At 38.0% G+C, this 144179-nt stretch overlaps 1 long non-coding RNA gene across 1 annotated transcript; it reads right to left on the minus strand.

Moving 5' to 3' along the window:
• Positions 1 to 47612: 47612 nt before the first annotated feature.
• LOC129527293 (uncharacterized) lies at positions 47613 to 103514 on the minus strand. The gene is made up of 6 exons (XR_008672263.2): positions 103402 to 103514; positions 88637 to 88755; positions 85486 to 85630; positions 49491 to 49546; positions 48193 to 48332; positions 47613 to 48104 (listed from the first exon to the last, which is right to left on the minus strand). It is a non-coding gene; the product is annotated as an uncharacterized lncRNA (long non-coding RNA).
• Positions 103515 to 144179: the final 40665 nt, after the last annotated feature.

Genomic DNA, 144179 nt, shown 5'->3' on the forward strand with positions numbered 1-144179 from the left:
TGGGAAGCAAGAATCTGAAAGGCATGGCATAGCATCTTACAGTGAAGAGGCCAGATAAAGAAAATAAAAACTGAACAGTGTAAGAAAAACTATGAGAAACACAGACTCCGTCTTTTCTAATCTTCACTCACATTTGATGACTCTGCATCTTCACTAAAAATGGTAGGTAATTTCATAACTGTTTTAGTTAGAAAAAAATTAACATTTTATGGGACAAGAGAATCTTGAATCAGCCCTCAGCAATATCATGATAACTTGGGCAAAGCAAATACTGACAAATTCAGAATGGCTATAACCAAGTTGTCATTAGTTCTGCTCAGTGTTTAGAATGTTCACAGAGTGCTATTTCTTTAAAAAAATAAAATAAAAAGCTGATTTTTTTTGGCAAGAAAGTAATTGTGAAGTGTTTAAGTAAATGAAATGAGCTCTCTTTGCATTGAAATGTAAAGCTCCCATTTCCTCTCTTTAAATGTTTAAAGGATTTTTTTTGTCAGTTTCAGCATGAAGAAACATTAACATTCATGTCATCCAAAACCTGTAGTGGATTTAAAAAAAAGATGTTAAATATCAGCAAATAGATCTGATAATCTGCAGAGTATTTCTGCTGTCAAGGAAGGACCATGGAATAAAAAACACGTGTTCCTGACTTGACATCCCTTGGCATCTTGTAAATAGCCTCCACGAATCCATACCTTAAAAACTGCCAACAACAGCAAAATTGTGCACAAGTTTCTAGTAAGTTAAGCAAGCAAAGCAGAGAGAGGAAATGTGGCTAGATTGCATATAAAAACCGAGGGACCCGAAAACTGACCTCAAAGTCATTTTACCAAAAGATACTCTCTGCATTTCTGCAGAATTGTCCTTTTATTTAAAATCAAACCACATTTCGTGATATGTATGCATGTCTGAGTAAATAAGAATATGGAGAATAAGCACGTTAGGTGGGGCAGGGGAAGATGATGAGGTAAGTGGGAAGAATTTTTCATGTGAAAAAATAAACTGCTGAGTAATACAAAATAGACTTTTCTTATGATTAAAGGTTTTTACCTCAAGAGGATATTGAAATAATCCTTTAGCCTGGATTTCTAACACTTCAATGCTACCTTCCTCAAAGGGGGAGGAAAATCACATTTATCAGTGTGTTTTCAGATTCAAAACTCAAAAGACGTGTTTGTCTCCTGGAGTTTGGAAGTTCCTTCTTTCTTCCTGTGCAAATTGCAAATGCAAAGGCTGCAGGAGACTAAGCAAAGGCCACATAGGGCGTCCTGTTGAGCAAAGCTTAGGCTGACTGTCACCACAAACCTATTTCCTTGTTTCCCCTCAACATTTGAGAGATTTGTTCCACAAATTTGAGAGACTGGTTCCATTAAGAATTTCCATTAAGCAGTAGTTCACTCTTTTCCTTAAATTATTAATCAAGAAAATTGGCAATTAGAGCTTCTAATTAGCATAATGTATATTGACATTACCTACCACTAGTTATTATTCCAGCCCAAAGCCAAAAATATCATTTTTTATGCTGCTTAAAATTGTACTGAGATAAATATGCATTTCCGTACATCGAAAATGATGATGGCATTTGTTGAGAATACATTGTATGATCTATGATTTATAAATATAATTTTATTTCATTCCTATGACAAGTCGGCAAGATCAGAATTAGACAACTTTGAGGTCTATAAAATAACATTGTTCAAATCTCATATTAGAGTTTGAAAGCTGAATTTTGAAATCCTATTTGCAGGATGCAGGTATCTATGGCTTTTTTCACCACTCCCTGAAGACTTTTTGACAAATAGCTCAGTCAGCTATAACTTATGGTCCACAAAGTTTCTGGACACACCAGTTTGGACATATATTGCTTCTCTAAACCTTCCTTAGAGCAAAGCACTTTGATAAAAGTCCACATAGACATATTCCACTACCACTTCCAGTAAACACAAACAAACATGCAATGTTTAAAAGTAAAACCATTTTGCAGCTTACATTTTCTATTAGTACGTATAGATCAACTTCATTTTTTTTAATGGTTGTTTATTATACTGTACCACAATTTATTAAATATTTCATTATTGATGAACATTTTGATAGGATTTTTTTGGTAGGCAACAATTCTGCAATATATACATACATTTATATTTTGTGGATTTTCACTAATGTTTCTAATCCCTGCCATTCAAAATTATGGAGGGGACAGAGACTATCTTGCCACCCTTAACACTGCCCAGCCACGTGGGGTGAAGGGGAAGGGGACTGTGATGATCCCCATTTCCATGACAACCAGTTGCCTACCCCCTACTTTGGTGGGAAGAAGGGAGAAGGCCCCTATGTCTCCCTGGAGGCTTTCCCCCTCAAGACTTCAAGTAGTGGTTAACAGAGTCAGGCCTGGTCATGGAGGGAGCGGCCACGGTGGACAAACGGGCAAATGAATATGTACATGTTAACATTAGAAAGACACTGCTTAATAGCCCATCCAAAAGTCATGGTGACGGATTGCTGAGCCAGATGGCTGACTTTCTGGCACTCATCCTCCCCGACAAAAGAAAACCAAAACAACAAATAAACAATAGTATTTTGATTGGACTGAAGTTACTGAGGCAGTACGCTACAGAGCACAAAGAAAGCAGCAAAATCCCTGTGGAACCTAGACATCCATGATAGCACAATGGAGAGGCAAGAAAGTCGTTTTTGTCTCTGCTACACTATTTCCTCTGCTTGTATTGGCTCAAAATCGGGGTAGACTTTTTCCTATGGAGGAAAGTAAGCTAGAGATCTCCTGCAGTCCTCATTATTACCTCAAATGCTAGCAATCCTTGCTACAGGAGAGTCCTCTAATTCTGACAGGCCTGGAATCAAGTTTGGAGAGTAGCCTGAAGTTCCCACTACTGCATTACCTGAGTAGAAGCCTATGGTGGACATTCATCACTCCTGTGATCTAAGCTCTAATGGCATGATGCGTTCTTGAAACTGAAATTACTGTGTCTGGAATTTATTCCTTTCTGTAGGTTCTTGGTCTCGCTGACTTCAAGAATGAAAATAGCCTCACGGTGAGTGTTACAGTTCTTAAAGATGGTGTGTCTGGAGTTTGTTCCTTCAGATGCTCAGATGTGTTCAGAGTTTCTTCCTTCTGGTGGGTTCGTGGTCTCACTGACTTCAGGAGTGAAGCAGCAGAACTTTGCAGTGAGTGTTACAGCTCATAGAGGTAGTGAGGACCTAAAGAGTGAGCAGCAGCAAGACTTACTGTGAAGAGCAAAAGAACAAAGCTTCCACACCATGGAAGGTTACCGGAGCATGTTGCTACTGCTGGCTCAAGTGGCCAGCTTTTAATCCCTTATTGGGCCCCGCCCACATCCTGCTGATTGGTCCATTTTACAGAGCTCTGATTGGTCTGTTTTACAGAGTACTGATTGGTCCGTGTTTATAGAGTGCTGATTGGTGTGTTTATAAACCTTTACCTAGACACAGAGCACTGATTGGTGCGCTTTTTACAGAGTGCTGATTGGTGCATTTATAAACCTTTAGCTAGACACAGAGTGCTGATTGGTGTGTTTACAATCCTTTAGCCAGACAGAAAAGTTCCCCAAGTCTCCACCCGACCCAGAAGCCCAGCCAGCTTCACCTCTCACTACAGCCAGAGTGTATCCTGCACTGGGGGCCATTAGCCACTGCCTCTCTTCATCCTTGGGTCTCTGCTATCATAACATAATATTAATGTGAGTACCTGCTACAATAAAACTCTTGCTGCTTGGAGCCTCTGGCAGAAGAAACAAACAAAACCACAATGTTCAAACCCATGTGGCACTCCACTTCCTCCAGGAAACAGCCAGACCTTCACAGCAGGGAAGTTGCTGAAAAGTTGGTTGGCCAACCTCACCTGTGCATACCCATGCAGCACAGCCAGCCTGATGATGAGCCTGCATGCACCCATGGCCAACCCAAGAGCTGGTCCTGTGGTGGCCTTCACCCTTTAATAGACTGTGGAAGAGTGGTCTGGCCCATCATGCTCAGTACAATAACTAGCCAAGTGCCCTATCCTACAACAAAACCATGCTATCATTATCACAAATTTCCTCAGCTTAGACTACTAGACAATCAGACACACTAGTGACAAAGACTGTGGCAGAAGAGACTGCATGAAGTCCATGCAACTGAATCTACCCAGAATCAAAATTAATGTACTGCATCCTACTGATCCGCTAGGACCCAGCAACCCACAGGGAAAATGTTTCTTCCTATGAAAGCTATTCCTTAAAATTGGAAAATGCAACTATTCCACTAGATATACAAGTATCAATAAAGGGACACAAGAAACATGAAAAACAAGGAACCATGACACTTCCAAAGGAACACAGTAAGTCTCCAGTAACAGACCCCAAAGAAAGGGACATTTACAAAATGCAGAAAAAGAAATGAAAAATAATGATCTTGAAGCTCAGTAAAATATAAGATAAAGCAGACAAATAATTTCATAAAAATCAGAAAAACAATTCATCATCTGAATGAGAAATTCAACCGAGATAGATATTATATAAAAAAGAACCCAATAGAAACCTTGGAACTAAAGAATTCAATGAATAAAACAAAAAATAAATTGAGAGTTTCAACCACGAATTAGTTCAAGCTGAAGAAATAATTTTTTTGAACTTGAAGATAGGGTTTTGGTTATAACTCAGTCAGAGGAGAAAAAAAGACCTTAAGGAAGAATAAAGAAAGTCTATGGAACCCAAGGGACACAGGCAAACAAATCTTTGCAACATGAGGTTGCAAGAGAGGGAAGAGATGAATAAAGACACTGAAAAGTTATGTAACAAAGTATTAGCTAAAAACTTTCAAAGTATTGAGAGAGATATGGACATCCAGATCCAAGAAGCTCATAGGTTCCCAATCAGATTCAGTCCAAAAAGATTCTCTCCAAGGCACACTGTAATAAAAATGTCAAAAGCAAAAAACAAAAAGAATTCTAGAAGCTGAAAAAGAAAAGCATTAAATTACATATAAGAGAATCTCCAATTTATCATCAGCAATTTTTTAGCAAAAATTATGCAAGCCAAGAAAGAATGGTTTGATATATTCAAAATGCTGGAAAAAAAAATTCTGCCAAGAATACTATATTCAGTAAATCTCTTCTTTAAAAATGGAGGATAAATAAACACCTTCGCAGTCAAGCAAACAATGATGGAATTTATCACCACTATGCTGGCTTTACAAGAAATGCTTAAAGGAGTAAGTACTACAACTCAAAATAAAAGGACAGTAATTTCTGTCATGAAAACACACGAAGTTTAAAACTCAGCAGCAGAGTTAAGTTCATTAATCAAACTCAGAATATTCCAGTGTTGTAAAGTATTATGTAAATCTTTCAATCCTATAGTATGGAGGCTTAAAGACAAAATAATCAAAACAACAATAGCTATAATTAGTAGCTAAGAAACATACAATACATAAAGAAGTAAATTGAGGCAATAAAATGTCAATTGTGTGTGTGGGGATAAAATCTAAAGTATTTTTATGCAAACAATGTTAAGTTGCTATTAGTTTAAATCAGTCAATTATAACTACAAGACTCTTCATGTTAGACCTATGCAAATCACAAATAAACAAATTACAGCAGATACAGAAAATAAAAATGAAAAAGGAAATAAAGTTTTGAAGCACAGAAAACCACCAAACAAAAGAGGTAAACAAGAGAAAAAGACATAATCAAAAGATCTACAAAGCAATAGAAAAACAACTAACAAAATGGCAAGAGTAAGTCCTTGTATATCAATAACAATCATCAATGTAATGATTTAAATTTTCCCATTAAAAGATACAGAGTGGCTGAGTGAATATAAAAACAAAATCCAAATATATACTGCCTAATAGAAACACATTTTACCATTAAAGACAAAGATAGAATGAGAGTAAAAGAGTAAAGAAAGATAATTCATGCAAGTGAAAATCAAAAGGAAGTAGGAGTAGCTATAATTTTATCAGATAAAGAAGACTTTAAGTCAAAAATTAAAAAAAAAAGGAAGGTCAATACATAACAATAAAGGGATCAGTTTAGTGAGAGGACACAACAATTCTAAATATATATGTGCCCAACAATGGAGCACCCAAATAGATAAGGTAAATATTATTAGATCTAAAGGAAGATATAGACAGCAATACAATAATAGTAGGTGACTTCAACACCCCACTTTCAACAATGAATATATCATCCGGACAAAAAACAACAGAGAAACTGAACAACTTAACTGAAACTTCATAGACCAAATAATCCTAACAGACATTTACAGAACGTTTTATGCAACAGCTAGGGAATACACATTCTTCTTAGCTACACATAAAAGATTCTCCAGGATAGATCATATGCTATGCCCCTAACAAGTCATACCAAGTTTATTAAGAAGGAGATTATAACAAGTATATATTTTTCTTATGCACAGTAGTATAAAATTAGAAATTAAGAAAAGCTTCAGAAGTTTTACAAATACATATAAATTAAACAACATGCTTCTCAACAACCAATAGGTCAATGAAGAAATTAAAAGGTAAATTTAAAAAATAAATTTGAGACAAAAATAAAAACACATTATACCAAAACACAGCAAAAGCAGTTCTAGGAGGGAATCTTATGGCAATAAACACCTACATTAAAGAAGAAGTAAAATTTTGAATAAAGAACCTATTAATACACCTCAAGTAACTACAAAAACAAGAACAAACCAAATCCAAAATTGATAGAAGGAAGGAAATAACAAAAGTCAGAAGAGAAATAAACAAAATAGAGACCCATCAAAAAAAAATCAAAAAAATTAATGGAGCAAATAATTGATTTTTTTTCTTCCCAACTTTTATTTTAGGTTCGGGTGTACATGTACAGGTTTGTTACATGGGTAAATTGTGCACCATGGGGGTTTGGTGTGCATACTATTTTATCATCTAGCTAATAAGCATAGTACCTGATAGGTAGTTTTTTTATAGTTACCCTACTCTCACTCCCCACCCTCTAGTAGGACACACTGTTTATTTTTCCCTTCTTTTGGCCATGTGTACTCAACGTTTAGCTTCCATTTATAAGTTAGAACATGCAGTATTTGTTTTTCTGTTCCTGTATTAATTCACTGAGGATAATGGCCTCCGGCTCCACCATGTTGCTGTAAAGGACATAATTTTATACTTTTTATGGCTGCATAGTATTCCATGGTGTATATGTACAACATTTTCTCTATCCAGTCCACCCTTAATGGGCATCTATGTGTTGATTCCATGTCTTTGCTATTGTGTATAATGCTACAATGGGCATACGTGTTCATGAGTCTTTATGGTATGACAATTTATATTCCTTTAGTATATAATGGGATTACTGGGTTGAATGGTATTTCTGGTTTTTTTTTCTGTCGTTTTGTTTTGTTTTTTCTCTTTTGTAGCAATTGGCAGACTTTAATATTCAAGAAAAATTAATTTCATCATACACATTCAAAACATGGGAAATTTCATGCACACATGAAGCTTCCAATTCAGCTTTTTTGGCAACTTTTAGAATGAGAGTTACATATAAATACAGTACATTTTACAGTTAAACTTTATAATTTTATACTATTTATACAGCTTCTCCTTATATTGTACATATTCCACCTTGCTCACTTGATTAGTGTACCCTATATCTGCACTGCTTCAGAATTGGAAATTAAAGAAGAAAAACCACAAGCACAATGGACTGTCTCCTCTCGTTTCACGAAGTATATGAAAATGTTTGTGTATATAGCTAATTTAAGAAAAACATTTTAAACTTTAAAGCTTACATACTTTAGTAGCTAGGACTAAAATTAATACAAAATTAAATAAATCCTCCAGCGATACGTCTGTTACTGATTGATACCACATTTTCAAATTTAGAATATATTAACTGCAAAAGCTGTAAGAAAAAAAGTGATGCAAATTTGTATAGAACATTTAAAAAACAACATTCATGATATGAGGGATAAATTAACAAATGAAGTAACTGATTTCAGAATTAACTAAAACATATGCTATAATTTAGAAATGTAACATTATTAAAGAAAACCTAATAGAAAAAAATTAATTAATAAAGCCAACCCACCAGTGTCAACCTGTTTTTGCCTGTGAGAAAAACAAGTATTTCTGTTTTAAGTTCTTTGTGAAATCTCCAAACTGCTTTCCATAGTGCCTGAACTAATTTATATTCCTACCAGCAATGTATAGGCATTTCCTTTTCTCTGCAGCCTCCTGGGCATCTGTTTTTTATTTTTTAATGTCCATTCTGACTAATGTGAGGTGGTATCTCATTGCGGTTTTGATTTGTATTTCTCTGATGATTAGTGATGTTGATCATTTTTTCACATGCTTGTTGGCCACGTGTATGTCTTCTTTGAGAAGTGTCTGTTCATGTCTCTTCCCTATTATTAATAGTGTTGTTTGTTTTATGTGTGTTAATTTGTTTAAATTCCTTATAGATTCTGAATATTAGACCTTTGTCAGATGCATAGTTTGAAAATATTTTCCCCCATTCTGTAGGTTGACGGTTTTCTCCACTGATAGTTTCTTTTGCTGTGCAACAGCTCTTTATTTGAATTAGGTCCCACTTGTCATTTTTGTTGTTGTTGTTGCAATTGCTTTCGAAAACTTCTTCATGAAATCCTTGTCAGGGTCTATGTCCAGAATAGTATTACCAGGGTTTTCTCCTGGGGCTTTTACAGTTTTAGTTTTTACACTTAAGATCTGTATTCCATGTTGAGTTTATTTTTGCATATGGTGGGAGAAAGTTTCCAGTTTCAATCTGCATATAGCTAGCTAGCTATCCCAGTAACATTTATTCAATAGGGAGTTTTTCCCCATTGCTTGTTTTTGCCAACTTTGTCAAAGATAAGATGGTTGTAGATTGTGTGGCTTTATTTCTAGGTTTTCTAACCTATTCTATTGGTTTATGTGTCTGTTTTTGTACCATTATTGTGCTGGTTTTGGTTACTATAGCCTTATAGTGTAGTGTGAAGTCAAGTAGTTTGATGCTTCCAGCTTTGTTCTGTTTGTTCAGGATTGTCTTGGCTACTCAGGCTTCTTTTTGATTGCATATGAATTTTAGAATAGTTTTTAAATAATTCGGTGAAAAATATCATTGGTAGTTTCATACGGATAGTATTGAATCCACAAGTTGCTTTGGACAGTATGGACATTTAAACAATAATAATTCTTCCTATCCATGAGCATAGAATGTTTTCCCATTTACTTGTGTCATCTCCGATTTCTTTCAGCAGTGTTTTGCAGTTCTCATTGTAGAGATCATTCACTTCCTTGGTTAGCTGTATTTCTAGATATTTTATTCTTTTAGTGGCTATTGTGAATGTGATTGCAGTCTTGATTTTGCTGTCAGCTTGGATGCTATTGGTGTACAGAAATGCTGCTGCTTTTTGTACATTGATTTTGTAACCTGAAAATTTGTTGAAGTTGTTTATCAGATCTAGAAATCTTTGGGCAGAGATTATTGTTTTTTTAATTTATAAAATTATATCATCTGTGAGGAGAGATAATTTTACTTTCTGTCTTCCTATTTGAATGCCTTTTATTTCCTTCTCTTGCCTGATTGCTTTGGTTAGGACTTCCAATACTATGTTGAATAGGCATGGTAAGAGTGGGCATCCTTGTGTGGCCTGGTTTTTCAAGGGAAGTGCTTCCAGCTTTTGCACATTCAGTATGATATTGGTTGTGGTTTGGTCATAGATGGTTCTTATTATTCTGAAGTCTGCCTCTCTGATGCCTAGTTTACTGCAGGTTTTTAATATGAAATGATGTTGAATTTTATCAAGAGCCTTTTCTGCATCTATTGAAATAAGTATGATTTTTTTGTTTTTAGTTCATTTTATGTGTTGAATCACATTTATTGATTTGTGTATTTTGAACCAACCTTGCATCCCATGAATAACACCTACTTGACTGTGTTGGGTTAGCACTTCGATGGTCTCCTGGATTCAGTTGGCTAGTATTTGTTGAGAATTTTTGCATGTATGTTCATCGAGTATATTGTCCTGATATTTTCTTTTTGTTGTGTCTCTGCCAGGTTTTGGTATCAGAATTATAGTGGCCTCATAGAGTGACTTAGGGAGGAGTCCCTACTCCTCAATTTTTTGGAATAGTTTATGTAGAATTGGTACCAGCTCTTCTTTATATGTCTCGTAGAATTCAGCTGTGAATTCTTCTGGTCCAGAGCTTTTTCTAGTTGGTAGGGTTTTTTTGTTTGTTTGTTTGTTTGTGTTTTGAGACAGATTTTTACTCTTGTTGTCCAAGCTGGAGTGCAATGGCGCCATCTTGGCTCACTGCAATCTCTGCCTCCTGGGTTCAAGCAGTTCTCCTGCCTCAGCTTCCTGAGTAGCTGGGATTACAGGCACCCGCCACCACGTTAGCCCAGCTAATTTTTGTATTTTTAGCAAAGATGGGGTTTCACCCTGTTGGCCAGGCTGGTCTCAAACTCCTGACTTCAGGTGATCCACCCGCCTTGGCCTCCCAAAGTGCTGGGATTACAGACTTGAGCCACCGCACCCGGCCTCTAGTTGGTAGGGTTTTTTTGTTTTGTTTTTCTTTTTGTTTTCCACTGATTCACTTTTGGAACTCACTATTCATCTTTTCAGGGTTTCAATTCCTTTTTGGTTTAATTTTGGGATGTTGTATATTTTCAGGAATGTATTCATTTCTTCTAGGTTTTCTAGTTCATATGCATAGAGGTGTTCATAATAGTCTCTGAAGATTTTTTTGTATTTCTGTGGGGTAGGTGGTAATACATTCTTTGTCATTTCTAATTGTGTGTATTTTTATTTTCTCTCTGTTTATCTTTATTAGTCTACCTAGAGGTCTATCAATTTTATTTATTTTTTCAAAAAACCAACTTTTGGGTTCATTTATCTTTTTTTTTGTTTGTTTGTTTTGAGACTGAGTCTCGCTCTGTCACCCAGGCTGGAGTGCAGTGGCGTGATCTTGGCTTACTACAAGCTCCGCCTCCCGGGTTCACGCCATTCTCCTGCCTCAGCCTCCCGAGTAGCTGGGACTACAGGTGCCCTCCACCATGCCCGGGTAATTTTTTGTATTTTTAGTAGAGACGGGGTTGCACCAGGTTAGCCAGGATGGTCTTGATCTGCCCACCTCGGCCTCCCAAAGTGCTGGGATTACAGGTGTGAGCCATCGCGCCTGGCCGCTCCTGGCTACTTTTTTGTATGTTTAGTAGAGACGGGTTTCACCGTGTTAGTCAGGATGGTCTCGCTTTCCTGACGTCATGATCTGCCCACCTCGGCCTCCCAAAGTGTTGGGATTACAGACGTGAGCCACTGCGCCTGGCCCATTTATCTTCTGAATGGTCTTGTGCATCTCAGTTTCATTCAGTTCAGCTTTGGGGTTGATTTGGTTTGCTTTTGTTTTCCTAGCTCCTCTAGGTGTCATGCTGGGTTGTTAATTCGACACTTTTCCACTTTTTTTTATATGAGCATTTAGCTCTATAAATTTTCCTCTTAACACTGCTTTAGCTGTGTCCCAGAGATTCTGGTATGTTTTATCTTTGTTTTCTTTACTTTCTAAGAATTTTTTGATTTATGTCTTAATCTTACTGTTTACCCAAAAGTCATTCAGAAGCAGGTTGTTTAATTTTCATGTAATCATATGGCTTAGAGAGGTCTTCTTAGTATTGATTTCTATTTTTATCTTGCTGTGATCTGTGAGTGTAGTATATATATATATATATGTTTAGAATTGCTTTATGTTTGAGCGTGTGGTGAATTTTAGATTATGTGTCATGTGCAGATGATAAGCATGTGTATTCTGTTTTGGTTGGGTGGAATGTTCTGTAGACATCTGTTAGGTCCATTTGGTCAAGTGTCCAGCTTAGGTCCCAAATATCTTTGATAGTTTCTGCCTTGATAATGTGTCTTATACTGTCAGTGGGATACTGACATTTTCCACTATTGTTATGTGGTTATCTAGCCTACCATGAAGATCTTTAAGAACTTGTTTTGTGAATCTGGGTGCTCCAGTGTTAGGTGTATATATATATTTAGGATAGTTAAGTTTTCTTGTTGAATTGAACCCTTTATCACTATGTTGTGCCCTTCTTGTCCTTTTTTGATCATCATTAGTTTAAAGTATATTTTGTTTGGAATTAGAATAGCAAACACTGCTGTATTTTGTTTTCCATTTGCTTGATAGATCTTTCTCCATACCTTTGCTTTGAGCCTATGGATATCATGGCATGTGAAATGGGTTTCTTTAAAAGAGCATATAGATGGGTCTGTCTTCTTTTTGGTTTTTTTTTTGTAAATTTTCTGAATTTATTCTGATGCAATAATCAGTGCACAAAGATGGACGTACAAGAATGTTTGTTATAGCGGTATTTACAATTGGATACAAACTAAATGTTTAACATCTGTGACTATTTAAATTGTGGTAGAGTCATAAAATGGAATTTTTTAATAGCCATTAGGAACAATGATATACTTGTACATATCTTGACAAGGAAAGATGTTCATGCCATATTATAAAATTAGAAAATAGATTATAGAATATGTGTACTATTATTCCACTTTTGCCAGAATGTTTATTCACATGCATGCATTTGTATAGATAGAAAATGTCTGAAAGTACAAATATCAAAGTGCTGATGGTGGTATCTGCCGGGTTGTGGAATTATGGTAACTTTTTTCTTTTCTTGTTTTATTATTGTTATTTCAATAATTTCGGGGGAACACGTAGTGTTTGGTTACATGGATAAGTTCTGTAGTGGTGATTTCTGAGATTTTGGTGCTCCCATAACCCAAGCACTGTCCTGTACCCAGTGTGTAGTCTTTTATCCCTCACCCCTCGTCTCAGCCTTCCCCCTAGTCCCCAGACACCATTATATCATTATTATGTTTTTGTGTCCTCATAGCTTATCTCCCACTTATAAGTGAGAACATACAATGCTTGCTTTTCCATTCCTGAGTTACTTCACTTAGAATAATGGTCACCAACTCCATCCAGGTTGCTGTGAATGACATTATTTTGTGGGCTTTTTTTGGTTCCATATGAATTTTAGGATTGTTTTTTCTAGTTCCATGAAGAATGATGATGGTATTTCGATGGGAATTGCATTGAATTTGTAGATTGTTTTTGGCAGTATGGTCATTTTCACAATATTGATTCTATCATCCATGAGCATGAGATATGTTTCCATTTGTTTGTGTCATCTATGACTTCTTTCAGCAGTGTTTTATAGTTTGACCTGTACAGATCTTTCGCCTCTTTGGTTAGGTGTATTCCTAAGTATTTTAAATTTTTTGCAGTTGTTGTAAGAGGAATTGAGTTCTTGATTTGATTTTCAGCTTGGTTGCTCTTGGTGTTTTACAGAGCTACTGATTTGTGTGGATTGATTTTATATTCTGAAACTTTACCAAATTCACTTTTCAGATCTAGGAGCTTTTTGGATGAGTCTTCAGGGTTTTCTAGGTATACGATCATATCATCACCAAACAGCAATAGTTTGACTCCTTACTATCAGTTTGGATGCCCTTTATTTCTTTCTATTGTCTAATTGCTCTGGCTAGGACTTCCAGTATTATGTTGAATAGAAGTGGTGAGAGTGGACATCCTTGTCTTATTCCTATTCTCAGGGGGAATGCTTTCAACTTTTCCCCATTCAGTATAATGTTGGCTGTGGGTTTGTCATAGATGGCTTTTATTACATTAAGGTATATCCCTTCCATGCCACTTTTACTGAGGATTTTAATCATGAAGGGATGCTAGGTTATTTGTTTGTCTGAAAAGTCTCTCTTTCCCTCATTTATGAAGCTTAGTTTCTCTTGAAACAAAAGTTGTGGCTAATGATTATTTTGTTTAAGGAGTCTAAATATATTACCCCCCAATCCCTTCTGGCTTGCAGGGTTTCTGCTGAGAAATCTGCTATTAATCTGATAGATTTTCCTTTATAGGTTACCTGATACTTTTGCCTCACAGCTCTTAAGATTCTTTCATTCGCTGGGCGTGATGGCTCATGCCTGTAATCCTAGCACTTTGGGAGGCTGAGGTGGGCAGATCATGAGGTCAGGAGATCGAGACCATCATGGCTAACACGGTGAAACCCCGTATCTACTAAAAATACAAAAAATTAACTGGACATGGTGGCGGAGGCCTGTAGTCCCAGCTACTCGGGAGGCTGAGGCAGGAGAATGGCCTGAACCCGGGAGGCAGAGCTTGAAGTGAGCTGAGATCGCACCACTGCACTCCAGCCTGGGTGACAGAGCGAGACTCTGTGTCAAAAAAAAAAGATTATTTCATTCATCTTGACTTTAGATGACCTGATGACTACGAGCCTAGGAAATGATCTTTTTGCTATGAATTTCCTAGGTGTTCATTGAGCTTCTTGTATTTGTATGTCTCGATCTCTAGCAAGACCAGAGAGGTTTTTCTTGATTATTTCCTCAAATGAGTTTTCTCTTTTAGATTTCTCTTTTTCCTGAGGAACACCAATATTCTTATGCCTGGATGTTTAACATAATCCCAGATTTCTTGGAGGCTTTGTTCATTTTTTAAATCTCTTTTGTCTTTGTTTTTGTCAGATCAGCTTAATTCAAAAGCCTTGCCTTCGAGCTCTGAAGTTCCTTCTACTTATTTGATTCTGTTGTTGAAACTTTCCAGTGTGTTTTGCATTTCTCTAAGTGTGTCTTTCAATTCCAGAAGTTGTGATTGTCTTTTCTTTATGATATCTATTTCTTTGGAGACTTTTTCACTTGTATCCTGTATTTTTTCTTAATTTCTTTAAACTGACTTTCACCTTTCTCTGGTGCCTTATTGAGTAGCTTAATAATCATCCTTCTCAATTATTTTTCTGGTAATTCAGAGGTTTCTTCTTGGTTTAGATCCATTGTTGGAGATCGAGTGTGATCTTTTAGGGGTGTTATAAAACCTTACTTTGTCATATTACAAGAATTACTTTTCTTCTTCCTCATTTGGGAAGACTGTTTCAGTGGAATGATTTCAAACTCAAGGGCTGCTGTTCAGCTTCTTTTTTCCCACAAGATGATCCACTGATGTAGTGCTCTCCCCCTTCCTCTAGGATAGGGCTTCCTGAGAGCCAGACTGCAGTGATTGTTATTGCCCTTCTGGGTTTAGCCACCCAGCAGGGCTACCAAGCTCCAGGCTTGTGCTGGGGAATGTCTGCAAAGAGTCCTGTGATATGATCTGTCTTCAGGTCTTCCAGTCATGGATACTATCAGCTGCTCCATTGGAGGTGGCAGGGTAGTGAAGTGGACTCTGTGAGAGTCCTTGGTTATAGTTTTGTTTAGTGCATTGGTTTTCTCTAATGCTGGTTATGCCAGCAGTGAAGTTGTCACATGGACAGGCTCAGGACCTCTGTTTAGCCAGGGTGTTGAAGGTGTTAGCCATTGTTTTCTCCTTCTTTGGAGCAAGGATGTTCTGTCCTGAGTTGCTGTAGAGGCTTGAGTTGGTTTTCCTCTAGCCAGGAGGTGGCACTTTCAAGAGAGTGCCAGGTGCAGTAGTAGAAGGGGGATATAATCTTGCCCTGTGTTGGCCAGGATGAGTACTCAGGTTCCTCAGGTGAAGGGGGGGGGGGGGCGGGGGGCGGGTCATAGAACTCCCAAGAGATTACATCTTTTGTTTTCAGCTACCAGGGTGAGTAGAGAAAAACCATCAGGTGGGGGCAGGATTAGACAGTTCTGAGCTCAGACTCTCTGGGTGGGGCTGCTACCACTGTGGGGGGTGGGGGTGGTTCTCAGGTCAGTGGGGTTATGTTGTCTGGGAGATTATGGCTGCCTTTGCTGCTTCATACAGGTTGCCAGGGAAATGGGAGAAAGCCAGAAGTGACAGGCCTCACCTGGCTCCTATGCAGCCAGCAAGACCAGTCTCTCTCGCACCATAACTCCCCAGCTGCACGGAGTTCATGTCCAGGTGATCAGAGCTGAGATCTTGCCCCAAGGCACAAGCCTCCCTGCTGAGAAAGTGGGCAGGGCTCTCAGGCCTTGCCTCCCCACCTGCCCTCACCATTGGATGTGGCTTCTGTGCTTGTATCTGCACTTCCCATTCACCCCCCTCAGACTCTGCTCAGGAAAGTTTGTGCTCAGTCAAAATTACTACAAAGTTCAGCTAGGACCTTTATTTGCCCTGTGGCCCCTCCCCACTTCTGCTGGCCACCTTCCCTTCCAGAAGGACCTCTGTGAGATAAGGCCAGAATGACTTTCCTGGGGCTCAAGCTGAGAACCGGGAGGGTCCTGATGCTTCTTCTACTTTTATATTTTGCTTGGCTGCCTAAATCCATTTCAGCTCTAGGTAAGGTTAATCCTTCTCCTGTGATCTGGATTTTCAGGTTCTTTAGTGGGGATGTGTGTTCAAAGGCTGAATTTTTTCCCCCTCACATTTTGGGAACTCACAGTTTTTTGGCTGTCTCATGGGGTTTGCAGTGGCAAGCCTCTTCTTTCAAAGGGTTTGTGAATTCTTCCAGTTTTTCTGGTATGTTCCTGCAGTAGTTCATGGAGCGAAAGTTCACATGTAAGTCTCCAGACACTGTCCTGTCATCTAAGCCGGAGCTGTATGTTAGTCCTATCTCCTGTCTGCCATTTTGTGGGAGATCTTTTTTCTTTATCCAAATTGCCACTCTCTGCCTTTTAAGTAGGGGCACTTATCCTGTTTACATTTAAGGTTAATATTGATATGTGCTGATTTGATCCTGTCATTGGGTTGTTAGCTGGTTGTTATGCAGACTTGATTGTGTAGTTGCTTTATAGTGTCAATGGTCTATGTATTTAAGTATGTTTTTGTTGTGGCTGCTAATAGTCTTTAGTTTCCATGTTTAGCCCTCCCTTAAAGACCTCTTGTGAGACAAGCCTGGTGGTAACAAATTCCCTTCATGTTTGATTGTCCGAAAAGGATTTTATTTCTCCTTCACTTATGACGTTTAGTTTGGCTAGATATGAAATTCTTGGTTGGAATATTTGTTCTTTAAGAATGCTGAGGCTGGGCACGGTGGCTCACACCTGTAATCCCAGCACTTTGGGAGCCTAAGGCGGGCAGATTACCAGGTCAGGAGATCGAGACCATCCTGGCCAATGTGGTGAAACCCCATCTCTACAAAAAATACAAAAATTAGCAGGCCGTGGTGGAGGGCACCTGTAGTCCCAGCTACTGGGGAGGCTGAGGCAGGAGAATCATTTGAACTCAGGAGGTGGAGGTTGCCGTAAGCCGAGATCGCACCATTGCACTCCAGCCTGGGTGACAGGGCAAGACTCTGTCAAAAAAAAAAAAAAAAAAGAAAGAATGGTGAATATAGGCCCGCAATCTCTTCTGGCTTGTAGAGTTTTTGCTGAAAACTCTACTTTTAGCCTAATGGGGTTTCCTTTGTAGGTAACCTGCCCCTTCTCTCTAGCTCCCTTTAATATTTTTTCTTTTGCATTTACCTTGGATAATCTGACTGTGTGTCTTGGGGATGGTTATCCCATACAGTGTCTCATTGGAGTTCTCTGAATTTTCTCAATTTGAATGTCAACCTCTCTAGTGAGATTGGGGGATTTTTCATGGACAATATTCTCAAATGTATTTTACAAGTTGTTTGCTCTCTCTACTTATCTTTCAGGGATGACAAAGAGTCATATGTTTGGTCTCTGTGTAATCCCATATTTCTTGGAGGTTTTGTTCATTGTTTCAAAATTCTTTTTATTTATTTTTATCTGACAAACTTACTCAAAAAAACAGTCTTTAAGCTCTTTTCTCAACTTGTTCTATTCTGCTGTTAATATTTCCAATTATATTATAATATTTTTGTAGTGAGTTTTTAGCTTTATCAGATCAGTTTTGTTCTTCCTTAAAATGCCTCCTTTGTCTTTTATGTCTTGTATTGTTTTACTAGATTCCTTCATGTTCTTTGCCATCCAGATTCTGAATTCTACGTCTGACATTTCAGCCATTTCAATCTAATTAAGAACTATTGCTGGGGAGCTACTGTGATCATCTGGAGGCAAGAAAACACTCTGGTATTTGAGTCACCAGAGTTTTTGTGCTGGTTCTTTCTCATCAGTGTGGCCTGATGTTCTTTTAATCTTCGTCGTTTTTGTCTTTTAGATGGTGCTTTTTGCTTTTTTATTCTTTGATGCTCATGAGGTTTTGACTGTGGCATAAGTTGGGTTTAGTTGACTGGCTTCATTTCTGGATGATATCAGGGGGCCCAGGCTAAGCTCAGCACTTCTGGTCTGCGTGCTCTAACCCTGGGTGTTGGTAGGAGGCCCACAGCTGTGTTCTCTGTCCTTATCTCTGTGTTATCCCCTTGAGGATAAACACTTGCTTCACTAAAGGGGCCAAGTTTCTCAGTCTGCTGGCAACAACAATGGGAGATTCTTACAAAAGCACTTCACTGGGGGAGTGATAGTGGGGTTGCGCCCATGTGCACATGCTTGTGGCTGGGCAGCAGTGCATTGGAGTGCATGTTTGCATGTGTGCCAGCAGCAATAGGGCAGTGGTGTGGTGATATCTGCACATGTGCTTGCCAGCAACAGTGTAGTGGTAATGTGGTGGTGTCTGAGTGCATGCATGCTGTCGGGGTGGGTCTCTGGGGTGGCGAGGCCCATGCACGCATGTGAACCAGTGGCACCAAAATGGTGAATTCCATGTGTGCACCTATGTAGCAGTGGGGGAAAGCCACAGGCAAGTGCACACTGGCAAAGCAGTGGGAGGAGGTGTTTGGCACCTCTGTGTCTACCGAGGCCTGTCTGCTGAAGCTGTCCAGGGGTTAGATGGGATCTGCTATGATGTCTGCTGCAGGAGAAATCCTGGTTTTGGAATCCAAGCCTGCACTGCAAGTGGATGTGGTCAGGAGGGACCCAGCAAGAAGCCAGCAAATGAAGGGTGCTCAGATCAAACTGGCCTTGTCCCCGTGGGCAAGACAGCCCGTTTGTGTCCAGGTTAGAGAGCCAACAAAGCCCAAAGCCACTTAGAGGAGCATGGCATGCCTTGGAGGATGGGTGTCCCTGGTCATGCTCCATTGCAGCCGTTCTCACACCAAACTCTCTGGGCTCCACACAGGCTAGAGTACTGTCCCTGCCACTTCTTCAAGCATCTCTTCCTGCCAGCTCAGATGTCTGTGGGCATCACGAGGGTCTCCTGAAGCTAAGATTCTGGAGGTCCATGAAAAGCATGGACCAGTCTTCACCTATTTAAGTCTCCCCTTCTCCGGGAACCACTGGGGGCTGGAATGAGTCATGGTGCTTGGTAGCACTCTGCAGGGTTTTCACCTTCCTCAGCTCAGGGACTCTGTCCTCCCTCCTTTCACCCTTAATGCCTTTCTTGCAACGATCTACTTGGAGTGTGCCGGTATTCTTGATGGTCTGATGTCTCAGTGGGAGATGCTCTTCCTGGCTGAGTCTAGTCAGCAATCTTGGCTCCCCACTATCAAGAATTAATTTTTTGAAAAGAAAAAAAAATACACAAAACTTTAGCTAGACTAATTGAGAAAATAATAAAACTCAAATAAATAAAATCAGAGATGAATAGAGAGTCATTACAACAGATATCACAAAAATACAAAAAATCATAAGAAATTATTGTGAACAATTACATGCCAATAAATTTTATATCAGAAGAAATGAATAAATCCACATACATGTGCAATTCACCAATACTAAATGAAAATCTACAAATATGTTTGAAGAAATACAAAAATCTGAACAGAATAAAAATGAATGAGAAGATTAAGTTAATAATAAAAAGCATTTCATCAAATGAAAATGCAGGATTTGATGGCTTCACTGTTGAACTCTACCAAAGATATAAAGAAGAAGGAATACTAACTCTCCTCTAAGTATTCCATAAAACTGGGGAAGAGAAAAAACTTCTAAATTTATCTTATGGGGTCAGCATTATCCTGACTCCAAAACTGGACAAAGACACACCAAAAAAATGACATACCAACATTGATGATAACCAATTCTCAACAAGATACTAACAAACTGAGTCTAAAACAATATGAGAAAGATGATTCACTATGATCAAGTGGAATTCCTCACAGGTATTCAAAGATGGCTTAATATACAAATGAATAAATGTGATTTACCACTTTAACAACAACAACAACAAAAGACCAAAACCATGTGATCTGCTTTTGGTTCGATGCAGAAAAAAAATTTGAGAAAATTTAATATCCCTTCACGGTAAAAAGTCTCAACAAATTAGGTATAGAAGGCTTGTCCCTCAACACAATAAAGGCCATATATAATGTTCTCACAGCTAACATCATACTAAACAGGGAAAAGCTGAAGGATTTGTCTCTAAGATCAGAAACAAGACAAGGATGCCCACTATCGCCACTTCTATTCAGCATAGAACTATAAGTTCAAGCCGGAGCAACTAGGCAGGACAAAAATAAAAAGGAACCAAATAATGGAAGAGGACACCAAATTGTCCCTGTTTGCAGATGACATGATCTTATGTAGAGAAAACCCTAAACATTTCACCAAAAAACTGTTAGAACTAATAAATTCAGTGAAATTGGAGGATACAAAATCAATATACAAAAATCAGTGGTGTTTCTATGTACTAATAGCAAACTGTCTGTTTAAAAAAAATCAAGAAAACAATTTCACTTTATATAGCTACAAAACAAAGATAACTAGGAATAAACTTAACCAATAAGGTGAAAAGGCTCTACACTGAAAACTATAAAACTATATAACAAAAAAATTGAAGAGGACGTACATAAACTGAAAGAATCCCATATTCATGGATTGGAAGAATTGATATTGTTAAAGTGGCCATACTCCCCAAAGCAATCTACAGATTTAATGCAATTCTTGTCAAAATACCAATGACTCACAGAAATAAAAAATCTTCACAGAAATAGAAAATCCACCCCAAAATTGGGAATCCCAAAATATCCTAAATATAAAAATCAATTTTGAGCAAAAAGAAGAAAGCTAGAGGTATTACACTACCTGGTTTTAAAATACATTACACGAACAACATGGTACTGGCATTAAAAAACAATGGAATAGAATAGAGAATACAAAAATAAATTCACACGCCTACAGACAACTGATTTTCAACAAAGGTGCCAAGAACACACAATGCAGAAAAGAATCTCTTCAATAAATGATGCTGGAAAAATTGTATACACACACACCAAAGAATAAGACTAGTCTCCTACTTTTGCCATATAGGAAAATAAACTCAAAATGGATTAAAGATTTAAATGTCATGCCCTAAACTGTAAAACTATTAGAAGAAAATATAAAGAAAGCACTTCATGACATTAAACTGGGCAAGGACTTTTTAAATAAGACCTTGAAAGCTTAGGCAGCAAAAACAAAAAAAGACAAATGGGATTACATCAAACTAAAAACCTTTTGCACAGCAAAAGAAACTGGTAACAGAATGAAAGACAATTGACAGAATGGGAGAAAATATTTGCAAACTATACATCTGACAAGGGGTTATATCCAGAACATAAAAACAGCAAACCCCACAAATAACCTGATTTAAAAAATGGGAAAAAGTGGCCAGGCATGGTGGCTCACGCCTGTAATCCCAGCACTTTGGGAGGCCGAGGCGGGTGGATCGCGAGGTCGGGAGATCGCAACCATCCTGGGTAACACGGTGAAACCCCGTCTCTACTAAATATACAAAAAATTAGCCAGGCATGATGGCGGGCGCCTGTAGTCCCAGCTACTCGGGAGGGTGAAGCAGGAGAATGGCGTGAACCCAGGAGGCAGAGCTTGCAGTGAGCAGAGATCATGCCACTGCACTCCAGCCTGGGTGACAGAGCAAGATTCTGTCTAAAAAAAAAAAAAAAAAAAAAAAAAGAGAGAAAAAGTACTTAATAAACATTTCTCAAAAGAATACACAGAAGGCCATCAGTTCAATGTCACAAATTATTTGGAAAACGCAAATGCAAATTAAAACCGTAATAGAGATAACACCTCACTATATAATGGATGACGTGGAGGAAAGGAATCACTTACAGGCTCTTGGCAGGATTGTAAAGTAGTATATTCATTATGGAAAACAGTATCGGGGGTCCTCAAAAACTTAAAAATAGAACTATCATATGATCTAGCAATCCCTCTACTAGGTATACATGCCAAAGGGAATCAAATCTGTATGTTAAAGAGACATCCACACATTCATGTTTATTGCAGCACTATTTACAATAGCAAGGGTATGGAATCAACCTAAATGTCTAACAGTGAAGGAATGAATAAAGAGAATAATGTATAAATACACGATAGAATACTATTGAGCCATAAAAAGGAATGAAATCATGTTATTTGCAACACCATTGATGAACCCTGAGAATATCATGTTAAGTGAAATAAGCCAGACATATAAAAACAAATACCACATAATCTCATTCATATGGAGGAATCTAAGAAAAAAAAAAAGTAATCATAGAAGCAAAGAGTAGAACAGTAACTACCAGAAACTGTGGAAGAGAGTGAGGAGGGGAGGATAGGGAGAGATTCATCAATGGGTAGAAAGTTAGATAGGAGGAGTAAGTTCTGGTGTTCTGTTGCACAATAGGTTGATGATGGTTAATAGTAAAATATTGTGTGTTACCAAATAGCTAGAAGCTTTTGAATGTTCTCACCACAAAGAAATGATAAATGCTTGAGGTGATGGGATCCACTAACTAACCTGATTGAATCATTGTATGACAAAAAGTATGTATGGAAACACCTTATTGTACTACACAAATACGTATAATGTGTCAATTTAACAAATAACAATAACATTCTTTTTACAGTCACAATGACTTACATTTGCCCCAGCACTGTTGGGGATAGCCTGTTGTCCCACTCCGCTGGCCAACTTGGATAATATCAAACTTTTAAAATTTTACCAATTTCTTAGGGAAAAAATGTGAATATGTTTTCATTGCATTTTTCTTATTTTTAAAAGAATGTTTAGAGTCATTTCATGGATTTGGGGTTTATTTATATATATTTTTTGAGAATTATCTGTTCATATTCTTTAATCTTTTTTTATTGATTTGTAGAAACCATGTATATGGTATGAATACCAGTGCTTTTTTACTGTCTTTATTTGTCTTTAAATCCTATTTAACTGCCTCTTGCTACATTAGTAGACCAAAAAAAAATGTGTAGTCAAATCTCTTTTAAGCAATATTTCTATGAGTTTTGTTCTGTTATTTTCCCTGATGTATGGAGGAGAACCCTGAAACACACAGCTAGTAAACTGCTAACCAGGATTGGAACTTGGGTCTAACACCAGGGCTACTAGAACATAGGAATTTTTCTGTTGATTTTTCTCCCCTTAATGGCTTCTGAAATTCCAAAGATAGGTTAGCAGAATTACTAAGTTCTAAGCTTCCCAGAATAAGAAAGAAAGTTTTAGAATACTTCTCACTTCCCACAAAAGGTTAGGAAAAAGTGTTGAAGAGTGTGTTGCCTTTGACTATAGCTCTGTGTATTAGTCCATTTTCAGGCTGCTGATAAAGACACACCCAAGACTGGGTAATTTGTAAAGAAAAAGAGGTTTAATGGACTTACAGTTCCACTTGGCTGGGGAGGCCTCACAATCACGGCAGAAAGCAAAAGGCATGTCTTACATGGTGGCAGACAAGAGAGAGCTTTTGCAGGGAAACTCCCCCTTAAAAAACCATCAGATCTCATGAGACTCATTCACCATCATGAGAACAGTACAGGGAAGACCTACCCCCATGATTCAGTTACCTCTCACCAGGTCCCTCCCACCACATGTGGGAATTATGGGAGCTACAATTCAAGATGAGATTTGGGTGGGGACACAGCCAAACCATATCACTCTGTTTTGGACTTCCTATAACAGTGGCCAAATAACAAAGAAAGGCATAAAGAAAAACATCAAAGTATGTTTTGAGAGCAAAAACTTGTTAAGGGAACAATTAGCAATATATTTTACAAATACATATACACAAGTATGCCCTTCTACACACTTGCACACACATGCTCTTGTAAAAAGTTGGTGAGGATGGGCACAGCCATGTGGAAACACAAAGCAAACAGAAACTTCAGGAGCAGAAACCTCAGGCTACTGTAGAAGACCTGATGAGACTGCTCTAAGTTAAAATGAGGATTGGAGGTCCTGCAGCAGCCTGTGGAGTTGATAGGTGTGTGAAAGCAGCTTTGCCTGCCCTGGAGCACATGCTCAAGGGCAATGGAATAAACTCCTTGACTGAGTCCCTGGACTTGTGCCTGAACTGCCTGACCCTACCCACCCCTGTGCCTTCCCCATTCTCTGAGGGCCAATTATCTTCTGCCCATGCAGCAGCCTCTTGCATTCCCCATTCTTTTTCCTCGAATTTGAGGTTCATTCTGTCTCTGCCTTTCACTCTCCCAGCACCTCTCAGCTGGGTTCTTTCCCTCCATTCTGACAGTGTCCCAAGCTTAGCTGAGTTTGTCTTTCCAGCCTGAGTCCCCAAACTGTGCTTGGGCCATTTTCATATTTCATTTTTGACAGGACTGTGATTCCTTCCTCTCTTCTGAGTTTCTCTTTGGAGATGTTTCTCAGAATCGCAGGCCTGTGTCCTTGTCATGTTCCCTGATAGCACAGAAGTCTCGATTCAACAACAAACAGTGGCACCTGGTGCCCCCAACATTTCCTGATTTTGTATGATTTCATTAAAATATACCTACCTACTGTATCTAATCAAGTAATCTGCACAAATATGGTAATTGGAGACAGTGGGTTAATGTTGTTCTGTCCCCCCAAGGAACAGATAGGGACTCAACAGGACCCTTCACCAGAGGATGCTTTAACCCCAAATAATGATTCATATGGTGAGAACTGCACCTTCCACCCCAGGTGGGCATTTCAATGTTCATTAAGTTACACTGGATAGGCGAGCCACCCACTGTCTCTGCCTGAGGCTAGGTCTAAACCTAATATTTATGTAGGTCAGAAATTTTTTTTTGTTCTCTCTCTCATTTCACAGATGAGAACTGCTCTTCTCTTCTGTGTTGCATGTGTCGACGCCAGAAAAATGTCCATAATTCTCTGTTCTGCATCGCTTGTTACACAACTACTCAACGCAAAATTTGATATGTGAAAATTGGTTTTTTAAATTTTTATTTGTATTTTTTTTGGCAGGCTTTGGGAAAGGCCTGTTTCCTGGCACTAAAAGTAGCCAGTCTTGGCGTGAACAGCCCCTGACAATTCCCAGCATATGGTAAGAGAAGATGCTTCTGCCCACCCATCAGGTAGGTGTCATCTTTCTGACTGGAGCAATGATAGATGTCGTGCTTGGAGAGCAATGACTGCCGGGAAAGGTGCCAAGCAGCCAACTGGCCAACACTAGTGAGCAGGTCAGAATATACCAGGCCTCTGGCCGAGGCAGGCCTGCTTGTACCCAGCCACACAGAGGCCGTACGCTAGAAAAATGAACACACAGACAGGTCTTGACTGTGGTTGCAGAGTTGAATATTATTATTTGTTTTTGCTAAATTAGCTGTAGAATTTTCAACAAGAATGATAGCTTCACCAACTAAAAATACATGCAAAGCACATCAGCTTCTGCTTTTAGGCCAGAGCCTGTGAGTCAGCCTTCTTATGTATAAAATGGACTCAGCCATCTCAAAGAGGAGGGATCTAACAATCAAAGTTTCTGCTACTCAGTTTATCAAAGCATTTTGTCTTCAGCACTGACTGTCAATGTCAGTCATTTGATCATTTTCATTCTTTTGGAAACCACTTTGCTGTTTTATAAAAAAAAAAAAAGTATGCTCTATGTAGAAAAGTCTAATGATCCAAAAAGTACAAAAAACATGAAAATTATCCAAATACCGTTGCCTAGATATAGTCATTGGTAATACTTTTAAAAATAGTCTTAAAGATGGCTGTTTACTGTGGCTCATGCCTGTAATCCAAGCATTTTGGGAGGCCAAGCCTGGAGAATCACTTGAGGCCAGGAGTTTAAGACCAGCCTGGGCAACAAAACGAGACCTCATCTCTACAAAAAATGTAAAAAAGTAGCCATGCATTGTGGCGCATGCTTGTATCCCAGTTACTCTATCTAGGTGCTGAGGCAGGAGGATTGCTTGAGCCCAGGATTTTGAAGTTTCAGTGAATCGTGATTAGGCCATTGCACTCCAGCCATGGTGACAGAGCAAGACCCTGTCTTTGAAACAAACAAACAAACAAACAGACATAGCCTTAAAGAAGTACCTATATTCCTAAATACAATATGTTACAAATGCAATTACACCATGAATGCCTGCCTATAACCTGCAATTTTTTATTCAATAATACATTATCAATATTATTTTTTAATGCAGTATCAGACCACTGAATGTGCGCACTAATGTTTACTTAAGTGATCCTCTAGGGAGAATATTTAGAATGTTTCCAATTTTTTAATACTGTAGCAATGCTGCTGATTACATCTTTTTGTACTTGTGCAGTTATTACTTTAGGAAAATTTCCTAGAAACTGGACTGTTGAGACAATGGTAGGAACATTCTTCTCTTTGATATATACTGATAAACTTTCCGAAAAATACTTTATTGATTTACATATTCTTAACATTGCATTTTATAAAGCTTTATATATTTATGAATTAATTTTTATTTGCAGTCTAGGAAAAGATAGCAGCTGGTAGTTTTCACATAACTGGAAAAAAAGTGCTTGCTAAGGAGAGGGAGTAGGAGGCCACTTGGAAGATATGGGTGGGGCCATTGGCAAGAAGCTGACCAAAATCTCTGCTACAATTTTTTGGAAATAAAAATATGAAGACTTCATGATCAGCAACCTCAACCACAATGAATGCAACTCATAATCAAGCTATTTTGTCTCTCAGCATGCTCTCACTCTCCCTAAGACACAGCTCATATTTTTATCTCTTCTCAGAACTCCCATCCATGCTTTTTCCTCCTCCTTGACTTCAGTAAATGACTTCTCTTAAAACTCTCCCAAGACGAGATAGAAGCCATCAGAAAGGAATGTCTTCTTTGCAAATGAGTTCACAGCTACAAATAGTAGTATGTTTGATATATATTATATGTCTTGTTTTATTTTATTGCATTGATTAGGCCATGTAAAACAATGGTGAATTATAAAAGTCAGGTGCATAGATGTTAATGGGAATGGTTTAATAGTCAACCTAAGTATAATGCTTGCTCTAACTTTCCGGTGGGTACCCTAGCCCAGTGGCTCTCACCAGAGGCACTGTGGTCACCCCCACCCTGGAGACATTTGGCAATGTCTGCAGAGGGTTGCTACTGGCATCTAGTGGGTAGAGGGCAGTGACACTGTTAAACATCCTATAATGCACAGGAAAGAACCCCACAACAATTATCTGGCCCATAACATCAATAGTGTCACTGTTGGGAAAGCCTGCCTTAGCTCAGGGTCCAGCCCAGTGTTTACAGAAGTGGCCTCTGGAGACAGACTGCCTGGATTGCAATCCTGACTCTACTACTTACAAACTGGAGTTCGACCAAATGAGGTTAAAATTTCAATAAAGCCTGAATTATGTACACATGGACTATCATTGCTTTGGGAAATCCTTCTGCATGCTGATGACATTATAATTAGAAAATAGCAGGTGTGAAACAAGTGAAAATTAAAAGTGAAGCTATTTGTTGTCTGTCTTGATACTTAATGGGAAAATCTTTTGGAAAGAGTTTGGAATGGGTTTGTTTCTCTGACAAAAAAAATCACAAGGAAACAAATTGGGTCGTGTATAAATTAGTTAAATTGAACTTGAGTGGAGACCTTCTAGAGCCATACCTCCTGCACATTTTTCCTCCTCCTGACTTTATTGAAAGCCAGTGTAGATAATTAATTTTGTGGCTCTACATCCATGTTGTGCTTCTGTCATCCATTGGCAGCACCCTGCCTGGATAGTGCCCTGAAATAACAGAAATAAGAAAGTTATTCTCTTGGTGACTAATGTGAGGTGGCTTGGGATAGGAGCATGCAACAGCTTGATGGCTATCTTTCTCCCCCTACACTTACATAATCCAGGAGGGTTAGACTGACCCTTCCCAGAAAGGGAGGTAAGAAGAATGTCATCCACATCTTGCATGTTGCTTCATTTTCTCGATTTTTCTCACGTTCTTTGATCTGTGTTCTGGAAGAGTTCTTTTGGTTTTCAGCACACTGACAATTGTTCTTCAGCTATGTCCAGACTGTCCATCCCATCCATTGAACTTCTCAATGATTAGGTTCTAGTGCTTTATTTTGATCATTGTATTTGTCTTTTTCAAGATCTTTAATTATATAAAGCTGTATACATAACCTGTTCTTATTTAAAGTATGTGATACAGTCTCTCATCTCTCTAAAGATATTAAATTATCTTTTAACCTGTATCCACATAATAGGGGTGTGTGTGTGTGTGTGTGTGTGTGTGTACATCCTACACTCTTAGCTCTGATCATCTTCTTCATTGGTTATTTCAATACCCTCCTATTCTGAACCTCTACTTTCTTTCTTGCCAACCTCCAATTGTCAAAGAATGGCCCAAGATGGTTTTTTAAATGTTAACCAGATGATGTCGTCAAACTAATTTAAATATTTCAGTGGGTTCTTGCTGAACATGGGACAAAACCGTTGCTCTTCGCTTGATGATGGCCACAACACAGCATTTGCCCCACATCAGAGAGTGAATTTGCCTCAGATTTTCAGTTGCAACAAGCTCTTTTGCCCCTCAAAGACGTGATTCTCTTTGCTTCCTCCTTCATTCTTGGCCCCACTACCTCCTATTTCTGCTTCATGTCTAAGGCTTAAATGGTCCTTCTTCTGAGGAAACTTCCTTAAATCATTCCCTTATTATGATTTCAGCAGCACCTTCTGGTTTTCCTTCTTACAATTTATGAAACATGGAAAGAAAATTGACATGTATTTGACAACTATGTTTAATATCTATCTTGTTCTTGCAGGTAGCTCTGTTAGGGAACGACCATGCCAGCCAGGTGCACTACTTTATCTTGAGCGCATAGCTCAGGCTGGCCTCACCAATACCATGAGGAATTCTGTGATAAATGTATGAATTAAAAAATGGTCATATTGGCTGTTCCACTCCAAAGTCTAGTTGCAGAGTTCATTCAGTCTCCTGGAAACACATTCTTGACTCCTTTACCCTCCAGGTGTCCCAACATGACATTGTTATGTTGTGTGGAGTATGTTTGCCTGCATTTTGCTATCAAATCAGGCAAAATTAGAAAGGAAGAGTTCACTGTTGCTCTTTGTCATCTTTAGGTGAGGGATTGTTTCAGGAAACCCCATTGTGACCGCAGGAGACACTCCAGCTTTTGTGTGCAGGAGACAGGACATATGGGCAACTGGAAAACAACATGTCCTCAAGTCTAGCACTTACTGCTGCCCTGGGGGACTCTAGTTCACAAGAAAAAGAAGTCTGTTTTCTAAGGCCCCTTCCGAGCTCAGCCTTTCTGCAGATCTCATCAGCAGAGGCAGCAATTAGGGCTCATTAGAAAGGTGTTTCGGGTTTTTAATTTATTTTGTTTTCCTGATGTGGATACCAGGCCTGGAAAGAGTGAACTGAAAACTAATGTGTTTTAGGAAAAGGACACATTGCGGGGAGACAGCAGCTTTCCAGACACTGCAGAGATAGGTTACCATGGGCCTTAATGAGGACTGTACCACACAGAACTTCTCCACAAGGGAAGGGGAGGAGAGTGGTGGGGAGCCTTTTTACCCGGGGGTCCTGGTGCACTCTGGCTATGTAGCTCATCCTGCCACAGATCATTGACACTTTATAGGGATTCCGAGTTCCACCACAGCCCGCGGTAGGAAACAGTTGACGATGCATTATGAAGCTGGAATGGTTACAAGTTGCTAAACTACTTATCCTTTTTGGGCACTGGAGGATAAGGTGGTCTGAGTGGTTTTCTGAATGTGATCCCATCTGCCTTATGGATCAAGAGGGAAAGTAGGTGAGGAGCACTGTGCTGGAACAGTGCGGAATTGTACTTTCTGTAATGCATATCTGCTCCCTACTTCTTCCATCTACAATCTTTTACAGAATAAGTCCTACTTTTTCTTGTATCGTTTGTGTTTTGTATGAAATAGCACTATATGGATAAAGATTAAAAACCAGAGGCCTCCGAAGAGCAGGGGTGTTAAGTCAGAAGATGCTGGTTCCTGTCTAAGCTATCCAGTTCCCAGCTGGGTGATATCGGGCTGATAAAGAACCACCCTAAGCCTCAATTTCCTTAACAGTGGAGCAGAGGTAGTAAGACCTGCCCTACTTATACCACATGTCTATTGTGCATACCAGCAGGGTACTTTATATGAAATACCTGGTACTGTAAATCTAAAGGATTCTATGGGCACAAAGATTTCTACAAGGGTTTTCAGTTACTCCACCACTGGCAACTTTCTTTACAAAAATAGCTGAATGAAGCCAGCATTACTCTGATACCAAAACAGTGTAAAAAAGAAAAATGAAGACTAATACCTATCATGAACTTAGATACAAAAATTCTTAACAAAATGTTAGCAAATATATATACCCCTACTACTGAGTTACACTGACCCATTAATAACCAGTAACTCATTATGACTGCCAGTGGCAGATAAGGGAGCTCAATGTACACAGAAGAGAGGCCTGGAGGTGTAGCTGAGGTGGAGGTGGAGAAGAGAGAGCTAGATACTAGGCATGGGAAATTGCCCCAGAAAAGAAAATCTAGTTATGGAACATGAACCACCCATGTGCAATTTTGCCTCTGATTAGACCCTAATATTAATCATTTAATCACTCAATTTGGAATTATTATCTACATCTAAATTATGGTATTCCTCTATTCGTTTATACTCATGCACCAGCAAGTTTTATTTGTTTTTGAGATAGGGTCTCACTCTGTCACCCAGGCTGGAATGCAATGGTGTCATCTCAACTCACTGCAACCTCTGCCTCTCAGGCTTAAGCAATCCTCCCACCACAGCCCCCATGAATAGGTGGGACTACAGGTGTGCACCACCACACCGGCTAATTTTTGTATTTTTTGTAGAGATGGAGTTTCAGCCTGTTGCCCAGGCTGGTCTCCAATTCCTGGGCTCAAGCAATCCGCCCCTCTCAGCCTTCCAAAGTGCTAGAATTACAGGCATGAGCCATTGCACTCAGCCACCAGCAAGTTTTACTAAATATAGTTGATACTTGCAGTATTGGGACCTAGTAAATACTGTAGTATGTAAACCAACCTTCTGCTTTCAAGGAGTTTATCTACTAGGGAAGAAAGAGACATTAGAAAAGTATGTGTAATACAGAGTAGTGAGAGAGAGTGAGAGAAAACTACTTACATTGCAAATTTCAGAGAAAGAGCTTCCAAGCTCTGGCTTGGAGACTGGGTCTGATTTGGGTAAACGGAGATGGATGGGCAAGGATGCTCCAGGTGCAGAAAATAGCATGTCTTGAGTTTGATCTAGCCCACGCATGGTGGCTCATGCCTGTAAGCCTAGCACTTTGGGAGGCCGAGGCGGGCGGATCACAAGGTCAAGAGATCGAGAGCATCCTGGCCAACATGGTGAAAGCCTGTCTCTACTAAAAATACAAAAATTAGCTGGACGTGGTGGCTCACACCTGTAGTCCCAGGTACTTGGGAGGCTGATGCAGGAGAATCCCTTGAACCTGGGAGGCAGAGGTTGCAGTGAGCTGAGATCACACCACTGTACTCCAGCCTGGCAAGAGAGCGAGACTCCATCTCAAAAAAAAAAAAAAAAGAGTTTGATCTAGCTTACAGATGGGGCCTTCAATAGGGCACTTAACTTTCTGCTCAACAAATCTCAGCTCATCTGAAAAATCCTTTCTTTCTGCTTCTTCCTCATCTTCTTCTCCGGGAGAAGCCCAGACTCAATCCAAAGTGCAGCTGGTTTGGCCTAGGCGCCAAAGAGCAAGATTGTCACCCCCTTCCCTCTTTTCACTAGTGAGGGGTAACTTAAATCCAGGTGTTTTCACTTCAGAGACTCCAATGGCTACATTACACTCAGCACTTGGAAGGTAACAAATTTGCTATGTCACAATTGATAATCAACTCTAGTAAAAGAATGTCCAAATCAATTGAGCTTTAGCAAGGGCAAACCAGCTGGACGCAGGCAGGTTTCCAGCTAGAGCTGGCCAGGCTTGATAAATTTGCCCTTATTATGGCTATTGATGTTTAAATTTCTTCAGGGATGTTGTTACATGGGTGCCTGGTGGTGACAGAGGTACGGTGACCTCCTTCGATCCTTAATCTACACCTGTTAGTTGGCTCCTTGGTTGCCTCTGAGTATACCCAGGCTTAAAGGTTAACAAAAGAAAAACAGGCCAAGTTTACGCGACGGCAGCAGTGGATCAATGCAAGTAAATAACCTTCTCTGTCTTATTTCCCCAAGCATTATTGATCCAAGTTCTTTGTTCTTTGTCATGTTTCTGTCTTCTTTTCCCAGGGGACACTCAGCAATCAGCTTCTATTGAACATGTTAACTGGCACATTATGACAGCTACCATTTTGTCACTCAACGTGGTAATATATACACACACACACTCACACACACACACACAATTTTAGTAGGCTGTCTTCTAAGCTGTATGCTAGGAAGTGAATCTCAGATATAAACTTGCTTTGCTCCGATTTATATTTTTTCTTCTGTAGCAAGCAGGAGGATTCCATGACCTGTTATCCCATTAACAAGTTTATTTATTTGCTTTAAATATCTATCAAAAGGGACAATGATCTCACGGTTTAAAGAAATCACTTAGTGGCTGCAGCTTGGGGCATATTTCTGGTGAGTTGTGCATGCTGATATCTAGTCTGACCCCCGACTTATTTTTCTTTGGAAATTGGATCCTTTTCTTTCATTTTCCTGGAACTTTTAAAGGCTATTGTCATCTTCCCTTAGTTTTCTCTGTGAAACACTAAGGGATGTTACAGTGATTGCTCTGGCCATCTTGAACTCCATCTTTTTCCTAGACAGGTTCTGCTGGTGCCTTAGCAAGATCTGTGCTCCAAGTGAAGACTGCTAATTTGAACATGTCTAGCTATTGTACCAAATTCATTGGATTCCATCCATATGTATATGTTGTATGTATATCAATTGCAAAATAGAATTTTCTACATAAGTCTAAAATTTAAAAATGTTCTACAGGGGCAGGAAAGCTCTTTTTGCTGAAACTCATTATACTTTAAGGCACATATGTCTAGTTGAAAAGAAAAAAATAACTTCCTCTTTGAGTTACAAAATAAAGCTGAGTGAATGATAAAATTATGACAGTGAGTGTTGTACCCCTTTCTGTGGATCTCATCAATTGGGACAGATCGTTTATTTCTGAAAAAATACTTGAGAGAATTTAGGGATAATGTAAAATGTTTTCATGCTCGTTGTCCTGGGAGGCAAGACTGCTACTTTTAAAGTAAAAACTAATTTGAATGAAAAAAAAAAAAAAGAACCCAGAGTCTGCAATTGTTGTCCTTGAACTGAACATGTACTATGTCAAACAAAATAAAGCCAATACTAATTACTTTGCAAAAGAATAGTCTATTAACAACTAGACAGTGCCAGTATTTTCCTTGTAGACATTTGAAAAAGTTAAGCCAATATTGATGGTCTAATGTGAAACAGTGATTATCCATTGTCTTTGGGGTCAAATAGCAAAGAATCCTGTTCCTTAAATTATTTGACCAAACAAACTTCACTTGCTCAGAGATGTATGTAAATTGTGTGCTTCTCTCTTTCATTTGTCAATCATTAAAATGCCCATGTATATAATTAATACCGTTGCAAACTCCCTTGTCTCCCAGTTTTCAATTTTCTATTCTGTTTAATCCACTGAAGAGTCACCTTTTAAGTGATGTGTTGATGAAGTATGAAAGCTTATTTCTATCATTTCTCTACATGCAGAAATCACTGCAGGCATTGCTGAGGAATGTGAAATTGGTTATCATTAGTGTTTAGAGCTTTTCATCTTTGATGTGCTTTGCAAACACTAATTAATGAATCCTCATGTAACACCCACACCAAATGAAGTTGCTAACAGTTCTATTCAACAAATAAGAACCCTAGGCCTTTGGCAACTTATTTGAGCTACCTAACTCTTTTTGTGAGTACACAGAGCAGGTAATAGCTCCAGGATTATATGCTTCTGGTTGTTATGTGTGATATGCTAGGGTGTTCTCTGAAAAGGCAAATTTTTTCTCAGATACTTGTACCTTAGAGCACACCCTCTTGTCTTTCTTGTTTTTAAGTTATGTCATGTCTCTGTTTCATCCAATCATGGCATTGAAATGCTGTTAGAAACATTTTATTTGCATATGTTATTCAGGAGATTATACCATATGTTGTAAGCTTAATTTTGGAATTAGCCTTTATTTTTATTTTGGAATTTTTCCAACCACTGGCCCTCTCATGAAGGTCAGTGCAGTTTTAAGCAAACATGGTCAAACTTTGGACAGAAATAAAAATGAAGTCAACTGAAAGCATTTCAACCTTTGGATTCCTGCCAAATAACCTCTTCTTTTCTATCCCCCAAGCTGTCGTTGGAAGTTAAAGAAGACTAAAAAACTATTTTCAAAGCTTTAAAAGTATTTGGTTTTATAGGAAGAGTCTGTTTGGGAATTGTTTATCCCCCAAATGAGAATTTTGTCAGTTTATACCATACTTTTAAAGAGCCAGGAATTTTCCAGAAATGGTATTCAAAGACACCTTTAGGGTAGTGAATGAAAATACAATTATGACCACTTTTACGATTGCTATAACTTTTCTATTTATTTGTTTTCTATCCTTTTCCAGATATACCTTTCTTATAGAAATTTTCAATGTTAAAAATAAAGTCTGTAAAGTGTTTAGGTATTCCCTGAGCTTACCCCAGTCACGAAACAGACCCACAGTAGCTTTGCTTAGGGACCATGCCAGTGTTAAAAATTAGAGAAACTGATTCAAGGCAGCCTCATGTATCCAGGGAAATTGGAATAATTTTAATACACAAAAATTAATTTCCCCAAGATATGTCAGTAGATTTTAAATGTATTTACATATACTGCCATAGAATATGCATGCTAAATACAACTTTCCAACATATCCATCACAGGTAGACGCCTCTGCTTTCTCTTGATCAGTTTTCCCATGTGAGGGCAGACTGAAGAATCCCACAGAAACAAGATGTTCTGCTGCAGGCAAGTAGAGCACATACAACAGTTACAACTGTGCTCCCCTGGAAAGATAATCCACAAATACCGGACACTGTTTATTAGAGCCACATACACATGGAACCATAATGTATCTGCATATGATACATATTAGATGATCATTATCAATGAACATTCTCACTGAGCATGACCTTATTATCAATGTATATCTTTTAGTGCCATTTATTCTGTGTAAAAGCCCACTGTGAGCCTGCTTATTTGTTAATGTCAAGCAATACATCCAAAATGATTGTGAACTTCTTGAGAACGAGGCTGTGTCTTGATCAGTTTTGTATTTCCAGTACCTTGCCTCTTGTCTGCACAGGGATGGTATTTAGTAAAAGTGTGTTGAAGACTAATACTCAAGCCACCAGTATTTAATTGTTATAATGCTTTACCACTTGTTGACAGTTATTGCAAATGGTATCTGGAACATTAGAAACATGAGACCAGATTCGAAAGGATCTTGAATCATGTTCATGAGAGCTTGGGGTAGCTCCAAGCTCCAAGCATGGGCCATAATTTTCAAGGCCACAGACAAAATTTGCCTTACTCCCTGGGAGAGATTTCATACTGGGCATGCCCAGGACAGAAACCTAAACTTTCATTTCCATTTCATGTTGAAGTAAACCTCCTAGACGGTTTGAGTGTGGACCCCACTTTTGAGGTCTGTGGCACACAAACACATTTCCCCAGAAGTTTAAAGGAAATAGCCGTAGAAGAGGAAACAATTGTTCCTTGAGATGTGCACCCAAGTTGGTTCTGAACCAATATCAAGGAATGATTGGCCCACATGAGGTTGTGGAAAGGCCGTGTGGTATAGCGTAGTGGTTTTTAAACCTCACTGTATGCACAAATCACCCACTTGTTAAAATATAGATTCTAAGTCAGTAAATATAGGTCTGGGCTTGAGACGATGCCAGCCAAACAGCCACACACCTGGAGCCTTCTACCACATTAAGACTTCGATGAAAGGCAAGGTCAGGATTCTGGCATCCTGTAAGTCACAGAAGGGAAGAGATGATGCCAATCAGAAATGTGTTTGGGGGTTAAACCCCTCATGGGGTAAACTTTGACCAATGACAAAAATAGAATTTTCTTCTTGCTACCTTCCAAAAAAGAGTCTGAGGTTTTACTTTGCACAATTTCCAGGGGAGTCCCTGATGTTTTCGTAGACAAGCCTGCTGAGAAAGCTGCTGTATCTCACGGTGGTACTTCACACGGCAGCAGCTGGAGTCATATGCATCACTTTGAATTGTTTCACATCTTCCCTTGCCTCAAGTTTCCTTTTCTTCCTCTTGACTGACCTGAGCATGCATTGGGTCAACAAATCTGCGTTAGGTCCTACTTTTACATGGTATTATTATAGAAGTCTCGCCAACTTTAATATTTCTCATTCAACTTGGGGGCAAACTAGGTCATGTTTTTTTGGGAGGCGATTTGTAGTGGACCTCAGTATTGCCAAACTAATGTTTTTGGTCAATTTCTTTCTTTCTTTTTTTTTTTTTTTTTTTTTTTTTGACAGTCTCGCTCTGTTGCCAGGCTGGAGTGCAGTGGGGCCATCTCAGCTCACTGCAACCTCCTGAGTAGCTGGGACTACAGGCGTGAGCCACCACACCCAGCTAAGTTTTGCATTTTTAGTAGAGACGGGGTTTTACCATGTTGGCCAGGATGGTCTCAATCTCCTGACCTCGTGATCTGCCCGCCTCAGCCTCCCAAAGTGCTGGGATTGCAGGCATGAGCCACCACGCCCAGCCGGTCAATTTCATGTTTGTTCTCTTGGACAATAAATTTATTAAATTATGTCAATAACCAATTTCATCATCATTAAAATCAAAATAGTATGTTGGCCCTATTGACTACCTTGTTGTGGGGGAATGCCACATACATTGTAGGGTGTTTAACAGCATCCCTGGAATCTATTGACTAGATTCCAGTAGCACCCCCAGTTGTGACAAATAAAAATGCCTCTAGAGCTTGTCAAATATTCTCTGATGGGCAAAAACAAGTCCTGGTTGTGAACCACTGCCATTAACATTTTGGTAGCTTGAACTTTACAAGGTTAAGCCATGATTTCAAGATATTGAAATGATCGTCCATATTTACATTTCCCATGAGATACTGTCTACATGAATGTGGGTGTTTCAACAAGTTTGATAACATACTTTTCCCCAATAAATTAAATGCAATTAATATGAAAAAGCATGGAAGGGTGCCATTATTAATTAGTGAAGATATGAACTTTAAGATTTAGATAGATGAGGCAGAAAGGTGGATGGATGAACAGATAGACAGACAGACAAATAGATAGAAAACACATTACATTAAGAGTATTTCCAAATACACGTCATGCTAAATATACTTTCTCTTTAAGAGCAGGTTATATCTGTTCATTGCATAGTCACTATATTTGTGTACACACAAATAACACTAAATTTTTGAAAATTGTGTGTTCTATTCATTCTTTACATTGTACTCTGATATCATGTTGGGCTTATTTATCTTTTTTTTTTTTTTCCTATTGGGAACTTTTCTTTCAAGGTAATGAAGAACAGTGTACCTTGTTCAAATTGTCATGAAATTCAAATGAAGAAGTTTAAATTAATGAGGGTTTTACTATGCTTGAACATATGCTGAAGACTGATATCAGATAATCTCCAGATTCTGAACCAATAGCAATTATGCTTGTATCTTCAGTGGTGTCAACCTGAATTAAAAATTGGCCAGCTTTATGAAGAATACCTCTAACAGACTTCTTAATTAATTTAGAGATACTATCAAATAATGTAGTCGAGTGCAATTCCTAAAATGATAACATAAAAACACTTTTCCCTCTTCCTATTACTTTATTATAAATTCAAGGTTTCTTAAAGAACATTGTAATTGCTCAACATAAGCTAGATCCAGTGGGAAAAACTGATGTTACAGTTCCTTGGTTTAAATTATTGGTAATTCCTTTATCCCATAATAATTGTTTCTTTACTGTCAAACATTTAATTACACTAGTCAATTGCATAATCTATGGGTTCTTCTACCTAGTTTTCTTCAATAGTGAGACTGATGGTAGTTGGCTTTATTAAATTGATTCACTTGCTTGAATCATTCTTTGCATGTACTTGGTACCTACTTAGAAACAGCTTCAAAATAAAACATACACATTATAATGTACGTAAATGTAGAGTAGAATGTCTGAAAGAATGTACCCTAAAAGATTAACAGTGGCTCTCTCTGAATGGTGGGACTCAACAACGCTTTTTCTTTTTTCTTTTCTATTTTTCTGCTTGAATTATTTACAATAACTTGCTACCATTTGTTACCCCAAATTGTTAAATGTTTTCAAAACATGATTTGTACTTATTGATACATTTTTAGTGAATAATGTTTTCAAAATTGCTATTAGTTTCCAATATACACGTAATTTCTCAAAATATCCTTTCAGGAGTAAAATATGATACTGGATATTTGAAAATGCTATGTATAAGTATAATGATAAAACATTAAAGTAATTTTGTCTCATGCTTTTATTTAAATTTGAAATATGACTATTTACACAAAAAATGGGACTTAAAAGTAAAAAATAAAATGCTATTAATTTTCATCTTTTTTGAAATTTGGCATTCTAGTTTTCACTTTTTAATTCTTTTTGAAGTCTATAATTTCCCTCCATTGATATCAATTCATTACATACATACATACAAGCACACTTATACTTTGTAAACAACAGCAATGATATAATAAATTATTTTGGGAAATTTACAATTATATAGGGATAATTTACTTAAGAAATGATCATTACATATATGTTTATATTATATAACACACACATATATGTGAATTCGGTAAAGAAATTAATTCTTAGAAGACATAGCATTGGTTTAAGTCATCATTGTTATAATGATATTAAATACATGTAGATGTAACTAGATAGAAAATATTTATGCTTACAATTCCTTTACAACTGGAAGTTCTAAGCAAATTCATAAATTCAATGCATGCAAAACCATAAAGCCAATAAAATCCAACTAAAAACATTATTTTTAATATGGCGGATTATTTTATTTTACTAAAACTAAAAAGTTGAGGCTTCTAGTAGAAGCATGTAGCCTCATATATGGCTATCCAAAAAGTTTATGTGTGTATTTCGACTTCAGTTTTATTACAGAATTTGTATGTGGTGAAACTATATATATATATATAGTTATAGTTATATAATTACAATTGTATAGGGATAGTTCATTAAAGAAATGATTATTATTTATATATGTATATGATATAACACTCATATATGATAATTCAGTAAAGAAATGAATTCTTAGAAGACATAGCACTGATTATGTATACATATAACTTCTATATATAAAACAATTTCTATATATAAAACAATTGTTCCATAGATACATGATTTCTATATATATATAAAAACAATTGTTCTATATATATATGTAACTTTTCTAAGACCCTGTTTGCTATTCTGAGATTACTGAGCCTCAAATTTTATCCAGACTGCATGTGACATACCTCCAAACACCATTTGGTTTGGTACACTGTTTTTCATTACCTTGAACACCAAGAATTATTTGTTATATCTGTAAGACTTTCTTGTTCACTTGAATATAATGCTGGTGTTATTGCATTAGTGATAACTGCATTAAATGGGTATGTAATTCATTCAATTGTTGCTGAAACTGGAAATAGAAATAGAAAAAATTCTTCATTGTCTTTTTAGCATTACACCTACTGCTAAGGAAATGGCGCATGCTGTTATACATAAAAACATGATCCATGCAATATGTCTGTCTTGAAGGTGAATATGGTATTCATCTTAAACATAGTTTAAATAATGAACTCAGATGCAATTTGGCCTTCATTTTGGCTTAATACATCAAAAACAAAAAAAATGTAAATTACAGCACTGAAATTGAGTGGCAGAACTTAATTTCCAGACAGTCCAGAATATGCTCATGTTTTGTTTATAGGATCATTAAAAAATTGCAAAGTAATTGTAGAGGATCGCAATTTCCAGAAAATGGGTCTGTAGAATATGTCCCAGGTTGAAAAATCCTAGTTTTGTCGGAGGCTTGAGTTTAAAACTCAACTCCTTTTTGCTCATGAATTCAAAATTTTTCTTGAATTATTCTTATGTCTTAAGAGAATGCTGGTGCTGGGTAAATGGAACAGACTTGCTCCAAGCCCTCCTGGAACTCACAATTTAATAGGTGTCGACAACAGTGTAATAGGGGATAAATTAGACCCTGTTACTTATCAAGTGAGCTTAAATGAGCTGTGAATTAAACTCTCTGAGCCTCAACTTGCTCAGCTGTAAGAAGAGGACGGTACCTACTCTAACCATTAGATGATAGTAAGTGAAAGTGTTAAAGTACTACACAAAAGGAAAACATTAGTGACATTCACTTATGCCAAATTAAATCACATTCAAGATAACAACTAGTAAAATGATTTCTGACCGGGCACCATGGCTCACACCTGTAATCCCAGTAATTTGGGAGGCCAAGGTGGATGGATCACTTGAGCTCAGAAGTTTGAGACCAGCCTGACAACATGGTGAAACCCCGTTTCTACTAAAAGTACAAAAACTAACCAGGCGTGATGGCTGTAATTCTGGCTACTTGAGAGGCTGAGGCAGGAGAATCACTTGAACCCGGGAGGCGAGGTTGCAGTGAGCCAAGACAGCACCACTGCACTCCAGCATGGGCAACAGAGAGAGACTCTATCTCAAAAAATGAAAAAAAAGATTCTAAAATAGTGCAACTTCCATCCTAGTACAATCATTAAGGTCAGCAATATTAATACATTTATACTTATAATTTCCATGGAAACTAGCATGTTTGGACCCTGATTCCAAAATAATGATTCCAATAACATTATTATGCCTATTATTGAAATCAGTCATGTCTGGAGTGTGAAAAGGCATCTGTCTAGCAGCTGTCTGAAGCACTAGAAATAGACGGTGATGGTAACTGAAAAGCAGCTTCTTCAGCTGAAATTTCAGGGGAATGTTCAAGAGAGGTAGCACATGGCTTCCCAGCTTGGAATGCTGCCAGGATCATTAGAACTAACAACCATCCTGCACTGGTGGAACATGCCATGGGTGTTTTAATGATCATCTTGACTTCCCATCTGAAAGATGTCATCTCTGACAACCAAGGGTCTGCTGCTTACAGCACAACACATGAGGAATTAGTGGGGTAGTAAATCATTGCTACTCCTTGTGCAAGAGAGGGCTTGCTGTAGTCCTTTTGGTGTGGAACTGAAAGAGCCTGAAGAGCTTGAACTGCTAATACCCTGAGATTACTTTTACTCCAGAGCCACTTCCTCTACCATTAGTGGATTTGTGTTTAGGGAGTGCTAGCTAATTTTAATATTGGCTTAAGAAAAGCATAATTAGAAAGGTAAATCTGCTGAGGGACAAATTATATCTTCTGTGTGTGTGTGTGTGTGTGTGTGTGCGCGCGCGCAGGTGCACTTTAACCAGATATTCCAAACGATGTCTATTCTCCTAGCACAGTGCTTAGCACACAGTACGTTTACAATGAATATGTGATGAATGTATCTATTCTTCAAGATAATCAAAAGATAAATTTTAAGGCTACACACATCTAAAATTTGCCTGAAATCATTTTTGGATCAAGGCAATATATACATAATTTCAAATTATATATATTTTAAAATTTTAAATAAATTTGTATTATTTTTCTGACATCAAAAGTAAGAGAAAATTTTAGTAGAAAAATTAAAAATATATAAAAAGTCTTAATCAGGTGGACTAATAGCTATCAGTTATCTGTTTATCTGTTGATAACACTAGAGAATTTCCCCATCTTCTATTCATATAGAGCTATAATCGAAATCACACGTGTTTGTAGTAGTATTCTATGTTGTCATTGATGGCACTAGTCTTTTCTGCTGTTGTTGCTTTCTGATGCTAGTAAAATTGGAGTCTGTTCTTACCAAGAAATGAGGAAAATATTTGCCAGAATAAGTCCAGAAAATATATTAAATTAAATTAAATGTTTAATATAAGAGCAAATTAGCATGTTGTATCTTTAAGAAAAGTCCACTAAGCCAATTTAGTCTTGGGTCAACACAATTCATCAAGAAAGGGCATACAGGACTAAAAATGGTGTAAAATGGTTTTTCCCCCTTGATGTAAAATATTGCTCATTTATGTTCCTTTTTTATTCAGTATCATTCTTCCGGTTTTGCAGTATAAAGCAGATATGCCTGGAAACCTTATTTAAAAATTTGGGAAAAGAAGTGGAGAAAAGTGTAATGATATTAATGTGTTTCATTAATTGTAGAGAATGTAACCTCATTTACTCAATTGCCCTGGGGATATTGTTGCTGCTTTAAATGGAGAGCAACTGGTAAATTGGGAACCAAGAGTCTTAATGCTTAAAACAGAGCTTCCAGTTCAGAGACAGAAAGTCATGTCCTAAAGAAAGCAGAGTCTCTGCTTTGCCCATTTAATACTGAACAAAATGTAGTGCAATTGAAGAATGCAAGGAAACATGAAACAGCTGTGAAATCCTGGGAAAAAGAGAGGCTGAGTGAAAGTGGAATTTTTGATAACCGCATCAGCATTATCTTTCCCAGTGGTGATTGCCAAAACTGTATTTGTTTATAGTTACTTGAAGATAAAGAGCTAACTTTGGGCTGAGGGAGAAATACTGTATTTCCCTGAGAAATAAAAGCCTTTGAGATTTTCTTGCGAAGTCTGGAAAGCATGTCAGACGAGCCTGCCTGTGGGATATTTCCTGACTCATTTTGAAGTCCTGAGGGGTCATGATATGCTCCAGAAAAAACATCAATATTAAATTTTGCTATTAACTCGGGAAAAGTTTAGAGGTGGGAATAATACACTCAAATGCAGTTTGCCTAAGGAGAACTGAACCTGCAAACTGGGGCGGCTGAGGCTCTTCTTATCAGCTCTGTGGTTTGAGGGCAACATTGATGGCACCTGGTTTGTGAACCTGTAAATCTTTCCCCTGTGAGTCATGAGGATTCTGTCACTTCCTGTTACATCATTTTATAGAGTTTTGCATAGAAAAGAAATGGAAACTCCGGGATATGGCATATGGGACCCTCCATAATCTGGCTTTTGCTACAACAACCTCTTTCCTTTCTCTTTACCAACATCTTCCTCCTGAACCAGTTATTCTCACTTAGTAATTTGCTTTTGTGCTTTAACAGCAATGTGCTCTCTGGGTGTGCAGATCAGGGCTAAAGTTTTGTAACCACTGCGTTGAGCACGGATCTTTGTACTCAGCAAGCATCCCATACATGTTTACATACCTCCTGAACTTCCATGCTACTGCAGGCAACAGTGAAATGCCCATTGTGAAACACTGATGAACAGCCCTTGTAGATAAAAATGGCTTCCTTTTCCTTTTGGATATATTTCATAGTACCTGATTTTCTTTCATAGAATATGAGTGAAAAGAAATTGTCTCTCCCTGTGATTTTCAAAGGGGATGATTTTAACAATATGGAAAGATACTTAGGGTGTGCAATCAAGGTTTGAATAAAAGAGATTTCAGATTTCATAGTGAACTTTCATGAAAAGTCATGTACAGTGTTCAATAACATTGGGCAAGAATTAGTTCTTTCCCATATGGAGCTCACAGGATACTGGAAAAATAGACATTCCAAGGACGATGGATTTCTATCAGATGGACGGTGATAAAGACTATGCAACCCTAAAGAAAGGTGCTGAATTCATATAGGTTTCATGGACGTAGGGCAGTAAGTTTGGATCCTGACGAACAGATAGATTTTGATAGGTGGAGACAAAGGACAGGGAATATTAGGGGAAAGAGATAGGGTGGGAAAAGATCCAGATATGTCAGAAGCTATTCATAGCTAAGGGCACCAGGCATTAATTAAGGATGGAGACTATCAGAAAAAATAATAAATAAATAAAATAAAATTTTAAAAGGCTGAAGAAGTAAGGAATCGGTGGGAAAAGTAGAAAATAATTGAACCCTAATTCTTCCACAAGCACTGTGGGAATACTGCAGTAATGAACACGAACCATCGATGAAACGGAGGAGACAGAGCTGGCAGAGCTCACTGTTTTGTGATTTTAGTGCCCGCAGAAGTAACTCAGCAACAACTCCAGTCTAGGAAGTGACCAGGACCTGAGGAGTCCAGGGGACTTCCTGGCAGTCAGGCTGCACCTGGAGACTCCACCTCACCACTAGAAAGCAGAACACATCTCCTATGATAACGTTCGGTTTACCCGATCCCAGGGACAGCTGATTCATATACAGCATGATTAGATGCTACAAGGAGAGGAAAACAACAGTATACAAGAAATGTACAAATTAACCGGATTACATTCTAGGTGGGGAGTTGTAACACGCAACATAAATTATAGGTCATTGGTTTTCTCAGCACACAGCTGGTGAACCTTACTGGGTGCAGGTACTGAGCTAGGAACTATGAACAAAACATTAAATATAGCACTTGTCTCAAAGGCTGTTCTAGAGAGATGCATATACAAATATACGCAGAGGTGCATAGACAAATAAATTACAATATAATAGGATAGTGATTATCAAACTGGGTCACTGGACTCCCTTACACTCATAAAAAGTATTGAGGACCTTCAAAAAGATTTTGTTTATATGGATTATATCTGCCAGTATTTCCTGTATTAGGAATTACATTTTTAAAAGTTTAAAATATTTATTTACAACATTTATTTTTCATGGTTTTTCAATGTATTTATTTGGTTTAATTAGTAAATAAAAGTTACATATGTTCATGGTGAATAACATAATGTTTGTATATATGTATGCATTGTGGAATGGCTAAATCAAGCTGATTAACATATGCATTACCTCACATGCTTACCAATTCTTTTGTGTGTGGTGAGAACATTTACGATCCATTCTTCCAGCGATTTTAAAGTGTATGATATGTAGTTATTAACTATAGTCACCATGTTTGACAACAGATCTCCTGAACTTATTCCTTCAGTCTGAGATTTTATTACCCTTTGACATCATCTCCTTAATCTCACTCCTCCCTTCCCCAGCCCCTGGAAACCATCATTCTACTCTCTACTTTTAGAAGTTCAACTTTTTTAGATTCCACATATAAATGAGACCATTGGGTATTTGTCTTCCTATGTCTGGCTTATTTCACTTAGCATAAAGTCCCCCAGCTTCATCTATGTTGATGCAAATGACAAGATTTCCTTCTTTGTAAGGCTAAATAGTATTCCATTGTGTATATATACCACATTATCTTTATCTGTTCATCCGTTGATGGATGCTTAGGTTGATTCCATGTCTTGGCTATTGCAAATAATGCTTCAATGAGCATGAGAGTGCAGATATCTCTTCAACATACTGATTTCATTTATAAACGCTTTTTTTAAAATGGACAATTGTAAACCCATCACATGTTAGCTTCAAGGTGATGAGCATCCCATGCGTTCTCTGGAAAACTCCACTGTACAGTTGTGTGAAAATGATAGTAGGAAAGGTAAACAATATTTTGGTATTACTATGAAAATAGTATTGACCTCACAAAATCCTGAAAGAGTGTCAGGTTCCTAGGCCACGTTGAGAGAACCACTGTAATAAGATGGAGGTCTAATAGAAAAAAAAGGGGGAGGAGGGGAGTAGCTGCAGTTCGATCCCAAACCGTATACAATTTATACTGTTTGAATAACACAAAATTTAAAAACAGATGTTACCAGATGTTGGCCCCATATTATCTCATTTAATATTCAAAACAATTTGCTACGGTCTGGATGTTTGCGCCTTGCCTTCCTCCTCAAATTCCTGTGTTGAAACCTGACCCCCAGTGTGATGGTATTAGGAGGCAGAGCTTTCGGGAAGTGATTAGGTCATGAGGGCAGAGCTTTTATGAATGGGGTTAGCACCCTTATGAAAGAGATCCTAGACAATTAGCTAGCCCCTTCCACCACACGAACATACACTGAACAGGCGTCATCTATCTATAAACCACAAAGTGGGCCCTCGCCAGACACCTGATCCACAGGCTGCAGCCTTGGTCTTGGAATTCCCAGAACTGTGAGGAATAAACTTATGTTGCTTTTAAGCTTCCCAGTCTATGGCATTTTGTTATAGCAGCCTCAGTGTTCTAACACACAACCATATGAGGTATGATTTAACATCTGTATTTTACAGTTGAGAAAAATTAGTCTCTGACGGTTTCAATACGTTCTACAGCAACTGAGCAGCAGGTCTGGAATCCAAACCAGGTCTGTCTTACTACAAATCCACGAACATGAGGCTATTCAGCAGGACAGTATATAATTAAATAACAATATCCAATTCTTCATCAGCCCTTAGTATTTGCAAGTCCTTGGGCTAAGCCCATTATGTCCAACATTAAATTCCTACAACAACATTAGAAAGTAAGTGCTATATTTATCCCCATTTTATATTTGCATACTCCAGTTGTAGATGTTAAGTAACTTGTCTGAAGTCAAGTCATAAACTTGGGAGAGTAGTAAAGATTCGTACCCAGATCTTCCTTTCCTCCTTTCCTCCTTTCTTCCTTTCTTCCTTTCTCCCTCCTTCCCTCCCTTCTTCCTTCCTTCCTTCCTTTCTCTTTTTATTTTTTTTTTGACAGAGTCTCACTGTGTCACCAGGCTGGAGTGCAGTGGCGCAGTCTCAACTCACTGCAACCTCCACCTCTTGAGTTCAAACGATTCTCCTGCCTCAGCCTCCTGAGTAGCTGGGACTATAGGTATGCGCCACAATGCCCAGCTAATATATGTATTTTTAGTAGAGACAGGGTTTCACCATGTTGGCCAGGATGGTGTCGATCTCTTGACCTTGTGATCTGCCCGCCTCAGCATCCCAAAGTGCTGGGATTACAGATGTGAGCCACCACGCCCGGCCTGGTACCCGGATCTTTCTCTGTCAAAACCAGGTTCTCCACTCCCAACACTGCCTCCTAGAAAAATAACTGCCCTAACAAAATAACAAGACAATAATAGCTAAGACGTATCAAGCACAAAACCCTTTCTTTACAGTAACTTATTTAATGCTCAAATAAAAGTATTCTATGTTTATCACCATTTTGTACAAGAATCCTTGTTAAAGATTTTAAATGATAGAGAATTACAGAAGTGAGACATCTGAATGGTACATAAGAATTGAAAAAATAATTAAGTAAACCCTTCCAGAAGACAAGGGTCAGGAAAAGGCAGTCCATAGGATACATATACACAAGCTGGGCCTCAGCTATGGGTTTATGGGTTGGAAGTGGAAATGCAGAAAGCCGATCTCAGTACTGGAGGAAAAGCCCATGGTTTGGGGAAAAAAAAAAAGTGACCACAATATTTCAAAAATCAATATTCTTTCTGTCTTTCAAAATTAGAGTGGTCCAATTTCTGCCCTCCCTCTTCTTGCCTTCCTTCTGCGCTCAATTTGACTACAAAGTGGATTCCACCCCCCCCTCCCCCCCATAGCTCTCACGGAGGAGGATGCCTCAGGTTCTGCTCCCAGTGGTGAAATGTCACCACGTTCGCCTATTTGCAATGCAAATCTCCAGGCTTTGGCATCTGAGATTGATGTCCCTAGTATGAATGTACTTAGTTGCTGGGCTGGAGCTGAGTGGAAACGACACAGGTCTCTTCCCAGCCTCGAGTGGTTGTCAGAGGTAACAAAGCGGGGCTGGCGGAGATAGAAGCCGCGCGCCCTTTTGGTACCATCCATTAACCGCACGTGGCATTACGCATCTAAATTTGGTTGAGGCCACCAAGGCTGGACTGAGGGCAGGTGGCACACCCGAGCTGGGGCAGAGGGCAAGGGGACTTTCCACAAACTATTCTGAAGACGAGTGAGAAGGCGCAGAGCCTCATGTCTAGTCGAACTCCCTTGTGCATTCCCAGTGTTTCTGGGCCTTCAGGATTGTAGTATTTGGCCGGGCTCTGTAGGTGCAAGAAACTCACAGGAAAACCTGGAAATGCCCTGGAAAAAATAATCCATTTGAAAGCCATCTTTTCCTCTATGTGGTATTTGTTGCAATGAAACGACATTATTTTATTAAATTTATTACCATCTGTGGAGAGTTTGATTTACTGACAATGAAGTGAGAGGTGACTGTCTTTACTCAGGGCCCTGGAGATCCCAATTATATGACCGTGTCTTGGCTGGTTTTTAAGTGAATCTTTCCTTAGATGTATGTTTCTGAGTGCCCTGGGAAAAGAAAACACACAAACAATGAGAAATAAAGCATAACCAGATATCTCACTTAGTAAATTATGAAATCAGTATAGAAAAGAGAAAATATTGACAGGAAAAAAATAACTTTTTGTAGAGTCACCAAATATCTAAATACCTAGACATTACAGCTGTGAGCATTTTGTATGTGGCTTTCCTAGGCATGCACACACACACACACACACACACACACACACACACACACACTCTCTCTCTCTCTCTCTCAGAGCTTACAATATAGCATGAATACACTGTAATTGCAAGAAGCAGGAAATAATAATTTTCTATCATCACTTTTATCAGCTGCTGAGTATTTCATTGTACACATGCACCATCATTAGACTTACTAATCCCCCGGAGTTATGCACTTATATCTGACTATTTTTAAAAATTACGATAAATATTGTGCTTTAGTCTTTAGGCATTTGTACGGTTAAACATTCCTATTTCTAAATATTAAAAAAAGTCTGGATCATTTTTTACTCTGTTATTTTTGATTGACCCCTCTCATCTGCCTTCATAATCTCCAGGTTGATTTGGAAGAACTTTTCTCCTAAACATGGCAACATTTCTGCCAACATTCAAATTTGGGCCACCTTGGGAACAGGCAGAAACAAAAGGATGATGGAAATGATAAGATCCTGGCATTGCTCTTTCTATGCTTTGCAGGTTAAGCATCTATATCCCTCTCTTAGTGTAGATAATGTACGGTGCCTGAATGGGTTGTCCAGAAACTCATTTACAAATTGGACACTTGGCACTGGGAAAGTGTTTTCCTATATAAATAACATTAAAAATACACGTCTATCTCCCAGGAGAGTAGAACAAAGCTTACAGAACTCTTGTAATAATGATATTTAACATTATTGAGCAACTTCTATATGCCAGCCAATTTATATACATCACCTTTAATCCATACGGACCCTGAATTATTTATATTTGTAATTTTTCACTGAAGGCAGAATGATGGAGTAATTTTTTTTCTTTTTGACATCATAAGAACATTTACTTTATCAACTTCATAATGTGTTAAGAATTTTGAAATTTGTTATATCATTATTTTCATTTTGTCATACACGTAAAAAACTAAAAATAGAAGTCAATAAAATTACATGGGAACTAGTCCCTATTTACCTTAAGAGTTGGTGTTTGAGAGTAGAAGGTAGTCTTGAAGAGGCCCTGAAGAGGCCCTGGAAAATATTTTCAAAGACTTTACTGAGAGCCAGGACCATAGATGCCCTTCACTATGTTGAATGTCTTTCATAAAAAAGTTTATGAAACATTTTCCTTGATTAACATAATTAATAGAAGCCTACAAATTGTCCAGTGTGATGTGGGTTTTCTGAGATATGGATTGAAAGCTGATCCTCTTGGACTCAATACAAAAAAAAAAAGCTTCTTATATAATGAGACTATACATGGGCACTTAACATGTAGTAAATTCACATCAAATATTCACTTTTTAATTATTTCTGGATTTATAAATGCACATACATTTAATTACTAAGTATCCTTACCCCACAAAATTCTCTGCCTTTCCTCTCTTTAATTCTTTGGTTTCTCCTAGTCCCTCCCAGTGTGTCACTCCCAACTCTTCTTACCTCCTTTCTTTGGTTTAAGGTCTCTTAGTGTCTGTACTGGGTAGTGTTTTCACAGCTTTCTCCTCTGACATGGCCACCTGACTCAGCGGAGAAAGCCAAGGAGATAGGATAAAATGATCCATCTGACAGAAGCCTAAGTCCATATTCTAGAATGTATCCCAAACTTCTCATCTAAAGTAGAATCTTCTTCTATAACTCTGGAGTTAAGAAGTTAGTATTTGATCTTTCTTTTTCTTTGTTTAAACTCATTTAAAATAAGCCATTATTCACCTGAAGTCAGGAGTTCATGACCAGCCTGGCCAACATGGTGAAATCCCATCTCTACTAAAAATACAAAAATTAGCCAGGTGTGGTGGTGGGCACTTGTAATCCCAGTTACTCGAGAGGCTGAGGCAGGAGAGTCACTTGAACTCGGGAGGCGGAGGTTGCAGTGAGCCGATATTGCGCCTCTGCACTCCAGCCTGGGCAAAAGAGTGAGACTCTGTCTCAAAAACAAAGAAAAAAACATGCGTACTCCTTAAAACACCTCTGAAACCATGGAAGTTATCCCATGAATGAAAAACATAAATTACGTCTACAATGTATCATGAATGATTTTTAAGTTCTTTAAAACGGGCAATAACATAAAGCAGCAGTCCCCAACCTTTTTGGCACCAGGGACTGGTTTCATGGAAGACAATTTTTCCACGGAACGGGGTTAGGAGGAAAATGGTTTTGGGATGAACCTGTTCTATCTCATATCGTCAGGCATTAGTTAGATGCTCATAAGGAGTGTGCAGCCTAGATCCCTGGCATGTGCAGTTCACAATAGGGTTAGCACTCCTGTGAGAGTCTAATGCCACTGCTGATCTGACAGGAGGCAGAGCTCAGGCGGTCATACTCACTGCCTCCCAACCTCCCATTCCCCACCCCTCCACCCCTCCCCACCCCTGTGCTGCCTAGTTCCTAACAGGCCAGGGACTGGTACCGGTCAGCGGCCTGGGGATTGGGGACCCCTGACATGTAGCACTTGCTACAGAGTCTTGATTTTTTACAATTATTTCCTATTTGTTTTACCATCCCTACTTAATTTCTAAAAAATATTTCGATGCTTGTTGAACTGCATGTTTGAAACCTTAACCCCCAATGGGATATTATTAGGATGTGGGCCCTTGGGTGATAATTAAGTTTAGATGAGGTTATGAGAGTGACAACTCCATTATGGGAATAATGTCCTTATGGGAGGAGAAAAGAGACTAGAACTCTCTCCTCCATGTGAGGACACAGCAGGAAGGCATCTATCTGCAAACCAGAAAGAGGGCCTACACCAAGAATAAAATTGACCAGCCTCTTAACCTTGGACTTCCCAACCTCCAGAACTATGATAAATAAATGTGTGTTGTTTATGCCACCCAGGCTATGACATTTTTGTTACAGCAGCCCACACTGGCTAAGACAATGATTCTACTTTATCTTGTCTTTCTAAAGCTTGCAATTTAGTTTTAATAGTGGCAACAACTCACATAAATGTAGTATCCATTTATATATTAATTAAAGTATATAATTACAATAATGGTAAACATGATATGAATATATTTTGAACAAACTTAACTGATTCTTGGTAAGCATCATATTCAAGAAACATCTTGTTGTAAATTTTGCTGTTAAGCAGAAGTGCACTGGCCCGCTGAGTAGTCTCCCTTGCACAGAATTGTATGTACTTATGTTATAATGAGAGAATGGAGAGTGTTTGAGATCGTGTAATTTATTACATGCAGGCTGGTTCAAATCTTCTACTCTGCCTTTGTCCTTGGAGATATCAGAGAAGGGAAGACTCTTTTCTCAAAGAGGAAGAGATGGAGCAAGGAAATTGACTAAGTCCATGGGTGTGAGGTGGCATACATTTTACCCCTGTTCTCAGTAGAGCCAAATGTTATCAGGTGAGAGATGAAACAAGCCTGGAGTATATCCATGAGACAGGGGAGTGGTCAGACCAGAAATGAAAGTGCGGATTTCAACCTCAAACCTGTGGTCAGGTGGAAGGTAAGTCTTTAGGAAAACGGAGATAAAAGGAAGTACTGATTAGTAGTATTGATAAGTAGCACTCACAAGAAGTAGGTTGGATGGGGCCAGTCCTTCTATGATGGAGATCAGAGAATTCCTATAATAAAACCTTATCACAAAGAGAGAGTTGAGCTTAAGTGGTTCTAGAAAATGTTCAATGACCAGAGAGAAATTAGGGCAATGGAGAAAATGACTGGAAGCTGACTTTATAAGACCTCATAATGAACAATTGTGATAAGTTAACATACAGTTCCTGACTTTGGAACCCCTTTAGAACTTTATTTTCCTTTAATATTCAGTAATGGTATAGTAAAAGCAAACATGTATGAATTACTTACTGCATGCCAGGTAGGCTTTTTAAAATTGAAATGCCATTTAATAATTCTGATAATTCCATAAAGATGGTTATAATTATCATTCATGTCATTAATTGATGAGTCTACAGCTTAGAGAGTTTTGAATAACTGAGGTCAAATAGCCTGAAATTCCAACCAAGGTCCCTGACTGCAGAGCCTTTACAATTGCTAGACTTTCTATTACTGATGCTTGCATGTACCTTCAACGCTCTGGCTTTGTTTTTAACTCTTTGGATGGTGGGAGGAATAGACGAGTGTGAGGAAAAGAAAAATTGAGAAAAGTAGACCTGTTGGTCATTTGGTACACAGCCAAAGCCATTCCCCTTCTGCCTGGCAGAGAAAGTGGGTTCTCAATTCCTGTCCACTCTGTCTATGGTCTCCATTAGAGATTCCGACAGTTACTAGATAAAGTTAAAGACTCGTGTAGTGATCTCCACACTAATTGGACTATAATGTATAGCCTCGGTCAAGCACATCTTTCCCAGCCCTCCTCTCTGCAGACGGCAATCAAGCCATTTACAGAAGATGCATTGGCTGCTGAGACCCTGGAGTAACCTTAAGCTGCACTGGCCTTTTAGTGGAAAACACAATTAATTCTGATACTGAAGGGCAATTAAGACTGGGGTTAAAATAAAAATCTTTTGGAACATAGAATGTCAAAGATTGGATAGGAAATGTTTTCCCCTCATGTATTTCAGAAGCCCATGAGCATACCAGCCTCTGGTTACTCTGAGTCAAGTTGCCAGATTCTCATTTTATGTCAGTAAACGCGAATTGAAATGAATAGCAGTGTTAGCTGTGTTGCCATTCTGAAAGAAAATTACTTACATCGACTATTTTACTAGCATTAGCTTTAAAAAAACATGTGTGCCTGGACACCTGTTACATTCATACACTTGTAGAAACACCTACACAGGCTTTTAAAAACACATGCTCACAACCATGGATAATATGCCATGTGTTACAAGTTGCTCTAGCTAATTTTAGCTCAGAGAAACTCTTCCTAGAAAAAGTGTTTTTGTTTAAATAAAAGGACATTCCAAAAGGAGGGAAAGGATGATGCTGTTACGCATCACTTACAGAAGCAGACCCTTACTATCATTTGGTAGTTGCTGATTATTTGGAAGAAAAAAAGTGGAGTAGTGGAAAAAGGCTGGACGTGCATCCAAGCTACAATGGGCCACTTATTAACAAGGTTTCTAACTACCTGTTAGTCAGTTAGTCTTGCTCAGTTTATTAGTCATATGGGTTTTAAGTGAATTCTCTTTTCTTTTTTTTTTCATTTTTCTAGTGGGAATTTTTTTTTCAACTTGTAGGAAGTTTTATTAAATGTATATTTAAACAGTGATTTTTAAAATATATATATGCACAGAAATTACCTTTTCTTAGACTGTGGGTTGCCTAATTATGCCAATGTAATTAGAAAGCAAGAAATGTTGCTGGAAATGCACCTTGATATCATCAGTTTGAACTGAATATTGTAGGTGCTACAATCCAAAAATTTCATGAGATATGTATAAGGATGTTTTCTGCAGCATTGTTTATAGGAATAGTTAATTCATTCCAAACACTAGCTGATTCCTGAAAACTAGTCTAAACTTTTTCTTAGTTAAAAACAATACCATTCAGCCTGGGTGACAGAGTGAGACTCTGTCTCAAAAATAATAATAATAGGCCAGGCACGGTGGCTCATGCCTGTAATCCCAGCACTTTGGGAGGCCGAGGTGGGCAGATCATGAGGTCAAGAGAGCGAAACCATCCTGGCCAACATGGTGAAACCCTGTCTCTACTGAAAATACAAAAATTAGCTGGGCATGGTGGCACACTCCTGTAGTCCCAGCTCATTCAGAGGCCGAGGCAGAATTGCTTGAACCCGGGAAGCAGAGGTTGCAGTGAGCCAAGATCACACTACTGCACTCTAGCCTGGTGACACAGCGAGACTCCATCTCAAAATAATAATAATGATAATAATAATTTAATCCGCCAAATTACTATGAGGTCATACAGGGACATAGAGTTTGTTAATATTGGTATAGTATAAGTAAACGAAGGCATAGCGATCAAATAATTTTCCCAGGATCAAAAAAAACAAATATAAGTAACCATATGAGGATTAGACCTCAGGAAGTCTAGCTTCAGGGCTCACACTTCAGGGCTCAGAGTGAGACCCATGCTGAGTTCTCATTATTGTAAGATTGAATACATAGATTTCAGTTGATCATTCAATAGAATACCATTTTGTTAAACTGTAGATTTATATGCGTCACCATAGATTAATCTCAAAAAATTAATACCAAGTAAAGGAAAGGTAATTTCAAAGAGCATATATTTATCATAAGGTATTCTTTAAAGAACATGCAAAACTGTACACACACACACACACACACACACACACACACACACATTATGCATTCATATGTAAATGAAATAAGTATTAGAATTAACACATATCAACTTCAAAAGAGGGTCAACCTCTTTAGAGGGAGAGAAGGAAGGATGATAAAAATTTTTTTCTTTATAAATAGAGGAATTTGAAGAAAATATAGAAAAATATGAACATCTTTGAAATCTGAGTATCTGATGTGTTGTTTTTTCTACATTTATTTTAAAAATATTCCATAGATCAAATTTAAAAAGAAGCAAAAAGATAATATGTGAGGTCTCTTTTAAAAGCTATTATGCTATTCAAATGGGGATCATTTATGTTATGATCATCAAAAGCAAAGCAGAGGAGCTTGATTTCCAAAATGGCTGATTAAGGACTTCTGAAGTCCACTCCTCTACAGAAGCATATGAAGTCTGGAAATTAATTAAGGCTTGCAACAATCTGAGAAGTGTTTACTGAAGAAGTTAACAGAGTGTTAATAAGAACAGTAAGCTTTCTAGTATTTTAACTTGCCCTAATTTCATCACGCTATTTCCAGACCATAATGGCCTGGAAAACCAACAGTATCGTAACTACAGTAGTGATGAAAGTAAGTAGGCTACTATCCACTTGAAGGCCCAGAACAGTTTGGAGCTCTCTAAAATCCTCAAGTAACTGTTCCTAGAGAGCAGCACTATTTGACCTGAACGCAGCTTGAGAAAAAGTCCACTTGCCGAGCTTGCTTTTACTTGACCTGATTTGAAACTCACTCTGTGTGAACAGTCCTACCCACTGGGTATTTGCTGGAAAGAATCAGCAGCAATTGTTTAACATTACAATTGCCAGAACCATGATATGTGTTAATCTAACAATGCACCAACCAAAAAAACTGATAAGGAGAAATTAAGAAATAATATTGCAAAGAGGTCTTTAAAGAGCTATAACATATTCCTGGAAATCTCTAAAGCCATGCATACATGCAAGATTGTGGATATTACCTAGGTTGTGTGTATGCTCAGGAAAGACCTGAGAAGGCCTTAAGCTTGTGCCTCTAGCTGACTTTTAGGCTCCTCGCAAAGAAGAAGTGAAGGTTAAGACATAGTGGTAGACTGTCAGAACATTGAAGGCATGCTCAACAGGGCCTCTCTGAAAAGGTGGGGAGACTCATTGGTTCAAGCATTTAAGGTAATCTCTGTCTGCTTATTAGCTTATACTAAATAAACTGAGCAGACATCAGGGGCCACACATGACAAAAAACAATACAAACTTTAAAGAAACAAGGAAAATTACTAAATAATAACTATAAAAAAGCAGCAACAACAAACCATGGTCAGAGATAGGATATGATTTCTAGAGGTAACACATTACATTATCTTAAATATATAATTTTCAATAAAAATTATAAGACACACAAAAATCAGAAAACTACCATCCATGTGCAAGGGAAAAAACAGAGACTTACCCTAAGGAAATTCAGATGTTGAACCTACTAGACAAAGACTTTAAATCAGCTATCCTAAATATGTTCAAAGAACTAAAGAAAACATATACACAAAACTAAAGAAAATATTCAGAAGCATATGTTATCACAAATAAAGATCAATAAAGAGACATAAGCTAAATAAAGAACCAAATAGAAATTCTACATTTGAAAAGTAAAATTAGTGCTATAAGACATTCACTAGAGGGACTCAACAGTGGATTACAACTGACAGAATGAAGAAACAACAAATACGTAGACAAGTAGGTTGAGATTATACAGTCTGAGAAAGAAAATTCAAGAAAAAAGAAAAAGAACTGGCCCTCAGAAACATAGGGACACCATGAAGCATACAAACACATGCATATTGGGGTCTCCAAAGGAGAGAAGAGAAAGAAAGGGGAAGAAAGAATATTTGAAGATAGAATTGGGTGACTATGATAGGTCAGTGCAGGTTCATTAATTTGAACAAGTGTGCCACTCCAGTGGAGGATGTCAGTAATGGGAGAGGCTCTAAATGTGTGAGCACAGAGAGTACATATAAACCCTCTGTACCTTCCTCTCATTTTGATGTGAACCTAAAACTTCACTCAAAAAATATTTAAAAAAGAATAGCCAAAACCTTCCAGATCTGACACAAAAATATTAATCTGCAAAGCAAGTAGTTCAATGAACTCTAAGTAAAATAAACACAAAGACCTATACCTAGAGACACTTAATCCACTGAAAGCCAGAGACAAAGAGAGACTGTTGAAAGTAATCTGAGAAAAGCAACTTATTGCATACCAGTGATTGTCCATAAAATTAATATCTGACTTTTCATTAGAAACCATGAAGCCCAGAAGGCAGTGGGATAGCACACTAAAAATGCTGAAATAGAAGACTGTCAAGCAAAAAAAAAAAAAAATATATATATATATATGCATATATATATATACACATATGTCCAGCAAAACTACCCTTGAAAAATGAAGAATGAAGAGGAGATAAAGAGATTCCTAGAGAAACAAACCAGAATTCATGGCCAGCAGATCTGGTCCACAAGAAACCCTAATGAGATGACTTCAGGTTAAAATGAAAGGACATTAGACAGTAACTTAAACTCACATGAAGAAATAAAATGCACTGGCAGTGGTAAATCCATACATAACTTTAAAAAACATTACAAATATATTTGCATTCATAATACTTTTCTTATTCTATTTCATTAGACAGTAACAACTCTGTAAACAATCATTATAATCCTGCATTGACAGGATTGAAATGAATAAAGATGTAATTTTTGGCCAGGCTTAATGGCTCATTCCTGTAATCGCAGCACTTTGGGAGGCCCAGGCAGGCGGATCACCTAAGGTCAGGAGTTCAAGACCAGCCTGACCAACATGGTGAAACCCTGTCTCTACTAAAAATACAAAAATTAGCTGGGTGTGGTGGAGTGCACCTGTAATCCAAGCTATTCGGGAGGCTGAGGCAGGAGAATTGCTTGAACCCGGAAGGCAGAGGTTGCACTGAGCTGAAATCATGCCACTGCACTCCAGCCTAGGCAAGAGAGCGAGACTCCGTCTCAAAAAAAAAAAAAAAAGATGGAATTTGTATATCAATAAGAGTAGAGAAGAGAGGAAATGGAGCTGAAATGGAGCATTTATAAGTTGGTATTAATTTAAACTAGATTAAGTTAACATGTTAATTATGCCTCCCAGGGTACCTGTTAAAAAAAAGACACAAAAACATATAGCAACATATAAACAAGAAAAAAACAAACAACCCCATCAAAAAGTGGGTGAAGGATATGAACAGACACTTCTCAAAAGAAGACATTTATGCAGCCAATAAACATGTGAAAAAAAGCTCATCATCACTGGTCATTAGAGAAATGAAAATCAAAACCACAATTAGATACCATCTCATGCCAGTTAGAATGGTGATCATTAAAAAGTCAGGAAACAACAGATGCTGGAGAGGATATAGAGAAATGGAGACACTTTTACACTCTTGGTGGGAGTCTAAATTAGTTCAACCATTGTGGAAGACAGTGTAGTGATTCCTCAAGGATCTAGAACCAGAAATATCATTTGACCTAGCAATCCCGTTACTGGGTATATACCCAAAGGATTATAAATCATTCTACTATAGAGACACATGCACACATTCATTTATTGCAGCACTATTCACAATAGCAAAGACTTGGAACCAACACAAATGCCCATTGATGATAGACTGGATAAAGAAAATGTGGCACATATACACCATGGAATATGATGCAGCCATAGAAAGGATGAGTTCATGTCCTTTGCAGGGACATGGATGAAGCTGGAAACGATCATTCTCAGCAAACTAATACAGGAACAGAAAACCAAACACCGCATGTTCTCACTCATAAGTGGGAGTTGAACAATGAGAACACATGGACCTAGGGAGGGGAACATCACATACTGGGGCCTGTCGCGGGGTGGGGGGCTAGGGGAGGGATAGCATTAGGAGAAATACCTAATGTAGATGACGGGTTGATGGGTACAGCAAACCACCATGGCACATATATACCTATGTAACAAACCTGCATGTTCTGCACATGTATCCCAGAACTTAAACTATAATAAAAAAAAAGAAATAGACCCATAACAAATGAAGATATTGAATTAGTGATAAAAAAAAATTCCACTATGAGAAACCCAGGCCTATATGGACTCTTGAGTGAATTCTATCAAACTTTTGAAGAAGAATTGATGCCAATCCTTCTCAAACTCTTCCGAAAAATTCCAGAGGAAAGAACAGTTTCTAATTCGTTCTATGAGGTCGCTATTGGCAGCATATATAAAGACTTAAACACTGTAACAAAGTGAAATATGTTCCAAGAATTCAAGATTACCTTAACGTACTAAAGTCAATCAATGTAATACACCCTGTTAATAGAGGAAAGGGCAAAATCTACATAATCAGCTGAAAAGATGAAGAGAAAGCATTTGACAAGATGCAAACATTTTCACAATAAAAACAACTAACACAGTAGGAATAGAATGAAACTTCCTCAACCTGATAAAGAGCATCTACAGAAACCCCAAAATTAATATTACATTTACTGGTAAAGACTGCATACTTTACCTGAAGATCAGGAATAAGACGTAGATGTGGGACAACGACCTTGCCAGCACCTTGATTTTTGACTTCTGGCTTCCAGAATTGTGAAGGAATAGATTTCTGTTGTTTTAAGCCACCATTCTTGTGCTAATTTGTTACGGCAGCCACAAGAAACTTACACACTTGATTCAACGCGACTGAATAGCTTTCTACACATAGGTTCTTTCCAATTCTATGGTATTATCATTAGCACTGAGGTGAACATTGCACCATCTGGTGATCCAAGGTGGCATCTTTTCAAAATCTCCCTCTAAGTGGCTAGGGTATCAGGCATGCATTCTGGTTCAGTCATATATATACATTTTTTTTTTGCAAGTCTACATGGCTTCACTTACTCATTAATGGAAGTTTTAAAAACCAAAGTGATAACCTTAATAATTTCTCACTTAAACAAGAGAGTATGATTTTAACCAGAATGATACCTGTTACAGCAGCAATAGTACTGTGTGGTATTAAGGTTTGAATTCTGACTGTAAGGCTTTGGATCAGTAACTTAATCCCTCCATGCCTCTGTTTACTCATCTAGAAAATGAGGCTATTGGCAGAGACGTAGTTGGCATTCACTGTCTCAACTTCATGCTGAGGTCCTTAGTCTAGTTCTTGCAACTGCAAGCTTTGGCTCTCAACACCGTTACCATATCACTAATTTAAAAACAAAACAGAAGAAAAGGAAAAAAGAAACTATTTAGAGCTAATTGATTTTGTTCTATGAGTTTATCTGCCTCCTTCTGCCAGTGTAAAAGGGCTGAGCCTAGAGGGTTCTTTAAATAGTAAAAAATAGATTAATGCTGCACTATTCTTGATGGGATGCAATGTGATATTATCCACTATAAAACGCACATAGGTGACTCCCACCACCAATGTCACTGTCCCACTCCTCAGATTTAAAACACAAATTTGGTCATGTGTCTTCACCCCACCTCCAAACCTTTCGTGTCTCATCCTGTCATTAGCAAGAAGTGTTTGCCACGGACTATGCCAAGGCTCCATGTCTTTGCTCATGCTGTTCATTCTGTCCGGATTTAGGTGCCCTTTTCTTCTTGCTAGAGAACCCTACTTTTAAATTTTTGGCCAGTTTTGCAATAAGCATTCCAGTCCTGCTGGCTGGTACATTATATCTGCTCTTTATTTTTAAATAGACTTTATTTTTAAAAAAACTTTTATATGTACAGAAAAAAATAAGCAGAGAGTACACGGTGTTTCCATATAGCCCATATTCAGTGTCCCCTATTGTTAATATCTTAGATTATTATGGGATATTTGTCACAATTAATGAATCAATACTGATACATTATCCTATACTAAAGCCCACACTTTATTCAGATTTCCTTAGTCTTTACAGAATTCTCTTTTCTGTCTCAGGATACCACATGACATTCAGTCCTCATGTCTCCTTACGCTCCTCCTGGTCATGATAGTTTCTCTGACTCTGTTTGTTTTTGATGACCTTCTCAATTTGGGGCATACTGTTCAAATGTTCTGTAGGATGCCCCTCTATGGGAATTTATCTAATATTTTTCACATAATAAGACGGGTTTTATGAGTTATTGGGAAGAAAAATACAGAGGTAAAGGGCCATTTTTATTACACCACAACAAGAATACCTACTATCAGCTGGGCGCGGTAGCTCATGCCTGTAATCCCAGCACTTTGGGAGGCTGAGGTGGGCGGATCCCTTGAGGTCAGTTTGAGACCAGCCTGGCCAACATGGAGAAACCCCGTCTCTACAAAAAATACAAAAGTTAGCCAGGCGTGATGGCGTTCGCCTGTAATCCCAGTTACTCTGGAGGATGAGGCAGGAGAATTGCTTTAACCTGGGAGGCGGAGGTTGCAGAGAGGTGAGATGGTGCCATTGCATTCCAGCCTGGGTGACAGAGTGAAACTCTGCATGCCCCCAACCCCCCAAAGAAGAATACCTACTATCAACATAATTTATGACTACTGATACTGACCTTGACTTTTTTCACCTAGCTGAGGTAGTATTTGACAGGTTTCTCTGCTATCTCTTACTCACTTTTAATACTCAGTTCGAATGCTACCACCTTTTTGAAGTCCTCCTGGATTCCTTCAGCCCCTAGTAAGCTATTTAATCCATTTATTAGTCATTAATAAACATTTGTTAATCACTTACTATGTGTCTGGCATGGTGCAAAGTGTGAGGATGCAGCAATTTAAACATGCAATAATTGTTTCATAAAAGAGTAACTACGTGAACTGGTGGTGTTAAACAGAAGCAGAATACTTTTCTCATATTAGGTCAGCATTTATATATTGAGCACCTCTACTTTATACAGTACCGTGTTAGAAGTGTTAAGGATAACATATATTTAAAATACAGACCTTGCTGTAAGGTATAGCAAGGGCTGGCAAAATCCAGCATTCAGGACCAAATCCTGCCTGATGCTTGTTTTTGTAAATAAAGTTTTATTGAAACACAGCCACACCCATATGTTTACATATGGTTTATGATCACTTTGCCCTAGAGCAGCAAAGTTGAGTAGTTACAACAGAGCCTATATGACTTGCGAAGCTTAAAATATTTACTGTCTACTCCTTTATAGAAAAAGTTTGCTTATTCCCGCTCTCAAGCATTAAAATTCACAATATACATGGAAACTCATAACACTTCGGTACTTGTAAAAATAAAATAGATTTAACTCTAAATGAAAGAGCTAATATAAGAGCTTAATATATTTTTGTAGGCATTATTTGGTTTAACTGTAAATCCAGTGTAAGAATTGATCATCCTGAATGGGAGTCAATAAACACATTTATTAAAGGCTTCTTATGGGCCAGGGTAGTGTTGAAAGCAAGGGATTTATTGATGAACAAGACAGGTCCCTTCCGCTAAGAAGCATACACTTTAATGCTATAGGGCTGCATTATCCAATACGGTAGCCATAGGCACCTGTGTCTGTTGAGCACTTGAAATCTGAGTGGTTTTGACTGAGATGTCTGAAAGCCTAAAATATAATACAAAAGAGATTTCCAAAGAATTAGTGTAAAAAAAAGTCTGAAAAAATGTTAATATTAATTACATGTTTATTTTATTGTACATGAGGATTATATAATAACATGATAATAAAATATGTTGCTAAAATAACTTTTACCTGCATTCCTTTCTTTTCTTTTAACTTTTTAATGTGGCTACTAGAAAATTTTAAATCACATATGTGGCTGATATTATGCTTCCTATTGGACAGTGCTTGTCTAAACTTTAGAAATGTGCTGCCAATACAGTAGCCACTAGCTACCTATTGCAATATAAATTTAAGTTAATAAAAATTAAATATGCTGTAATTATAATTTTGGTTTCTTGAGTTAAACTAACCGTATTTCAAGTGCTCAACAGCCACATGTGGCTAGAGGCTACCATACTGGCCAGTATAACACAGATATAAATTATTTCCATCATTACAGAGAGTTCTTAATATGGTTTGGCTGTGTCCCCACCCAAATTTCATCTTGAGTTGTAGCTCCCATAATTCCCATATATTGTGGGAGGGACCTGGCGGGAGATAATTGAATCATGGGGACTGTTTCCCTCATACCATTCTTGTGGTAGTGGATGAGTCTCAGGAGATCTGATGATTTTATAAGGGGAACCCCTTTTGCTTGGCTCTCATTTCTCTCTTGTCTTCCACCATGTAAGACATACCTTTCACCTTCTGCTATGATTGTGAGGCCTTCCCAGCCACGTGGAATTGTGAGTCCATTAAGCCCCTTTTTCTTTTTTTTGTTTTTTGAGACGGAGTTTTGCTCTGTCGCCCAGGCTGGAGCAGAGTGGCTCTGTTGCCCAGGCTGGAGTACAGCGGCACGATCTCGGCTCACTGCAAGCTCCACCTCCCGGGTTCACGCCATTCTCTTGCCTCAGCCTCCGGAGTAGCTGGGACTGCAGGCGCTCACCACCGCGCCTGGCTAATTTTTTGTATTTTTTAGTAGAGACAGGGTTTCACTGTGTTAGCCAGGATGGTCTCGATCTCCTGACCTCGTGATCCGCTCACTTCAGCCTCCCAAAGTTCTGGGATTACAGCCATGAGCCACCAAGCCCGGCCGCCTCTTTCTTTATAAATTACCCACTCTCGGGTTTGTCTTTATCAGCAGCTTGAAAACGGACTAATACAGTTCTAATGAGCAGCGATGCCCTAGAGGAATATGAAAAAGGCTTCCCATTTTTTTTCATTGACGAATAAAAAGTGTGTGCATTTATTGTGTACAACTTGATGTTTTGAAATATGCATACATTATGGAATGGTGGAATTGAGCTAATTAACATATACATTACCTCACACACATACCATTTTTGTGTCTCTGTGGTAAAAACACTTAAAATCTACTCTCTTAGCAATTTTCAAGAATACAATTTGTTGTTATTAACTATTGTACAACGTAATATCTCTTGAACTTATTTCTCCTAACTTAAAGTTATGTCCTTTGACCCACCTGTCCCCAACCCCCCAATTTTTTTTTTTCCACTGATGGTGATAAGCATTCTATTAGGAAAGAAAAGGACTAAAAATAAAATGGGAGACTGATATTGGGCAAATGCATTAACATTTCCTGGAAGTGAATTCCTTCAGGTGTGTGGATCTTTGAGTGGCCACACTGATGTGCTTGCATAACAAGGACCAGGAACAGTCAGCAGATGGATGACCTGGAAGAAAGGGGAGGAACCTCAGGACAAGGAAACAGAAACAAATGCTGCTACACATTTAGCTCTAAAGTACTGTAGGGAAAAGTATGACATCTTACCTATGTTTTTTAAAATGTATATTTTGGAGTGTTTTGACTGGAGGACCTATATAACTGTGTTGTGTATTAAATGGATGAGACATCTTTCCCTGGACACAGAGGAAAGTCTTTCTAATGGCAGGAAACTATATTTTCTTTATGACCACTTTTAGTTTCAGTAGCAGATATAATACCAGGCCCAAGCCTCACAAGCAATACACTAAAAAGGGAGTAGCTACGAGGGTGGGAAAGGAGGAAAAACGTGCTCTAAAAGCAGGAAATAGGCAGCACAAAGACGGATCAGATCTTGCTCCCTGGGTGACAAGATTATGGGTTTTGGAGCATCAGAGAATTTGGTCTGGATCTTATCTCAACCGTTTACTAGCTGTGGCATAAAGACATCAGCACTTACTGAGCTCTTGCTGTATATCAGGCACTTCAGATTGATTATCTCATTGAATTTCCCAAGAACCCTAAGAGACAGGTTCTGTAATTATCCCTATTTTACAGAAGAAGAAAATGAGGCTTAGGGAGATTAAAAATTACATTCCAATGAAGAGCACAGGCAGGCTTTGCAACCAGCTAGTCAACACTCCACGTCCCACCCTTACATTTCACTATCTCCCATGGAGCCTGCATCGAGTCAGTTAACCTCTCCTTAGACCCAGTTTTCTCAACTACAAAATAAGAATAATTATATCCACCTTGCAGAGTTGTTACAACTATTTGATCAGACACTGGTAAAGCATCTCATTGGGTGTGGGATGTAAATGTTAGTTTACTCCTGCATTCATGAGGTAAGACAAAATTGATACAATCTGGAAAAAATACATATCTTAGGACGGGGTCCCCAGCCCCAGGGTGATGAACTGGTACTGGTCTATAGCCTGTTAAGAAGTGGGCCACACAGCAGGTGGTGAGCAGCAAGTGAAACTTCATCAGTATTTGCAGCCGCTCCCCATCGCTTGCATTACCACCAGAGCTCCACCTTCTGTCAGATTATTGGCAGCATTAGATTCTCAGAGGAGCACAAACCCTATTGTGAACTGCACATGTGAGGGATCAATGTTGCACACTCCTTATGAGACTCTAATGCCTGATGATCTGTCACTGTCTCTCTCATCTCCCCCAGATGGGACTGTCTAGTTGCAGGAAAACAAGTTGAGGACTCCCACTGATTCTATATTATGGTGAGTTGCATAATTATTTCATTATATAATACAATGTAATAATAATAGCAAGAAAGTGCACAATAAAGATGATGCACTTGAATCAACCCAAAACCATCTCCCTCCCTGTCTGTGGAAAAATTGCTTTCCATGAAACCAGTCCCTGGTGCCAAAAAGTTTGGGGACTGCTGTCTTAGGAAACAAAGATATTTTTCTCTTGCTTATAACAGACACAGGTGAGAGTTTCGGCTGGCAGTCAGCCTGCCCCACATAGACAATCAGGGACTGCATTCCTTAGTATTGCATGGTTCCACCTTATCTGTGTTCTAGCAGGTGGGAAAGCAGAAGGAAACGGAGAGAAGCCACATGCTCTATCATAAGCTACACCTGAAGACACATATCGTGTGCTCATATCCACTGGGGACAGCTTAGGTCCTTGCCAAACCTTACTGAAAGTGTGGCTGGAAAATGTTGTCTTGCCATGTGCCCGCCTCCAAATCAATTACTGTAGAAGGAAAAATAGATTGTGGTGATTAAAAGGACTATGGTTTAAATTGTTAACAACTCAGTTTCTCTTTAATGTCCCCTGATCCCTTCCTTTAGTATTTGACTTCCCTCTCATCTCAGTTCTCTCCTCTGCTGGATTCTGAGCCTGCTCATTTTGGGTAGGAGCCCACATGAGGTATCCTTGGGCTTGTTCTCTTTATTCCACTCCAGTGGATAACCCACTAGGTACCTGACACTTTTGAGATGCCCTGATCCACACTCTTGCAGCTCTCCTCAATTCTTTATTAATCAAGTTTTCTGGGTCTATAAGGGCTTTCCAGGCCTTCCAAGGCAGGTTAATATCATAGGAATGTCCCTGGGAATAATCATGTCTTGAATCTCTGCCAATTACACTTCCAACTTTTGATGACCTTGGCCAAATTACTTAATCTCTGAGCTGAATTGTTTATATTTGTAAAATTGGGATAATTCTTACTCTCCTTCCCTCATGAGACTCTTTTGTGAAAACAACTGAGATAAAAAATTAAAAAGCGTTTTTCAGCAGGTAACACACTGTTACAAACTTTATTAAAATTTCCCTAATGTAACAGATAAAATAATTATTTGCTCTTTTTTGCTGAGTATTAAAGTTGACTCTAATTTTAGCAAAAAAAATATTCTATATAAATAATAATAGTGTATTATCAATAAATGAAATAAAGTATCTTTGTATGTTGCTTTTTTTTTTTTGGCAGAGCAAGATGATGGAATAGAAACATATACCATTCATCCCCATAGCTAGAATGCCAAATTTTAACAACTAGCTGCACACAGATAGACACTGTCACAGAAACTAAAAACCGGGTACCAACTCAGCCTCAGTGGAATAGAGCAACAAGCAGGCTCTTGGGGGCCCTGAGTCCAGGCCTAGGCTCTTGGACAGCATTTCTGGACCTACCATGAAGGGTGAATCCCTAGCTGGTCAGCATTCTCCACAAGCTGACTGAAGAGCCCTTGAGCTCTAAGTGAGCAATGGCGGTCACCTGGCAGAATCCCCTGTTGACCACTGTTGGCTGCGACCACAGAGAAAGGGACCAGCACAGCCACAGTGGAAAGAGGAGGGAAGAGTGGGAAGGACTTTGTATTACAATTTGAGTGCCAGCTTAGCTGTAGTAGAGTAGAACATCATGTAAATGGCTAAGGTTTTTGACTCCCTCCCAGACAGCATCTCTGGACAAATCCAGGGTCTCGGGGAGCTTGCCTTCCTGAAGGGAAGGGCTTTGAACCAGACCCAATGCTGTGCTAGTTTCAGGTCTGACCCAGTGCAGTCTCAGTGGTCGTGGTGGCCACAGGGGTGTTTACATCAATATACCCCCAGTTCCAGGTGGCTCAGTACAGAGAGAGAGACTCCTTTTGTTTGGCAGAAAGTAAGGAAAAAGAATAAGAGCCTTTGCCTGTTAATCCAGAGAACTCTTCTGGATCTTATCCAAGACCACCAAGGTGGTACCTATACAAGTCTGCAAAAAACCACAGCATTATTGAACTTCGGGCCCAAGTCTCTTTGAATACCTGGAAATCTCTCTCAAAAAGGACAGGCTCAAACAAGCCCAGAATGTGAAAACTATAATAAATACCCAACTCTTCAATGCCCAGACACAGAACATCAAAAAGCATCAAGGCCATCTGGGAAAACATGACCTCACCAAATGAAATAAATAAGACCAATCCTAGAGAAGCAGAGCTATATAACCTATCAGTCAGAGGATTCAAATAGCTGCTTTGAGGAAATTCAAAGAAATTAAAGATAAAACAGAGAAGGAATTCATAATTCTATCAGATAAATTTAACAAAGAAATTAAAAGAATTAAGCAGAAATTCTGCAGTTGAAAAATGCAATTGATATATTGATGAATGCATCAGAGTCTCTTAATAGCAGAATTGATAAAGCAGAAGAAAGAATTAGTGAGCTTGAAGGCAGGCTATTTGAAAATACACAGTCAGGCCAGGCATGGTGGCTCACGCCTATAATCCTAGCACTTTGGAAGGCTGAAGTGGGTGGATGCCTTCAAGTTTCCCCAGGAGTTTCAGACCAGCCTGGGCAACCTAGTGAAACCCTGTGTCTACTAAAACTAAAAATTAAAGAAAAGTAGCCATACATGGTGTTGTGCACCTGTAGTCCCAGCTACTCAGGAGGCTGAGGCATGAGAATCATTTGAACCTAGGGGGCAGAGAACCTGGGAGTTGGAGGTTGCAGTGAGCCAAGATTGCGCCACTGCACTCTACCCTGGGTGACAGAGCAAGACTCTGTCTCAAAAAAAAAAAAAAAAAAAGAAAAAGAAGAAGAAAAGACACACTTAGAGGAGACAAAAGAAAAAGAATGAAAAACAATGAAGCATGCCTATAAGATCTAAAAAATGGCCTCTAAAGGGCAAATGTAAGAGTCAATAGCCTTAAAGAGGAGGTAGAAAAAGAGACAGAGATACAAAGTTTATTCACAGAGATTATATTAGAGAACTTCCCAAACCTAGAGAAAGATATCAACACTCAAATCCAAGAAGGTTATAGAACACCGAGCAGATATAACCCAAAGGTGACTACTTCAAGGCATTAATAATCAAAGTCCCCAAGTCAAGGATAAAGAAAGAATTCTAAAAGCAGCAAGAGAAAATAAAATAATAGCATATGATGAAGTTCAAATACATTTGGTAGTGGACTTTTCAAGTAGAAATCTTACAGGATAAGAGAGAGTGGCATGACATACTTAAAGTGCTGAAGAAAAAATAAAACTTTTACCCTAGAATAATATATCTGGCAAAAATATCCTTCAAACTTATGATGGAGATATAAAGACCTTTACAGACAAACAAAGACTGAGGGATTTCATCACCACCAGACCTGTCTTATAGGAAATGCTACAGGGAGTTCTTCATTCTGAAAGAAAAGGGTGTTCACAAGCAAGACTAAATCATCTGAAGGTACAAAGCACATTGGTAATAGTAAGCACACACACAGAAAGACACAGAATACTGTAATACTGTAATTGTGATGTGTAAACTACTATTATCTTATATTAAAAGGATTATTCATCATGACCAAGGGGATTTATCCCAGTGATGCAAGGATAGTTTGACATACACAAATCAATCAGTGTGATACATTATATCAATAGAATGAAGGACAAAAACCACGTGATCCTTTAAATTAATGCTGAAAAAGCATTGATAACATTCAACACCGTTTATGACAAAAACACTCAAAAAAACTGGGAACAGAAGGAACATACCTCAACATAATAAATGTCATATATGAGAGACTCGTAGGGAGGTATCTTACTGAATAGGGAAAAACTGAAAGCCTTTCCTCTAACATCTGGATGCTCACTGTCACCACTGTTATTTAACATAGGACTAGAAGTCCTAGCTAGAACAACCAAACAAGAAAAAGAAATAAAGCACATCCAAATTGAAAAGGAAGAAGTCAAATTATTTTTGTTTGCAGATGATAGGAAAAGCCTAAAGATACTACCAAAAAGCTATTAGAACTCATAAACAAGTTCAGTGAAGTTGCAGGATACAAAATCAACATACAAAAATCAGTAGCATACTTCTATGTCAACAGAGAACAATCTGAAAAAAAAATCAATAAAATAATCCCATTAGCTATATATAAATTAAATAAAATATTTAGGAATTAATCAAAGAAGTAAAAGATCTCTACAAGGAAAACTATCAAACGTTGATGCAAGAAATTAAAGGGGACACCAAAAAAATGGAAATATAGTCCATATATATGAATTGAAAAACATCAGTATTGTTAAAATGTCCATACTACCCAAAGCAATCTACTGATTCAATGCAATGCCTATCAAAATACCAACGATATTCTTCACAGAAATAGAAAAAAATCTTAAAATTTATATGGAACCACAAAAGATCCAGAATAGCCAATAATCTAAGTAAAAAGAAACCTGGAAGAATCACATTATCTGACTTCAAGTTATACTACAGAGATATAGTAACCAAAACGGCATGGAAAGGGCATAAAAACAAACACATAGACCAATGGAACAGAATAGAGAACCCAGAAACAAATCCACACAACTACAGTGAACTCATTTTTGACAAAGTAACCAAGAACATACACTGGGAAAAAGGTAGTCTCCTCAATAAATGGTGCTGGGAAAACTGGACATCCACATGCAAAAGAACGAAACTAGTCCCCTATCTCTCTCACCATATACACAAATCAAATCAAAATATATTCAAGACTTAAATCTAAGACCTCAGACTACTAAAAGAAAACTTTACGGAAACTCTCCAAGGCATTAGACTGGGCAAAGATTTCTTGAGTAATACCTCACAAGCAGAGGCATCCAAAGCAAAAAATGGATATATCAGATTACATAAAGTTAAAAAGCTTCTCAACAGCAAAGGAAACAATCAACAAAGTGAAGATACAACCTATAGAATGAGAGAATATATGTGCAAACTATCCATCTGACAAGGAATTAATAACCAGAATATATAAGAAGCTTAAACAACTCTACAGGAAAAATATCTAATAATCTGATTTAAAAAATGGGCAAAAGATCTGAATAGATGTTTTTTAAAAGAAGACATACAAATGGCAACAGGTATATGCAAATCAAAACTACATTGAAACATCATCTTACCCTGTTTAAATGCATTTCATTCAGAAGGCAGGCAGTAACAAATGTTGGCAAGGATGTGGAGAAAAGGGAATTCTTGTATACTGTTGGTGGGAATGTAAATTAGTACAATCACTATGAAAACAGTTTGGAGGTTCCTCGAAAAACTAAAAATAAAGCTATCATACTGATCCAGTTTGGATGTATGTCCTCACTCAAATCTCCTATTGAAATATAATCCCCAATGTCAGAGTTGGGGCCTGGTAGGAACTGACTGGATCATAGGGGTGTATTTCTCATGAATGGTTTAGTGTCATCTCCTTGGTACTGTTCTCACAATAGTGAGTGAGTTCTCAAGAGATCTGGCCATTTAAAAGCATGTGGCATCTTTCCTCTCCCTTTTTTGCTCCTGCTCTGGCCATGTGACATGTCTTTTTCCCCTTTGCCTTCTGCCATGATCATAAGTTTCCTGAGATCTCACCAGATCCTGAGCAGATGCCAGCATCATGCTGCCTGTACAGCCTGCAGAACCGTGAGCCAATTAAACCTCTTTTCTGTATAAATTACCCCATCTCAGGTATTTCTTTATAGCAATGTGAGAATGACCTAACACACATATGATCCAACAATCCCACTGCTGGGTAGATACCCAAAGGAAAAAAATCAGTATGTCAAAACGATGTCTGTACTCTCATGTTTATTGCAGCACTATTCACAATAACCAAGATTTGGAAACGAGCTAAGTGTCCATCAACACATGAATGGATAAAGAAAATGTGGTACATATACACAATGGAGTACTGTTCAGCCATAAAAAATAATGAGATTCTGTCATTTGCAACAACATGGATGGAACTGGAGGTCATTATAAGTGAAATAAGACAGGCACAGAAACACAAACTTTGCACGTTCTCACTTATTTGTGGAAGCTAAAAATTAAAACAATTGAACTCATGGACATAGAGAGTAGAAGGGTGGTTACCAGAAGCTGGGGTGGTTAACTGATACGAAAATAGAATGAATGAGTTCTAGTATTTGATAAAGCAACAGGGAGACTATAGTCAAAAATAATTTAATTGTACATTTTAAAATAACAAAGAGTATAAATGGATTGTTTGCAACACAAAGGATAAATAGTAGACGTGATGTATACCCCATTTACCCTGATGTGATTATGATATACTGCATACCTGTATCCAAATATTTCATGTACCTCATAAATCTATAAGCCTACTATGTACCCACAAAAATTAATTTAATAAAATGTAGTGCATTTAATTTGCAGAAAAGAATACAGCATTATTACATTGCTTTACATCTATTTGAAGATATTTCAGTGCATTCATTATTTGTTATCCCTCTCTCCTTTGAAATGCTCACCCTTTCATACTTGCTTTTTATATACCTGCTGGGTTTTTTTTGTTTCAGTTTGTTTTTTTCCTTGAACTCCTAAAAAGTAAGATTCCATAGATGCTTCAAATCTTGTCACGTGGACTGATTGTTCTCTAGCACAGCAAGAAAAAGGCAAAGGAAGAATCAGAACCCCAGTAACCCTGTCTCCAACAGACTTGGGTTTTCTTCCTGGTTGCTCAGGTCCTTATTTCTCTCAGCAGGTCTCTTTCTGGGTTAGTCACTGCTTTCTCTTCAGAGAATTGTGCAAAGTTTCTACAAGTTGTATGGGAAACCACTAACTGATGTTAAGTTTGCACAATGGGTAGTTTATACAAATGTTTCTCTTAGAAAGCAACATGCCCAGGACATTTCTGGGAGACATGTATAGTACAACTTTCACTAGCAGCTGCCAGAACATGCTGGAGCTTCCCAAGGTTGAATCTATTGCTCCCCGGGATTGATTCAGTGTCTGTTCTGTCAGCCAGTGTAACTGCAGACTGCAACGTGCTCCATGTTTTCATACACAAAAGGGATATGGAAAGAACAGAAGGCAGGATCCAAGAGAAAATGTGAGGCAGTACAACACCACGCAAATGCAACATGTTGATTGATCTAGTGTGAACTCTTTATATAGACAAAAAGAAGCAGAGCCCAAGGCTGATATCTGCATTGTTAAAGTGAATATATGATCTGCCTCAAGTATTCAGAGAGCTGAAGCAAAATTGAGGATATTTGCCTTTGCCTATAAAATAGTATATTGTTGACTTGCCTTTGTTCCCGCATCCCTCCCAGCATGGCTACTAACCAGCTGTGTGACTGAGTCTGTTAGTTCACAGCTTTCAGCCACCTTTACCATTGGAAAAGTGAAGATGGTGCGCCAGTCGGTCTCTGACATCCTTTCCAGCCTTCAAACTATGTCACTCTTTTAGAGACATTTTGACCACTATCTCCTTTTTTTCTAATATTATATGAGGTTTTTAACTGAACACGAGTTGAGATGAACCATGGGATGTCCCTGTTTAATCTTGCAGATACGGCCAAGGGGTGCACGGACTATAGTAGTTGGCATTGTGTTTGACTGAAATTAACAACAACATTAAACCCTACCACAGAGGCTGCAACATGTTGAAAAAACACTGCTCCAGCACTTCTGAGAACTTACACAAGATGCATATATAACACAAGCATACATATGGGTTTCCTTATTTTATTTTTGCTTTGTAGCTCACAAAAAGTCAACAGATTCTCCAGGAACACAAGAAATCACAGGGCTTCACAAGGACCTCTACAGGTTTTAAGAACACCAGTGGTGGGGAGGGAGGTGTCTTTGAGCTACTAAAACATTTTAAAGAGACTAAGAGCAACCAAGCAACCATATCATCATCTCTATAAAGTTACAAAAATGTTGAGATTATCTTCCTTTGACATGAGTAATATATATTATGTTTGAGTTTATCCTGATCTTGTCTCATTCTGATCTTAAGCTCTAATGGGCAGCTATATAAGCTTTTGAGGAAGTAAAACACAATTATAAAATCGGGTTTACACGCAAAATATTTCAAGTGATAGGGCAGTTCAGCTCAGTGCCTACCATGGGGAGGGATGGAAAGAAAGACCTAGGAAAAAATCATCTCAATACAACATGGGGTGTTCTACAGTTGCCTTTACAGCTGGTCCTCAAGGGACACACAGAAAGGAAACTCTGCCTTGGCAGTGGGACGGTTCCAGGGAATCATGAAAACATCTGAGGAGTTAACCTTTGAAGAAGGTGATAAAGAACGCTCCAGGAAAATGAGATCATCGCTGTAAGATCAAGAGGTGTTAAAGTCTTTGATGCATTTAGAGAACTCCATGCATAAAGTTTGAGGAAGTGATGGGCAAGAGGTGAACCTGAAGGGGCAGGAAGAGGCCTGACAAGGGGAGGGCCTGCTGTGCCTCACTAGAAAGATCAGGCATGTTTATGTAGATAGTGGGGAGCCATGGAAAGGTGCTGGATGAGAGTGTGACAAGGTTGGTTTTCTACACCCCCAGAGTAAAAAAGAATAAAGCATCCTTGTAATTGAAAAATTGAGGAACAACTGCCCTACCTGTTCAGGCAGCTGTTTTGAGTTTCATTATTTACTGGCACATCATCTGTCAGTTAATATTAGTGGCTGTATAATTCCTGCTCTGCTTAACTATATCAGGGGCAATCAGTCTCAGCATCTTTGTATATTCACAGTTTGTTTTTTGCACTGATTCAAGACTTTCTATTAGCCAAGACTTTCTAGTACAAACTTCCACTCCTCCTCCTAAAATCTTCCTAAACTCTGCTAGATCCCAAAGATATCTCACTTTTAATAGGAGTGTATGAGTTATCATTTGTTGTGTAACAAGTCATAGCAAGGTTTATCAGCTTCAAACAGCAAACTTACTATCTCATAATTTATGTGGGTCGGGAATCCAGGTATGGCTTAGCTGAGTGCCTCTGACTCAGGGCTTCTCACAAGGTTGCAATCAAGGTGTCAGCCTGGGCAGCAGTCACCTCAAGGCTCCATGGGAAGGACCTGTTTCTGTGCTCACTCACACTGCTGTTGGGAGGCCTCAAGTCCTTACTGACTCTTGGAGATGGCAGTTTCTTGCTACCTGGGCCTTTCCAGAGTTCCACCACAATATGGCACTGGGGTTCTCCCAGAGAGCCAGAGAGGATAAGCAAGAAGGAAGTCACAATGCTTTTGTAATCTAATCTCAGAAGTGATAACCTATCACTTTTTTTTGTATTCTATTCTAGTCTATCTTTATTCTAGAAAATAAAGTAATTCAACCTATACTCCAGGGGAAGGGATTACACAGTGGGTGAATGTCAGGAGGCAGGGTCACTGGGAGCTATCCTAGGGGCATTCAACCACAGGAGTTACTCAACTACCTCTGTTTCTCCAAACATGACTGAGAACAGACAGCTCAGAAGAGCCAAACATGTACTCCTCCATCTTTCCACGTGGGTGTTATTCCCCAATCTCCTATTTCACTCCCAAAACCAGTTCATCATTCCAGCTATGTTAGTCCAGCTTTTGGGCTGTGTTAGGACTATATTCTGAGGATGTTGATGTTTTCTGTTCTTATCTGTAAAATGGGAATAAAGATACCTATCTCACAGGGCAGATGTGAGGAATGAATGGAACTATATATTAGATAAGAAACAGAATAATGAACTCAGAAGCAGATGCTTATGGATTTAAGCACTGATCACCTACCTCAGTGGCACCTGTTCCTCTACATTTAAGCTCATGAGTGAGCAAAGTTGCAAAACTTTAGAAATGCTCCAAGTTGAGAATATTTAATCCAGTCCTCGAATATCCATTCACTTATCTCTGAGGATTAATATAACCCACCTTATTGGACCTTTTGCTACCAAGGTCTTTTATTGATCAGAGTATACCTTACTCTCCAAATGCAGCTTCTTGACTTTTTAAAGGCCATCCTACAACCCCTATAGTAGAAAGACTTGTGCTCATATAGCAAAGGATATTTGATTGGGCTGGACACACCACTTATATGCCTTAGATGTTGTAGCTATGGAAAATTACAGTACTAAGCAGCAATCTATTCTGAAATTTCTTTATTGAACTCCTGCATTGCATTCTTTCATTTCTTTTTCTTAGAACTGACACTGGGCTCCTCAATAGATTGCAACCTTCTCAATTAATATTTGTGACCAGTTTTATACTTTTTAAGAGCTCCCTAAGAGGTTAGGGAATGCAAACTATATTACAGATACTCATTCAGTCGTATACACTAGAAATTTAGAGTTGGAATGCAAATTACGGGCCATCTAGTTGAGTCCCGTTTTTCACATAGGCAAGAAGTCATTCTTACTATATTCATGAAAAGTCATATAGGAACTTAGCTTCTATTTGAATTGATACAATTTTGGAGAGGTTTGTATTTCTAGAGAACTGTTGTTTCTGTGTTATACCTGAGTGTTGTTTACTGATTATATTGAACTAAAATCTGCTCTATTTTCTTTACTGAGATAGGCAAGGAAAGGAGCAATAATACATGCAACACTGAACAGGACCATGCCCTCTTCTAAATGACATTATGGACTTCCCGACACTTGAGGATGGTATCTTTGCCTCCTCTGTCTCCTTCTCTTCTGATTAAATACCCTGAATTCCTTTTGTATGAATTTGTTTGATTAAAGATTTTTGTCCATGTTCAATGTAAATCCAGTAGAGTAATTTGGAATGGCTCCTTCATCATCAGCAGAAATAAACACTAAATTCACTCTACTCTATAGTGGGTGTACTATTTCAGCTGACAAAACCATGGGGCTTCTGGGGAAAGAGAATTAACAAAATAATTACAAAAGCCACAAATCCTTGCTCTCACCGGGCTTATAAATGAAGATACAGGCTGTGTTAAACTGAACTGTAAATGCACTTAACAGTTAAAGGGCAGTTACAAGTTTGAAATGCTGTTTACAACCTTCTGAGTTGCATTTAACATGAATATACTTTGTCTTTGTGACAATCAACCAGGATGTATGAAAATATTCCTCTGTAAATGTTTATTATTTGTTCAACATGTATTTACTGATGGCCTACTATGGGTCAGATGCTGATTCAGGCATTGGGGATATGATAGGGAATAAGAAAACTAAATCACTGCTCTCATAAAAATTATTCTAGGGCGTGGATACAGCCAACAGAGAAATGAACAAGAAGACTTAATAAGATTGACATTGTTTTCCAATTATCTTATCTCAGGCAATAGGTGATTTGTGATAAAGCATGGAGAGACCAGGGTAGGTTTTATGAAGGCCTTAGAAAATCTAATGGGTTTTAGGGGCTACAATTCTAGTTGAGCTAGAGATGAATCCTCCATCATGTTTGTAGTTGCATAAGGGCCTTGAGATCCATATCAGTAATCCTTACTTTTGGAAGACTAGGAAGCTCAGGCTCCCAAGGCCCTAAACTGAATAAGGATGTGGAAGTCACAGGAGAAGTTGATGTCTCTTATTAGTCATTAGGTGGGAAAGAAGAAAAAAAAGAAAAAAAAAAAAAGAATCCAGAGAATCCAGGAGAGCCTGACTTGTGATGCAGGTACCACACCTACTAAGACAGGGGTTCTTTGTGCCCCGAAAAAGGATTGCAAGCTACTTCGGTTTTGAAACAAGTCAGTAAAGTGCAGCTTCTTCTCCCACTCTCTTTCCATACAAGCTGCACTAATTTTCCCAATTTTTATTTCTTCTTACTGCCCTTTCTATTTTCCCTGAGTACTTCCCTTTTTCTAAGTATCCTTTTGCTCTTCTTTCTATAAAACCAATCCTTCAAATAATAAAACACAGGATAAGCCTTTTCCTCAACAGAAGATGAAAAAATAAATTTATAGTGAAATAAATTTTCCAACACAAGAATTCTTTCATTAATATGCCTTCCTCATCTTGATACACACACACACACACACACACACACACACACACACATAAAATGCAACAATAGAAACAGTACATGATGCAGCCAACCATGAATCTATATATAAAAATTTAATTTAAATATAAAATAAACTTAACGTAAAGATGGTTTGGAATGTTCTGCTTCATGGCTGTTGGGGCATGTTTTTTCCCCAATCATTCCTGCTAGCTTTCCCATTCAGCAAATAATTTTTCTGGATTTGTATTTCTACTTTGATGCTCATCCTGTTTCTAACTTCTGAGCATAGGCTCCCTACCACGTTTATTTGGCCAGACCTGATTAAAGTAGGTACAAGGGTAAGACTTTTTGTTAATATGTTAGGAGAGAGAAACAGAAGATTTGTCATTTGTGCACGGAATCTCTAGATGATTAAAAATATTTTAAGAAACTAGCAGCTTTAAGTTGTATTTATGGTTTAATTCTGAGAAGGACAACTGGAAGGATGTAATTGTAAATATAGATAGCCAGTCAAAGATGAAGAAGATAGCCAATAAAATAAAGAGAAATTAGTAAAATAAGCTCTACACTTCATAGTTTCAGGACCTCCATCCTTAATTTCTGGTATTTAACTACCTGTGCTTAAGAGCCAAAGACTGATAAACGAATGACTCAGACCAACACTTTATATGCTTAAAGTGACCATTACAACCTTACAACCATCTCCTTCAGACTTATCCTCTTCCCATGTTTAGTAAAGGAAATCAAACTATAGAGAAACTACAGTGCTTCAGAGTCAGCTCACAGTACAAATCAAAAGTTGAGTGAGTGGGAATTTAAGTTTAAGTAGAATATTTACCACCAGACCTAGAAATTATGCTGTGGGTAGGGATGGCCGTATTGTAGAGGTAAAGAAAAATCAAAGTGATTTGTATTAGTGTTTGTTAAACAGAAAAAATTTAAAAAGAAGGTAAATAAATCACATATTCAACTGAATCAAAAAAATACAATGAATGGAATGTAAGGAAAGTAGAAGAAAGAAGATAATACAGATAAAAGCAGAAATTAATGAATTAAAACTGCAGTAAATATTGGTTAATCTGGAATGGACTTTGAAAAGCCCAATAAGGCTAGTTTCTTGAGGATAGTTTCTTGAAAAGATCTCTGTTACTGAGAAGAAAGGACAGAAAAACCTATATACAAATTTTTTTTAAATTTCACATCTATAAAAAGAATCAGTAGACCATTTATAAGGAAATATCATTTCATTTCACTGGAAATAAAGTTGAACATTTTGTTAAAATAAGTGGTTTTCTACTAAGTACTATACATACAAACTTTTTGTCCAAAAACTCTGGCAGGAATTTGAAAATTTGTCAAAATACAGCTGCTTCTAATGTCCACCTTATGTCCAACCAAAGTCACATCACTTAATTACATGTAAGAGTTTCACACATCAAGGAATAGTTACTTCTTATACTAATTTCAAGGTTGAAAAAAATAGAAAATTACAATTATTATCATGAGGTGGCACACGCTAAAAACAAAATGAATTTCTCTCGGACTTGAGTATAGATGGAAAATCAACTTTTCCATAACTACATAATGCCAGGGCAGTATCATATCAAGTGACTAACATCCATGCTAAAATGGGGTTTATCCTATAAGTATGAGGATCATTCAATGTGAAGAAACCTACTAATATGCTACCTCATCAATATATCAAAGAAGAGACACCATCTATTCATCTAAAAATCTGCCAAAAGGCATCTGGTAGAATTCAACATAGATTTGGAATAAAATGTATTTTATTCCAATAAAATATATGCAAATTGAATGACATTTCTTTAGCATGATAAATACTATATTCTGGTAAAATAAGCCACCAATATTATGCCTAACTGTAATTCACTAAAGATATTCTCATTAAAGCTAGGAAAGGGACAGAGCGAGACTCCGTCTAAAAAAAAAAAGAAAAAAAAAAAGCTAGGGAAAGGAATTCCAACTATTCCCATCATTGTGTAATGTTGTTTTCAAATGCTAACAAATACAACACAATAAAAAATTATATCTGTAAACATATAATACAGATAATATATGTAATTAAATATATATAATGAAAAACATAATTATCATCATTTGCAGATAATATATCTGTCTGGCTGGAAAACTGAAAATAATTAATAAAAAAAAGAATTACAGGAATTGATAAAAGAAGCTCTAAAATTACTAGTTACACAGTTAACATAATGAAATAAACACTTTTGCCTATAGATAAGCACATCAGTTAGACTCTAACGTTAAAAAATATCCCATTTACTGTAAGACTAATATTATAAAATGTCTTGTATCAGTACAAGACATTCTTGTATTGATCAACACAAGAAATTCTTGTATCAATAAGCACTTACAAAATTACAAAGTATTTTTCTGACACTTAACTTGAATAAATAGTGAAACATGGAATGCTTTAATCCAAAAATTAATTGTTAAATGTCAATTATTCACAAGTTAATACATAAAGACAATGCAATTCTAATTAAAACCCCAACATAAATTATCTGGAGATTGGCTATTTGACAAAATATTCTAAATTTCACCAAAGACACTTATTCTTAGAATAGATAGAATTTTTTAAGTGAAAAATTTGAGGACTATAAAGTTCAATTTCTTTAGTTCTAAAAACTGAAAATGACAATTATATAATATATATATGTATAAGCATGTGAGCATATATATGCTATTCATTGGCTTATACATTGGTGTGTTTATGTCTGTGTATGTATACATTTATTATATGTATTTATTGGTAGGCATAAACCTTGGTATGATTTTTATGGGAGGCATCTCGTGTACCCATTGGTGCAGCATTTCCTTCTCCAGGAATTTGTCTTAAGAAAATAATCGTGAACATTTATAATGCAATAGCTAAAAATATATTCATCCTAGTGTAGTTTATAGCAAGTCAAAATTAGAAAGAAAAAATCTAAGTCTTCAAAGGTAGAGTATTTTATAAAATCCGGATACATTCATAAAGTAAATATTATGCAAACATTAAAACCAATATATAATAATATTTAATGAAAAGGAGATTCTTATAAGGAGTACGAAAAGTAGCTTATGAGTGAAGAGGCTAAGGAAAGACTGATTTTTAGGAGTATACATTTTCCAGATGACTTACAAGCACCCTAATCCTATGCAAACCACATGATTTTAAGGAATGTTACTACATCTAACAAGGGCTTTAAATGACCTCCTTTACAGCCCATGGTAGCTTCCTCACAGGAAGTTCTGATCTTACTCTCAGCCAAGTCCTTGTAGCTCGCTGTGCTGTGGCTGCATTTATTTGCCTTCTAAATGCATCAGGATAATGAGGATTTGAGCTGATAAGCAATAGCCAGGATGTGATGGGGATGAAGATTTGAGAAAGCTAGGAAAAGCAGAATCGAAACAAATTGACCAAATGTATAACAATGGGAAGGGAGAAAGCCTGAAGAGTTTCAAGTTTCTGACAAGCATTACACCACAGGGTCACAGTCCTGGAGCTTCTACCATCCCCTTCTCCAGCCTCCCTTACCAACTCAAAAGCAGCCCTCACCCTGCCTGCCTTAAACCCTGCACTAACTAAGCCACCAGCTACATCCAGCAACTGAGGCAGGAGCTCCTATCTGGTGGGCAAGTGAGCTGGGATGAAGCAGGGATGTCATTACATAGTTGAGGTCCCAATTTGGGATTTTGAATCCATTTGTCCATAAATTTTTTTTACCCCTATTTATTTTTTGAGAACAACTGGTAAATATTTCTGTCATATGATGTTGTGTTCTAAGTGAGATTTTTGGCCATCATTATTGTGCATATGCAAACCCCACAGCCTTGGGGAAAAATCCAGAATTCTATGTATTGACTGGCTTACCTATGGTAAATTGGGGGTTATTTGATTTGTAGTATTTTTAAACATAAAAGCATAATATTTAAATCTTGAGGCAGCATAGTAAGACCAAATTGCTGTTATATCCAGAGAGTAAAATTCACAGCCGATTATACATACGTATGTAATTTTCATTTTAAATTTTTAGAACTAAGGAAATTGAACTTTTGTAGCTCTCAACTTTTCACCTGAGAAAAAGTTCTGTCTATTCTAACAACTAGTGTTTTGGGTGAAATTTAGAATATTTTGTCAAAGAGCCTATCTTCAAATAAATCATTTTAGGGTTTTAATTGGAGTTGCATTGTCTTTATATATTAACTTGTGAATAATTGACGTAATAATGTAGAAAGTAATTCATCAAGATGAAACTTATACCTTTAAAATGTACCTTAATGTTGACCCAATCATATTATTCTAAGTAAAGGGAAATCTAACATTCTTTAAAAAGTTAATAAACAAAAGTGTTTTCTTCAAAAAACGAGCAAACAAACAAAAACTTAGAAGTCCAATAATTGAGGATTACTTAAGTAAACCATGTAGTAGTCTATATTGAAGTATTATCCAGCTGTCACAAATATTTGAGTGTGTATATTATCAGGGGATTTATGCTACAGCACTCCACATAATATGCAAAAGTATACATATTTTATAATATCAACTTTAGAAAAATATTTCTGGGAAACATAATCGCAAGAATTTTAACAAAATATTTTTATTTTGTGTGTGTGGGGGTGTCAAATCTCAACTCCCCCACTGATAACTTGATAATCTGTATATAAAGCTGAACTTACCATCCGGCAAAGAGTTAGTGCTCAATAAAACCTGCTGAGTGCTGTCATGCCAGGCACTGGACACACACCTTTTAGTCCTCTTTGGCATCCTACAATATAAGCACTCTTAGTACCTCCATTTTGCAAAGGACATCGTGAGTCCTGAAAGGGCTAAGTAATTTTCCTGGAAACTCATCAATATTGAGAGACAGAGCTGAGGCTAAACCTGGGTCAGTTCATATCTAACTCCCGGTGCCTCTTACCCCATATGGTGCTCCAAAGTAAGGGTACGTTTTCTTTTATAGGTGGCTTTTATTTTTATTGTTGATAATTTTGTGTGCTTTCCAAATTTTCTAAAACAGCTACCTATTGCTCTATTGCTTCTAAAATCAGAAGAAAATCTTTGTTTTTGTGTTTGTTTAAGAAAGACCATTAAGGAAGTAACATAAAAGGCAGGTTAAGGGTGGAGAAGAAAAATTATGTTGATAAGTGTAAGTTCTCAGCTTCCCTCACAATTTAGTTTTGGAGAGCAATGCATTTCTAAATGTTTCAGAGATGCATACAGATTTAAAATTTTCCTATCCAATTTCTGTAAGAGTGATAATTTAAATTAGTATGTGATTGTGATACATTTTGACTTGAAAATATGGCCATTAGGCAATGGTCTGGTTAAAGTTATATCTTTAAAATGTCCCATCCATTTGCTTTCATTAAGGCTGCATAAAGGTTTGCATGTTCTGTTTTATTTGCTTTATTTGGATGCCTAGTGCGTCTTTTGTGGTCTTGGACTTGGCCCCAACTGAGGAGGAAGTGCAGCTGGATGGGGACGGAAAGTCAGAGCCCTGGATGCTCCTCCCAGCCGCCCACTTAACCTCTCGATGCCTCATTATTTCCCCCTAGAAAATACTTTCACTGTTTGTCCTTGAATTAAGCAATGAAGAAGACAACTTTCTACACTTAGAGTAAATGCAAACAATTACTTTTCTGGGTCCTCACTGATTTTTCCATTTATCTGCTTCACCTCTCCTCTCTTTCCTTTCTGTTTTCTTCTCTCTCTTTCTCTCTTTCCTTTTCTTTCCCTTTAATTCTGGCCCCAAAGTGTGGGCTTGGCCAGAGGAAATACTCAGAATGAAGGATTGCATCTTCCGACCAGAAGCAGGTGCTGAGGATGGATATGACATCAAAACAGAAGGTCTATTTTCTTTCTTTCTTTCCACTGTTCATGTTTACAGAGCCCTCCCTTTACAAGGCAAATGTTACCTTTGATGTGTTACTCTATTAGTTCTCATGCTTAAGGGATGCTAATAAATCAAAGACATTTGTGTATTCATGAATGCACTCCTGCACTTTCCAAAGTACCCTCTCAATGGTCTTGAAAAGCTCAAGCTCACTGGTTAGGCTGTTGTAAACATGCCTTGTCCCAACCCCATGCCAGGCCTTGCCCTCCCAGATGCTGGACCCTGTTAAGAGCAGTGGTCCTGCCTATTACGTGACTCTGAGGCTCCTTTTGTAATCACCATAAACTGGATGGAAGAGCCATAGGGCTACCATCAGCCCTGCAGAGACAGTGGAGCAGCGGAGTCTCATTACGGAAATTAAGGCCTGCAAGAGACCCAGGTTGCAAGTGAGGCACCTTGAGAGTCATCCAAGGATCTCTGGGCTGGAAAAATGGAAATACACTAACATTAATTAGCCTGCTGCACCAGAAGAGAATAATTTAAATGCAAAAGATAATCTCACTGCCCTTTTGATGTGAAAAAGTTGTCCTGGATTGTAACTTTGATTTCCACGTCAGCAGCCTGTGTGCTCATACATTAACAGCAGCCTGGAAGATTGAAAAAGCAGGGGTGGGTATCGATTCTGAACAGTGGACCTGCCGCTTGCTGTGTGATCTTAGGCAATGGACTGCTCCTACCTAATTCTCTGTTTATAGTTTTATTCACTTTAGAGTGGTGAAAGAACACTTATTTTAATGAGATGCTGTGAGAATTAAGTACGTTGAAACTCCCTATGACGTGAGAAAAGCTGCAGGTGCAGAATATCCTGCAGAAATAAATAGCTGGTTATTTGCTGTGTATGTGCCAGGCAAATGTGCACACATAATTTTTTTTTTTTTTTTACCAAGTCTTTTTCATCTTGGTATTGCCATTGAGTCAACTCTGCTGGGTGTTATTAAAAGACTCCCCAACACAATAGCAAGGGATGGTCAACAAAGGAAAGCACACACTGCAGCGAAAGCTATTGAGAAATGTACATTCACCCTCCCACACCCTTGACCTCTAGAATCAGATCAGTAACTTCTCCCCTCTTCATTTCCCCTTCCTGTGTCCACAGTGAAGGGAAGTTGGTTGCAACCTTTTGCAGATAATGTGACACAGGGTACACAAGAGCGGAAGGGAGAAAAGCATTTCAACAAAAGCCTGGAACTTCAGTTTAGGTAAATTCAGGAAGGCGTGAGATAGGAAATGGCAGCAACCTTGCCAGGAACTAAAGGAAAAGGGTTCTGGCATCAGCCCCGGAGCAAAATGTTAGGTCATCTATAATAAGGGCTGGGTGAAAAACCTTCAACTCAAAATGAAAGATACAATGACACAAAGAAACTTATCAAGGCAACCTTTGAAAGCAGTTAAGAAACCAATTCTTCTTTTTTAAAGAAAGTCCGCAGACAAAAGAGATTCCCTGATCAGCTTGTGTCAAGTTCCATGTAGAATAAACTTTCTTCACAATCTCAAGAGCCAAGTTTCTGTGCCAATTTTTTTTCCTATTTATGAGGAAGAGGAGAGGAAACAGAAACTTAAAAATGAAACAGTAGATTAAACTCACCTTTCCCCAATTAGGTAGCTTTAATAAGTGGTTTCTATTTTTTATCAAATTTCATTCCATTTCACTTTTCATAATAACTATAAATGACACTGATGAGATACAGTTGGTATTGACAAAAGAATCGGTTCACGTATAAAATGAGAAAAGAAAAATGTCCCATTCCACTTTAAAATTGGAAGATGAAAGAGCACATTCCAGGGAGAAGGAATGTATTTTTTCTCAAGAGTTAACATTTAGTTCTCCTGGCACTAGAAATGCTGAACTTCTGAGAAAGATGTTAACAATGAAATCAGAGCTGTATCATGGGGGAAAAGGATAGGCTAATTTCAGAGATCCTGCAATTGTAAAGATTGTTTCTTTGGGCTTCAATTAATTAAATATTTGTCCCCCCAAAATTAATATGTTGAAATCCCAACACCCTTCTACAAATGTGATGGTATTACGAGGTGGGCTCTGTCATGATGGCAGAGTGCTCATGAGTGGGATTAGTGCCTTATATAAGGGACCCCAGAGAGGGCTGTCTCTCTCCACCATGTGAAGATATGAGTCAGCAGTCGGTAACCTAGAAGAGGGCCCTCACCAGAACCTGATCATGCTGGCCCCCTGGTCTTGGACTTTTGGCCTGAGAATTGGGAGAAATAAATGTCTATTGTTTATAAGCCTCCAAGTCTAAGCTGGGAGCTAAAACAGCCTGAGCTAAGATACCTGCTTCTAAAGCCTGACTCACAATTCTGTATTAAGTTTCAGACTCTTTTCCAACCACTCATTTCCAAATGGACCAGTCATTTTTGCACAAATGTTATACAGACCTGAATGCCTTAGAAGAAACCCCTTCTTGATAATAGGTAATGTTCTGGTTTCCACTCCAACACCTTAAATGACAGCATTTTGGTAACTCCAATTCTTCTTGTCAAGGGGTCAAAAAGTAAGATGCCAGTAGTTCACAGTGGGAAGCTTCTTAGTTTAACATGTTAGAAGAGAGAAGAAGAAAAAGTCCTTTTCCTTAATAATCTTCACAGTTAGATGGTAAAGTAAGTGGAAATGATCTGCACTTGGTTGCAGTGAATAACTAACTGTCTTCCACCAGGGTTGATAGGGAGGATCATTAACCATCAGAGAAATTGCTAACTGCCCTGGAACACAGCACATTCTTGGGTGAAAAGTCACTTGAATGCCTGTTGGAGCCATCACTATGGATTGCCGGCTATTCTGACTTGGAGTTTGAGGCTGACATCTGAAACCACAGGTTGTCTTGTTCATTGCTTCTTCATGTTTTTCTAGGGGTTATTTAAGCCTCTCAAATGTGAATTTCACACATGTTACTTGGGCTCCACCCAACCATCATCTCATGATTTGATACAAAACCCATTTTTTAAATGTTTCCTTTATATAGAACATAAGGTATCACCTACCCATATATCCAGTCATGACCTGCACTGTTTTTAATTTAGGCTTCATGTTAAAACTTCCAGCTAGATGCTGTTATCTTCAGTTTAAGGGTAATACTAATTTTGACTCAGGAGAATTTAAAAAACTTGTTCAACTTTATTTCACCAATAAGTGACATCTGAAATTTGAGCCTATGTGTTTCTGTTTCCCAAGCCTGTATTCTTCCTCCTTTCCACTATAGCCTTGTAACTTACAAACTTCCCTTCAATCATAAATGTCTATTCCCTTAAAGCAATGGCTTTTTATTATATAGAATAACAATGTCTCAATAGTCAAAGATGCCTTCTCATAATTTGGTTCCAAATTTGTTCCAAGAAGAATCCGCATGCCTCTTGTCTGTCCCTTCAGGTCCAGGGGAAGCAATGCATCCACTGTTCAGCACCACCCCTCACCCATCACCGTCACTGCCAATACCTACCCTAAGGTTCTCTTTCCTATTAAGCCACTTGATTTATGCTTAACACTATACTAATTACTAAAGTAGTTGATGAGTCCCACCTTGTAAACTCTTAAAGTCTAAAGATTAAAAAGAAAAGAGGGCCGGACACGGTGGATCATTTGAGGTGAGGAGTTTGAGACCATCCTGGCCAACGTCGTGAAGCCCCGTCTCTACTAAAAACATAAAAATTAGCTGGGCATGGTGGTGCGCACCTGTAATCCCAGCGACTTTGGAGACTGAGGCAGGAGAATCGCTTGAACCCAGGAGGCAGAGTTTGCAGTCAGCTGAGATGGCACCACTGCACTCCAGCCTCTGTCTCAAAAAAAAAAAAAAAAAAAAAAAAAAAAAAAAAGACTTCACATGTGAAGTTTGGCTTTTTCTTTTTGTCACTGTAAACATTGTTAATAGAAAATTTTAAAAGAAAAAATAAGAGTTCCAAAAGGTTCAAGATATATGTGACTTGATTATTTAGTCATTCAATGAGAGCTTTAGTCTTAGTTGTTGAAAATCTATGTGGATTTCTCTCTATTTGTAGTCAAACCTGTCTATAGGTACATAGGATTTTTTGGGGGAAAAGAATCAAATAGTTATATATTTTAACTTCATTTAGGTGCCCCAATCTTAAGCAGATGAAATATAGAATTCCTGCTTTTCCCCAACCCCTGACTTCACATTAAATTCTTCTCAGCTGATGTGGTTTAAAGCTAAGTATGTTTTCTTTCTTTTATAGCTTAACATTACACAGGAATTTCTCTAGTTCTTCCAACTTCATGCCACACATGGCATTCTGTCCTTATCAAAAATCAGATCATTTCTCTCAAAGAGAAAAAAAACTGGCATCAAGGCAAACCCTGGAGATGAAAGCAAGGGTTAAGTTTACTTCCAATATTAGGGAATGATTCGGAAATAAATGTCGAGGTTAAAAAGTCCAGATGGCAATTCAACTGTATCCTCACTATAAACATGATTTGATTTATGGGAACTACTAATGGTATCTCCGTTTAGATCTGGACAGCTTTGCTTTCTCTCATCTGAGTTTTAAATTCATCAGATTCTTTTACTCCCACTATCAATCCTTCACTACAAAGAGACACTCCTCATCCAGAATTTGGGAGTATCTTAAAATGCAGAAATTGATAAATGTTAACAACCCTAATCCATGCAAATTACTGTCTGTTGTCATTATTTATAACCTGGCAGATGTGCTTATTCAAAAGATCCTCAAAAAGCTTTGACCATTCATGCTTCCAGTTGTGAAATATCTTTTGCTCTTCTTCCTTCTTTCATAAGGGATCCTACTGAATTAGTTTTCACTTTTTTTCTTTGCCTGACATTGCAATTATTAGCTTTCTTGGCTTTGTCAGAAAAATCCATCGGAAATGTTTATCTCCTGGGGCAAATCTCAGGGAAACAGCATGTTTATCACTTCAAGGGGCTGTAATCCAAAGGCAGCCCCAGGCCCACCCGTTTTATAACATAGGGACTGGAGGAGGAAGCAGCCATGTAATTGAACAGCAGTGATACAATAAACTCCCGCCATGAGCCTCACTGCCTCCCTGGCCTGTCTTTGTTCTCTAACCTACGCTGATTAAATGTACAAGCTGAAATCATACTAATTTAATCTCTTATTTCCATTTAACTTTGTTCAATTCACAAAAGTACTGGCCTGCAGAGTGGACACTATTCAGAATTAGGCCACTTTCTTCCATAGCTAGAATCAGTGAGTTTCATGTATTGGCCAATGTTGACTAACATCTAATTTAAATATCATACCAGGAAAGGGGATAGTTTGAATCAGAAGGATGGCTGGAATGACCAGATGCATTTTACTTTATGTTGCAAGGATAAACATAACCAAGGTATGTCTTCAATAACAGACATATAATTTTGTATCACTGTTCATATTCTTGTAAGACCCAGTCCTAATGTCATTTCCATTATGAAACACTTAGTCATTCCAGAACCCACATGTACTGCTCCCTCCTCTGTGCTCCCAGTGGGATTTTGGATACTCTTTGATTCACTCAATAGTCAACACAACTTATTACACTTTTAGAAACTGTGTTACTTACAGCTTGAAATATAATCAGGGCCAAGACACCCTCCATGAGCTCAAGGGAGAGAATTAACAGCCAGTTGCAATAAATCATCCATAAGCTCAAGATATACGGCCATGCAAGAAGGGCATCTTCTTTGTTGGGTTAAGGTCATGACCCAAGCAGAAATAGGGAAAAGGCAAAATAAAAAGATTTTATATCATTAGGAAATCGATAATGCTTTCTCTTGTCAGAAGAACATATTTTTGAGGAAAACTACAGGTAGAACAAATTGGTTTAAATATAGAATTCAGTGGTAAGAGTAGAATTAAAAAATAGACTGGATGATTAAGCATAGGTCAGTACATAAAGGATTAAGAATTTGTATTTTCTTACCAGGCCAATGGAAGTTAAGACTTACAGGTGAGTCATTGTGGAGATCTGAATGCAGTGAAAGGTTAGGGGAATGGAGAAAAGTCTAGAGAGTCAGCAATTATCAGGAGACAGAATCAACGGAGACCGTTGACTACTTGGGTATGGGAGCCAGATACAAAGAAACACAAAGAAGAATACACAATTTCTGTACTGAGAAACTTCAAGGCAATGGTATCTTTGGTTGATAGGGAACTCAGTATAAAGAACCTGTTCCAGGGAGAAAATATGGAGTCTGATTGTTTCAGTGTAGAGTTTAAGTTGCCTATGAAACATTCATTTGGAATGTCTAAGAAGGTGTATATTTCTATGGTGTGTTTACATTCAGAATAGAAACAATTTTGTGCCAGCTGGAAAAAAAGACTATTATGATTTGATAGAGGACTAAGAAGAAATACCAGAGAAGTAGGAGGAAACCCAGAGGGAGAATTCATTCCCACAGAAACCAAGGAAAAAGAATATTTCAAGAAAGACGTAAAGGCAAGAGTTACATTTCAAGGAAGTAAAGTAAACTGTGAGAATTGATAAAGCATCTATATAATTTTAAGGAGTGAATAAGTCATTGGTGGACTTAGTTGGAGCATTTTTAGAGGTGCGTAGGGGCCCAAGACAAATTACAAAGATGTGAAGAGTGAGAGAGGAGAAAAAAGGAAACATGCTGAGTAGTTTTTTCAAAAAAATTAGATAAGGGAGATAAGCATCTATATCATAGATCATGTTAGTTTCTTTGAATCTACAGGGTAGATTAGTCTTTTTTGCCTGCTTCCTCAAACCACAACGCTGGATTGAGCTTTTGTAGTCAGTTGAGTTTTTAATTTATTTGGAGAGTCTCAGTTTCTAACCTAGTGCCTGGAACTCTGTAATGGACTGTTAAGTCATTGAAAGATTGGGGAAGACATAATGAACACATTTTCTGTTACTATTTTCCAGGGAAATACCAATTATTTTGATGGAAATTATTTGAAGGCATTGGAATACAAATCTGTGTGAAGTGAGTTAAATCTCCACAAAGCCAAGAGACACTGTATTTAATTACACCTTCATGGAAACTCAATTATATCCTTCTTGCTGATAGAAAACTGAATTCCTTAAAAATTAAATGAATTAAAATTTGTGTATGACAGGACTATTATACCCATAACAGTTCCACTGCAAGTATATGAGACTGTCATGGCAATAACTGAAACACTAAAGGAGATGTCTATGTAGACAGCTGCTCGTTTACTGCCTGAGGCTCAGAATCAATCATAACTCCAGGTGAACTGAATGCCTCAGAGCACCAAGGGAAACCTCAGAAGCATTCCAGGAGACCTCCGGTTGACTGGCTTTTCAGATATATATAACACAGGCTGAAGTGTGCTGTCAAAACTCATCATTTAAGTATTGTAAACTCCATTAAAATATTCCTTTAAAAGAGAAAGACCTGCAGACTTGATACAGGAAGGATCTCTTCCATGATTCTGGGATTTGGAGCTCAGGTGGTACAATGGTGATGAAGATGGAGATTTGGACATGGCCAGTGTAAAGATGGTGACTTAGCAGGAAGGACTGATGAGTGAGGAGAGAGCAGATGTAATTGAAAGAGGAGAGGACTAGCCTCAGTACCCTGTGAAACACTAGCATTGACTACTGGGCAGGGAAGGAAGAAGCCTCGAAGGGACCTCAGAGGAGTGGTCTCTATCCCACAGGAGTGTACACTTTATTTCTAGTTCTCTTTGGATCTTTGACAAAGGAAAATAAAATCTATTGTTAAGCATTAACCATCTCTCAAGATATGTTTTCCAAAATTGTGTCTTTCCTTTAAAATATTCCCCAATGCCTTCTATTTATTGTTTTGGGAATTTTCTGTGACTACTTGACCAACATTTATTGAGCACCTACTGTATAGCCCGTATCACAAGTAAAAGCTAGCCACTTATACTTGCATTATCTCATATAATGTTCACTGTCAATGTAGATGGGAAATTGATGCCCACACTGACAACGGTCCTGGATCACATAGCAGTAGGAAGACAGGACCAGAATTTGAACCTGTATTTTCTGAATCCTGTGATCTTTCCACGATGGTTGGTTGGTATGGCTATTTGATACATATATTGGTCATAAAATATATATTCTTATGTCTTTCTCAAAAGTTTAAGATTGATGGCTTGTGCAACCAGTCATGTTACTACACAGTGATACTGAGAGTATTGTAAAAGGCATCAAATATCTAACCCTCCCAACAGATGTCTCTCTGGCTTATGCAGAACCTGTATGACAAGGGACCAGAGATATGTGTTGGGTGATCATCCTCTGAACTCAGTCTCTACAAATTTCAGTGTTTAGAAATACATGAGAAATATATGTCTTAAGCTGGGCTAATGGCACATACATGAAGTCATAGTCTAAATGTGACACATAAAGTTTGCTGTGTTTTGAAAAGTATGTTGACCGTCTTTTTGCATACTCTCTGACACTTGGGAGTTCAACAGCACACCAACCCCTTATATTTTGAAGTCTCCTATCAGAAAAAAAAGAATTTTTAATTGGCATCCCATTGTTCGTAGAACATGAGATAACAAAGTAAGATTTCAGAAAGAAAAGAATAGGAGAGACTAAATGTTATCAAGTTTCTGAGAGAGCAAAGAGAAAAGCTCTCTTTTTCTTTAGAAATGTGTGGGTGGAGGAGAGGATTGTTAGCTATCTGCTCTGTGATCCTGTGGCAATCTGATGAGTAATTTAGAAGCTTCAAGTGATTGACAAACCTTGTTGTATTCTTATTTTATATATTTATATGAATAATGGCATACATGAAGATATTATATATTAACCTTATCTTAAAGCTTTAATTATTGTAAATACAAAACACATACAAAAAAGTATCAATGACACACACAAAGGAGTTCAATGAGTTATTATCAACACATGCATGTGTAATCCGCACTGTGTCAAAAGTTAGAATGCTCCCAGAAACCCTGTCTCCAGCAAATCTGTTCCCAATCACAGCACCATTCCTTCTTCCAAAGATCACTACACTTCTGACTTTTGAGAAAATTATTTATTTGGTCTCTTAATACATTGACCACCTACATACGCATCCTTAAACATGGCAGTTGAGTCTTGCCTTCTTTTGAACTTTATGTAAACTTTATATTTTATTGTGTCTGGCTTCATTTATCTCCATTGTGCTTGAGAGATTCATTAAGTTACTGTGGGTAACTGTAGTTCATTAATCTTTTTGTATATTCCATTATTATAGGGTTGTAATTATTTACCCATCCTGTTATTGTTAAACTTTTGGGTTGCTTTTAGTTTAAGTTTATTAAAAATGATGCCTCTATGAACTTTCTTGTATCTGTATTCTGTTCTCACACTGCTGCTACCCAAGATACTGCCCAAGACTGGGAATTTATAAACAAAGGAGGTTTAATTGACTCCCAGTTCTACATTGCTGGGGAGGCCTCAGGAAACTTAACAATCATGATGGGAGGGGAAGCAGGCATGTCTTACATGTGTGAGAAAGAGCAGTAAAAACTGCCTTATAAAAGCATTAGATGTCATGACACCTCACTCACTATCACAAGAACAGCATGAGAAAAACTGCCCCCATGATCCAATCACCTCTCTCGGTCCCTTCCTCAACCCATGGGGATTATGGGGATTATAATTCAAGATGAGATTTGGGTGGGGACACAGCCAAACCATATCACTGTCTCATGGTGGATATTTGAACACATTTTTCTGGGTATATACCTAGGAATCAAATTGAGAAATCATACAAGATGCGTATCCTCAATGTTAGAAAAAATTGTTAAACACTTTCCCAAAGTGGATGTAACCAATTTACATACCTGGATGTGTTTGCATTGCTTCACACAGCCAGTGTTTCTGTTTTTTGTACTTCTTTTAATTTAGACATTCTGGTAGATATTCAGTAGTATCACTTCGTTTCTATTATACGTGATTCTAATTTTGTTTCTATTACGCATGATAATATTGAGTGCTCTTTTGTATGTTTTTGATCATATGGACATAGTCTTTTATGAAATCCCATTACAAGGCTGGTGTCAATTTTTCTAATTGGTTGCCTTTTCCTTATTATTAATTTATAGAAGAGTTTTCCTTGAGGCGAGAATTTTACGTTATTGATTCAATTTTTTTCTAAAAGTAGTGGTATTAGTCAATGTTCCCATTCATTTTTGTATTTATTTTGCTAAATAAATTTTTTAGAAATTTGCCTTTTTATCTAAATTTTGAAATTAACACAAATTTTGTCAAAAATATCTTCTTTTATCCTCTTTTATCCTTGAATCGTTTTATCATAGGATTAGTAGTCATGGCTCTGATATAAGTTACTTGCTCCTTTTCAGATATTTCTTGAGCAAGTTCATTACAATACAGCAATTTTGTTATTTTTTTTTCCCAGTGAACAACTTTTGGCTATGTTGATTCTTTCTATGATGTATTTATTTTTAATTAATTTTTGCTCTTATATTCATTATTTCATTTTTTCTACTTCTTTTGGGGTTGGTTTGTTCTCTTTCTAACCTGAGATGAATTTTTAGTTTATTACTTTTCAGCCTTTCTTATTTACCAAGGTGTGCATTTAAGGCTATAAATGTTCCTTTAAGCATGGCTTTAGATGTCTTTCATTGTTTTTAGATATCATACTTTTTTATTATCACCCAGCTTCAGATATCTTTTTAGTTCTCATTTTGACTTTTTCTTTGACCTGTGGGTTATGTTCCATGTCCTGGTATATAGTAGGCATGCATATTTTAAATTCTATGTTTGATAGCTCCAGTCCTTCAAGCTCTTGAAAGCTTTGTGTAATGCTTTAGGTTTTTGCTGGCTTTTCTTCATGTTACTTTATTTTTTTATAAGCTGGTGAAATTTTGTGGTGTGCTTTAAGCTATGTTTTAAAATTATTTGTAGAAACAGTGTAAGGGCTAGGATAATGTCCCCTCCTTTAGAGATGATTAACAGTTGTTTCTACCAGGTACTGGAGGCAATATCAAAACACAATTTTCTTCATCCAATTTGTTGGTTGGGAAGATTCAAAGCTGAGCTGCAATTTCTGTGAGGGCCTGTCAACATCCACTTGACTCTTCCTCCTAAGCTGTGAATTCTTCTGTGGACCAGCTTAGACAAGGATGTTCATCTGGGCCCCCTTTACCAAGTTCCAGACTCTGTTTTCTGATTCTCTAGTCTCCTTGGATAGTCATAATCATTGATGATCTCTCCTCCTCTCAGCCGCCCCACTCTGAATGGCAACTTCCCCCAGGAGAAAAGTGATTCCAAATCTCAGGCTCCTCTTCACTGGACCTCTTTCCTCCTCCTTATCCTGGCCTAGCCACTTTTCAGTGTCCTGATAGCAATTTTGCATCTTCAAAGAGAAGATATAACTGACTTTTCTGGTTATCCTCACCAGTCCAAATTGCCTAGTACATTATTACTAAAAGCAGAAGTCCAACCAGGGATATTTTTGTTCTATAATATAAATAAAAGGCAGTAAGAGTCTCCTTGTTTTTGATATATAAATTTAAGTAGGCATCATTAGTTATCAGGCCTAACTTACTCACTGCTTCTTAGCTTTTGTCCTGATGCAACTGGGTCCTTACTCAATTATATCATTATAGCATATTGCTCTGAGCGACTTTTCCTGTTATAAGCATATGGTGCTTTTAGTTCTACTGTTAATTCTTTTCCACTGGACTTGTTTAAAACATGCTCATTTTCAATTTAGAGTCTGGGCAATTCATGTATTACATTCTAAAATGCCTGGCCAGCTTCCTCAGGAGATAAAATTATGAACTGGTCACTTAGACTTGCATATATTTTCTAGAATTTATTTGCAGAGTTATCAAGTACCAGTTACAAAGATTTGAGAAAGGATCTGCAACCTGTCTTACTAAATTAGGAATCATGGGCCTCTTATTTCATGTGGAATGCACTTTATCAAGGCAAAAGAATAAAAGCTTGGGACAGTTTGACTGAGAGATTTGAATCTAAAGTTGTATAAAACTATCCAAAAATTAATTCAAGGTTTTCAGTGAGGACTCACAAGAATATAGAGCCATGTACCTACATACATATCACAGTGGGAGAGATTACCCAGACTTCCATGAAGTTGTCAGTCAAAATGAGGGAAAGAAGTCAGTTTAAGAACGTTAAAAGAAAATCCATTTGTTCACATTTCAAGTAATAGTGAATATTTATTACTTTCTCTGTTCTGAATCTCTTCTCTTTTTGTTGGGGGGAAATCTCTTTCTCCCTGCTTTGGAGAAATAGTTTCTCCTTCCTTATACAGATATGTGAACTGAAATGATGCCTCCATCTACCTCCATGATCAGAGGATATGGTCTAGTTGTGGAAACATTTTCCAATCTGAAGATCACATTTCCTTCTCTACAGTCATTGCTCTGGGGGATGGACAGGTGACCTGGTCCTGGTCAATCAACCTAGACATTGCCTGGGATTATGTGATTTAAACTTATTTAAAAAGTCTTTATTTTGTGTGATGACAGCTCTAGAAAGATGTGAGCCCAAAGTGTCTGGCAGAATGAGACTATCAGAGGTAATGAAGCTCATACAGAGAAAAGCAAAGGTTAATAATAGCCAAACTTCTGATGATATTTGCGCATTCTGCCCCACTGACCAAGAGGCTGCTTTACTCCCTGCCCTGCCAAAAGTTGGGACAAATGGTCCATTAAATTATTCTTTTTTGATCTAAGCTACTTTGAGTTGGATTCCTTTAATTTGTAACTAAATTTATAGGGTTGCCAAATAAAATAGAGTATGTCCAGTGTCTTAGTCTGTTCTGTCCTGCTGAAACAAAATACCAGAGCCTGGGCAATTATAACAAATAGAAATGTACTGGCTCATGGTTCTGGACACTGGAAAATCAAATATCAAGGTGCCAACATCTAACCGGGCATTATTGCTATGTCTTACTTGGGGGAAGGCAGAAGGGCAAGAGACCAGGAGAGAGAGAAAGCAAGACAGGGGATGATCACACTCCCATGATAACAAACCCACTCTCATAATCACGACACTAGTCTACTCACCAGAGAAGGACCCTTGTGACCTAAACACCTCTCAAAAGTCCCACTTCTCAATATCATCACAATGGCTATTAAATTTCAACATAAGTTTCGGAGAAGACAAATATTCAAACCCTAGTACCCAGATGAATTCAAAACCAGATAAACAGAAGGAAAAATGTCTTAGTATAGGTATGTCCCTAATATTGCATGAAACATTATATGTACTGAAAATTAGTTTTTGTTTACTTGAAATTTAAATTTAACTGGTCATCCTGTTTGTTTATTTGCTAAATCTGGCAACCTCAAATTAAAAGAATCTTAACCTATATGTGGGTTATATTCTGTTTGTATTGTAAATTCTGGAATTTCCTGGGTAGAAATCCTTCATTAAAAGTATGTTCATTTTTACTAATTTATTCTTAAAATGACTGAATTATTTTTGCTAAGGTTTTATTTAATAACTTAAGTTTATTAAATTTCTGCTTTGTGCAAGACAAGTTACTAGGCTGGTTGTAGTGGGAGATAAAATAGATCTGAAATCCTTATAGCTAAAGACCTTAAAATCTACTTTGGGAAATAAAACTAAATTTATTAATATAATTTATGGAAAATATAAAATTGAATAATACAATATTCAATTTATTTAACCTTGTATAATTTACAAACTATTTTGAGATCACTTCTCATTAAATTCTTAGGACTTTGTGAAATAGGATTCTTGCATTTGTTCTCATTCTTTAAAAGAATAAATTGGAGTTTAAAGACATTAAGTGACTTTCCTAGATCTCTCAGATAACATGTAACATAGCCAAAATTTAATTCCGATTATTTTACTCCAAAATTTTTCACTCTATTACTCTACTATTAATTATTAAATAAAATTCTGGGATATATGATAGGTGGTATAAATAAATACTAGGTGAAGTCAGAAAGAAAATTGATAAAAGAGGAATAACATGAGAATGGCTTTAAAAGTTGGTTATGATTTAAATAGCAGAACACAAGAAATGAAAGGTATGTAGGAAAGAGAAACACAAAGGGTTTGAGACGTGCGAGAGTGTGCATTCTCAAGAAATCTTTGGAGCTTTCTGGGACAGAAGTCAGGGAAGTTGTTAAATTGTACGCTCAGTTAGCTCTGCCTGCACTCACATGCAGAAGAGACAAACATCATCATCAGCTCAAGTCAGCCACAGGAAATCATATCACAGCCCTAATCTATTGACTCCACTGCTCTCATAGACCACTATTTCTTTTTTTTTTTTATTTCTGCAACTTGCTTTTATTATTATTATTATTTTCTTTTTTTAATTATTATTATACTTTAAGTTTTAGGGTACATGTGCACAATGTGCAGGTTAGTTACATATGTATACATGTGCCATGCTGGTGCGCTGCACCCATTCTGGACCACTATTCCATGATTCTTTCTAACTCTTCAAACTTCCAGTCCACTGTTCCCCATTCTCACTCTTAGTTGATGACCTTTATTTCCAGCTCATTCACAAATTAGAAATCATTATAAAGCAATTTGCTAATGACTTCCAAATACAAATCTTTAGCCTACTGTCTGGACTCTGTATTTGTACCTCCAGCTGCCTACTCATCATGTTTATTGGGATATCCAGTGAGTTTACCAAACTTTGCACACACAAAGCCAAATTGCTAATTTTCTGCCCCATACCTGCTCTTACCTCTTCTCCCATCTCAGCAAGCTGTAATGCCACCATTCTACATTTTTTTGCCACTATTCTGAACTCTTCTCTCACACTTCACATACAGTTCAGTGTCAATTCCTTTATGTTCAATATTTAAAACATACCTAGAATGTAATTGCTTGCTACCCCCTTGGGACAAGATATCATTATCATTACCTGGACTTTCCCCATTGTATTCTAACTAAACTGTCTTCTTTGAGCCTTGCTCCCATTCAGTCTAGGAATAACAGCATCTAAATGACCCATGCTGCATATTTGCTTATAACCTGGTAATGGTGGGTTTCCGCCCGCTCCAGGAAAGCCTAAGTCCTTGAAATGGCCTAAAGGCTCTACAAGATGTGGCCTTCTGTCATTTCTCCAACAATATCCTCTACTGTTGTCATCCTTTTCTTTCCCTGCACTCCAGCTTCCCAGGTATTCTTGCTATAATAATAATATACTTTTTAAAAGATGTGACGTGCTTTGACCTCAAGGCTGTGCAATGGATATTCTCTGTGCAATGGATATGCTCTCTGCGTAAACTTTTCTTTACTCAAATGCCAGCCATGGCTTACTCTCTCATCTCTTTCTAATCTTTTACTTCCCCTTTTACAAATTGCAACACCACACTGATCACTGGCGTTCTCGATCTGCTTTCCCTGCCCTGTTTTCCTCTCCAACATTTATCATAATATCATACAGTATATGTATTTTACTTATCCATTTATGGGCTGTCTCCTCCCACTAGGACATAGCTCCATGGGGAAAGGGACAATGTCGTGTACGTTGCTACATTCCTTGCACTGAACACAGTGCCTTTTACAGAGCAGACTCAATAAATATTTGTTGAGTGAATAAATAACTGTGCCTATACAAGTCTGATCTATGGTAGGCTTTGAATTTAGGCACTGAAGTAGAGGGATACTGAGCCACAAGATTTTTGGCTATGTGAAAATATGTGGAAATTAATACGACAGACATAGCTAGGTTATATCATATATTGGCTAAAGTAAGATAATAACTCATTATCTGAGAGGGTTTGTGGTATCGGCAGAGGCCCTGAGGACCTACACGGGGTCCGAGAAGACAAGTTTCTCAAAGTGTTCTCACAGCTACAGGATATGATCACTACATGCAGGACAAAGAGACCAGATGGGAGGCTGTCACAGTATTCCAGGTTTGAAATGATGTGGGTATGAATTAAAAGTGTGATTGACAGTGAGGAAGACAGAAAGGCACAGATTTGAGAGACAGTTAAAGAAATAATCCCTAGGATTAAAGGACAAAAATGGATATGGAACATAGATTGGAAATTCTGGCTAACAAATGACCTTAAGGTTTCCAGATTAGAATACTGGAAAAAAATAATTGCATCCCTGATTTAAAAGAGCTATTTGGCCAAGTTAAATGGTTTCTTTTTGCTACTTTTGGCTGATTTTGTACTTTTTCAGGGAAGAGAGCAATGGTGGGTAAAAGATGGAGGCTGAATACACAGTCACTAAGGACTTGTGATTTTCCCAAACTTGTGAAAATCCTTTTGGGATCAGACTAATGCCTGAATACCTCAGGTCACTGCAGATCTGTTTTGATTGTATCAATATCTATATCTTCTCTATAGCATGATAGGGCCACATATTTCCTATAGTATTTACACTAAAAAGGGCTTTTACATTGCTGTTATCCCATAATGCCACCAGTAAAGATGTGTCTAAGTGGTGTTATGACAAAATGAAGTCAAGGTCACTCGGGAAGATTTTGGCTTTGCTGGGAATTCTCACTCACGAAACTCCCAGTAGTTGTGTGTCGGAACAGGTCACTGTTACGGTTTGTCAGCTATGCTCAGCGGTAGAAGCTTGCACACCATCTGTTCTCAGATGCCTGGTTTTGCCCAGAGCTATTTGTTCTTCCTTTTTTTCCCCCTCACCAATTTCCACAAATACCAAGCAAGAAAATCTTAACAAATTTTGCTAGTATTGGAGTGTTAAATGAATTAAACTTGGTGAGCCTAGCTCATTGAGGGATTGTGCTAAAATTCATGCATACAGAGGAATAGCAATTCTCCTGCAAGCATATGATCCCTAGGCAGACTTGCTTAAAAGGTTGAATAAGGAGGTGAAAAACTGTTCTCTCTTTCCCTTGTAGCTCCTTTTGCCCACCACTAAAGATGAGGAAATGAAGCGAATAGGCACTTACACATTATTTTAGTTACCTGCCATTTGTGAGAATGACAATGTGCTGAGCTCTATATCAGGAACTTTACATGTAAGATGATGGTTGAGAAGGTATCCGGGTGCTTCAATCTAATTATTATTTTTAAGATAGAAATCACCTTTAGAAATTAGAGAACATAGATGCCTCTCATTCTTATACTAGTGAATCTACTTTACTGGAGAAGCCCAAAGAGTAGGGATTCCTAAAGAGGGAAGAGTACAAGTTAAAATGTCAGAGATGCTGGTATGAGATCCAGCTCAACACACTCAGCTGAGGCCACTTTGATCCAATCAATCTTTACACATCTCGGTTTCCTTAGTTTTGAAATAAAACAGTATAAACCCCTTTTAATGAACAGGGAAATCACAACTGCACAAGTATCTGGCACCCCATAAATATGAAAGACATTAAATCTAATATAAATGTAAAAACTAGAGAACATGAATACTTCTTTGATACACTTGAATTAAAATACTGTTCAATGATACATGAAGTTGTGGGTTAATCATTTTCTGCTGCTTAACATTTACTAATCAATGGAGAAATGAAAGCCTCCAGACACATAAAACCACTCAGATCTTCCTGTTGAAGCAGCCATGGGAAACCACATAGTTAGTTAAAGCAGATTGGGATGCTCTGTGCTAAGGTCAGAGTACAGACATGCAGAAAATCCAAAATTCAAGCTGGGCGCAGTGGCTCATGCCTGTAATCCCAGCATGGTGGGAGGCCAAGAGTGGGCAGATCATGAGGTCAGGAGATCGAGACCATCCTGGCTAACACGGTGAAATCCCGTCTCTACTGAAAATTCAAAAACTTAGCCAAGCATGGTGGCGTGCACCTGTAGTCCCAGCTACTCTGGAGGCTGAAGCAAGAGAATTGCTCGAACCTCTACCTGGGAGGCAGAGGTTGCAGTGAGCCAAGATCCCGCCACTGCATTCCAGCCTGGGTGACAGAGAGAGACTCCGTCTCAAAAAAAAAAAAAAAAATCACTTACTTGTTCAGATACGCCATCCTTCATTGGACTGTGACTTGGAATATGGTATTAAATATTCTACATTTTTACTGTCTTGTTCAGTTTAGCTTGGGGAGCTATTACACATATTACATAATCTATTATAGGCTGTTTGGAATGAAATTTAGATACATGTTACCTAAAATGGTTAATGGTGAGTTTACAATACTTACAAGTGGCCTTGTTCATATTCCTTCATTCAGCCAGTATTATCTAGTCCCTCTGTGTCCGGAGTTGGTTCCTTCTGGTGGGTTTGTGGTCTCACTGACTTCAAGAATGAAGCAGCTGACCGGACCCTCACAGTCTTACAGCTCTTAAAGGTGGTGCAGAGCCAGAGTGAGCAGCAGCAAGATTTACAGTGAAGAGTGAAAGAACAAAGCTTCTACAGCATGGAAGGGACCCGAGTGGGTTGCTGCTGCTGGCTGGGGTGGCCAGCTTTTATTTCCTTATTTGTCCCCACCCATGTCCTCATGATTGGTCCATTTTACAGAGTGCTGATTGGTCCATTTTACAAACCTCTACCTGGCCACAAAGCGCTGATTGGTGTGTTTCTACAGAGCACTGATTGGTGCATTTTACAAACCTCTAGCTAGCTACAGAGTGCTGATTGGTGGATTTTACAATCCTCTTGCAAGACAGAAAAGTTCTCCAAGTCCCCACTCCACCCAGGAAGTCCAGCAGGCTTCACCTCTCACTTCTACATATAACATATAGTGCTGGCCAATGGGGAGAAGTACGCTAACATTTAAAATATATTTCTGCCTTGAAAGATTTGTAATTTAGTGGCAAAAATAAGAGGAAAAGAGAGTGGACTTGAGAATAAGCCAGAGAAGGCTACAGTCACTGAAGAAGGACTGCAAAACCTCATTGTCTCCTGTGGCAAGGTTAAACTTCAACCCATACACCACGCATATAAATGCATCATGTGTATTCAATGCATATTCACAGCCCTTCTGAGGGTCCAGTTCTACAGACATAGAGCCAGCCAAATGTTGTTGGAACTTCTGTGTTTGCATGGGACTGTCCACAATGGCCCTCCCTCTCTGAGGCTAAGGCTATACCCAGAGAGCTCCCGGCAAAGCAGTTTAATGCAACAGACTTGAGGGGCAGAGATTTGAGGTTGAGCTGCACTCTGTTCCTTGTTTACCTTGCAAGTTGGGGCAATGTATTTACATTTTCAGAGCCTCAGTCCCTTATCTGTAGAAATGTATAATCATAGTAGTCTCTAGTGAGTCATCTAGAGAGGCCTTAGATGACAAGAAAACTGCTTATTTAATAGGCAAATATAAAGTCCTCATTACTCTGTAAATTGACTGGATATTTAGTGATGATAAAGCATTACTGATATAAAATTTTAGAAGCAATGATATTAAATTTATTTTTCAACAGTGGTCTTTTGAAGATATATATGGACATATACAAAGGTTCAATAATAGTATTAGCTCTACTTTTATGTAGTGAAATATATAAATTGAAATACATATAAGTATTATAAGTTGAAACATACAAATTGAAAAAAATAGTACATATGTATGCATTTATAAATTCAAATATTTCATAATAAAAGTTTATAGAAATGCAAGATGATTGAAGAATAGAATGAACGAAATGCCTTTTCCCAAAACCAAAATATTTTTCCCTATCTTTCTCATGGGCTCTCGTCATTTACTCAGGGACACACTGGATATACATAGGCAGCAAAAGGAAAAACTATGGAAATAATTCCCCAGCATCCTTAAAATAAAAAGGGAAACTATTGCATGTTGCCAAAATCTGGGAAGGCCCTCCAGCTTCCCCACCCTGGGTCTCCCTTTATGATGCCTACTACAATGTGGATTTATGTTCACCAGAATACCACCTACTGTATAACAAGTAGAGTATAAAGTACCATATTGGACTACCATATGGCTACCAACCTCAGAGGTTGGTAGCAACTATCAATGTAGAAATTTGAGAGCAGAATGAGCCTCAGGATAGAACCAGTTCTCACTCAAGCATGCTATATAATTGGCTGTAGTGAGAAACTAAAAAATGTCTCAGAAACCAGATGGATTTGAAATGTTCCATTATTCATAAACAGTTTTTTTTTCTTTTTTTGCTACTGTACTTGTTCCCATTCCCAAATATTCTGCTATGGAAGATTGTTGAAGAAGGTGTGAAAAGGAACATAAATCTCTGCTTGCTTTTCTGAAAGGTGTACTTGCAGCCACAGCACCCGAGGAGCCAGAGGCAATGGCTGGGGCAATTTGTTTAGGGTCCCCTCTCTGCCTGGGCGTGTTATCAGTGGATATGTGTGTGAAGGGGCTTCTGGAGGGAGGATGCGAAGAGGGTTGTATGTCAATCTGGCCACAGGTAATCACAGCCTTCCAAGTTTTGCAACTAAGAAAATTCATCCTCTCCAAAACTCAAAGTGATATTTCCTACCTTTTGTTGATTCAAATGGCGGTCATTGATGTTCTGACCGGAAGTGGCTCTCGCCGGATGAAGAATTGCTCAGTCTACTTCCTCCCTTCCGTTGTCACACCCCACTCCACTTGGAGAAAGGAGAAGCGAGGGCACTTCAGTTGGAGAGCAACACTTTTTTCAAATAAGTAACATTCCAAGCCACAAAAGCGAAACTCATCCGTGACATGTATAAACAATGGTGGTTTATAAAACACTCTCAGACAAGCAGACTTGCAGTTTGGCAATTTACATAGCGGATGAAATGCGATAAGGAGAGCACCTTTCAAAGAGTATTCATGTATCATAAAAGAATGTGAAAGAAGAAAATCCAGGTCCTCTTCTCTGTAACATGGTGTTGGGGAATGCAAAGTCGTGCAGCAATCCTGGTAGCCTTCCATCAGACATTTTACTATCCTTAGAAATAATGCATTTATTCTAGAGATGTTGAGAAAATGTCTATTTAAGGCGTTAGTGTAATTATTGCTTAAGGAGAAGTTTGTTTTGTGTGATTTATATACAGAATGAAATAACTGATAGATTTGAGGTTGGTAATATATAGTTAGTATGAAAGATGAATCCTTCCATGCTTCCACACCTAAATCTTACTCATCCCAACTTTGGTTCATTAAATCCAAACTGCCAGAGGATAAAACCGGGCAAAATTCACAATTGGGAACTTCATTTCATATGTGGTGAAATTTAACTGTCATTATTATTAAGTATAATGTGTTTTCTATTGGGGTGCTAATGATTTTATTATAGACACCATATTTTTATATGGTTGGGTCTCACTTATGGGGAAGAATGTGCCCTTAGATAACTTGGATAGAAGATAATCTGTGAGTGACTTAGCTATAACTTAAGAATATACTTTTTTTTTACAGAAAATATAATCTCTCATATTAGTTCAATATTAAAAATATTTTTAGGTTCTCTGCACATACATGTAGCATGGCAATAGCAACCTTTCCAATGCTGTCCTCTAGGCTAAAGACGACCTCCTCCGCCCTTTCAACTATCCTCTGAAGTTTTTACCGGGGACTATTGCCACTCATATGTTTTCCAGAAATTTGCTCCTCATAACGTATATTATCTCTGCCATACAGTGTCACCTTTAAAATCTCCCAATCCTTTTTAACCCAGTAGTAATCCTAGAGATTGTCACATTCAGTCTTTTCTTTCTGTTAACTAAGAGACACCAAGTGACTGGCCCGGGTTCAAAAGCTACCTGGAAAACCCGGGGAGGAATTAAGGTAAGCAAACCCTTCTCAGATGCTAATGGTACTATCTTTTTACAGTCTGTTTTGTATCATTATCCAATTGCTTTGATTAGGACTTACTTCCCAAATGGTTTCAAAAACCTTTGATGGCAGGGAAAGTGTTTTATTTATTTACTGTTTTTCTTTACAGTGTAATGCTGGAAACACACTAAAAAAGCAATGAGTATAATGAATATGTTGCATAGTAATAAGGAGCATCATGTTTCTAATTGAGGCAAAATTCACATAAAATTAACCATTTTAAAGTTAACAATTCGGTGTCATTTAGTACACTCACAATTATATGTGAACACCCCTTTAATCTAGTCCCAAAATATCTTTAACCACCCCAAAAAGGGCACCTTATACCTACTAAATAATTATTCCCCATCATCGCCCTCTTTATCCCCTGCAAAACACCAATTTGCTTACTGTCTCTATGGATTTGCCTATTTTGAGTATTTCATATAAATAGAACCATACGATATGTGAACTTCTGGGTCTGGCTTCTTCCACTTAGCATATTGTTTCAAAGTTTAATCCATATCATAGCATGTATCAGTACTTCATTTATTTTTATGGTTAAAAATATCTTATTATATGTATATGTCACAATTAGTTTGTTTATTCATTGATAGACACTGTTGTTTCCATCTTTTAGTTCTTGTAAATTGTGCTGCCAGGAACACGTGTATATGTGTATTTGAGTATCTGTTTTCAGTTCTTTTGGATATATACCTACAAGCAGAATTGCTAGGTCATATGGTAATTTTATGTTTAGCTTCTTGAAAAACTGCCAGACTCATTCCCATAGTGGCTGAATCATTTTCCGTGAAAAATACAATTTTGAGGATAGAAAATTATATAGTGTGATGTTTGTGCACACAAAAAAATGCCCCTTGACAGTTTGGTAACAACTGTTGTGCAACAGTTGTCATTTATGTGCATTCTCCACTTACAGGTGAGGACTCTGACACATCCAGATTTTGTAAGTTGCATAGAATGAATTTCACAGGACGCATCCAATTCATGGACTCTTACAAGTTTGTATCAACACCTACAGCTCTGACCTCTGGGGTAAGTAGTTGTGCTGCTATGCACAGTTGTTGAAGTTGTGCACAACCTATCCTGTCATATGCAACAACCCTGATTAAGTGGTAGTTGACTCTTCACATTCCAAACTTGGCTTTTTCTGATGTGAGTAATTATCCATCTACTCTAATGTTTTCAGTCATCTTTTGGAATGCAAGCACCTACTCTACTGCTATCAATCAACAATATCTTTAATGTCGTGCACAAGTCCTTATGCCAGACCATTGGAGGGACTGCAAAAGGTATAAAATGTAGGCCTTATCATCAAGGAAGTTAAAGATTCTATGGAGAAAAGAAACTGACATGCTTGAAAAATGTATTAACGGTATAGAAAGTGATATGGTTTGGCTGTGTCCCCACCCAAATCTCATCTTGAATTCCCACGTTGTAGATGGGGGCTAGTCTTTCCCATGCTGTTCTCAAGATAGTGAATAAGTCTCACAAGATCTGATGGTTTTTTAAAGAGGAATTCCCATGCACAAGCTCTCTCTTTGCCTGCTGCCATCCATGTAAGATGTGACTTGTTCCTCTTTGCCTTCCACCATGATTGTGAGGCCTCCGCCAGCCATGTGGAACTGTAAGTTCATTAAACCTCTTTCTTTTGCAAATTGCTTAGTCTCAGCAGTGTGAGAACAGACTATTACAGAAAGTATTAAAAAATTGTAGGAAAAACATCTGGCTGAACAATTAGGGCAGTAACACAGAAAAGATGAAATTTGAATTAGGCTCTGGAGAAGGGGCAATAGTTCAAAGGCAGAGACAAGAAGAGCTGTTTTTCTTAGTGTATTGTATAGAGTCTACAAAGCAGGTTTTGGTACAAGTTTGAATAGAAAACAGAATTTATGCATCAGAGTTGTGAGAGGTGTGAGTTTGCAATGATAGTCTGAACCAGCTGGTGGAAGACTCTAGTGTCAGTCTGGTCTTCACTCTGAAAATATAGGGTCTTTGAAAGGTCAAAGATGATGAAAAGCAATCTCTTAGCACAATTATTCCTGCAAGATGGATTGGTGAGGTAAGAGAGTTATGAGGCTTTCATTGTTCTCCAGACATACAGTGACACAAAAGGATCTGAATTAAGTTAAAGACAGAAGAAACCGAAGATAAATAACAGGATCTCAATGATAATGTCAAGAGGATTTGGGGACTGATACAGTTTGGGCTTTAGAAGAAAGAAAACAAGGAGTTAATGGTGACTGTGAGGTTTCAGAGCTGGAGGACTGAACAAATGGGGGCATTCTTTATGAAGCTGGTTCATCTGCAACAAGGGAAGAGGGCAAGAGTGTTGAGTTCATATAGACAGTGAAACACGTGCGACATCATCACTGTAGCAAACTGTGTCTAGATAAACCTCCAACCTTTCCAGAGAAAAAGTTTCAGAAGATGTCTAAATAAGGCAATATTTGAAGATATTTGGAAACAAATGAGGTCTTTGAGGATTTGTGCTTGGGTCTACCTCTTTAGGGACATCTCCCTTATAAAGCCCAGGCAACTTTTGAATTTTATTTTATTTTATTTATTTTATTTTTTATTATTATACTTTAAGTTCTAGGGTACATGTGCACAATGTGCAGGTTTGTTACATATGTATACATGTGCCATGTTGGTGTGCCACACCCATTAACTCATCATTTACATTAAGTATATCTCCTAGTGTTATCCTTCTCCCCTCCCCCCGCCCCACAACAGGCCCCAGTGTGTGATGTCCCTCTTCCTGTGTCCAAGTGTTCTCATTGATCAATTCCCACCTATGAGTGAGAACATGCCGTGTTTGGTTTTTTGTCCTCGTGATAGTTTGCTGAGAATGATGGTTTCCAGCTTCATCCATGTCCCTACAAAGGACATGAACTCATCATTTTTTATGGCTGCATAGTATTCCATGGTATATATGTGCCACATTTTCTTAATCCAGTCTATCATTGTTGGACATTTGGGTTGGTTCCAGGTCTTTGCTATTGTGAATAGTGCTGCAATAAACATACATGTGCATGTGTCTTTATAGCAGCATGATTTATAATCCTTTGGGTATATACCCAGTAATGGGATGGCTGGGTCAAATGGTATTTCTAGTTCTAGGTCCTTGAGGAATTGCCACACTGTCTTCCAAAATGGTTGAACCAGTTTACAGTCCCTCCAACAGTGTAAAAGTGTTCCTATTTCTCCACATCATCTCCCGCACCTGTTGTTTCTTGAGTTTTTAAGGATCGCCATTCTAACTGGTGTGAGATGGTATCTCACTGTGGTTTTGATTTGCATTTCTCTGATGGCCAGTGATGATCAGCATTTTTTCATGTGTCTTTTGGCTGCATGAGAAGTGTCTGTTCTTTTGAGAAGTGTCTGTCTTCTTTTGAGAAGTGTCTGTTCATATCCTTCGCCCACTTTTTGATGGGGTTGTTTGTTTTTTTCTTGTAAATTTGTCTGAGTTCTTTGTAGATTCTGGATATTAGCCCTTTGTCAGATGAGTAGATTGCAAAAATTTTCTCCCTTTCTGTAGGTTGCCTGTTCACTCTGATGGTAGTTTCTTTTGCTGTGCGGAAGCTCTTTAGTTTAATTAGATCCCATTTGTCAATTTTGGCTTTTGTTGCCATTGCTTTTGGTGTTTTAGACATGAAGTCCTTGCCCATGCCTATGTCCTGAATGGTATTGCCTAGGTTTTCTTCTAGGGTTTTTATAGTTTTAGGTCTAAAATTTAAGTTTTTAACCCATCTTGAATTAATTTTTGTATAAGGTGTAAGGAGGGGATCCAGTTTCAGCTTTCTACATATGGCTGGCCAGCTTTCCCAGCACCATTTGTTAAACAGGGAATCCTTTCCCCATTTCTTGTTTTTGTCAGGTTTGTCAAAGATCAGATGATTGTAGATATGTGGTATTATTTCTGAGGGCTCTATTCTTTTCCATTGGTCTATATCTCTGTTTTGGTACCAGTACCATGCTGTTTTGCTTACTGTAGCCTTGTAGTATAGTTTGAAGTAAGAATTTTTATTTCAATGAGCTATATACCTCAAAGACACAAAACTCATAATGGGTTTCACAGTCTTTCTCCCAACCCATGCCTCAACAGAAACAATTCTGACCAAAATCCAGATATTTTCCCTAATGCCTCCAGTACACTCAATCTGAACCTCTGAATCTTCCACCTTTTGATAATCCCAAAAGCCAGTGCTGATGTTGCTCATTTCGTGGTTGAGAGCACAGGAAAGAGATTTCTTGACTATGGCTGAGAGTCAAGTTTAGAGTTTGGAACAAACAAAGTATCAATTCTAACCTAAAGAGGGCTTATCTAAATTTTAATTATGTTTGCCAGGTTGCTATTTGTGGTTTTGTAGGGAAAAAGATCAACAACATATCACTGCCTTATTTGGCATAAGGAGAGATAAGCTTCTTTCTCATCTGTCCAAGGAGATGGGTGACATAAAGAGCAAGTGACCATGACCCCTAAGCAAAGGAAATTTAATTATAAATGTTTAGATATTATTCATTCAACTGTAGTATCTTTAAGGAAATATTGTAAATATTGCCTAAAAGAAATTATCATAATTGACTAATTAGTCTCACTGTTCCCAAGAACAGGTAAAATTGTTTCATGAGAGTGCCAAGTGTTTCCAGTCCTAAGCAAGGAAATTCCAAGCCCAAGCACTCTTTTATAATCTAATTTTTTAAAAAGAGAACAACTGGCCGGGCGCAGTGGCTCATGCCTGTAATCCCAGCAGTTTGGGAGGCCGAGGCAGGCAGATCACCTGAGATCAGGAGTTCCAGACCAGCCTGGCCAATGTGTGAAATCCCATCTCTACTAAAAATGCAAAAATTAGCCGAGTGTAGTGGTGTGCCCCTCTAATCCCAGCTACTCGGGAGGCTGAGGCAGGAGAATTGCTTGAACCCAGGAGGTGGATGTTGCAGTGAGCCAAGATCGTGCCACTGCACTCCAGCCTGGGCAATAGAGCAAGATTCTGTCCCACCCCCCAAAAAAAGAAAGAAAAAAAGAGAATAACAGCAAGACAAATAGCATTGTTCAATGGCTTCTGTGTATAAAGCCCTGTGCTGACGATTACCTTGTTTAAACCTCACAACAGTTGTATGATAATTAACCCCATTTTATAGATGGGAAAATTAAAGTTTAGAGAAGCCCAGGCTGCAAGGTCAAAGAAAATACAAATAGAATGTTCTTGGCTACAACACATTTTCTTAACTACGTAGCTATTGGAGAGTGTTTAGCTGAAGGAAAGAGAACAGAGGGGAAAATGCCGATGAATATAGAAGTGACTATGAGGAGAAACATTTAGGAAGACGGCAGTATCAAAACATGTCCTACATCAAGGATGTACACCAAGGAAAATATAGATTAAGATGTGAATCCAAAGAAAAGAAAGTCATGGATGGAACTTTGAGAAAATACAATTTTAGATTAGTCATGATAGTAGACATCAGATGCAGGGAGTTAAGTTGCGAGAGGATAACGGAGATGTGGCAGAGTTTAGAAAAACAAGTCATGCTAGAAGCCTTAGAGTGAAAAGGAAAACATGGTAGCTAGCATTGAAGAGCCACATGTGCTGTCCTCAGCACAGGGAATGTGTACATGAAAGAGGCAGGCATAGGGCTTGTCAGCTGATAGGGAGGACCAGAGGTCATGGAAACAAGGGAGAGTTGAAGGAGGAAGGGAGAGCAGGAGCTTCGATCACGAAGAAAGGACTTCAAGGAAGCTAGACACCTTTTCTTCTAAGAGAGAAGGAGAGTAAAAATGGAATGGGTCACTAAGAAAATAAAAACCTACTACCAGCTCTTCCAAAATTACAACTTTGTATTCATGTATTTGTTTGTCTTAGTGGCAAGAACAGCCCTCTCCAACCACTCATGCCTGAAAAGTTTGGATTGCCTTACACTCCTTTCAAGCTTCCTCCCATCCATTCAACTTCTGGCTGTGAATGCTTTCCTATCCAACACCCACCCCTGGATGGCAGTGTTTTAATAATAATAATACCATTTACTAAACCCCTTTCATGTGCCAGGCACTATAGTTAAGTCTCAGAGCAGCACTGTTGGAGAGGAGCATTGTCGTACCTTTTTGTGGGAGAACACTGAGGCTTTCACAGGGTAAGTACCTTGTTGGAGTTCACATGATAATAAATGGAGAACCAGAAACTGACCTCAGGTCTGTCTGACTGCAAAACCATCCTCCTACCACCGTACCACACTCTCAAAGGCATGTATGTCTCTTATTTTACAGAATGAAGAAGATACTTAACAATAGTTTTGATGGACTAGAAAATCAACAGAGATAATATCCATATTCATATTGATAGCCCCATTGTATTTAGATAGTGTGAGCCAGCAGTGTTCACTTCCACCCAATTCAGGGACTTCCTCTAGCAAGGTATTGCAGTTTGGAAGTGGGAACAGAAGAGACTGTGCAATCTTCACAGGAGAACATTGTCATGACAAAGAGGACAAACAAGTTCAAGGCAAAAAACTAAACCATAACCTTGGGATTCAAGGAAAAAGTCATTAAGCACAGAGGTAAGCGAAGGACTCTCACCCAAAGGCTCTCTCTGCCCAGTCCAGTTGGGATGGAAGATTTCATTCTTCACATTAACCATTGACTGTGTACAGTCATCATGTGGGTCTCAGGTGTTGGCCTCCTATAACTCCTGATATCTGTCAATTTATTTCTTGTTATCTTAGGCTTTCTAACAAATTTTAAGTTTACACTTTCTTTAGTTCAACTAATACACTAGGATATAACAAGAGTGCCAAATTAAATATATATATATTTATATATATAGATTTGCATATATGTTATTTATATATTTATATATATGTTGTTATATATATATAAACCTCCACTACTATAACAAATTTACTCTTTTCAAGTTTTTCACTTTCTCTCCAGGCCTTGTACAAAATCACATATGAATTTTAAATAGTTCCAGTGAGGAAAGAGATGCCATATTTTAGTGTGGCTGTTTCACTGCTCCTTTTTTATAATTTTCAATTTTAATGGTTGCTAAGATTCTGTAAAGTTGCCCCCATTTTCCCCTAATCAATCTCGTCTGTTGAACATTTAAGTTGTTCTCAAACTTTTATTATTGAAAGTAATACTGCAAGAGAATATTTATAAAGAAACTTCTTTTAATTGTTTCCTTAGTTGAAAATTTTGAAGAAGCAGAGTTACTGGGTCCAGAGATTCTCTTGTAAGTCAGTATTATATCCCCATTAGTTAATCTCCCATTGTTCTTTTTCATCCCTCCCATGTGCAAGCTAATTATTTTCCCAAATGTGGATTTTTGAGGACAAAGCAATAGCTTTGACATTTGTATCATGCTTATTTTTGTTAAATAGTGATTTATGTAAAATGTACATGTAATTGTAGAACTGACTAATGGGTGTAGAGTATAGCACTTGTAACACAAAATATTATATATATTTCTCAATAATTGATGCATTAGACACCTTTACTTCCCTGGAAAATCATTTATGCATGTTTGTTTTCTGGCCACTACAACTTGGAATTAGCTTTTTGTTAATCTCTGGGAGAGCAATCAGCAACTACAGCGATGATAAAGGTAAACCCAGTTGACAATGGGAGCACCAAGAAGAGTCACCCTACTCAAGAGATCATAGAGAAAATGATTATTTTTCTTTATGGACAAAATTGCTTCACAAAAGGTCTGTAGATGGGCTATCCATTTAAAGGGCCTAATTTGGGGTTTTAGGATATATTCTATAGGCTTTTCTATGGAAGAGTATTTTGGGTTGTTTTTCATCCCAGGTAGTACATTATGAAACATTCTTACACTGATGTTATTTTATAACTTTTTAAAAAAGGGGGAATAAATGAAAGAATATATCTCAGAGTTTTGGGAAGCCATAAGGATACTTAGCATGCCCTTTCATCTGGCTTCTGGCTGGTGAGAAATGTTCTTCCTGGATGCCTTTAGACATGGAAGAATAGAAATAACCACTTAAAGGTTGGTGCTTTAGTGACTTCTTTCACTCTAACCTCAATTCTTACAGACTTGGTTGTATTTTTGGAATTATTTTAAGAGAATTACAATGAAATCTAAGATGACTTTCCTTGTGGAAAATATAACATATGAATTTATTGTATCTGTTTTGCTCATGAATTGCCCCTGTAGCCTTACAAATATGATAAAGAAATCTATTCATATTCATGTTTTGGGTACTTAGGATAATTTTCAACATGTAAACAGAAGTATAAGACTAACAAAATACTAATATCACATTGCAACTGAAATACAAATTTGTGGTTTATTTCCCTCCAAATCTTTGCATATAGATGAAGACTTAACTAAGTCTACTTCTCTCTTGAAAAGTTTGCTCTTGCTTGCTAATAATTCTGTAATTGATTTGTGTGAGGTGTTTTGTTGGTTGACTGGTTGTGTTTTTTCTATTATGTGAAATAGTTCCCGCCATTTCTGTTCTTTGGCAACCCTGAAAAAGCTTAAAGAAGCTGATCATTGCTAATGTATTGAACATCTTTTGAAGCCCCAGTGACTGCAACCAACAAAGAATAGACACATGTGCTATCTGGATGAGCACTTCCTCCTGACTCCTTAACAAAAACCTCCCTGAAATGTTGATAAGCAAACAGGCTTCACAACAGAAGGGCAGCTCATTCCCCAGAGGGACTGATGGAAGCCATATTCCCAACACAGGAAAAGAAAGCAGGACATGGGTGATTCTGAGAAAGGTGCAGCCTTCCAGGGCAGACAGGAAGCACTGACATATGGCAACTGAATCAAAGGGGATCATCAAGTCTCTGTTCAATTGTTTGAGTCACAAAGTCTCCAATCCTTCAGCAACATGGTACTTTGACCATGACTTCAGCAAAACCAGGGTTATAGGTGATGGTTATGATGATGAATAAAAGAGCAGTGCAGAGTGAATATGAAGAATAAATTTGACTTTGATTTTAGTTCAGGGGTGTAGATAGATATTTTGCCCAGGATTTGCAACTTGGATTTTGGGAGATTGCTTTCCATGAAGATTTTGAATCCTCATAGATAATATATTAATTTAGAGTAGAATAGAGATGAATTCAAATGAAGAGTGAGAGAAGTTGTATTTTGAGGAATAAGAAAGTAGATATAAAAACATTTAGTGAACTTTTAAATCATGCTATAGACAATCATCATAATGATGCTACTTAGGAAAGTCAGAGTCATGAAGCTCTGGATATAGCTTTTCTGTACTCTGTTGCAAAGGGAATTCTTTGGTAGAGAAAATAGATGGAAGCCTGTCAGTCACAGAGAAGGAAGTGGAATGCAGGAGAGTGGGTTCCTAGAGTGATGTTGCTTTCAATCTACTTCCCTGCTGCAGTTTCTAGCCAGCACATGGTAACCACCTCTCTCTTCTGCCACCTTCTGAAGTTACTCAGATAAATCTCTGTTCCTTCGACCCAAAAGAAGTGCCCCCCACCAGCCACCTCTGTCCCATTACATGGCCCATTATGCTTACCTTATCTCAAAGATACACTCGAGTTATTGGAAATTTCCCATAAAGATTCCCACACTCCTGAAAGCGGAAAGAACACAGCAGGAAAAGACGAACTAGGATGTGTGTTAGTGTATGTAATTATATTGAGGTTAGAAATGGAAAACACAACTGATGCTCTGCATTATTATTTAAAAAACAGCAATAAGAACAAACTGGAAGCTCAGAATGATGCCCTGGAGAGAATTATTCTTTTTCTGACATTTATTTAGATTCCTCTTTGAGAAATAGCTTTATTTTCAGTGGTTTCTTGGGTGAGTAAAATAACATTTCACTCAAGAGTTAAAAGGGGTCAGTTTGGGTCTTGTCAGGGGTGCTTTGGAACTTTCTTGCTGACCTGGAATTAGTGCACGTGCATCTGAGTGCTACTCCAGCCACCCAGGACACCGTAAAATATGTTTTCCACTACAGTGATATTGCTGGCAGTGCATAAAACAAATGGACTGGGTCAGAAATAGTCAGACTCCACCTTTAAATGGATTCTTCTGGATGTATGTTACTTTGGAGAGCACTTTCGAAACATTCTTCTATTAAGGTTTTCATTATGATTTTAACTCCTGTCTACAGAAGCTATTCATTAATTCAATTAGTCCTTATTGCCAACCTAGAGGGTGAGTTCTATATTGTAAGCCCCAATGCACAGATGCAGAAACAGGTTCAGAAGCTTTGACATCTTGCCCCAGGTCTCTTAGATGTTAGTAGCTAATCTGGGATGCAAACCAGATGCCTGAATCAAGTCTTTGTTCTCTTCATTCTGCTGCACTGGTTCGTCTGACTTGAAATTGCATCAGTTAGGGTTTGGGTTCAGCTGCATACGAAAAGATCTGAGTGGCTGCCAGTTAGACTAAACAGAGATTTATTTTTCTTCCATATAACAATAAATTCAGACATAAACAGTCTGAAGCTGGTGGAAAGAAAATGCTTTCTGGTTTCCCAGTGTGATTAGGCACATGAAGGCAGTTGCAATTCCAGCCCTCATGACTGTAATCCAGACTGCAGAAAGGAGTTAGAAACAAGAAAATCACATGGCACTTACATCAGGAAAGCAAAGTATTTTTCAGAAATACACAGAAATAACCAGAAATGTGTCTCACATGATCATTGCTGGTCATCTAATCTCCCTAGAAAAGTAATTTTTATCTTATAACATTGCTGCCCCAACAAAATAGAGATTCCCTCAGTAAAAAGGAATGAAGGAATGGATTTTCTATTAGTACCCAGAGAAGTATCTGTCTCCAAAAATATCTATCTTTCCACTTCAAAAATAATCAAATGTTTTTTTAGGGCATTTTTGTCCCAAAGCATATTCCCACCCCTTGTTTTATGTTCCTCAATTTAGAGCATGAATACTTGCTGGCTGACCCATGGTCCCTTTGGCTGAATGTCAGCCAGCTGTAAAAGGACTATGTATATGAAGACCACACCAGCTAGAAGCTTAACTCAAGGTTTCATTGTTTTAAAGGACTTAATATTCTTCTAGTTTATACAGAATCTCACTGGGTAAAGTTGCAGAAAAAAATTCTAGAATAGAAGAGAAGAGTTTGGAATATGTAATTCAACTATTTCTAAGTAATAGAGAAAGGCAACAAAAATGTCAATATTACAGGCATCAAATACTTTAGCTAATCAGGTAATGTTATTGAGTTGGAAGCTGACCCTATCACCATAGGTATCTGTTTTCCTAAGTTACTCATCTTAACCGCTGATTCATACTGTTCACCCTCCCACTCGGCAGTGGAAATTAAATGGCTTGTGATTCACAATCTCAGCCTTAGAGAAGAGATTTGTAATAACAGATGTTTATAATGTGCCTCTAGTTTCCCTTGGCCTTCTCTTCCTCCTCACTAAATCCCTCATTCTAGACCGTGGAATTTTACAAGGGACTTGATGTCCTTGGGTCTTGCTGAGACAGAAGATATTCACAAAGGCTTGGACGAAAAGCTTCTCAGCCATCAAATTGGCTAATTCATTCCAGATTATGCTGAATGTAAGCTCTCCAGACGAAGAAACCATCATCTAACACAGGGGTGAGGTGGGGCACGGTGACGGGAGGATCAGATGAAGAGGAGTCAGCAGTAATAACGGAAAAGGAAGGCCCAGGGTGATTGGAGAAAAGCCAGGACAGTGTGAGGACTCTAAGCCCAGCATTAGAACTTCAAGAAGAATGGAGAGGTCAACAATGTCAAATTCTCCAACATCTGAGGAAGAGAGCAAGATGAAAGCATTGGGTTTAGAAATGTGAATGTAATTGATGAGCTTGCTAAGGTAGTTTCAGAGGGACGATAGTGAAAAAACTAAAAGATAAAGCCTGTGCTCGGTAAAAATTTAGAGAAAAGGAAAATTTAAAGTAGGGACTTCGGTGGCTGACTGGTCATTTTTTGAAAGGCCTCTCGGTGAGGGGAAGGAGAAAGAGATAATTGGAGCCAGAGGGACATGCAAGGTTGGTGGCATTTGTTATTAAGACCACATCAGCTAGAGGCTTAAACCCAAGGTTTCATTGTTGGGTTTCATAGTATGGTAAAATCTTGGGTGTGGTTTTAGTCTATGGGAAAGTAGTCAATTAAGACTAGGAATAGAAATGTGTTTACAAGCAAATGGAACAGGAGCTGAAGGAGATGACACCCTGAATTAAAATTTAATTAATATCACAGAGAATGCTTTTCTATCATGGTTTCATTAAACGCAGAGCCTTCACTTCTAAATATTCAAATACACATGTATACATACACATACACACACACCTTTATACAAACTGTAAGTGTGTGGAGTGTTAGAAACCTCACTGTGTAAAAACTGAAACTATAACATGGGAAATGTAGAAAGGTGATTATTTAGATGAGAATGCATATAATAATAAAAGTAACACATTTTACGGTTTCTTTAAATGTTTATTCATCCCTCTACACAACTAAATAGCATGTGTTTTAGACATTTTTGTTATTTTCCATTTTCCAGCTGTACATACCATGAGAGATATAGGTTCTATAACTATTTGGAGCTATACAAATAGAAAGAGGAATAAGAAAATGTTATGTCCTCTCTCCTCTTTAAAAGAAAAATTCTGTTTTGAAAATTTTTCTTTTTTTAAAAAAATTTTTTTGAAAAATGTAAGGTTGATTTAATGAGTACATATGCATTTGGAAGTGATGTGTCTATTCTCAATGGTCGTTTTTAAAATTTTCCTTTTCTTCAATGTCCTGATGTTTTACTCCATGTCCAGTCCGGCACTGTTTCTAATTGTTGTATGTTTCAGTCGCATGCCTGTCACATATGAGGAGCAACTCCTTTGTAAAACGGCAAGACATTACCTTTTTTTTTTTGTCTTTGAGACAGAGTCTCACTCTGTTGTCCAAGCTGGAGTATAGTGGCGTGATCTAGGCTCACTGCTACGTCCACCTCCCAGGTTCAAGCAACTCTCCTGCCTCAGCCTCCCGAGTAGCTGGGATTACAGGCGCCTGCCACCACCCCCGGTTAATTTTTATTTATTTATTATTTTTATTTTTATTTTTTTAGTAGATACAGGTCATGTTGGCCAGGCTGGTCTTGAACTCCTGACCTCAGGTGATCCACCCGCCCTGGCCTCCCAAAGGGCTGCATCGCCTTTTCAAAATACCCTTTCCCCATTCCCTCTTTAAGCCTTCCCATTCTCTTCCCCATATTACTTGATTTCACACTTACATTCTCCATCTCGGCATTTACACTGGATCCTTGATATGGATCTTTCAGTCAAGTCACTAATGCATTTATTGCATATGTCTAATTTGCCATTTCATCTATTAACTCTATTAACTACTTTCATTTTATTTTAAGAACTATATGCTACAATTATAATTCTACTTCATTCCTTTTCCCACGTTTTATCACTTAGTGTTGCTATTTTTAGTGTGGTGTTTTATCCTTCATTTATTGTTTTAAACCTTTTTAAGGCTCTTTTATAACTTTAAGTATTCTAATTTTACTTCTTGGAGCTCTAAAGGTTGTTTGTTGTATTTTTTGGTTCTTTACCTTGGAAGAGTTTTTATCTATTCTGTTAGTTTGTTTATTTATTTATTTATTGAGATGGAATCTCGCTCTGTCACCCAGGTTGGAGTGTAGTGGTGCCATCTTGGCTCAGTGTAACCTCCGCCTCCCAGGTTCAAGCAATTCTTCTGCCTCAGCCTCCAGAGTAGCTGGGACTACAGGTGTGTGCCACCACATCTGGCTAACTTTTTATATTTGTAGTAGAGATGGGGTTTCACCGTGTTGGCCAGGATGGTCTCACTCTCCTGACCTCGTGATCCACCTGCCTCAGCCTCCCAAAGTGCTGGTGTTACAGGTGTGAACCACTGAGCCCAGCCCTCTGTTAGTTTTTTTTAATTGTGGACTCAACTTCAACCATAATTTGTTCTTCCTCTGTGTGATTCTCAAGAAAAGTTAGCTATAAGTTTTAGTTTTTCAGAAAAAGAGGATGGAAACATAAGGATCAGTCATTTGCCTAACAGAAGAGAAAAATATATCTATCTCATAGGTTTACTCAGAGGCCGGAGGGAGCCTGTCTACTCTGTTCTTCACACTGATAGTAGAGTGATCACGCAAAAATTGATTTTGTTTGTCTAAGTCCATTCAGGCTACCATAACAAAATACATCAGACTGGGTAGCTTACAAACAACAGAAATTTATTTCTCACAGTTCTGACTGATGGGAAGTCCAAAATCAAGGTACCAGCAGATTTGGTGTCCAGTAAGATCCTGCTTCCCGGCTCAGAAAGGATGCACTCTCCCTGTGTCTTCCTCTCTGTGGGCCAACTGAGCTCCCTCAGGCCTCTTTTGCTTGTTTTGTCTGGTTTTGTTTGTTTGTTTGGGGTTTTTTGAGACAGGTTCTCACTGCTATTGTCACCCAGGCTGGAGTACGGTGGCATAATCACATTTCAGGCTTCTTTTATAAAGGCTCTAATTTCATTCATAAGGGCCCCACCCTCATGACCTAATAACCTCCCAAATTTTGGTGGGACACAAACATTCAGACCATAGCAATGTTACAACCCTGTAGTAATCTTTAGGATAAAGTACAAAGTTTCTTCCTCTATGATCCAAATAGACACTGGATAGCACCTTGCCAAATCATTTATTTGTACTGGGCATACAACTAAACCACAATTCCAAGCCCATTTGCATCCTGGTGGGCCCTTGTGAACTAGTTCCCATCAATTGAATTGTGTTTAAGTGATAAGTGCCTCTTGTAAATCAAGGCAATTAAAGCATGCATACCTTCTCTGTGTAGCTCTCCCCACCCCAGCCCCTGTGACTATATGGCTTGGGGTGAAGTTTTCTTTTTTTTTTTTGCCCCTAGACAGGGTCTCGCTCTGTTGCCCAGGCTGGAACGCAGTGGCACTATCTCAGCTTACTGCAGCCTCCGTTTCCAGGATTTAAGCAATTCTCGTGCCTCAGCCTCCCGAGTAACTGGGATTACAAGCGTGTGGCACCACACCTGGCTAATTTTTTGTATTTTTAATAGAGAGGGGGTTTTGCCATGTTGGCCAGTGTGGTCTCCAATACCTGGCCTCAAGAGATCACCTGCCTCAGCCTCCCAAAGTGCTGGGATTACAGGCATGAGCCACCATGTCCGGCAGAGCTGAAGTTTTCTATCTACTATCACCACTGCTATATCAGACTATGATATGTATAAGCTAGTATAAACTTTTTTTTTTTTTTTTTGCTATGCCACTGATATTTGAGGACTTATTTGTTACTGCAGCATAGTCTAGCCTATTGGCCCTCTCTGATACGCTTCCTGCCTAGTTCCCCAGTCTCATTGTTATCTATTTTCCTCTTGTATATTACATCCTCAGCACTTTCGCATTCTTCAGTTTCTCAAATACATATGTCATTTTATACTTTGGCACTTTCACATGTATTTTTCCTGCATTGGGGATACTCTTTCTAATAATCTTTGGCTAATTTGATCTTCAATTCTCAGATCATGTGCCAATTCCTCAGGCAGGTGTTCTTTGTTCTTGATTCTAAATCATGTGCTTTCATTGATCTTCTCTTCCACAGAACACTATTCTGTTTCCTAATAACAATTTGTCCAATTGTTAATTATGTGTTTCGTTGTACAATGTCTCTCTTCTCTCATTAGTCTGCGTACACCATATACGGTAAGGAAAAGAACTATTTTGTTCATTACTACTTACATGACCCAAGATAGAGACTTAATGTATGTATTTATTAATATTTGTTAACAACAAAATGCATTTGTTGTTGAATGAATGAACTGCTCACGTCAACCTCTTGCATTTGCTAAGCCCCTAGATAAAGAATGTCTGCTATGCATTATTATGTGAAATGTGAGGTGAAAAGTATTATCAGCACAGATAAATTAGTTAATATATGTAAATGTCGTTTGAAAGCTCTCCTGTATAAAGCAAATTATCTTCACCAATTATATAAAAACTAAACTGTACAATCTTGAAGACATGCATAGTAATGTCCTTTCAATAGATGATGAATAATGATAATAGCTTCATGCCATAGAGTCTTCCCTGAACAGAGAAAAACAAATATATACGTATCTAATACATACTATTACATACATAAAATAGATTTCATCATTGATTACATGTTCATCATTTTATCTGTCATATCAAGAGCAATTCGAAAACACACTTTTTTATCTTCTTTATATCTCCGGAAATTGTCATCACAGTGTTTATCACATAGTAGATGCTCAATCGGTTTTACAAAAAATAAATGAATGGTTAAATGCATTCATTTTCATCTGATTAATGAGTGTCTTTATGGCTATGAGGTGTGGTGACCTCTACACAAATCAAAGATAAACAATAACACAAATTTAATTTTAGGACTTCATTTTCTTTAAGTAATGGCTCATCTACAGGCTTCTGGTAGGATATGATGATTTAATAGGTAAAAATGTCATGAGACTAAGAGGTTTCTGAGACTCTGAATCAAGTCCAGGCAAACATAAATAACAATGAAATGATAATACAGTGCATGACCTGTTTGATATTCTTATTACTGCTCTGTAAAATTCCATGAGTAGATTTATACTGCAGTCATCCCAAGCCAACATTGACATCTTGACAATTGGTTTCAGTCTTTAGTGTAATTGTGTCACTCATTAAAACATGCAAGATAATGCTGCTTAATCAGAAAACCATTGCTTCTTTGAAATACACGCGAGAGCTACTTTTTCCACTGCCAGATCAGTTGCTTCTGCTAATACAGAAAAACAGATACACAATGAGACCATTTTGATATAAACCTGAAGGATTGATTAAAAAAGATATTCAATGTAGGGCCACTCTGGCTTTCGTTCCATTGAAAATAGAGGGAAAGTGACATATGTTGAACAAAACAAAAAGAAAAATAAGAAAGTTGTCCTTAGAGTCAAATCCAGCTTTTGAAATAAAAGTTTAATTAGCAAGTGTAGGAATCAAGGTGAAAATCTAAAGCCCCAAATTCTCAGGGGTTTCAAAGAGGGCTTTCTCTGTGTGTGTGTGTGTGTGTGTGTGTGTGTGTGTGTGTGTGTGGTGTGTGTTTGTGTTTAATAATGGCTTACAAGTCAAACCAGCAAACGGAAACTGGAAACCTCACACCCAGGTTTACCCCCTGTGCCTGAAACTGATGGATGTGTGTCACCGTGAGGAGATAAACTTATTTCTCATTGTCAACTTCGTTCCTGTCTAGATTGTGGATGTAAGAAAGGTCCAGAGTTGAGAGAATAGGAAAACAAAGGCCCAAACAGCAATCAAATATTAATATATTGACCAGAGGGAGGGGCTGGGGTACTTCGCTGTCAGGCTGATTAGCTCTTTGTAAACAAAACAGCTTTAAACTCCTGCTTCACATTGTTAACTAATCTGGTGGCTGACCTTGTTCCCATTTCTGGGTCTGGGGGAGGCCCTCGCTGTCTGGAGACAATCTGACCAACAGTCATAACAGGGACCTGGGCTCCCCTTAGGGGGCCCCACTCTCTTCAGGGTGATTGTTTCCTTGTGCCTTAAACTCCTGACCCAGTCCAGCTTTTAATTCATTATTCATCAATTTTCTTAGTCCACTTAAAAAAAAAAAGTGGTAGGGTTGCTGCTCAAATAAGAGGGAGTGGAGGGTGGGGAGTAGGGAGAGTGGCATTCTGGAAAAAAGGACAACCCTGTCAAAACATGACAGCCGATCCAATGCCTGCTTTATACTATTCACAGAAAATGCCAAATTCTGCAAATAGTAACCACATGTACATTGGCTTCACAGACTCAATGTTCTGCGGCAAAATGAGACGTTCTTTATTTTAGTGTGTCATCAAAGGCGATGAAAATATCATTCTAGCCTTCTAGGCTTAACCCTGTGGACTCTCGATGACTAGAAGTTTAATATGAGCAGCGCACACACCCAGTCAGCGTGAGCAGCAGCCGTGGCCCACGCAGGTCCACCGCACGGAAAGGAGATTCGATTCACAAATCTGTTACCCGGACATTTTTATTCATAGCCACGAGATCATTACAGCGACAAGCCCACATCTGACGTTTATGATCTTGTTCGCTTTGCCAAAGTGGAGGAGGGGGGCAGACAGCTTGGGGGATCTACAGCAGGAGGGAAATGGCACCACTCAGACTCCTGCAAGCTCGTCAGCCACTGCAGGGAGATTCTGAAGACCTTTTTTCTCGTCCAGGCTCCACTGGCTGGTGCCTTCCAGGTTTTCTTTGGATGCATGAGTACGAGCTTGTTAGCTCAAATCTGTTGTGCAATTGTCCTTTTTGTGTGCCTGGCTGGATTCCCTCGCACTAACATTTAAAAAGAGCCCATGCACAGAACTGAACAGGGGATAAAGATTTTGTGCACGACAGACCTGACTCAACCGCAACCAGCTGGCGCTTCTGCTGGGCTCTACTCTTGCCTAGGAATGCTTCTAGCACCTTCCGCATGACCATTGGCTCTAAAGATGCCTCCTGTTTATCTTCTCCTCCTTAACAAATAGTCTCTGTAGCGGCTGCAGTAAATCTCTTTCAATCTGGAGGCAACAGCCCTTGGGTGTTTGTCCTTTTTCCTCCCTCCGCTTCTCCCCCCTCAGCCTGCGTGTGTCTTTGACAATAATTGTCTTTGACAATTATTTCAAAATGTCCGTACTTTTGGCCTCTTGATGACAAACAAAAGAGCCCGTAAAGTGCAAGGAAACTTCTCTCTATTTCCATTCAGACCGCAGTACACAGGCAGGGCAGCAGGTCCCGGGGAAAGGGGCATTTGCCTGCTCTGTTTCCCAGTTGAGGGGCAGATAATAAACGGCAGGGGCTTCTGCCTACAGCCATCATGACACAGGACCCAACTCATCCTTTTTAATGGCAATAAATAAATGACGGAAGTTTTAGCCACCAGACTAGTGAATTGGTGGTTAAGCCTCAGGCTTTTATCTCCCTGACCCCTGTTTGAACTCAACCTTGGTTCCTAAGTGCAGGGCAGACAAAGTGGGGTGGGAGGAGGGTTTCTTATCGACATGAACACCCCTTCCAGCTCAACATAAAGAAATATGATGCCATGTGTGTGCCTGTGGCTCAGAGCAAAAGAGGGTAGGGAAGGATTTGTTGGGACAAAGTGAGAAGAGACTTAAATACCAGCTACTATTTCTGGATGTCTATCCCATAGCTTAAGAGTTTAATAGAGAACATATTAATGAATTCCACTAGCATTTATAGAGGGAGGGGATTATCAGTTGCGTGCGAGGCCCTGTGCACACTGCTGAAGTTAGAAGTTTAAAAAGACAAACTGAGGAAGTTGGAAATGGGGAAGCCCAAAGCTGACACTAGCCCAGGTTAATACGTATTGAACCATGAATATGTCAATCACTGTGTTAAAACACTTTATGTGCATTATTTCACTTTCTTCTGTTTATCTTCTCCTCCTTAACAAGTTGTTGGAATCCTCACAACAACTTTATGAATCAGGTACTCTTGTTTTCTAATTTTACAGATGAGGAAGTTGTGATTTAGAGAAGTGATGTAATTTATCCAAGGTTACATGCGTGGAAAATGAAGCCAGGATAAAAATCCTCATCTAACTCTGTATTATATCACTTTCATGAAAAAAAGTGCTTACTGCATGAGGTTCTCTAGTTTGATAGATGATGACTCCATTTCCCAGTCAAGATTCCATATGCATATTCTGGCAATTCCGAATGTATTCATGAAAACTGTGGGTCTGACTGTTTGAGATTAAGATACTATCTTTATGCAGTCCATTTTCTTATCTGAAAAATGAGCATGATGATAATGATCTTCAGTGTCTCTTGGTCTGATAGTTTTCAAAATGGTTTAGAGAATAAATGCCTGTATGGAAACTAGGTTTGGATGCCTTCTTGGCGATAACTGTTCACCGTGCCTTCCAGCAAGATTCCCAAGTACTTTGCCTAAGCCAGGCTTCCAACATTGTGAGTAACATGTTGAGTTCTAGAATAGTTCTATTCTAATTAGGTACCCAGTACTACTCTAAATAGGAATAAGGCAAAGGGTGAATGTTGTTTCATAGTGGTTGCTAAGGTGGATGATCAAGAAACATTGATCATGTGGGATAGTGTACGTATTTGATGCCACAGATACGCTTTCTGGTTTAATAGTTAAGAGCAAGTAGGCATCTTAGGCACTTATATGTTTGTTTTATTTTATGCCAAGGGAAGGCTTGGATAACTTGGATGTCAGAAGATCTCCTCTCATGTTCCCAGCTACTGTCCTAGAAACCAATCTACCCATTCCATTAAGACAGACCTCTGGGCCGGCTGCGGTGGCTCACACCTGTAATCCCAGCACTTCGGGAGGCCAAGGCGGGCAGATCACCTGAGGTCGGGAGTTTGAGACCAGCCTGACCAACATGGAGAAACCCCATGTCTACTAAAAATACAAAAATTAGCCGGGCATGGTGGCAGATGCCTGTAATCCCAGCTACTCGGGAGACTGGGGCAAGAGAATCTCTTGAACCCGGGAGGCGGAGGTTGCAGTGAGCTGAGATCACACCACTGCACTCCAGCCTGGGCAACAAGAGTGAAACTCCATCTCAAAAATAAAATAAAATGAAAGAAAAAACCCTCTGGATCTTCTGGATCTAGACTGTGGTTGTATGGTTGTCTGGGTAAGACCAATGTAGGTATGATTCGCCTAAACAACCTACCACAAGTTAAAAAAGAGCAGCCTTTAGGCACAAAGATCCAAGTCTTAGGGAGTCTTTGAAAGGAGAAACCAAAAAGTACCTGGGTATGTTACTTAGGAATTATAACATGCCCAGGTGTTTCATTGCCCAATGGAAAAGCCTAGCCATCTTGTGTCCCAGCTTCAGTTTACTCCCATTCCCTTTATCCCAACAAGATTACCCCTAACCATGCCTCCCATTTTAGCTTCCCAGGTTGCTGCTTTCTCTCTCTCTTTCCTTAAGGTTCACATCTGACTCTCCTCTAAAGTATGGATTAAGACCCACATTATCCCTTTGCCTGACTGATTCTGTCGGCTATGAGACATGATGCTATGACAGGAAGTACTCGGGCTTGAAGTTAACTGCACTACAGGTTAAATCCTGAAATCCTGACTCAGTAGCATTTTGTCTTTGCCTCCTTTGCCGAGTTTTCTAGCTTCATAACAATGTCAATTCCCCCATCTCCCAAAGGCAGGGAAAAACTGAAATTACATAGATAATATCAGATTACATATCTAGATGGACTTGTAGTTGGTGCTCATTAAATGTGAATTCCTCACTGTTTATATGCACACCTTGTTTTATTGCACCTCACCTTATTGTGTTTTGCAGATATAGCATGTTTTTTACAAACTGAAGGTTTGTGGCAGCCTTGCATTGAGCAAGTCCATTAGTGCCATTTTTCCAAAACCATGTGCTCATTCTGTGCCTTAGTGTCAGCGTTTTTAACAATAAATTATTTTTTAATCAAGGTGTGTACTTTTCTAGATATAATGCTGTTGCACACTTAATCGACTACAGTATAAAATAAACATAGTTTTCATATGTACTGGGAAACCAAAAAATTTGTGTGACTCTTTATTGCAATATTTGCTTTATTGCAATATTTGCTTTGTTGCAGTGATCTGGAAGCAAACCTGCAGTACCCTGAGGTCTGCCTGTCAATGCAGAGCTTACAGATGCACCTTCTTTTGCTCTCCACTTCCTCTATGAAAGAAATGCAGAGTGTTTTTCTTCTATGCCACTTACTATGGGAATCAGGCACTTAATAAACACTGCTAATCAACAGGATGGAAGAATTAACTAATAAATCCCTTCACAGAAGCATGCCAAGTTTTACATGATGGCCAATACGTGACCTCCTTGGGAGACAGGGCAAAAAACTGAAGTTTCTCTTATTGGGGAAAGTTTCTTCACTCTTCTTCTTCTTCCTCTAGTAATAATAATATAATTAATTAGCATGGAAACTTCTTTTAAAAAGCTTCCATACACACTGATGGGAAAAATAAGTTTACTAGGAATAAAGCAGAGTCCAGAAGTCTGAAAGTATTTATTTGAATGGTTTCATTCCCCACCCCAGGGAGGGTATCTGTCATGCAGGATTGGTCTGGATAAGTAAGCTAAGGGTTGAAGTGAGTTCAAAAGAGCTGAACCAGGCTGGAAACACAAACGCAAGCTGTGAACATCACCTGGAGGAGCTCAAAGCACTTCAGTTCTGGTTCTTTTTCTAGACTTTAGAAGAACAAAGGTCACGAAATTTATTATTGGCAAGACTATAAATGTCTAATAAAAATTACTTGATTATGAGCTTTTTTTTTAAATTTCAGGTTTTACACAAATACCTAAGCAGAGAGTCTTAGATTTTTTCTTACTTTGAACATACTCCCGCATTTTCCTGGCAATATATTTCCATGTTTCTTCAAAAAGCCATTCAAGAGTACTTTAAGTAACACTTTTAAACCTCCCCCTGTTAAGAAAATATATAAAATTGCTTAAGAGAAATGAGATTGCTTTCTGGCTCCTGTAACAATTGGGGATGATGTTTAACAGCAGAAACCAAATGGGAGTGCTCAGTCTCAATTCTGCACAGCCATGTCAACAACCAAATTCCTAAGAATTTCTTCCTCATTGTCCCAGTGAGGCCGCAGCAGCATCAGCTACTGGATGGGCTTTTTGGACACCACCCACCCCCGGCAATTTACAGCTAGCAAAGAGCTGTAGATGGAGTGACAGCTGCCCATGCCAACACAGTCACACAGGACAGGGCAGCTTTCCTACACCTGACTGGGCCTCAGCCTCATGGACAGGAGTGACATTACAGAATGTGCAAGGTCTCCAAACAGCCCTTCTCCTCCAGGTCACATTGTCACCTTTTTTGCTTGTGCCAAAGTCCTTCCCAGATGTCTATGCAACGGAAGTAAAATTTATACTCGTGGAGCCTTAAAATGCTGACATTCCATGTTTACAGGGATTGTTTACTCAGAAAATTCATCAGTTACGGTTTTAAATTTTAATTAAATAATGTTTTCCGGTGTTATTGCAAAACAGGCAAAAGCCCATAAAATGTATGTTTGACTGCTGTTGTGTGCTGTCTTCGGCTCAAGGCACAGTCTTGAGATCAATCATGCAGGATATTTTTGTGAACTTTTAACAGGACAAACTTTCACATAAATTTGGTCCATTAAAAAATATCCATCAAAATAAAAGTCATTCTGAGAAACTCTCTGGAATTTCCTTTTTCTTTCTAATCGGCAACAAATGATTTTGTACTTGTCCTGTAAATAAAAATATGGGAGGGAGGTAAGCAGACACTCAGTTGTGCAATAGGCCGCTCTTTGCCAACGAACCAGAAGTAACTTCATGGGAAGTTATCCGTTCCACTCACATATTGGCCAAGAGAGAATTATTGGTTCAGTGAACATTGGCATGGTGAAAATATTTTGGTTCCAGATGGTGATGTGTGCGAGGCATATTCTTAAGCTTTCTCTTATATTTTTCCATTTTATTTCTTCTTTACCTTGTTTTATTTATCTGAGTATAAGACAAATATGTGATTCTGATACAAACAAGGAGAAAACTGCATGAATTAAGAGTTTTAATAACCTCCCTCTTAATAAATATGATTAACACATCTCTCTATTTTTGTCAATGCATCTACTAAAATCATTTATGTATTTATTTGCATAAAACTGTTATAAATGCCCAATAGCTCACCAAATGTGCATAGTCTTTGTCCACGGAGGCTCAAAATCTAGTGCTAAAACTACTGATAATAGTTACTATAATATCTCAAGTTAAAAGAATATATACTAGCCAGGAAAATTTGCAAAATCTTAAAACCAAATTGATTTATCACAGAATATTTACCAGTATAAAAAGTATAGTATTACATCGGTTTTATGTTATATATTGCTTAATGACTCTATTTTTAATTTAGTTTTCTTATGTTTTCTTTTCTGTTTTCGTTTTGTTGTTGTTGTTTGAGATGGGGGTCTCACTTTGTTGCCCGGACTGTAGTACAGAGGCATGATTATAGCTCACTGCAGCATCAAACTGCTGGGCTCAAGGAATCCTCCTGCCTCAGCCTCTCAAGTAGTTAGAGCTATAGGTGTTTGTCACCATACTTGGCTAATTTTTTTAAACTTTTTTTTTTTTGTAGAGATAAGGTCTCACTATGTTGCCCAGGCTGGTCTTGACCTACTGGCCTCAAGGGATCTTCCTTCCTCAGACTCCCAAAGCACTGGGATTACAGGCATGAACCACCATGCCCAGCCCTTTTTAAAGATTTCGCAGTGTATCCTAGAGCTCTTCTAAGGGCAGTACACATAGCACAACGTCATTCCTTTTCAATATAACCTGTAATACCATTGGATGAGTCCTCTAGTCATGTCTCTACCTTTTGAAGAATAAATCTTTTCACATTGGCTACTGAGTCATTTGGACATGACCCTGGCAGTCTTTTATAATCTCCTTGATATCTGGTATAACAATATGTTCTAACACCATTTTGTATATTTCCTATGCCAGTATGTAATCAGCCATTTCTCACATTGAAAAATAAATCTTTTCACATTGGCTGCTGAGTCATTTGGACATAACCTTGGCAGTCTTTCATAGTCTCTTTGATATCTGGTATAACCATATGTTCTAACATCATCTTGTATATTTGCTACTCCAGTTGTGTAATCAGCCGTTTCTCCAAGATGAGCTGGTTCCTTCTAGTAGGGAAGTGTACTTACAGACTGCAATCTGGGAGCTAGGAGTGCTCATTGTTACTGGGTTGATCATTGTGTCTGTTTAGTGGAAAAACTAAGAGAATGTTTTGTTTATAGGATAAAATCCATTAGGAGTTCTTATTAATACTTCCTATTCACATTCAGGACTATGAGATTATTAGTGAACCTCATGTACTCTGTTTCACACCAAGACTTGTGATTTTTAAGATCAGTAAGGATGACAGGATTAGAATATCACTTACTTGTTCTCTTTATTCCACATTACCCCCTAGATCTGTCTCAAAACAGCAATATTAACATGACCACCAAAAATATGATTGGTACTAACAGTTAACATCTTTTTGTAATGTGGTCCTTTTTGTCCTTAAGTTGTTCTCTAGAGGTGTGTGCAAATTTTGTATTTTAGCAAAAATATATTCTTACTGGATTACTACGTAATCTGGCAATATGTATTAAGCTTCTTCTAAAAAAGACCTCCATATCCATTAATCCAGGAATTATACTTCTAAAACTTTAAAGCAACAATAAAAAAATCTGGACAAAACTTTATTTTCAACAAAAATTTCCTATTTATTAGAGGGAAAAAATAGATGTAGCCTTCTGTCCAAAAATACAAAAGTACTTAATTAAATTGTAATGATTCATCCCTTAGAATATCATGCATGTGTTACAAATAAGTGAGAATAAATAACCAATAGAACCAAATGATGTAAGCATTTTTGTAGAAGAGGAAGAAAAGCAGCAGAAGAATGACAAATGTAAAGATATGAAAATCCCCAAATTACCACTGGAGAGCACTAAAGAACAATCTGAGAATGTTAGACGAAGCCAGGTAGGGACAGGGATAGGGGTGGGGGGATCAGGGGAGCTGCGGCTACCCATTCAAACATAATGGGCTAAGGTCTGAGCTAGTTGAAGATGTCTAAGCTATAAAATATTTTTCTTTTTAAATTTTAAACTTTTTATTGAGAAGTAATTTCGAATGCACAGAAAAGTTAGAAGAATTAATACAAACAACACCCATATACCATTTAGCCACACTGCCCATTCTTTACATTGTATATTATGTTTATCCCATTTGCTCTTTTTCTTTGTCCATGTTTGTGTATGTAGGTATATCTCTATATGTACCCATTCACAAAATTTATATTTTATTTTTTTTCTGAACCATTTGAAGGTAAGTTACATACTTTATGGTGAATAACCTCTAAGTTGCTTGGTGTGTTTTTCTTAAGAATGGAGATATTATATCTAACTATAGTATAGTTATCAAATTCAGTAAATTTTACAGTTTATTTTATTTAATCAATTATCCATATTCAAATTTTTTCAATTGACCTTATTAATATTACTTATAACATTTTTTCCCTTCAGTGCAGGATCCAGATAAAGGTCAGGTATTGCATCAATCTGCCAGAGTTCTTCATATTCCTTATCTTGTGTATTGTATGCCATTAACATTTTGAAAAATACAGTCTTTGCCCTTTTTGATAGAAAGGGCCTCATTTTGGATTTTTCTGATTTTCCGTTATGATTATATTCAGTTTAGATATTTTAGGACAGTAGTATGTAAGAGATGTGCTTTCTCATGGTATCACATCTGAGGAAACCAATATCCATTTGTTCCCCATTGGTAATATTAGTTTACATTATCTGTTCAACCAGCTATTTGATTTCTCCACTTTAAAATTATTCTATATATATTCAACTTAAAGTAGTCTGTGGGGAGCCATTTTAAAAATCAGGTAAATATTCTGATCCTTAACAAAATGTTACCTCTGATTTAGCAACAATTGATTGTCCTTGACTGATTTACTTTTTACTATAAGAATTGCTAAATACTGATGTGCCAACCCCAGCTCTCGCTCCCTCTCTCTCTCTCTCTCTCTCTCTCTCTCTCTCTCTCTATATATATATATATATATATATATATATATATTCTTTTTTTTGAGATGGGATCTTGATCTGTCACCCAGGATGGAGTGCTATGGCACAATCTTGGCTCACTGTAACCTCCACCTCCTGGGCTCAAGCCATCCTCCCACCTCAGCCTCCCAAGTAGTTGAGAGCACAGGCACACGCCACCATGCCCAGCTAGTTTTTTTTTTTTTTTTTTTTTTTTGTATTTTTGTATTTTTGGTAGAGAAGCGATTTCACCATGTTGCTGAGACTGGTCTCAAACTCCTGAGCTCAAGCGATCCACCTGCCTTGGTCTCCCAAAGTGCTGGGATTACAGCATGTTAGCCACCATGCCCAGCCTCTTTCTATATATTTACCAATTAACAATTAACTATTCTGCTGAACACAGATCCCTCTCATCTGTGCTATTTATTTGACAATGTATTATATGTATGAACTCATAAATCCTGATTTTTCAATGGCGCATCATTTGTTCCTATACTTTATTATTTTAGATGCTGCAAGTGTTTTATATTTTACTGGGGGGAAACCACATCAAGTTGGCTTCAGTGTCCTTGTGATGTATCTGCAATTGTTCTTTCCTTAAATACTTTTATTTACTTTTAAACATAAAAAAAAAGTTCTAGGCTCGGCTGGGTGCTGTGGCTCACGCCTGTAATCCCAGCACTCTAGGAGGCCGAGGCGGGTGGATCAAGAGGTCAGGAGTTCAAGACCAGCCTGGCCAAGATGGTGAAACCCCATCTCTACTAAAAAAAAAAAAAAAAAATCCAAAAATTAGCTGGGCGTGGTGGCAGTCTCCTGTAATCCCAGTTACTCAGGAGGCTGAGGCAGGAAAATCACTTGAACCCGGGTGGCAGAGGTTGCAGTGAGCCGAGATCGCGCCACTGCACTCCAGCCTGGGCGACAGAGCGAGACTCCGTCTCAAAAAAAAAAAAAAAAAAAAGTTCTGGCTGGGCGCGGTGGCTCACGCCTGTAATCCCAGCACTTCGGCAGGCCGAGGCAGGCGGATCACGAGGTCAGGAGATTGAGACCATCCTGGCTAACATGGTGAAATCCCGTCTCTACTAAAAAATACAAAAAATTACCGGGCGAGGTGGCGGGCGCCTGTAGTCCCAGCTGTGCGGGAGGCTGAGGCGGGAGAATGGCGGGAACCCCGGAGGCGGAGCCTGCAGCGAGCCGAGATCGCGCCACTGCACTCCAGCCCGGACGACAGAGCGAGACTCCGTCTCAAAAAAACAAACAAACAAACAAAAAAACAAAGTTCTAGGCTCTTTTTGTACTTACCTTGTGAAGCTTCAGAACCATCCATTCCCCAAGGATCCGTGGGTTTTTTTTAAGTGAGGCATTGGAGGCCAAGGTATCAGAGGTAGGTATGCTAGTTGTTACTGAAATGTCTTTGTTGCGTGTGAGCTATGAACTCTTGGTACTAACAACCTGACACTCCCTACCAAAACAAAGATCCACATTGAGAAGAAACTGTCAGAAATATCTCCCTAATTGGACAAGGATGGTAGATATAAACCATCAAATAAATTGTCAGATTAAAACTGTGGAAAAGAACAGGGGAGGCAAACTTTTCAGAAGAGGCACATAATCTTATTACTTTATGGAAACAATAAAAGTGATCTTTCTAGAACTATGAAGCTGGGTTAATTATGCATATGCAGACATAGTATCCAAAAATTAAAGATAAATTAGGTGTCTAAAACTTGAGCAATAGAAAATGATGGCTTTCAAATTCATAGATGTTGCTTATAAATTAAAGAAAATAAAGAAAAGATTGTCCCTAGAGACCACAAAAAAATTCTAGAAAGATATGTTCACAAAGCAGATAAACGCTGATGTTTTAAAATGAGCTAAAAGGAGTAAACAAATTAGGAAAATGGTAGATGCTATGATACAACAATAAAAATTAAAATTAGATAAATTCAGAGATGAGGTGATATGAGAAAAAGATTTAAAAAGAGGTGACAGATAAAAAAATTGCAAAGGAAAAACAAATGTCAAAGAATTAGTAATTTTGAAAACACAAGAACAATTAAACATAACAAATAAGAACTTAAAAGAAGTATAAGATGAAGAAGGATGAAAAAGAAAAAAATTAAGTTCAAAGAGTTGTAAAGAGAGAAATACAAAGGATTTGAAACAGAAAGTAGGCTAAGAAAATCTAACATACATATGAGTCTTGAAATAAAAAAACCCAAAAATGCAAAAAAATTCAAAAAACTGGAATTCAAGAAAATGACCTAAAATAAAAGATTGCATACTAATATTTATATACATGTAATATAAATGATATATATCAATATCAATATTTATAAAATATTTTTATATATTGCATATTAATATTTATTTATAAAAGGAATTAACAGCTATGACTATTGATGGTATCTTGTATGGGTACACAGTTCCCAGATTCTTACCATAAAGTACCTACTTTTTTATTACTTCAAATCATAAGGTCTCAACATCAGGTAGGAAAAATAAATCATGCACAATTTGAGGTCATAGGGAGGATGCCAGGAATTTAGTGAAAAATTGGGAGGGTGATTAAGAGCTGAGGTTCAGTACCTGAGAAAAAATTTTCTGAGGAAGGAGTAAGGAGTCATTAGATATGAATAACTAAATATGGGATCTTGGCAAATATCTAGCTTCTTTGAATCTAAAAAAGCATAGTTTTCTTATGAAACTGAGATTCAAAGATTAACATATTTTGTCTATTTAATAGGATTGTTATGATGACCAAACTAGTTAATAAGTGTGAAGGTGTTTTCTTTTTTTAATCATTTGTTTGGTTTATTATTTTCCAGCTTTATTAAGATAGGATTGAAAAATTAAAATTGTAAATATTTATGCTGTACAGTGTGATGTTTTGTTACATGTGTACAGCATGAAATGATCACCACAATCAAGCTAATTAACATATCCATCACCTCACGTAGTTTCCTTTTTTTTTTTTTTAAGATGGAGTCTTGCTCTGTCACCCAAGGTGGAGTGCAGTGGCGTGATCTCAGCTAACTGCAACCTCCGCCTCCCAGGTTCAAGCGATTCTCCTGCCTCAGCCTCCCAAGTAACTGGGACTACAGGCGACCACCCCCACACCGGCTAATTTTTGTGTTTTAAGTAGAGATGGAGTTTCACCATATTGACAAGGCTGGTCTTGAACTCCTGACCTTGTGATCCGCCCTCCTTGGCCTCCCAAAGTGCTGAGATTACAGGCGTGAGCCGCAGCGCCAGGCCAGTTTCCATTTTTGTGTGTGTGGTAATAACGTTTAAGATCTACTCTCTTAGCAAATTTTGTGCATACAAACAATGTGAAGGTGTTTTCACAAATATAAAACAGCAAAAATTGCGTTTTCGTTCTCACTAATTGCTAATTGTTATTCTTTTCATAACTCAAACAAAGATGTCTTTAAAAAGATATATGAAAATTCTACTTCTAAATAAAAAATAGATATGATATCTGGCTCCCTCTTCCAAGACCAATCCAATAAAAATTTTTAGAGGAAGAATAACTAGAGAGAAATAGTGAAATTATATTCTCAGATAGCAGAGTACTGTTTTGAAATGGTGTGTATGAGGAATCTGATTGCATTGCCATCCCCAGGTAGGAAGCATCCTGGCATAGCTATGACATATTGAAATAGGAATGGTAGTTCTGGAATTCTGATATCGTTCTTCTGTCATTGCCTTGGAACAAAATATGTCTACTGCCACATTTGTGGTAGCTCTGGGGGATGTCCTCAAGAGTTATATATTAGCTCAGCCTTGAACATAGCTGGGAAAAATGGGACAGAGGGAGTAACTAACTCCAAGTAGTAGGTTGTTTATACCATCCATCAAATACCCCTGGGCTAAAGAAACAATTTGAGATTATAATCTACAATTTCATTTACCTTTCCCAAAAAAGGATAAAGTCTTGCCTAAGCAGTTGGTTGTGGGAAGTGATATGACTGAGTGGTTCCTGGAGCCAGTCTTTATCCCATCACTTTTTGCTACTTTTCTTCTCCCCATTCTTCCAGTGACTTTACTGGGGCTGACTCACAATTGGGCCTGACTTTACACATTATGTATTACCTGACAGAGTATTTGATATTTCTAGGGGAAAATAGGCTCAAATGTTAAAATAACAAGACATTTGAGGATCCAGTCTTTTTCAAATGAATATCAACTGAATGTTGTATTTCATTAGAAGTAGATAAATAGGGAAAACATTTAAAAGCAGATTAACACAATAAATGTACAAGAAAATATTAGCAATATGGAACTAAAATATTCAAATAATCAAGCAGAAACCTTAAAAATGAAAAAATAATAGTTGTGATAAATAATCCAATAGACAGAATAAATGAGAAGAATGATATATGAAGTAAAAATGATAAAATATCTAGAAAGAAATTTGTTGATAATAAAACAAAATAAAGCTAGAGAAAAAACAAAACAAAAACTAAGATGTGTTTACCATAAACCAGAAGTAAAAAGACTTTGTCATATTGCATTAGTCTGTTTTACACTGCCATAAAGACATACCCAAGACTTGGTAATTTATAAAGAAAATAGGTTTAATCGACTTACAGTTCCACATGGCTCCCCAGCCATGTGGAACTGTGAGTCCAATAAACGTCATTCTTTTGTAAATTGCCCAGTCTCAGGTATGTCTTTAATCAGCAGCATGAAAACAAACTAATACAGATTATTAATCTATTTTCAGATGAATAGTTTGCAAATATCTTTTTTCCATTCTGTGAGTTTTCTCAATTTGTTTTCTTTGCTGTGCAGAAGATTTTTAGTTTGATGTAATCCCAATTGTCTATTTTTGCTTTGATTGCCTGTGCTTTTGAAGTCTTACACAAAATATCTCTACCCAGACCAATGTCCTGGAACATTTCTCCAATGTTTTCTTTGAGTAGTTTCAAACTTGCAGGTCTTAGATTTAAGTCTTTAATCTATGTTAATATTTTTTGTGTGTATGGTGAGATACAGGGGTCTAGTTTCATTCCTCTACATATAATTACCCAGTTTTCTCAGCACTATTTATTGAAAAGACTGTTCTTTTCTCATTGTATGCTCTTGGCACCTTTGTTGAAAATGAGTTGGTTGTAAATGTGTACATTTATATCAGGCTTCTCTATTTTACTCCGTTGCTCTATGTGTCCATTGTTATGACAGTACCATGCTGTTTTGGTTGCCAGCACTTTGTCGAGTGCAGTGGCACGATCTCGGCTCACTGCCTGGGTTCACGCCATCTCCTGCCTCAGCCTCCCGAGTAGGTGGCATTATAGGCGCCCGCCGCCACACCCGGCTAATTCTTTTGTATTTTTTAGTAGAGACGGGGTTTCACCATGTTAGCCAGGATGGTCTCGATCTCCTGACCTCGTGATCCGCCCACCTCGGCCTCCCAAAGTGCTGGGATTACAGGTGCCAGCCACCGCTCCCAGCCTGTAGTAAGTTTTGAATTCAGGTAATGTGATGCCTCCAGTTTTGTTCTTTTTGCTCAGGATTGCTTTCACCCTTTGTGGTCTTTTGTGGTTCCATATAAATATTAGATTCTTTTTTTTCCATTTCTGTGAAGAATGCCATTGGCATTTTGAGAGCGATTGCATTGAATTTGTCAATTGCTCTGAGTAGTATCATCATTTTAACAATAGTAAGTGTTCCAATCCATAATCATGGAATATCTTTCAGTTTTTTTTGTGTGTACACTTCCATTTCTTTCACCAGAGTTTCATATTTTTTTAATGTAGATCTTTCACTTTCATTGAATTTACTTCTAGGTATTTTGTATTTTCATAGCTATTGTAAATGAAATAGTTTTCTTGATTTCTTTTTCAGATTGTTCACTGTTGGCATATATAAATGCTACTGATTTTTGTATGTTGATTTTGATTCTTTACTTTAGGAATTCACATCAGTTTTAACAGCTTTTTGGTGACGTCTTTATGATTTTCTAAGTATAAGACCACATTGCCTGCCAATAAGGCTAATTTGATCTATTCCTTTCCAATTTGGATACCCTTTCATTCTATTGCTTAATCGTTCTGGCCAGGACTTCCAGTATTATGTTGAAAAATAGTGGTGAAAGTGGGCATCCTTGTTGGAAAAATGGGATGGAAATTATGTTTAATTGAATTTAAAGCTCATGCTTCAAAGTACACCATCAGGAAAGTAAAAATGTAATCCAGTAAATGTGAGAAAATATTGGTAAGTTATATATCTAATAAGGACTTGTAGCTAGAATATAATAGAACTCCTACAACTCAATTAAAAAAAAACTCCAAAGACCCCAAAATGGGCAAAGGATCTAAATTGACATTTCTCTTTAAAAAGTTACATAAGAGTCAGTCGGGCGCGGTGGCTCACGCCTGTAATCCCAGCACTTTGGGAGGCTGAGGTGGGCGGATCACCTGAGGTCGGGAGTTCGAGACCAGACTGACCAACATGGAGAAACCCTGTCTCTACTAAAAACTACAAAATTAGCCGGGCATGATGGCACATGCCTGTAATACCAGCTATTCAAGAGGCTGAGGCAGGAGAATCGCTTGAACCTGGGAGGAGAAGCTGCAGTGAGCCGAGATGGCACCATTGCACTCCAGCCTGGGCAGCAAGAGTGAAACTCCCTCTCAAAAAAAAAAAAATAGTTACACAAGAGTCAGTTAGGATATAAACAATGATTAATATCATCAGGGAACAGCAAATCAAAACTACAGTGAAACATCATTTACAAACACAGAATGGATATAATTATAAAAGCAGAAAACAGCAAGTGTTGGTGAGGATGTGGAGAAATCAAAACCTGCACACATAGCTGGTGGGAATATAAAATGGCACAGCCATTTTGGAAAACAGTCTGGGGGTTTCTTACAAAATTGAACTTAGAATTAACACATGTCCCAGCAATTCTGATCTTAGATACATATCCAAGAAAAATTAAAATATATGTGTACACAAAATATTATACAGAAATATAAATAGCATTACTCATAATAGCCAATAATAGCCAATAATATTTGTGTAAACAACCCAAATATTAATCAGTGAATGATTAGATTAACAAAGTATCGTATATCTAAACAATAGAATATCATTCAACTATTAAAAGAAATGAAGTATTGACACACAGTGTGATATAAATGAATCTGAAAAAAATGCAGTATGTTAAGTAAAAAAAAAAGCCAAAAATGAAATACTACAAATGGTATAATTCCATGTGTATAAAATGTCCCCAAATGACAAATCTGTCAAAATAAGTAGTATACAAGTGGTTGTCTAGTGCTTGGAGGTGACAGAGAATAGGCATTGACCGCTATTGAGAATAGGGTTTTGGGGGCTATGAAAATATTCTAAAATTACATTATGATGATAGTTGTACAACTCTGTGAATGTACTAAAAACTATTGAATTATAAGCTTTAAGTGGGTAAGTTGTATGGTTTATGAACTATATCTCAATAAACCTGTTATAAAACAGGTATACAAATATTATCAACTATCTGCTAGCAACTTAGAAAACTGAGATAAATGGACATATCTCTAGTAAAATGTGACTTATAGTTAATTCATGAAGTAATAATAAAGCTTAATTAGTCCCATGGTTTTTAAAGAAACTAAATAGTGATTTAAAATTTTCTCACAAGAAAACTCCAGACCTTGTCTACTTTAAAGTTGAGATCTACAAAAGCTTTAAAAATAAAAGGATTGTGGACCAATTTATTCTGAGTTCAGCATAAGCTTGTTACCAAACCCAAAAATGTTATAGAAAGACAAAAAAACTGTAGAACCACACTTGTTAATAAATATAGATATGAAAATTCTAAATATAAAAATTTTAAATTAAGTCCAACTCTGGAGAAAAGATAATACAGCAAAACCAAATTGGATGTATCCTATATATTAAGAATTACTCAACATTAGAAAATTCACTAATGTGATTCTTTTAATATGTTACTGTTACTGTAATGTATTTTTTAATATGTTACCATGTTACCACACATTAACATTTAATATATTACCACAGTAAGATATTAAAAGAAAAAATCTGTAAACAAATAAAGTATTTGATAACATTTAACATAATTTCTTTTTTAAAATAATTTCAATGTTTATTTTAGATATGAGGGTACGTGTAAGTTTTGTTACATGGGCATATTGGGTTTGGGGTACAGATCCCGTCACCCAGGTAATGAGCGTATTACCCACAGGTAGTTTATCAACCCTTACCCAACTCCTTCCCTCCTTGATATGGTTTGGGTCTGGGTCCCCATCAAATTTCATGTCAAATTGTGGTCCCCAGTGTTGGAGGTGGGGCCTGGTGGCAGGTGGTTCTATCCTATGAGTGGATTTCTTGTGAATGGTTTGGCACCATGGTCCTGGAGCTGTTCTCATGATAGTGAGTGAGTTCTCATGGGACCTGGTTGTTTAAAAGTGTGCAGCACCTACCCCTTGGTCTCTCTTGCTCCTGCTCCCATCATGTGAGGCACTTCACTCCCCTTTCAACTTTCGCCAAGATTGGATGCTTCCTGAGGCCTCCCCCAAAGCAGAAGATGCTGTGCTTCCTGTACAGCCTGTGGAAACATGAGTCAATTAAGCCTCCTTTGTTTATAAATTACTCAGTCTCAGGTATTCCTTGGCAGCAGTGTGAGAACAAACTGATACCAAAAAATAGTACTAGGAGAAGGATATTGATATAAAGATACCTAAAAATGTGGAAGCAGTTTTGGAATTGGGTAACAGGCAGAGGCTGAAAGAATATGAAGGTCTCAGAAGAAGGCAGGAAGATGAAGGAAAGTTTGGAACATCTTAGAGACTGGCTAAATGGTTCTGACCAAAATGCTGATAGAAATGTGCACAGTGAAATCCAGGCTGAGAAGATCTCATATGGAAATAAGGAACTTATTTGGAACTAGAAAAAGAGTCACTTTTGTTATGCCTTAGCAAAGAACTAGGCTGTATTGTGTTCCTGCCCTAGGGATATGTAGAACTTCAAAATTGAGAATGATGATTTAGGGTATCTGGCAGAATAAATTTATAAGCAGCAACATGTTCAAGACATGGACTGGCTGCTTCTGATAACCTACGTTCATATGCATGAGCAAATGGCATAAACTTGGAACTTATATTTAAAGGGAAAGCAGAATATAAAACTTTGTAAAATTTGAAGAGTGGCCATGTGGTGAAAAAGAAAAGTCCATTTTCAGGGTAGGAATTCAAGCAGGCTGCAGAAATTTGCAAAAGTAAAAAGGAACCAATTGCTAATAGCCAAGACAATAGGGAAAAGACCTCCAAGGCATTTCAGAGATTTTTAAGGCCGCCGCTTCCATCACAGGCCTGGAAGCCTAGGAGGACTGAATAGTTTCATGGGCCAGGCCCTTTGTCCCACTGCCCTTCACAGCCTTTGGACACTGGTCCCTGCATCCCAGCCATTCCAGTTTTAGCCATGGCCCAAAGGAGCCCAAGTACAGTTCGGGTCACTGCTTCAAAGGGTGCAAGCCATAAGCCTTGTTGGCTTCCATGTGGTGTTAGGGCTGCAGGTACACAGAGTGCAAAAGTTGAGGCTTGGGAGCCTCTGACTAGATTTCAGAGGAGGTATGAAAAAGCCTAGAATCCCAGGCAGAAGTCTGCTGCAGGGGTGGAGCCCTCATAAAGAACCTCTACTAGGGCAATGTGGAGGGGACATGTGGGGTTGGAGCCCCCACAGAGTCCCCGCTGGGGTACCGCCTAGTGGAGCTGTGAGAAGAGGGTCACTGTCCTCCAGCCCCGAGAATGGTAGATCCACAAACAGCTTGCACCTTATGCCTGGAAAAGCTGCAGGCACTCAATGCCAGCACTTGAAAGCAGCCATGGGGTCTGAAACCTGCAAAGCCACAGGAGCAGAGCTGTCCGAGGCCTAAGAAGCGCACCTCTTGCATCAGTGTGCCCTAGATGTGTGACATGGAGTCAAAAGAGTTTATTTTGAAGTTTAAGATTTAATTAGTGCTCTGCTGAATTTCTGACTTGCACAGGGCCTCTAGCCCCTTTCTTTTGGCCAATTTCTCCCTTTTGGAATGAAATTATTTACTCAATGCCTATACCCACATTCTTGAAAGTAACTAACTTGTGTATGATTTTCCAGGCTCATAGGAAGAAGGTACTACCCTTATCTCAGATGAGACTTTGAACTTCGTAATTTTAAGTTAATGCTGAAAATAGTTATGACCTTTTTAACAATAGTGATTCTTCCTATCCATGAGCATAGAATATTTTTCTATTTATTTGTGTTGTCTCTGATTTGTTTTTGCAGTATTTTATGTTTCTCCTTGTAGAGCTCTTTTACCTCCTTTGTTAGCTGTATTCCTATTTCCACTTTTTTGTGGCTATTGTAAATGAGATTAGGTTTTTGATTTGACTCTCAGCTTGAATATTACTGAGGTATAGAAATACTGATTTTGGTACATTGATTTTGTATCTTAAAACTTTACTGAAGTTGTTTATCAGTCCTAGGAGCCTTTTGGCAGAGTATTCAGGGTTTTCTAGGTATAGAATTGTATCACCATCAAAGAGAGATAATTTTATTTCTTCTTTTCTATTTGCATGTCTTTTGTTTCTTTCTCTTGCCTGACTGCTGTGGCTAGGACTTCAAGTACTACACTGAATAGGGGTGATGAGAGTGGGCATTCTTATCTTATTTAAGTTCTCAAGAGGAATGGCTCCACCTTTTGGCCATTCCATAAGATGTTGGGTTTGGGTTTGTCATAGATGGCTCTTACCATTTTGAGGTATGTTCCTTCACTGCCCAGTCTGTTGAGAATTTTTCATCATAAAGGGATATTGGATTGTACCAAAAGCTTTTTTCCATGTTCATTGGGATGATTATATGGCTTTTGCTTTTAATTCTGTTTATATGGAAAATCACATTTACTGGTTGCATATGTTGAAACAGCCTTGCAGCCCAGGAATAATACTTGATCATGGTGTATGAACTTTTTGATGTGCTGCTGGATTCAGTTTGCTAGAATTTTGTTAAGAATTGTTCATCAGGGCTGTTTGCCTGAAGTGTGTGTGTGTGTGTGTGTGTGTGTGTGTGTCTGTGTGTGTGTGTGTGTGTGTGTCTATTCCTGATTTTGGTGTCAGGCTGATGCTAGCTTCACAGAATGAGTTAGGAAGGAGTCCCTCCACCTCAATTTTTTGGAATAGTTCCAGTAGGATTGGTACCAGTTCTTTGTATATTTGATAGAATTCAGCTGTGAACCATCTAGTCCAGGGCTTTTTTTGGTTGGCAGGTTTTTTATTACCAAGTAAATTTTTTATGACTTCTTATTGGTATGGTTAGGATGGCTATTATTAAAAAGTCAAATAATAACAAATGTTGGCAAAGGCTACAGAGAAAAGTGAATGCTTATACACTGTTGGTGGGAATGTAAATTAGTTCAGCCATGGTGGAGAGTAGTTTGGAGATTTCTCAAAAAACTAAAAACAGCAAGTATTTAACCCAGCAATCCCAATACTGGGTAATATACAAAAGAAAACATTGTTCTACCAAAAAGACACATATACTCCTACATTAATTGTGATGCTATTCATAATGGCTAAGACATGGAGTCAACCTAGGTGCCCCAAAATGGTGAACTGGATAAAGAACACGTGGTGCATATACACCATGGAGCACTATGCAGCCACAAAAAAAGAACAAAATATGTCTTTTGCAGCAACATGGATGCAGTTGGAGGCCATAATCCTAAGAGAATTAATATAGAAACAGAAAACCAAATACTGCATGTTCTCACTTATAAGGTCGCAGTGAGCTGAGATCATGCCATTGCATTCCAGCCTGGTTGACAAGACTGAAAAAAATTTAAAAAAAACAAACATATAACTAAACCACTTTGTCAAGTATTGAGCCTATTTGTAAAACTAAATGTTTTCTTATTGTTTTATAAACTTGATAAATTATTGAACCTGAAAAAGAAATGACAGGACCAAGCATTAAAAGTCCCACATCTTAAAACTATAACATGTTTTTCCTATTAAATAAACTGACAAAGGTACTGAGTTGGTCTTATGAAAGCCAGTCTTCCTTGTGTTTTCTGTATATATTTCCTTATTTATTGCTCCCTGTATTTAAAGCATTTAAACCCTGCTTTTCCTTGCTTCTTCTCTCTTATTAATTCCTCTCCTTTGCATTCTTCCTCTAAGCTGTTTGTGCTTCTGCCGATAGACCAACTTTGAAGAGTTAGTTTTCCCATTATGATTATGACTTGCAAGATTATTATTTTCTTGTTTCTTTGCCTTATTTTATTGGTCATTGGACAATTAGGTAATGTGCAAAAGAAACAGTAATGATATCACTGGATATACTGGACCATATATTTCCTTTGTCTAACCCAGAGGTTTTCCTAGTTTTTCAGTTACTTTCATTGATGGTAGCCTTAAGGATAGAAATGTCACCTTTAAAAATATCTCAAGGATCTAAACTGAATTCACTTTGAAACTTTATTACTGGACATGCACAAGCATGTCAAGTCCTCAATTAATAGATGAAATATTATCCCCTTTTTCAGCCTTAAATGTCTTTCAAAGCATTTCATGGGCATGCAAAATAGTTGGTTGATATTTTGGGGACTATCCATGGAAGTAATTGAGAGCACTGGCTAAGAGTATTTTTTGTGCTAATTAAATATTCCAAATTTCTATCAAGATTATTGTCACCTATTTAATGGCTCATTGAGTTTACAGTCTATGCAAGTTCTCTTTCATCAGTAGTGTTAGGACATCCATTCTGGAAATGACAAATTAGAGAGCAAGCTAAAAAGATAAAAGACCTT

Source organism: Gorilla gorilla, chromosome 16 (genome assembly GCF_029281585.2).
Source record: "Gorilla gorilla gorilla isolate KB3781 chromosome 16, NHGRI_mGorGor1-v2.1_pri, whole genome shotgun sequence".
NCBI classification, from domain to species: Eukaryota; Metazoa; Chordata; class Mammalia; order Primates; family Hominidae; genus Gorilla; species Gorilla gorilla.